This window comes from Sorghum bicolor, chromosome 3 (assembly GCF_000003195.3).
Source record: "Sorghum bicolor cultivar BTx623 chromosome 3, Sorghum_bicolor_NCBIv3, whole genome shotgun sequence".
In the NCBI taxonomy this organism is placed as follows: Eukaryota; Viridiplantae; Streptophyta; class Magnoliopsida; order Poales; family Poaceae; genus Sorghum; species Sorghum bicolor.
Genome location: NC_012872.2, coordinates 5,948,922 through 6,069,728, shown reverse-complemented (window position 1 = coordinate 6,069,728; position 120,807 = coordinate 5,948,922). Strand labels below are relative to the sequence as shown.

General features: G+C 44.3%; 14 protein-coding genes and 1 pseudogene across 26 annotated transcripts in view; 12 read left to right on the top strand and 3 right to left on the bottom strand.

Annotated features, from left to right (window-relative positions):
* LOC8060797 (very-long-chain (3R)-3-hydroxyacyl-CoA dehydratase PASTICCINO 2A) lies at positions 572-3,239 on the top strand. The gene is made up of 9 exons (XM_021455713.1): positions 572-645; positions 747-858; positions 1,329-1,347; positions 1,761-1,849; positions 2,210-2,263; positions 2,470-2,540; positions 2,664-2,745; positions 2,839-2,887; positions 2,972-3,239. Exons 1-9 carry the CDS (start codon positions 572-574, stop codon positions 3,040-3,042), a joined length of 621 nt encoding a protein of 206 aa, XP_021311388.1. The 3' UTR covers positions 3,043-3,239.
* LOC8060796 lies at positions 7,917-10,870 on the top strand. Its single transcript, XM_002457317.2, has 2 exons — positions 7,917-8,213; positions 8,553-10,870. The coding sequence occupies exon 2, from the start codon at positions 8,864-8,866 to the stop codon at positions 10,502-10,504; it is 1,641 nt and encodes a 546-aa protein (XP_002457362.1). The 5' UTR covers positions 7,917-8,213; positions 8,553-8,863; the 3' UTR covers positions 10,505-10,870.
* LOC110433977 (inner membrane protein ALBINO3, chloroplastic-like) lies at positions 14,381-19,345 on the top strand. Of its 6 annotated transcripts, none has more exons than XM_021457281.1 (12): positions 14,381-14,940; positions 15,375-15,485; positions 15,587-15,661; positions 15,787-15,847; positions 16,022-16,095; positions 16,171-16,275; positions 17,489-17,596; positions 17,684-17,787; positions 17,924-18,067; positions 18,144-18,273; positions 18,407-18,553; positions 18,844-18,877. In XM_021457281.1, exons 1-11 carry the CDS (start codon positions 14,593-14,595, stop codon positions 18,512-18,514), a joined length of 1,368 nt encoding a protein of 455 aa, XP_021312956.1. In that variant the 5' UTR covers positions 14,381-14,592; the 3' UTR covers positions 18,515-18,553; positions 18,844-18,877. The 6 variants fall into 6 exon arrangements, with proteins under 6 accessions (XP_021312956.1, XP_021312954.1, XP_021312955.1 ...); XM_021457279.1 differs by lacking the exon at positions 18,844-18,877 and adding an exon at positions 18,885-19,345 and having other exon boundaries at positions 14,382-14,940; XM_021457280.1 differs by having other exon boundaries at positions 14,382-14,940; positions 18,857-18,878.
* On the top strand, positions 22,945-27,820 carry LOC8060795 (gamma-glutamyltranspeptidase 3). The gene is made up of 6 exons (XM_002457316.2): positions 22,945-23,614; positions 25,677-26,195; positions 26,312-26,547; positions 26,661-26,925; positions 27,039-27,176; positions 27,271-27,820. Exons 1-6 carry the CDS (start codon positions 23,102-23,104, stop codon positions 27,520-27,522), a joined length of 1,923 nt encoding a protein of 640 aa, XP_002457361.1. The 5' UTR covers positions 22,945-23,101; the 3' UTR covers positions 27,523-27,820.
* Positions 28,286-33,145, top strand: LOC8060794. The gene is made up of 11 exons (XM_002457315.2): positions 28,286-28,648; positions 29,423-29,507; positions 30,255-30,451; positions 30,770-30,852; positions 30,999-31,044; positions 31,148-31,204; positions 31,310-31,364; positions 31,443-31,543; positions 31,631-31,694; positions 31,803-31,936; positions 32,367-33,145. The coding sequence occupies exons 1-11, from the start codon at positions 28,580-28,582 to the stop codon at positions 32,553-32,555; spliced, it is 1,080 nt and encodes a 359-aa protein (XP_002457360.1). The 5' UTR covers positions 28,286-28,579; the 3' UTR covers positions 32,556-33,145.
* On the top strand, positions 41,216-46,502 carry LOC8073299 (short-chain dehydrogenase TIC 32, chloroplastic). 2 transcript variants are annotated; one of them, XM_002457314.2, is made up of 9 exons: positions 41,216-41,525; positions 41,645-41,840; positions 44,378-44,609; positions 44,772-44,851; positions 44,934-45,087; positions 45,168-45,246; positions 45,662-45,746; positions 45,847-45,893; positions 46,041-46,491. In XM_002457314.2, exons 2-9 carry the CDS (start codon positions 41,723-41,725, stop codon positions 46,206-46,208), a joined length of 963 nt encoding a protein of 320 aa, XP_002457359.1. In that variant the 5' UTR covers positions 41,216-41,525; positions 41,645-41,722; the 3' UTR covers positions 46,209-46,491. The 2 variants fall into 2 exon arrangements, with proteins under 2 accessions (XP_002457359.1, XP_021311188.1); XM_021455513.1 differs by lacking the exons at positions 41,216-41,525; positions 41,645-41,840 and adding an exon at positions 42,362-42,410 and having other exon boundaries at positions 46,041-46,502.
* LOC8060793 lies at positions 46,503-47,149 on the bottom strand. The gene has a single exon (XM_002455149.2). It carries the CDS (start codon positions 47,123-47,125, stop codon positions 46,694-46,696), a length of 432 nt encoding a protein of 143 aa, XP_002455194.1. The 5' UTR covers positions 47,126-47,149; the 3' UTR covers positions 46,503-46,693.
* LOC8060792 lies at positions 49,265-53,305 on the top strand. Of its 2 annotated transcripts, XM_021457597.1 has the most exons (9): positions 49,265-50,638; positions 51,075-51,142; positions 51,229-51,263; positions 51,401-51,494; positions 51,585-51,634; positions 51,767-51,863; positions 51,936-52,013; positions 52,100-52,276; positions 52,899-53,305. In XM_021457597.1, the coding sequence occupies exons 1-9, from the start codon at positions 49,318-49,320 to the stop codon at positions 52,986-52,988; spliced, it is 2,010 nt and encodes a 669-aa protein (XP_021313272.1). In that variant the 5' UTR covers positions 49,265-49,317; the 3' UTR covers positions 52,989-53,305. The 2 variants fall into 2 exon arrangements, with proteins under 2 accessions (XP_021313272.1, XP_021313273.1); XM_021457598.1 differs by lacking the exons at positions 51,229-51,263; positions 51,401-51,494.
* LOC8073298 (putative pentatricopeptide repeat-containing protein At3g15200) lies at positions 55,341-57,730 on the top strand. Its single transcript, XM_002457312.2, has 2 exons — positions 55,341-55,710; positions 55,851-57,730. The coding sequence occupies exons 1-2, from the start codon at positions 55,644-55,646 to the stop codon at positions 57,413-57,415; spliced, it is 1,632 nt and encodes a 543-aa protein (XP_002457357.1). The 5' UTR covers positions 55,341-55,643; the 3' UTR covers positions 57,416-57,730.
* On the bottom strand, positions 57,525-58,955 carry LOC8060791. The gene has a single exon (XM_021455498.1). It carries the CDS (start codon positions 58,637-58,639, stop codon positions 58,226-58,228), a length of 414 nt encoding a protein of 137 aa, XP_021311173.1. The 5' UTR covers positions 58,640-58,955; the 3' UTR covers positions 57,525-58,225.
* LOC8060790 lies at positions 61,110-67,179 on the top strand. 4 transcript variants are annotated; one of them, XM_021456064.1, is made up of 4 exons: positions 61,110-61,519; positions 62,607-62,751; positions 63,243-64,868; positions 64,955-67,179. In XM_021456064.1, coding segments are annotated over exons 3-4 (2,073 nt in total). In that variant the 5' UTR covers positions 61,110-61,519; positions 62,607-62,751; positions 63,243-64,867; the 3' UTR covers positions 67,027-67,179. The 4 variants fall into 4 exon arrangements, with proteins under 4 accessions (XP_021311739.1, XP_021311737.1, XP_021311738.1 ...); XM_021456062.1 differs by having other exon boundaries at positions 63,239-64,868; XM_021456063.1 differs by having other exon boundaries at positions 62,607-63,937; positions 64,074-64,868.
* Positions 67,335-72,979, top strand: LOC8060789 (probable LRR receptor-like serine/threonine-protein kinase At3g47570). 3 transcript variants are annotated; one of them, XR_002451077.1, is made up of 3 exons: positions 67,335-71,462; positions 71,560-72,039; positions 72,296-72,979. XR_002451077.1 is itself a non-coding variant. In XM_021456061.1 (3 exons), exons 2-3 carry the CDS (start codon positions 68,711-68,713, stop codon positions 71,922-71,924), a joined length of 3,117 nt encoding a protein of 1,038 aa, XP_021311736.1. In that variant the 5' UTR covers positions 67,335-67,567; positions 67,670-68,710; the 3' UTR covers positions 71,925-72,138. The 3 variants fall into 3 exon arrangements, 2 of the variants coding, with proteins under 2 accessions (XP_021311736.1, XP_021311735.1); XM_021456061.1 differs by lacking the exon at positions 72,296-72,979 and having other exon boundaries at positions 67,335-67,567; positions 67,670-71,462; positions 71,560-72,138; XM_021456060.1 differs by lacking the exon at positions 72,296-72,979 and having other exon boundaries at positions 71,560-72,138.
* Positions 76,860-80,528, top strand: LOC8060788 (probable LRR receptor-like serine/threonine-protein kinase At3g47570). The gene is made up of 2 exons (XM_021455211.1): positions 76,860-79,778; positions 79,876-80,528. The coding sequence occupies exons 1-2, from the start codon at positions 76,997-76,999 to the stop codon at positions 80,238-80,240; spliced, it is 3,147 nt and encodes a 1,048-aa protein (XP_021310886.1). The 5' UTR covers positions 76,860-76,996; the 3' UTR covers positions 80,241-80,528.
* LOC8073296 lies at positions 80,653-86,666 on the bottom strand (annotated as a pseudogene).
* LOC8060785 (receptor kinase-like protein Xa21) overlaps positions 118,092-120,807 on the top strand; it is a 3,679-nt gene continuing 963 nt past the window's right edge. The window contains exon 1 of the mRNA XM_021455210.1: positions 118,092-120,807. This exon is cut by the window's right edge and continues 201 nt beyond it. Within this exon, the coding sequence (XP_021310885.1) occupies positions 118,224-120,807 (2,584 nt within the window). The 5' untranslated portion in view covers positions 118,092-118,223.

The window sequence follows — 120,807 nt, the reverse complement described above, 5'->3', positions numbered from 1 at the left end:
AATGCGCCTTAGCTTGGCTGGTGACTGATGTTAACACTGAGTTTTTCAGCTACATGTTTTTCAGCTGATCCTTTGTGGCATCTATGCACATTTTCATTTCTTATAACCAACCTGAGTTTTGAATCAAACTTTAGTCGTCTTGAATATCGATGTTACTTTCCTGATCAGTCATCAGCGCAAAAGAAAAGGGTGGTGTTGACCCTTTTCAAAGTTCACATATGACTTTTTTTTTTGACATTGAACAAGTTCACAAATGACTAATTGACTATACATATTGGTAATACAAAACAGATAAATAAAGAAAAGAAAATAACTTTTTTTGGAGAAACAAGTTGTATTGTACTATATGCTACCAGCTGTTCAGAGAAAATTTGCAGGTCATATGCTTGGATTTAGCGTGGGTGCATGGGTGGTGGCTGGTAAGCAGTAGCAGCAATGACAGTTATTGCCACTTTGCACTAGCCAACCAAGATCAGTTTTTTGTATGCGTCTGATTCATATGTTTTAGGTCATCAAAGCCAGCACCTTAAAGCGATGGCCATCTCAGTGTCTTCCACCCTGCAACTCTTCAATGGCGGGTGCCGACGGGTCGGCGGTTCGGCGGCTCTACCTCTCCGTGTACAACTGGGTTACCTTCTTCGGATGGTTAGTAGATAGATCCGCCTATTTTCAGTTCCTGAGGTCTCTTCTTGGATTGGACATGGGCCTGTTGGTTTGATTTGGGTTCTTGGATTTCAATTCTGCAGGTTGGAGGTGCTATACCACGGAACCTTGGCGCTGTTAGGCGGTGGCCATGAGGCCGTCTATGCTGCTGTCAAGCTGCCACTTTTGTTTTCACAGACTGCTGCCATAGCAGAGGTAAACTAATGTTAGCCTAGCCACATGTTTTATCGAACACCTTAATGTAATTATAGAGAAGATCACAGAGTCTATAATTGAACCTCTCTCATCTCGATAGTCATTTTTCAGCAGCTTTTGCCCCCACATGTCAAGGCCGCATTATCACATTAGTCAGCATGCCACGTGGATAGTTTAACACAAGTGAAGGTTTAAACTTGATATGGTACAATCAGCAAGTTTTACGGTGCTAAAAATTCGTTTTGTGTATCAGCACCTCAAGCATCTTATCCATTTCTTTATTAACAATAGGAAGAGCGAAAAAAATTAACAATAGGGAGAGAGTTTATATGCAGTCTTTCAATTTAGTTGTCACACACTTATAGCTCGTGGTCCTACAAGAAACTTTGTGGAATTCCTTTATCATCCTAACCGTGCTAATTTACTAAGTAATTTGAATTTCACTGGTGATGGCTTCGCTGGTAGCGCAGATTCCTCATTCTATTTTAGGTAAGAGGTTCTTCTTTCTCTCCCATTTATGTTTATATTTTTCACTGTCCTTGTTAGTCATGATATTCTAGCTATGGAATGCAGTCTTTATCAGAACCAATGTTTTCCTAAACGCTAAACGGTAAACAGTCGGTCACCAACCGTTTAGCCATTATTCGGGCTAAACAGTCCATTAAACGGGCTAAACGGTCAATTAAACGGACTAAACAGATGATTAAACAGAAACGGTGTACCATTGTGTAGCGTTTACACGGCGTTTAAACGGTGTAAACGGCCGTTTAGGCGAACAGTGATCAGAACTGACTTTTGAATAATCCCTCAAAGATTTCAACATGAAAGTAGTAGTTTTCAGAAATTAACTCTTGTATTACTTTTTTTGGAAAAATTGAAATGATATGTTGAACTGCTCAAAGGGCTTGTGAGATCTCCACTCAGTGCAACTCTTCCACAAGTCGGCGGAAGGATCTTAGTTACCTGGTACATCGTGTGGAGTTTCCCTGAGGTAGCATTAGCTCTTGATCTTTCATATTACACAAGTTCTGGTTTTTAAAGGGCATGATGAATAAAGAAAACGTAGTGATTTGTTCAACTCCTAAACTAGAGTTCTTTCGAAAAAAAAACTCCTAAACTTTTTAAAAAAAACTCCTAAACTAGAATGTTAGTTATGTTTTGCTTCTGACCATGGGAAAGCTACAGATAAGACAGCACGAGTGCATCTTAGACTGCTCTGTTTTCTTCAGTTTACTTTTGTTGTATATATCCCAACTAAGTAAACAGTTTTTAGAATTAACTTAGTAAACAGTTACTTGGCTGGGTTTTCAAGAATACTGTACGATCAATGTGCACGTTGTTTGTGTTGCAGACACAGTCTCATGTCCTCGTTGCTTCCTTGGTCCTAAGCTGGTCCATCACTGAGGTGCGTACATACTAACTGCAACAGATGTTGAGTATATATATATATATATATATATATATATATATATACCTGAGTTCCTAATAAAAGAAAAAAATAGGCAAAAAAAAGTTGCATGTTGTGATTTGTGAAGTTTCTCATGATGATATTAATGTCAAAACATAGTGCCTCCTCCATCTCAGGGTATACTTTACTGCTGTGGATTGCAGGTCATCAGATATTCTTTCTTTGGTTTGAAGGAGGCATTTGGGATCACACCTTTCTGGCTCCTATGGCTCAGGTTGGCACAAGTTAATTCTGAATACATCCATCCCACTGGCTTGAAAGAAACGGTGGGATGGATCCCTTTTGCAATTTCTCTTTAAACTGAATCGCTCCCTATTATTTCCCCAACCTTTTGAAGGTACTCCACGTTCACTTTACTCTACCCTATTGGGCTCATCAGTGAGGTGGGCTTAATCTTTGTTGCCATGCCTCACATGAAGGTAAGTGAACTTGAAGAGGCCAGTGACCATGTTGCTCAAGCTCAGCTGGGTAACCAGTTTGACCTATATCTTGGCGACAACTTCAATTTGCAGGGAAGATCCTTCTACATCTGCGCGGCATTGACCAGTCTCTACATCCCAGGTGCCCCTCCCTCTATATATCTTCATCCAAGCAAAGTAGGATCTGACATGACACACTGCTGCTTCTGCTTCTTTTGGCTCTCAGGATTCCCATACTTGTACCGTTACATGCTCGCCCAGAGGAAGAAGGTCCTGTCCAAGGCGAAAACCGCGTAATGCTCCATACGAGCCCTCACTGTCACAGAGTAATTAATCAGTGTGGTTGTAGACTCGTACTGTACCATGGCTCTTATCAGGTGGAGATAACAGTGTGGTTGTACTGTAGTAACAGGGAATACTGAATATATAGCTCTTCCATGGGTGAAATAAAATAAAATCATATATAAGTGGATACCTTTTTTGTTTTGTACAAATCTTTCGTTTTTCGGTGTTGATGCTCGGCTTTCAGATCAGGTCTAGTTCCCTCCAATTTTTTCCCAAAAAAAAACAGAGATAAAGTTTCTGTTAATGGAGTCACTTGACATGAATAGCAAGAAGCAGGAAGGATACAGTCACCATTTGCTTCAGGCAAATACGTATGCAGCGACTACTCTCTGTCAGCTGGGAAGAAAAGGAGGTGAGAAGAAAGGTAGGCAGAGACCAGGTCAGTGATGCAAAGGAGGCAGCCAATTGCATCCCTGCATACTGGATTGCCTTTTTGGAGAGCTGTTAGGTACGCTGTGGCTTTCTCACCCCCTTTCTACCTTCCATACATCGTCCATCCGTCCAATTGCTGCAAATTGTCAAATTGATGCATCTTCTTCTTCTGCCCCTCCTGGTGTACTTCCCCTCCAATTATGCACAATGCATGTGTGTGCTTTCCAGATTGTCCTGCTCATCTGGTGACAGTGACACCATCTCATCCCACGCTTTCCAAGCGGCAAGTAGTGTGAGAATCATATTATCTTAACTACCACTGCTGCCACTCTTCTTGATTTGTTCTGTTTACACCTCCAAGTTTGCCGTATCTTCGCTGCCATGATTGTCCTTATATTTAATTGTGTACCCTTGCATCTGAGGTACTACAGTGTGGAACAGAGGACTGCGTGCCTTGTTGATCTATCTATCTAGGCCATGTTTAGTTTTCTACCTAAAAATTTTTCATTCATCCTAGCGAATCTTTAGACACATGCATGTAACATTAAATGTAGACGAAAAAACTAATTGCACAGTTTGATTGTAAATCATGAGACGAATCTTTTAAACCTAATTAGTCCATGATTAGCCATAAATGCTACAGTAACCCACATGTGCTAATGACAGATTAATTAGGCTTAATAGATTTGTCTTGCAGTTTTCAGATGAGCTATGTAATTTGTTTTTTTATTAGTTTCCAAAAACCCCTCCCGACATCCTTCCAACACATCCGATGTGACATGAAAAAAATTCGTGAACTAAATAGAGCCTAAATCGATGTCCTAGAAAAGGGAAAAAAGGCATGCAATAAGCTGCAACTTAAGCCTTGTTTAGATGCAAAATTTTTTTGGATTTCGCTACTATAGCACTTTCGTTTGTTTGTGACAAATATTGTCCAATCATGGAGTAGCTATGCTTAAAAGATTCGTCTCGCGATTTACAGACAAACTTTTTTTCGAGAACATGCACTGGATGTATTCCATTAAGCGAAGGATAAGAGTTTTACAACAAAAGCCCAACCCAGTAAGATTACCGCAAGAAGTTACACCAACACAAAAAAACAAGCTAAACAGCAATAGACATTTGATAAACTGTTGAATTACTGGCCAAAGGCCAGCACTGCCCCAAGCGCCCTGAATCCAACAGCCACCCAGAGCGACGCTTCATCAAGGACAGCTTGCAGAAGATCAGCCGGCTGCCGAGAAGATCTGCCAAAGGTTCTCGCATGCGCTCCTTCCAGAGGTTCCTTCTGACAATGAAGAAGAGAGAGTCAAAGCCTCGACGGATTTGCTTCGGAAGCCTTTTTCTGAAATCGGTCCACCATATCATAATGTCCTGTTCTTGGACCGAAATTATGTGCCGCAGCTGGAACTTTCTTAGGCATGAGGACCAAACCTCACGGCTGAACACACAGCCCAAAACAATGTGATCCAAAGTCTCAGGCGACTGATCGCAAAAGATGCACAGGTTGTCCTCTTGAAGTCCATGGCGCCACCTTCTATCCGTTGTCCAACATCTCTTATGCAAAACCAGCCAGAAGAAAAGTAACTATACAATTAGTTTTTGTTTTCATCTATATTTAATGCTCCATGCATGTGTCGTAAGATTTGATGTGACGAAAAATCTTGAAAAGTTTTTAGTTTTTTTGTGGGAATTAAACAAGGCCAACATCCCGTCTCCACGAGGCCGGGCCCGCTTACATCTGGCTACTTTTCTAGGACATAGTCAGCCCCCACAGACCAACACTACCCCACAGACCAACACTAGTCTTTTCTGCACACTTTGTCCTCACTCGTGCGCATCCGGGAACTACTTTCCGGTTGGTCACCCATCCATAAATTGCTCTAGGCCAAACACGCTTAACTTTAGAGTTCTTTCGAGATAGGCTCCCGGAAAAGAAGTTGCAACTTGTTGGCATGAGTCTCTTATTAATCCTATTAAGCCCTGAGCCGGGTGTTACAGCCTTATCTCTCTGCTTGAAATACCTCTTGTATTTATTTGAAATCTGTTTCGAAGCACTTCCTTCATGGAAAGTGATTAAAATGGAGAATTTCATGGAGAGGGAAGGAGATCATTTATCAGTAGTGCAACTGATCGAAAAAGGGCAATGTAAAAAATAAACATTCTGAATCATCGTATATATCTTGGATCTGATGTCTGTTTATGCTAGGTCGTTACATTATCTAAAAAAATATGCTAGGTCGTTAGAATAATATCCCTTCCAGATGCTCAACCAACCAAGCCTTGCAGCTGACGGCACTCCACTTGTCGACTGCCTAATGCATGCCTACTCGTCAACGACGGCAACCTCTGCCTGACCGCGCCAGACGAACTGTTAGGCCTTGTTTACTTTCAAAAAAGTTTTGTAAAATAGGAATAGTAGCACTTTCATTTGTATTTAACAAATATTGTTAGACTTAAAAGATTCGTCTCGTCAATTCCGACTAAACTATGTAATTAATTTTTATTTTCATCTATATTTAATATTTCATGCATAAGTCTAAAGATTTGATGTGACGGAGAATCTGAAAAATTTTACAAAATTTTTGGGGAACTAAACAAGGCCTTAATTTAAGAAAGAAAGTTCAGGAACGACCTGCCAGCCGTGTGGTAAACCAACGGCTACAGCTAGGTTGCTAGCAAGAGGGGACTTGTGTACCTCTGCCTCGGATGCTTATATTACCAATTACCATCACACACGGTGTGTCAGTGTCACTTTGTAGTATTAGCGAGCTAGCAAAGTGTTCATTCTTTAGTTTGTTTTTTTTCCATTCTTGAAGTCTCTTCTTTCAGTACAATTGTTTGCTAGTAGATAAAGTTAGCCTTCAACGTTTGGCTGATACGGCGGTGGTGGTTTTTGTCGACGTGGATTTCTAGACTTTTTAACTTTTTTATAATTAATCTGTTTTGTCGATCTGGTTGATTGTCCCACTCTCTTGCATCGACTAAAACCAGGTGCCATGCTAATTTTAACCGCTAGGGTTTAATCTAAAAAGAAATTGTGTCCTACCATTTTAACCTCCGAGAGCAATGTTTAGATTAAAGGGTTATAAGAAACAAACCATTGTGATTTACTTCGTATCTTTTACAAATTAAATCATACTCTACGTGTATTCATTCTACTCGTTTTTCTCTCTTTTCTACCAAGAACTGCAGTGTATGTACTATCTTGGTTCTTGTTCACATTATCGTAGTAAAATAGATCAAAAAAATTTTTTGATAATTTTTTGCTATAATAAATATCTCAACAAATCTAAGGTTAAATATTATTTTACAAAATACGAATATAACTGATGCAACCATAGATAATGGAAGGTGTTAAGTTGGTAAGTGTCTCAAATCGTTGTCACCTTTGGTCAGTGAGATCACAGATTGAACATCCAAGCCAGTCCATTACTATTGATATTTTCTTTATCTTTATCTACACCTATTGATTTCTCTATCTTGTATTATCGTCATAACTCTATTATGCATCTTCTACCCTTCCATGTGCCATCGATGTCACAATACCCGAGCGTCCAACACTGGCAAGTCACACTATGCCCTAACTCTCTTTGCAATATGCGGCAACGAAATATATTTTGTCAAACCTCTATATTGTTGATGTAGTTTAATTGGAAGTCTAAACTATTTCGACGACTAAAATACAACTGTGTAAGTAAGAGCTTGTTTGGATGCTATGGACAATGTTTTAGTTACCCAAATTTTAGACCTAGGTATCCAAACACATAGATGAAAAATAAACCGTTTTTTAGTTCACGGTCCAATTAAACATTGTCCAATCATAGACTAACTAGGCTTAAAAGATTCATCTCGTGATTTACAGCTAAACTGTGCAATTAGTTATTTTTTATCTATATTTAATGTTTCATGCATGTGCATTAAGATTCAATGTGATGAAAATTTTTGTAAATTTTTGAGTTTTTAGTGCATCTAATAGGCCCTAAAGGCATCAGCCCAAGCTACCTGTGTTGATGTGCTATACATCCCCATGTTTTCCTGTATGCGTGGCATGTATACTTTGGGACTATTTGGTAGAGCTCTACTCTGCCTTCGGCTCTACCTTCTCTAGAGGAGTCCTGCCAACATTTTTTAGAAAAGTCGTTTTTGAATAAAAAATAGAGAAGCCCAGAAACCATGCCAAACACACCTATCAAGGAGCATACGGCTGTATTAGCTCGCATTGGGCAATGCCCTAATAAAAACAAAGGAAGATAAACCACTTTAAAAACAATAGGGCACGTCATCTTTTTAAGATAACGATGGTACGTCTACTACGTCAATGTGGCTAAAGAAAAGATCACGGTTTGAGTTCACGCCCAGCTGCATCTACGATAGTGATCGATTTAGCCAAGGTTCCCCGTTCATCTTTTTATTGTGATGACAAGAAAAAAATAGCGAAGATCCAGCCAAGAACACCTGCGCCTTTCCTTTCCTTGGAGGAGAAGCGAGGGAACGAAACGAGACGAACGCGGTTGCAGGTTGCGACCCGCAATGGACTAGCGGACCCGAATCCGTTGACGGGCAGACCCTTGTTTTCTCTGGGCCCTCCCCTCCCGTACCCTCCTTTCTCCTTCCCTTCCCTTCCCCCTCCCCTCTTCTCCCCCGTCGCCGGCGAGAGCTCGGGCGGAGGCGCTGTGGCGCCCGCAGGAGAGCTTTTCTCCCCGGGAAACAAGGGAACCTGCGGAGGGCTCTTCTTGACTTCCCCCAAGGTTAGATCAGAGGAAGGCCTTCTGTTCCTCTTCCTCTTCCCCCAACCCCCTCCTCGTGTTCTTGTTTTTCGCATCTATTACATCTTCTTTTTTAGCACTGCTGTGAAAATTTCTGGGTGAGGTAATGGAGTTCACGAGGTCTCATCTGCTTTGGTATGAGGAAATCTTCTTCCTTCGTTGCAATTTGATAAAAAGAGAAGATCGAATTGTTGTGGCCCGAGTTGATAAAAAAGAGTGATTTTTCATTTGGTCCCCGCGGTTTTCATTTTGGTTCATATGCGGTTACCAGCGTGAATTTGACCGAGCGTTTAAATAACTTTGAATTCCATCCGTTTTCAGGGCGGGCTGCCGTTGGATTGTGTTGAAAGATCTCAGTTTTATCCCCAAGGAAGGATTTCTTGTCGCCAATCCGGATCTATCTGTTGGTGGTGGAAAGTTCCCTCTTTTATGAGGCGAGGAGGCTGTGTGAGGAACCCGTGTGCCTCCCATGGATGCGCTGCTGAACCCTGATTGGCGCACCAGGCGAGAAGGGGCAGCAAGCATCGGGTGGTGACAGAGCAGGAAGACGAGGGAGAGGAGAGGCAGTTAGTATACAAGAGAAGCAGGCAAAAATAGGAAGGACGAAGGAGAAGGAGAGGAGGGAGCTCTCCATGGGGGAGCCCCTCCTCACCTCCCTCTCCATGGAGAACAGCAACAGCCACCCCTGCACGCTGCTCTCCATGGACCCTGCTGGCTCGCACCCGGCCTCCGCCGAGTCCTCAGGTGGTGGCGGTGTTGCCACCAATGGGGTTGGGGTTGGGGTTGGTAGCGGTGGTGACAGGGAACTCTTCATCATTCCGCGGCGTGAGTCGGCGCACCCAGGCCCGCCGGACATCAACCTCCCGCTCTCTGCAGATCCCTTACCGCCGCCTCCGTCATGGAGCCTCGATACATTTGACATACTTGATGTTACTCTTGGAACACACAACTATGAGTCTGAGGTTGCACTTGCACTTCCAAAGTCGACGGGTAACAGCAACGGCAATGGCAGTGCCACTATTGGTGTCGGCGCGAGGAAGTGTGCTAAGAGAGGAGACAGCATCTGGGGTGCATGGTTCTTCTTTAATCACTACTTCAAGCCTGCGCTTGTGGAGAAGCCTAAGGGGAAGATGACACGGGATGCTTCCGGGAGCATCTCGGGCTTCGACAAGTCTGATCTCCGCCTTGATGTCTTCCTGGTGCAGCATGACATGGAGAACATGTACATGTGGGTTTTCAAGGAGCGGCCCGACAATGCCCTTGGGAAGATGCAGCTCCGGAGCTTCATGAATGGGCATTCCAAGCATGGGGAGCCATCTTTCCCGTTCAGTGCCGATAAGGGCTTTGCCAGGTCACACCGTATGCAGCGGAAGCACTACCGTGGGCTATCGAACCCGCAGTGCCTTCATGGGATTGAGATCGTGGGCTCACCAAATTTGTCAGCAGTTCCTGAGGCAGACTTGAAGAGGTGGGCTGAACTGACAGGCAGGGAACTTAATTTCTCAATACCATCTGAAGCCAGTGACTTCGAGTCATGGAGGAATCTTCCCAGCACTGATTTTGAACTTGACAGGCCACATCCACCGGCAGCAAAGAGTGCCACACATGGATCTCATAGCCATAAGAAGGGATTGAACGGTTCAGGTCTCAACCTTTCAACTCCGCCATCATCAGATGATGGGATGGACCTTTCACCAAAATGTGCCAAACGCCGCAAGGATTTCTTTGGCCATAGTGTAGAGGAGGACTGTGTGATGGCAAACAATTCTTGTTCTGACAGAGAGCAAGAGGTAGAAGCTCACACTGGTGAGCCATCATGGATGCACGAGTTCACTGGTGTGGCCAAGCATGCAAGTGGGCCTGTCACTGCTGCCAAGACGATATACGAGGATGAGGAAGGGTACTTAATCGTGGTGAGCATGCTTTTCTCTGATCCACATAGCGTCAAGGTGTCCTGGAGGAACACGCTGACGCATGGCATCGTGAAGATAACATGCGTGAGCACTGCCCGGATGCCCTACATCAAGAGACATGACAGGATGTTCAAGCTGACGGACCCTTTCCCCGAGCACTGCCCTCCTGGTGAGTTTGTGAGAGAGATACCTCTGGCCACACGGATTCCAGAAGATGCAAAGATTGAGGCGTATTATGATGAGACAGGAACTGGGCTGGAAATCATGGTCCCAAAGCACCGGGTTGGACCAGAGGAGCATGAAGTTCAGGTGTGCATGAGGCCCCCACATCTTGGTGACAACGATCTTGTGCTATCCTAGAACAGGAAAACAGTTAGCTTTTAGATCTCCCAGTGTCATGCTCATGCCATTAGATGCTGGAATGTAACAGGTGGTGCCATGGATCAGTAAGAGCCATCATATTTGCTGCTAAACATGTAGCTTATAAGTTGAGAATTCCTTTTTCCCCATAAAAGTTGGTGATTTAGGCAAAAGTTACCTCCCCCTACCTCTGTCAATTCCCCTCTGTACCTCTGTTACACAAGTAAATCACTATTGGTGATCTTCCTTGACTATCTGAAAGCTGGCTAGTTGAGATTCTGTGTATATTCAGATGACCAGGTTCGTAATAATGTTGATGGCTACCTATGATTTTGAGGTTTGGAATCATGTTGTCGATTTCGAAAATTATTTGTAATGATTGCCTTAACTGTTTTAATGTTCCTATCTCGCTTTCATCAGAGATTGAATCAGAACATGATGTGGTTGCTGTATTCAGATTGATACACTCATATGCACGTCATTTCGACTGATTCCTGTTTGCATCCTGGTACTGAACTACTGATGAGAAACTGGTGTTTTTGCAAGCAGTAAACAATCTTATGTTTCCTTCAGCCTAGCCTGCAGTTTTGCTCAACTCGGATGCTGCGGATTGTGATGTCTAACTGACCTGTGCCCAACAAAGATCTCTCTCTACTTGGTTGTGAGAAGCAGGATATTTTCTGGCTTTTCAGTGGCCGGCACTGCACCATGCGGCCACGCAGTGTATGTGTAGTTTACCACGAGAGGTCTGTGTACCGAAAGCAACGTCGAATATGCTTTCAGCGATGCAGCTGATGGTTGTGTGTGGACGGGAGCAGGCGAATGGATCAGTGGATGCCCGGGTGGCGGGATGACAGCCGGAAATGGGTTTGGTTTGTGCTTTGCAGCCGGTGACGTCTCTGCAGCGTTGCCCATGCATCAGAACTCGGAAGAGATCATGGCACCAGGACCAGGTGATTTCTGAACATCGATGATGGTGTCTGAACCGAGTTGGCAATCCCATATACTGATTTTATGAAGAGTAAAGTCCACTACCGGTCCCTAAACTTGTGCTGTCGTGTCATCCCAGTCCCTAAACTCACAAATCGATTGTTTAGGTCCTCAAACTTGTTTATCTGTGTCATCTCGGTCTCTAAACTTGTTCAATTGTGTCACCCTGGTCTCGAAACTTAGAAATCATCCGTTTAGAGTTGTTCAGTTGTGTCATCTCGGTCCCTAAGCTTGGTTTTGAATCTCATTTGGGTCAAAACAAAGCGATCTAACAACTCTATATCAAAAAATAATTCATAACTTTTTCATATGAACTCAAATGAAGACAAGTTTTATACCAAAGTTATAGTCCTCAGCACAATCTACAACTTTGTAGTTGAAAAGTTTTTTATTTGAAGTCGTTTAGTGTTATAAAATTTAATTTTAAATTTTAAATTTTAAAATTTATAAACTTATAAAAAATATTTTGGGAACCTAAACGATTTTAATTTAAAAACTTTTCAACTGCAAAGTTGTAGATCATGTTGCTGCCTACAATTTTGATATAAAGTTTATCTTCATTTGAGTTCATATGAAAAAGTTATGAATTATTTTTCAATATAGTTTTTAGATTCGTCCTGTTTTGACTCAGATAAGACAAGTTTAGGGACCGGGATGACATAACTGAACAAGTTTGAGGACCTATATGAGATATTTTTAAGTTTAGGGACTAGGATGACACAATCGAACAAGTTTAGGTACCTAAACGGTCATTTTGCGAGTTTAAGGACCGGGATGACATATCCAAACAAGTTTAGGAACCGCGCTGATGGACTTTACTCTTTTCTGAATATCCATGTGACCAGAACTCCTGCTTGTTCTGGCAATAAGAACATGTGGGCAGAACGGAAGGGCGACTGACTTGCAATCTATCAGTTCAGTTCCAGATTGAGTGTGGCATGGACGTCAGAAAGGAGATTTGCAAAGCAGTGTTATGGCAAGAAAACTGGTGAGTGTTTATGCAAGTTCGTTGCACTGACGAAATGAAACGGGCGTCCGAGTTGAGGCTATGGATCGAAGAGCAGCCAAAAGAAAAATTACAGAGAGAGAACAAGATTTAGGTTCTGTTTGGATCATAAACCAAATAATTAGCTGCTACTAATTAACTCATTTAGATCTAAACGAGTCCAACTAATAGTCTAGCTAATTGCAAGCTAATTCCTCCAATCCAGTTTATAAGGCGTAGTTTGATGTTGCATCTCCTAAATTATTTAACTATTTATTTTATTTTATATTGTGGTACGAGTCATGACTATAGAGGAAGAAACCCGAAACTAAAAGAAAAAAAAATGAGATCCATTGGGTGAAATATTGACGAACTTTCAAATTCAAATTATACGATACTCTAATAGCTAGAGCCTATGGGTGGACATAATTAACCAAAATCGAAGAACCAAATACTGAAAGAACCGAAACTAAAAGAACAGTAACCAAATAAAGTTCGGTTCCTACTCTTGCCTAATTAACCAGAAGAATCGTAATAGATGGATTATGATTTATTTATTTATTTATTTATTTTTTGCATTTTGTAAGATTATGTTTGATTTATGTGGGATGTCTCATATTTGAACTTCTGATTATTGGTATCTAAAATAAAGATGGTGGTGTCTAAATTTACTTTAGAATACGCATTTTTTTATTGTCTTAACAAAAATTTAGTTAGTTCAGTTAGAATTGAAACTAAATAACTGAAAACCAAAAGGTTCAATTCCTGGACTTTTTTTAGAACCAATTAGTGCAAATTTTTGCAACCAAATTTCTTTAAAAACCAAACCGAAAATTGAATACCCAGCTACTAATGGCCTTATCACATTACTGTATTGGTGCTAATTTGATATGGCCTTGTTTAGTTGTGAAAAGTTTTTTTGATTTTGACACTGTAGCACTTTCGTTTGTATTTGACAAATACTGTTCAACTATAGACTAACTAGCCTCAAAAGATTCATCTCGTAAATTACAAACTGTGCAATTAGTTTTTGTTTTCGTCTATATTTAGTGCTCCATGCATGTGCCACAAGATTTGATATGTTTGGAGAATCTTGAAATTTTTTTGAATTTTGGGGTGAACTATGCTTACTTGTTGTAAATTATAAGACGTTCTGGCATTTATATATATATATATATATATAATAAAAGTTATGTTTCAAAATAGTGAAGCTATTTTTCTTCTTCTCTCTCAAAGACATGAGTTAGGATAAAGCTGAAAGAAGTAGCTTATTCTAGCTCTCTCCCCCTATTTCTTTCTTTCATCCATGCATGAAGCTAGTGGTGAAGCTGTTTTACCAAATAACTTTTTCAAAACAGCTCAGATTTACCTAGAAAGTTACTCATAAGGTTTTTTTCTAAAAAATAACTTCATTAGTGAAGTTGAGCCGTTGTTTAGTTCCAAAAATTTTGGCAAAACTGATACAAAATTTTAGCAAAACTGATACTGTAGCACTTTCATTTGTTTTGACAAATATTGTCCAATCTTGGACTAACTAGGCTCAAAAGATTCATCTCGCAAATTACAGGCAAATTATGTACTTAGTTATTTTTTATCTATATTTAATATTCTATACATGTGTCGCAAGATTTGATGTGACTGGAAATTTAAAAAAATTACAATTTTTTTGAACTAAATAAGGCCCTACAAAAACTAGAACAACTTAGAATTTGCAATAGAGGGATGAATTTGAATGCCAAGCAGGCATGAGAAAAACCAAAGCTCTAGTGAACAGGAGTTCAGACGGCAACGAACTGAGAACTGGAGCTCAGCTGCAGATAGGCCACTGACTGCACTAAAAATCAGTAGTAGTGGCGGTGCGCCGAGTCCACGGGCACCTATAAGCGGATAATAAAGCGTCCCCCACCTCCAAGCTCCAACGACAACCTCCACATCGTCTTCCTCTCCGCGCTCCCGTCCTCTCCACCTCTCGCTCCCACCTCCACCTCCACCGCCACCGCTACCACAGCCTCTCCCCTCGCCACGCCACGCGTTCCCGCCCCGTGCATGAAACCCTAGCCCTCCTAAACCCCACCTCACTCCCCGAGCCATCCCCTCACTCCCCGCGTCGGCGATGGCCAAGGCGCTGCTCTCCTCCTCCCTCCTCCCCGCGCTGCCCCGCGCCGCCGGGGGCAGCGCGAGCAGGCCGCTGCTGCTCCCGCCGCTCCGTCTGCGGCGCGGCGGCCGGCGCGCCGCCTCCGCGTGCGCGGTGAGGGCGGGCCTGCACGGGCTCGACTCCGTCGGCGGGCCCCACCTCCAGGCCACGCTGGAGCGCGCCGAGGCGGCGCTCTACACGCTCGCCGACGCCGCGGTCGCCGCGGCGGACGCGGGGGGCGACGCCGGCGAGGCGGCTGCGGCGGCGGTCCAGAAGAACGGCGGCTGGTTCGGCTTCATCTCCGAGGCCCTCGAGGTCGTGCTCAAGGTAATGATTGCCTAATCAACGGACGGGCCCGCGGCGGCTACCACTTACCAGATTCTTTCTGGGAGAATTGAATGCGCCCGAATTATGAGTTATGGAAGTGGAGGACTTTCTGGAGAGTCGAGGATGAGGACTGGAGGGTGTGTACAGTGTACACTGCTAGTCTTTGAGCTTCCATACACTTGTCTTTGTGAACTCGCTACAACATTAATCAGTAGTCAGCAATGTTTGGTCCTTTACCATAGAGATAGAAATGGATATTCAGGAAGCCTGTTCTACATGAGTGTTTAGTCATTTCGCCTCCAAGGCCTTTTAACTGTAGATGGTAGAATTTGAGAGTTATGTGATGTCATGCTCTTACTTCACTTGTTAGGACGCTAAGTTTCATAACGCTGAAAGCATTGAAATGCTGATGCTATCTGAGTCTCACCATACAGGTCCTCAAGGATGGTCTCTCTGCAGTTCATGTGCCATATGCCTACGGGTTTGCCATCATTCTGCTCACTATCATTGTTAAGGCGGTGACGTTGCCTCTAACCAAACAGCAGGTGAATGTTCCAACATATTTGAAGAAACCTGTCCCATCTATGGTTCCTGGTTATGGATTTTGTGGATGTGGATTAAATGCTGTGCTTCTCATCTATTTTAGGTGGAGTCGACTCTGGCAATGCAGAATTTACAGCCGCAGCTTAAGGCAATCCAGCAGAGATATGCGGGCAATCAGGTTTGTGCAGCTGTTTGTGATTCCAATCATTGATCATGCTCCTTACAAGCTTATTTTAGCCTTACTTTTTTCAAATTCACTTCTTTGTGTATTTTGATTTCCTGCTTCTGTATAATTCTTATTAGGAAAGGATACAGCTAGAGACTGCTCGGTTATACAAGCAAGCTGGTGTCAACCCTTTAGCAGGTTTCTTGAATTTTTTCCTCCAAAACCATACTGACTATTTTATTGTGTGCTTGGTTCCTGAACAGGAATCCTTTCGTGTCATATTTGTTTTTTTTCCTGATATAGTCCTCCCTGCCTTGCAAAACTGTGCTTTTATGACATAGTATCATCATGATCTTATACTTTATCTGACAGGATGTTTTCCAACATTGGCGACAATACCTGTATGGATTGGTCTTTACCAGGCACTTTCAAATGTAGCAAATGAGGTAGGTTTAGTCCAACTGCTTTAAGCTCGCTTGATTTAGTGCCTTTTTGGGCTGAGTGTCTTCTATGGCATGAAGGGGCTGTTCACAGAAGGATTTTTCTGGATTCCGTCACTGGGAGGTCCTACAACAATTGCAGCTCGGCAAAGTGGTTCTGGAATTTCGTGGCTCTTCCCATTTGTGGTACTGAAATTCATCTCATTAACATATAAATTTGTTGTTCAATTCCTGGTTCTGAAAAATAGTTTGATCTATTGCACTTGAGTGACCATATCACCATACTAGTATGTTGCAACATGATACTCAATTTAGATCATACTGATGTGTTGGAACAGTGGAATGTTTCTTTTCATAGTTAGATAGGATGCACATTCGATGGCATTCAAGCAAACAAAAGCTTTTCTATGTGAATAACAGTGTTAGGTGATGCTTAAGCGCCAAAGGACTGCACTTACGATGCCACAGCAGACGACTCGCCTTAGATCTGTGTGGTGCCCACCTTACAGTTATGGACAAGGCGCCCAAAAAATGTCAGCGTCCGAATCGTGCTAATCGCTTGTGGTGTGCGCCATATGAGTGATTTGGCCAGGAAAAAAGTGAGATCCATGGAGAATGGTGGCAAAAATCAGGAGAGAACGAGTGCACGGGAGAAAGAGAGAGGAGGGAGGGAAGGACCTGCGCCGATGCATTCTGCCCCACTGCCGGGAGATGTTTGCCGCCCACCTGCTGCCGAGTGAGCGGGAGAGGAACAGGAAGCTGCAGCTCATCCGCGCTGACACATTCTGCCCCGCCCCCAGGAGATGTTGCCGCCCACCTGCTTCCGAGCTGAGCGGCCGTGCCCTCTTCCCCCTCAAGAACGGCAGCAGTTGTCGATCTAAGAGCACTGAGCAAATCAGTACATCTGGAGAGGGGCGGAGGAAAGCAGAGCAGTGCATCCAGGCTTTGAGAGATGGAAAGCTTTCTAGATGAAGCCACGCCAGGAGGGGGAGGGGCACATGGGCTGCCTGATGGGCTGGGCCAGCCCATTTCTTACTCCTCTTTTCTTTTTCTTTTTTTTCCTTCTTTTTTCGTCATCATCTACTGCTGTAAGCTGCTATTTAAAGTTTTCCTTACTTTCTTAAGGTGTTGCCTTTGCCTCGCCTCACGCTTTAGTCGCTTAAGCGTAAGGCAGTAGTCAGTTGCCACGCCTCGCCTTACTGCCTTGATAACTACGGTGCATAATTTAAATTCCATTGCCTCTTTAGCACCATGGCTGAAATAGTTGGTCATGCAGCAATTCTATTATTATTGTATATCAGAGCCTGACTATACATTGGTTTATAAGCTTTCATGATTGTGGTATGCAGATATGTTAAACGCCTAAAATTAATGGTAACATCTCAACCAAATTATGCAGGATGGTCATCCTCCGCTAGGCTGGCATGACACCATATGCTACCTTGTATTGCCTGTGCTACTTGTTGCTTCTCAGTATGTCTCTATGGAGATCATGAAGCCACCTCAGGTGAATGCTTCCTGTATATTCTTTCATTGGTTATAGTGGCAATTATACACTGCAATGGCTTAACTTGTGATCTATTGTCTGCCACAGAGTGATGACCCATCACAGAAGAACACACTGCTCATTTTGAAATTTCTTCCATTTATGATTGGCTGGTTCTCTTTGTCAGTGCCGTCAGGATTGTCTATTTATTGGTATGTGCATCAGTCTCTTTTATTGCTTCATACAAAGATCATGAGTTCACAACCCCTTCCCTGTTCACTGAATTTTACAGTCAAATAATCAATCAAATCCATGACTATTTTGTATTGACTCCATGTTTTCCATTAGGCTTACAAACAATGTCCTCAGCACAGCCCAGCAAGTTTGGTTACGGAAAATGGGTGGAGCAAAGCCTGTAGTGAGTAAGGGAGGTAGTGGGATAATTACAGCAGGACGAGCAAAACGCTCTAATGCTGAACCAGCTGGAGAGAGGTGCCTTTGAACTTCATTTTGATGCTTAAACCTCTTCTGTCTTGGCTATAATTTTCACATACAATCTCACAAGCAGGTTTAGGCAGCTAAAAGAAGAAGAGAACAGGAGAAAACTCAGCAAAGCACTTGCTGCAGGAGATTCAGATGCATCATCATCAACATATGACATGGAGGATGAAGAATTAGATGATGAGACCACAGAAGAGGTACTCTTCACCCTTTTTTCCATTATTATAGCTGGGCATTCTGAGGCTAGTCATATTGAAAAACACTCCTTGTCCCTACAGCTCCTTAAAAATGTGAAATTCATCCTCTGTTACTCATGTAAAATCCTGACAGCAGGGAGGACCTGTGGAGGAAGCATCCAGTACTGGCAGTGACAAGAAACTTCCAAGTTACTCGGGGAAGAAGGGCAAACGATCCAAGAGGAAGCGCATGGTGCAGTAATCGTTACAGCCTAATTGGATGCATTTTTTGTCACAACTGGTAAGTGCTATTGACCCTCAGGTACTGTTCATGATGAATCATGTCACAAAGAACCAGGATTTAACTTTTCTGTTTTGCAAAATTGGTAGATGGTTCCTTACTGTTCCTTTTTTCAGTAAATTATTTTTTTTCTTGAAACTCCTACCCTAACAGAAAAGCAAAAACTTAACGGTCACTTCCAAATCATATAAAATTAACCAGCAATTGAACTTTTTGTTGTTTTTCTTTTCTGGAAGAAAGGGTGCTAGCTGGTTCCCACCTTCTCTTAAAAAGTGGGTACTTAATCATAGTTTGCTATTGCAGGTTAATTTAGTTGACCAGTTAATCATAGTTTGCTATTGCAGGTTAATTTAGTTGACCAGTTAGGTGCCACAGTTGATCTCGGAGACAGTTTTGGTGGTCTGTTGGAGGCCTATATTTGAGGTGCAGACAAATAGACGATTTCCGGGGTCACAGGTGAGCTCAGTATATGCTAGGCCTGAGGGTAATGGACAGGAGAACAGGAGTCGGGTATATGGGCAAGCAGAGATACAGGAATCTGTAGAAGTAGATAAGATACTCTGGTGTATTCTGTACAAGTTGGGTTCCAAAATTGGGCAGGATCTGGATACCATTCATATGCGTTGTTGTATTTGTTTTCCTCTTGTAACCTAATAAACCATTGTTTGGACTTTGGAGGGTATATTGCGCAAGCTGACAACCATCCAGTCATACAAATAAGTTTAATTCAACCTGTCAGAATTGTTAAGAAAATGGACTTGCTCAATAGAGGAAGCAGTATGCATTTGGCTCTTTACAGTTATGATAATTGATACCCTACTTTCCTGTAGTGGGAGTGTTGTGTTGTGTCTGTGAGAGGCTGGCTTGGCTTGAGGGACCCAGGGCAGTTGGTGCGCTCAACTGCAGCCGTCGCATCTGTTGCCCATAGGCCATAGGTGCTGGTGCAGAATATTCATCATTGTTTCTACAGGATTTGCAAAAGTAGTATGCTCACTTTAATCGGAGATGACGAAATTGTTGAGCAACCACGCCGTTCCTCCTGAATTTGGAGTTCCTCGTCTTTTGGCGATCATTTTTTTCCTGCAAATTGTTATGCCACTTTTCTTTAAAAAAAATAGTTTTCCTCTACAACTTGGTCCTTAGGTATTGTGTCAAATGAGGATGGCTCTGTTCACTTGAGTTTATCTACTGGTGAACAGTATTTTCAGTCATGGTTTTTTAGATAAACGAATAGAGCTGATATCTAAATTCAACTTTGACGGAGGTGAACAGTATTTTCAGTGATTTTCGATAAACGAACAGAGCTGATATCTAAATTCAACTTTGACGCACGTTTGTGCTTCTTTCATTCAAAGTTTGTTGCTAATACGTAAACAACTTGGAGGGAATCTCGAACTTGATTTCGTACTACAGGGCCGGGGTCAACTAATAATACCCTACAATTCGCCTCCAGAGCGTTGAATGGTGTGTATCTATGTACGTGTCATAGACTCGTAACATGACCATGTACTACTAGTCATGATGCATCTAGACTTTTTTTTTTTTTTCCTTTTTCGACTTCATCTCGCATCTAGACTGGTTCTGTGGCTCCATACAAAAGCTCCGACCAATGTACCTCACCCTGTCCCCTCCTCCCCCGCCGCCTCGCCTCGGTTACACAGACAGTGACGCATGGTTGAACGAAAGCGGTTAACCCATCCTTTGATTTTACTTTGACATTTTGCATCAAAAAATAAATAAATAACAGAAGATCGGAAACGAAACCGAAGAGATCAGGGATGTTTAAATTTTCACCCATTGAGGAGGTGATCATGAAGTTATCTTAATTTCTGCAGTACTTTTTTCATTCTAAATTATAAGTCGCTTTTACTTTTTTTGATACATCATTTTTGCTATGTATTAGATATAATATATGTCTAGATACATAACAAAGTCTATGTAAAAAAAATCAAAGCAACTCATAATTTCCTAAGAGCACTCCCAATGCAGAAACTACCATGATTTATATAGACATTAATTATAGTGTCACCTAAGTATTTTGCTGATGTGGCAAGATAGTTATTGAAGAGAGAGAGCAAAAATTATAGAAACTGGGTCTAAGTTAGAAACCATGTCTACACGAAATCCAAGACATGTAGTGATATTATTGGCTGAGAATGGAGAAAGAATGAATGTGATTGGATAAAAAAATATTCTATAGAAACTATCTATTGGAACCATATATAGTTTCTATAGATAGTGTCTATAAAAAATAATAGGTATAGAAACTATGTGTAGTTAGCATTGGGAGTGCCCTAAAAGTGTGTTGTTCAATTGCGGGTGAAATGGAATTACGATGGACTGATGGTTACTGCTTTGACAGCATTGGGCCACCGTTCAACTCGTCATTAGCCTTTTTCTATCCTGACAATGAGCAAGCAGCTGACAACTGAAGCTATTGTGCACGGCACGATGCATGGCTTCTCAATGCTAAGCTGCAGTGGCGGAGCCAAGAATTTCATAGAGCCTGGGCGAGATAAAACACTATGCTAGTAGTAAGGTCACTAACGTACAAAACACATGGTTCTATATATTTTCATCGATTAGGATATCAATTAATTAAAAAAACTGCAATTAAAAAATAATAAAATTATTTTTAAATAAAAATAATGTGTACATGTGAACTAAAACATGAAGAGATGTGATAAATAGACGAGTAAGAGAAAGATATATTATTGGAAAAAAAAGTATTGTGCAGAAAGGAATACTCCTTCCGTCACGAAAAGAAAGACGCTAGGAGATGCATGTTGGCCAAACTTTCTTAAATTTAGCTAGCTTTATACAAAATATTAGCAATATTTAGATTACCAAATAAATATTATGAAAATATATTCCAAGATTTATCTACGGTCTTTAATATTGCATTGATAGTGCCTAACAAAGCTATATAAAATAGGACATATAATAATTCTATAATATACAAGTAAAATTAGACAACCAAGTTTTAAATTTTAAACTAAAATAATCACTGAGTCTTTAGCACGTCTGCTCCCTACTTCATCTCTGTACTGTATGTAGCTTCTTTTTTTAGTTTTATTTATTAGAAGCAGCTTTTGTTTTTTAGCAGGATCTCAGCTTCTTTTTTTGTTTTTTGTTTTAAGCTATGACTAACTATTATGTATTTGCAGTAGCCAACGGAGGAGCCCGGCCACTGGCCCAGGGTGGCCGGGCCTTGGCTCCGCCCATGCTGAGCTGAGACTGAGACCTAGAGAGAGGGAGACGGCGGGCGAGGCGCGTGCAAGAAAAGATTAACAACGGTGCCGTGTCTCGTCCCGACATTGACCGCAGCAAAATTCGTCGCCTCCTCCTTCCCGTCATAACGCGCGGCAATGACGTCGTGCCATTGAGTTCAGCCACGCCTGAACGAACAATAGCTACTCTTGGTCAGGTTGGGCACTTGTTTAAGCCTCAAGTCTCTGCCAAGGAAGTGAACTTGCGCACGACCTATACTCTTTTCTACCTACTATTCTCGCTAATAATGAATCAAACGGGTAAGATCATTCATACCACATCAGTGGGTCATCGCATCACGATATAATCAATCTTGTGGAACGATATAAATAAAGACATAATATTATATATAGGTATATCCGACAACTTGTGGCCGGGTTAGCGAAATAAACAACGCCTGCACCTGTTCTTCAACAATACTAGTATATACTACATACACTAGAACTGGTACAAGCACAAGCAACTGTTGCTTCTATATCTCATTAAGTAAAGGTGGTGTTTGCTTGAGGGTGATAAAATTTAATGGGCGCGGTAGCATTTTCGTTTTATTTGATAACTAGTGTTTAATTATAAACTAATTAGACTCAAAAGATTCATCTCGTAAATTATTTTTTAATTGTTATTTTTAGTTTTACAAATAGTATATATATTTAGTACTTCTTGTCTGATCGATAATAAAAAAAATCACCTGGCAAGTCCTCTTCTTCAGCTGCATTTGCTCACTAGTAAGCTATAAACAAAGCGCCAGCTTTAGCCATTTAGCTAGAGCCGGACAAGAGAAAAAAAAATCGGCGCTACCGGTAAGGGCAAATCTTTCTGAAATTTCACTTTCTAGATTATTATTTGGTGAGTTATTTACATAAAAATTATTTTGTATATCTTTTCACCCTCTAATAATTTTTATATATCTCATGCATATTCTAGAGAATCAGTCTCGTCTTCTATTTTTGGCTAGTGAAAAAATTTGAAATAGAAGATGATTATATTCGAATGATCATTTAGAAAAATTGTTGGAAGGTAATTTTTACACTAAAATCTCATTTGGTAGCCTCTCTTGGAGATGCTCTCACAGTTAGACGTGCTATTGGCCAGATGCAGCAGATGGCACTGTCCATATAATTGCAGCTTCCCCCGCCAAGCACAAGGGACCGAGCGAGCTCTCGCTCTCGCCAGTCGCCATCCAAGAATCCAGAATCCCTGGCCCTCCCCCCTCTCGCGTCGTGCCCAAGGGAACGGGCGACAATCTCCGAGCCGGCGGGGGCGCGCGACGGAGCAGCCATGGCCGCGAACGGAGAAGAGGCTCTCCGGGGCCCGCTCCTCGGGGTTCGAGTCGACGACGGAACGGTCTGGCGGGACTGGGACGTCCCTCCGCGAGGTCGCCGGAGCAGCAGCCGCCCGTGGACGGCGCTGGCCATCGCCGCGGCGCTCCTCGCGCTGGCGGGCGTCGTGCTGCTCCTGAGCTCCGGCGGCCGTCCCGGTCCCGGTCCCGGCGTCGTCTCCCGCGGTCCCGGTCCCGCGGGCGCCGCAGCGCGGCAGAGCCCGCACGAGGTGGAGTCCGGCGTGGGCGCGGCGGCGGCGGACGACGCGAGGTGCTCGGAGGTGGGCGCCGCGGCGCTGCGCGCGGGCGGGCACGCGGTGGACGCCGCCGTGGCCGCCGCGCTCTGCCTCGGCGTGGTGCACCCCATGTCCAGCGGCCTCGGCGGGGGCGCCTTCGTCGTCGTCAGGGACGCCGCATCCGGCGACGCCGTCGCCTTCGACGCCCGGGAGACCGCGCCGGCCGCCGCCACGACGGTACGTACGCGCGTGCGCAGTGCGCTCCGCAGTCCGCACATCGCACCTACTCTGCTCCGTTGCTCGCCATGGATTGTTGAGTTAGTTGGAACCCAAGGGCGGGAGGGAGGCTCGTCATCGCGACTCGCGAGCAAGGAGAGGGACGCTGCCCTTCGTCCCGTACAGGTCCATGACATGTGGGGCCGCATGACACCTGGCCAGCAGCAGTTGGGCGCCTGGGTTGCCCGCGTGTCGCTGTCTGGTGGGCCAGGTACGCTTACGCTAGTGATAGGCGCGCACACGGCACACAGCCACGCCAAATTGCGCAGGCCACTGAAACGACCAGCCCCTGCATTTTGTTTTCGATGAGGGGACAGATTCCGCTGCAATTGCCACTGCAAAGACACGCAACTTTAACATTTGCTATATTATCTATAATAAAAAAATGCTCAAATAATTTCTTTTAAATGTGTGTGAAAGACTAAGACTGCACGGTGAATCTTATAAAAGAATAATATTGCAAATGTTGAAGTTTTTGCGGCTAATGTTTATGCTGATTTGAGAAAAAAATACTATTATGTGGGGAGTAAACTTTTAGCTAAGTATGAGTTGTTAGTCAACTAGCTAGCTAATCCCCTTCCCTGTTAATATATTTGTCTGGCATAATCCTGCTAGCAATTTTTGAAAAAAAAAACTAGCTACTAACCATGACTAATTTTAGTTCCAACTAGTAACTAGACATACGTATCAAAGGGGCCTTGAGACTACATGACAGATGTTAAAAGAATAAATTTGTTATGTAACAATGTAACATCATTCAATGTTAATACATGTTGATGGACACTACTCACTAATATGGCCTTGTTTAGTTCTAAACTTTTTTGCAAAATAAATATTGTAGCACTTTCGTTTATATTTGATAAATATTGTCCAATCATGAACTAACTAAACAAAAAAGATTCGTCTCGCAAATTAGAAGTGAACTGTGTAATTAGTTTTTATTTTTATCTATATTTAATGCTCAATGCATGCGTCTAAAGATTCGATGTGATTGGAAATATGAAAAATTTTACAAATTTTTTTGAACTAAACAAGGCCTATGTTTACTATAGGGTACCTTTTAATCGTGCCAATTCATCATAAAGTTGGCAAAATCATTATGTGCGCTCGACTACGACGTCAGATACAGTTGCAAGAAATAATGAGATAATGCATGGCGCACTATTGAAAAGAAAGCAGATTTGGCTGAATATCCGCACTATTAAATAGGGATGTTTCGTACACCTATCCTCAAATAAACGACTCCAACAACCCAAAGGATCTTCAGTGGCGTAGTCTGCTTTACCGTTCAGAATTCAGATTGTACTTCCTCAAATTTGAAAAGAAGCAGATTTGGTTGAGTATCCCATCGAGTGCAATATGCTTTTTTTGTTACACTTTTTTGTAGCCACGTGGTTCAGGCACGCCCACGAGGCCACGATCTGATCTGAACAGTGTAGCGTCAGACATTCCATCGAAAATTCGAAATGGTATGTAGCAGTGGCACAAGGGATCGGAGGATGCGTAACAACTTTTTTTTATTAGTGGAATGCTTTGTGCTCTGTGATCTAGATTATGAGATTAGCTGCAACTTTCAGATTAGCGTCAGCAACTTTTTTCTACCCAATTATTTGCTGTGCTCTGTGATCTGCATCAAGAATTTCAGAGATGAGAGTCAGCAGGCAACCCATCTTGATCTTGGTCAGTTGCTTGTGTGCCATCGTATTGTCGGACGGCTTTCAGATTAGCTGCAACTAGCCAACTACCAACCAAGCGCATGCATTTCTAAACATTCTCGAGTGTCTTTTTTTTTTCTTTTTCTTTTTTGCACTGAAGAACAACCTCTGCGTTTTAAATTTGGTTCCAGATGAAATTTTGTTCTTAGTACATGTTAATACAGTATAAGTTAACGTTCAAGCAAAACAATAATTACCGCCTCTGGTAATTTCCAGCAGTCTCAAAATGTGCACAGAATATTTGAACTTGAGCATGTTCTTACTGCATCTCTGTTTTTTTTTTTTTTTTGTGCTCGTGCAAACACCAGGACATGTACGCCGCGGACCCGACGACGAAGTACAGGGGCGCGCTGGCCATGGGCGTCCCGGGCGAGCTCGCGGGCCTCCACGCGGCGTGGACGCGGTACGGGCGGCTGCCGTGGCGGGACCTGGTGGCGCCGGCGATCCGCCTGGCCCGGGACGGCTACGAGATCGTCGCGTACGTGGCGCACGCGCTCAAGGAGAGCGAGGACGCCGTGCTCGCGGACCCCGGCCTGCGCGCCGTGTTCGCGCCGGCGGGGACGGTGCTGGCGGCCGGGGAGACGTGCCGCAACCCGGCGCTGGCGGCCACGCTGGAGCGCGTCGCGGAGGAGGGCGCCGCGGCGCTCTACGGCGGCGCCGTCGGGGAGGGCCTTGTCCGCGACGTCAGGGCGGCGGGCGGCATCCTGACGGTGGACGACCTCAGAGGGTACGCGGTGGAGGTGAGCGAAGCCATGCGCGCCCACGCCATGGGGTACACCTTCCTCGGCATGCCGCCGCCGTCCAGCGGCACCGTCGGGATGACGCTGGTCAGTGCTTGCTCTTGCTCCTGCCCTGCTGCAAGGATTCGATCGATTCAAATGCGAGAAGCGACGTGCATTTAATTGTCTTTTTCCTTGGTTCGCTCGTATGATGATCACTGCAGATTCTGAACATCTTGCGAGGGTACAAATCGCTCGAGTTCTTGAAGGGGTTCCTTGGCATCCACCGGATCATCGAATCCATCAAGCACATGCTGGCCATCCGGATGGACCTCGGCGACCCCGACTTCGTGAACGTGACCGGCGACGTCGCCGCGATGCTGTCGCCGCCATTCGCCGACAAAGTCCGGCAAAGGATCGTGGACAACACCACGTTCCCTCCCGGCTACTACTTCCCCAAGTACGTATGCCTAATTGCATTGCGGCTTTTATCAGTAATCAGTTGCAGCGGTCATCACTCGTCAGAAAGATTAATTGATTATGTTTTGGTTGGCGGCAATGGCATGGCATCAGGTGGAAGCAGCTGGATGACCACGGCACCAGCCACCTGTGCGTGGTGGACGGCGACCGGAACGCGGTGGCGATGACGACGACCGTGAACTACTACTTCGGCGCCAAGGTGCTGTCGCCGTCGACGGGCATCGTGCTCAACAACGAGATGGACGACTTCTCCGTCCCCGCGAAGCTCACGCCGGACCACCTCCCGCCCGCGCCGGCCAACTTCATAGCCCCCGGGAAACGGCCCCTGTCCTCCATGACGCCGCTGATCATACTCAAGGTACAGTTCGCGTGCCGCCGTCTGGCTTGCATCGCTTGAGTCCGTCGTCTCGTCGTTCTGACGGCACGATTACGTCTCGATCGCTTCGTACTGAAAAATGGAAGCCGTCGCAGAACGGCCAGCTCGCCGGCGTCCTCGGAGGCAGCGGGGGCACGAACATCATCGCCACGGTGACCCAGGTGTTCCTGAACCACTTCGTCGTCGGCATGGACCCTCTGGCCGCCGTGCAGCAGCCCAGGGTGTACCACAAGGTATCAATCAAACACAGCCAGCTAGGCCGCCGCCATGGCAACGCCCTGCTTCGTTCGACGACTGAGCAACGTGTGTTGTTCCTTTCCCCCGCAGCTGATCCCGAACGTGGTGACGTACGAGAACATGACGGTGGCCGACGGCGAGGTGATCGCGCTGAGCGGCGCGGCGAGGGCGTTCCTGGAGGAGAGGGGCCACTGGCTGAGGAGCACGGTGTCGGGCGCCGTGTGCCAGTTCATCGTGCACGAGCTGGCGGAGCCGCCGGCCACGCCGGACCACGGCGTCTTCCGCGGGAGGCTCACCGCCGTGAGCGACCCCAGGAAGGGCGGCAGCCCTGCGGGGCTGTGATGGAGGCTGGTACGCGTAGCGTAGGCTTAGCCGTACCTTTCCATTGTTTGCATGCTTGGATCTCATCTCCTCCATCTCCATGTACATACATAGATACAGTTACAGTCATGGACACCAAGCATTGTTCTTGTCCATTCACACGGAGAGTAGAGGAAGAAGGCAGGATTTGTCTCTTGGTTTATATATAGCCCAGATGGGAATCCATGGCTTTAATTGGTGGTTGCATAGGTTGCACAGTATACGTTCCCTCCATCAAACTGCCTTTTTGTGAATAAAACTTCTTAAATGAAAAGAAAAACTCTTTTGTTCTTCTGGTTTTGAATGTGTTATTTAAAGAAGGAAAAAAACAAAGAAGGAATTGGGATAGTTGTTTTTTTAATGGGCCAAACAATGAAGCCCGCCACAGGAACCAGCCTGTCCCGTCTGATGCACAGGCCGGGAAACATACGTCTGGGTCTGGGCCTTACGGATTCATGAGCAGTCCAAAATGCAGAGGCGCGGCGGCGATCCGCGTCTTTCTCACCAATGCGCGGTGGGACTGTACAGTAGGAGGCTAGCTCGGCTCCTGCTCAAAAAAAAAAAAAAGTAGGAGGCTAGAAGTAAATCCAATCGAAATTTCATCTGTTTATTGCGAGATTTTCTGTATGCATGGTTCAATTTGTGAAAGAATTGCTAAGTTCTAATTTTCAGTTAGAGACTTGAATGAATTCTTGTACAAACGCAAATTTGAAAAAAAAAAAACTCAGACGGTCAGACGGAGCTTGGCGCTGTGGGGGTCTGGACTCTGGACGGTGGATGCTTGGGCTCGTCGGCAACCGGACAGGAGGAGGACAGCAAGGCGAAAGCAACCGGGGCGTCGCAGGTCCGACGGGCGGCACGTGTCGGCGAGCGTGACAGCGGCGGCAGATCCGGGCCTCCACGTCCGTATCCATATCCATCCAGCAAACACGGAAGAGAGAGAGAGAGGCGTTGTTATTTTGGACCAGTTCCACCGCTTAATTTGCAGGACCGCCACCACCGCCCGCGGCGCCGACGATCACCTCCGGCGTGCGCGGATATGGGGCGCCGCGGCTCCTCCGACCGCCTCGAGGCGCTCTCCCTCGAGATCGAGCGCAAGCTCCAGAAGGTAACCACCCACCGCTTCGCCCCCCGCGTGCGCTCGCTCGGCTCGGCTCGGCGAGCCTCGGCGCGCCGAGCTCGCTGCTCTGATTTCGCCGCGCCGGTGCTCGTGTCGTATAGGCTTGCTGAATATTCCGTTAATTTGTGTTCGTCGCGCTTAATCCGAGGCTCAATCTCTCTCGCGCGCATGCGCTCACGCCGCTTCGCGAGAAATTCGAGGGCGGCGGGGGGATTGTAGCGGCCGTAGACTGTAGGGGTAGGCGAGGTGGCTCCCGCGCAAGCAGACAGGGTCGCGTCTGGGTTCACCGTGGTGAGGCCGCTGTGGGTGGCGGCGGCGGCGGGCCGGCGGCGACGGCACACAGGAGGATAATGGACATTCTCACCGGCTCGGCTGCTCCTGTTACTGTCGCAGATTCCCCCCAAACCACCTTTGTTGCAGCCCCTTTTTTTTATAGCATTGACTGTCCTTTCAAATATCCCTTTTTACTGCATATATGGTGGTTTTGATGTAAAAAAAGGCCAATGTTAAACGATTTAGGCAACAATAGTAGTTTCACTGATAGGTGTCACATCTGTAAGATATATATACTGTCTATTTTCCGTTGTTGAGCGGTTGACATCATAATGTCACCTTCTGAAACTTAGTGCATTATCCACAGGTTGGAAGTTATTTCGAATAATTGTATCACCTTGATGTAATAATATTGTTTTCGATAAAGCTTCCTTGATTAACAGAAAATCATAATGTCATATGTCATCTGGTTGACTATCTTCCATGCAGGCTCTGGTCTCCAACTCCCAGCGTCTTCAGATACTTCAGCAATTGTTTGCTGACATTGCATTGAAGGTCGATGATCGTGCTCGAGGTGCCATATGTCGCATAGTTTTGGCTGCTAATTTCCTCGGTTTTTTGCTTTCCATATATATTAGATGCTTCATGCTTGCTATTTGCAGCAAAGTTAATAAAAGTTTTGCTACAGCAGAAGTTGTATGGGCTTGCAACTATGATAAAAAAGGAAATAATAGAACAGATGTTGTGAACATGTCATTTCCAAATTGTTATATTGAGGTAGATACACTAGACTATTGATTCATTTCATGACAAAATGTATCTTTTGACGGAATAGGAAGTTCTTTGCGTCTGTCTGCTGTTCTCATATTGGCTGCTTTGAACTGGTATAACATGCACTATTCCTCCTTCAGAAAGTGACAACCTGTATCATATTATGTTTATGTGATACTAATTAGTAGGATTGAGCTAAGATTGTGTGCGCCATGGTTTCTATGGATATGTTTATTAGGCAATACATTTGCTTGGCATATTCACATTATCACATGGGATGTGCAGAACAATTGAAAGAACTTTAACCAATTTCTCACTTGGAACAATAGTAACACATTTGTCACATTTTGGATATCCTTGAGTCAACAGCATACTATATATTTTGTTACTGTATAATCTCTTTATGTTAAAGTCACAACTTCCTCTTATGATAAATAAATTCTTTCAAGATTATTTGTTCTACATTCACTGCTGATTTTTTTGACCCTGAAGCACAACTTATGTGCAGTTTCTTGAATCCTAGAATAATGACCTGCAAATACTTGAACAGATGCGATTATGAGTGAGAATGATGATGGCATTGCTCCAGTAGATGAACGGGAAGATGGTTGGCTATGCTTCTATGAGATTCTTTCCAGTCATTTTGTTAGAGTGCCTGAAAGTGGCAGGCGTATACTCGAGTTGATAGTGCAACTCTGGAGCCAGTCCTTCGCGTCCAACATATTTGCACTTCTTTTTCACAAATGGGTATGCTGTGTTACTCAAAGTTAACAAATGGCCGGAAGATGTATATATAGACCCAAGTACATTATCAAGATACCATGGTTTCTATTTCGAGTTCATCTTCATCTCCTTCAAAGTAATCATTTAAGTTATCAGAAAAGAAATCATGCAGTTTAGGTTGATATGTAACATCCATCATCAGGCAAAAAAAGTTAATTTCAGGATGGAATAAAATCTAGTTTGATTTTCCATCAATTATTCCTTGACAAGACATGATTCTCCCAGTTTTAGGTACGATCATATTTAAACTTATTTTATGAATTACATTTTTTTGTTATGCAGTTGTTTGAAGCCCCTCTTGATGAAAAGGAAATATCGCTACGATATAGCTCTGCTCTTGTTCAAGGTGCTACAAATGTATTTTGGTATGATTGCAAATATAAAAAGGCATCATTATTTATTATTAATGGTTTTTTAACGTCAATTGTTCTCTGCTAAGAGTTGAGAACATATCATGGTTCTCTTTTTGTTTTTTGGAAACTGCCACTGTCTGAATAATATTTTTTGATAGGATTGACATACAGACAAATACAAGACATTTTCTCTCTTTGTATCATGTAAGCTTTGGCTTGATTCCTCATGATTTATCTCATTTCGAAATTACCGACACTCTCCATGCATCATTTACACAAGTCACATTTTTCTTTTATTATTGAACAGTACCTCCTTGAGGATGTTGCTCTAGTCCCTGACCGACTTACTAAAATATCATTACAGGTTATTCTCTTTCATCATTGAGTTCTACTGTACTTCTTTTCTCCTAACAATGTCTAAGGCTACGTTATCTGTTTTCTCCTAACAATTTTCATCATTACTCCGTAGGCTGGTAGAGACCTTTTCCTTCTACTCTCTAGATTCATGTTCTTCTATGATCAAGGTAGGTGCCCTCTTTGTATCTTCTTAAGGCCAAATGCTTATTATGTACTACTAAAGTGTTGCAATGTTGGATATGCAGATCACTTGCTTTCTAGTTTCCTAGAGCATTTCCCCACTTTTCCAAATTCCTTCTTGGTTGGTGGACCAGCAGATTACTTTGTAATTGAACTCACTGATCAGGTTGGTCTTTGTGTGAAAACAGATGTGCTGTTCATCTGATGACGAGATGTATCAATCTAAAACTAACTGCTTTGGTCTTCACTGCAGCTTCAAAAGCTAAAAATTGAGCCAGTACTACTGCACTACCTCTCCCGCATGAGCATACTTCAAGGTACTACCCTGGAAATGTTTCTAAAGCAGTCAGGCATGCACTAATGTTATGATTCGGTTCATCTGCTGCAAGGTCAATTTTATTTAAGCAATGACTTAATTCATGCAGGGTTGGAACTGAGATTGAGTACAAGCACCAGATTAAAGGCCTGCCTGTACAGCTTCACTTCTCCTGGTGGCCCTACTTACCCAACACGAGCGGTGCGGCATGCAGCCTGGAATACATTGGATTTGCTGTTCCCTGTGAGTACCCATTTTCTCCAATCTTAGTACAGTTATGAATTCACTGTACTATTGTTACCTATGGCAATTTGCCTTGAAAGCAAATATGGTTTTATTTGATACATCTATGTTGGTGATACCTATTTTTTTTCCAGTAGACGCATATGTAACAACAAAATGCTGAAGTAGATATCTAGATGATATACTGTGTTTTTGTGGTACCAAACAGACCTGGTGATTAAGGCTAGGAATGTCATGGATTAATAGGCAGAGTCCTCTTGCAATCAACCAATCATGGCTTGCTTTCTCTATGTCGTTGCCTCTCCGTTGTTGCCAATAAACTGTCTTAGATTGATCCACATACTTCATTTATTCAATTCACCACTATAATTTGGTAAAAGGATAATATGATGCCTCTCCTGGTTGGTCATGGACTGTTGGTTGGCTACAGATCGGTCGGTACCCAAGGCATGTGATCAGCCTGTTCTTCCGGCTGCTGTATCCGTGGTACTGGCCTTCCTCTTGCTGGAACTTCGTGATGACCTGTGCCATGACTGTCTACTACTACATCCTAAACCTGCTGGTGTCAAGTTGGGAGAAACTGAGGCGGCCCAGTCACCAGAGAAGGCATGGTGAATGAAGACGTGGCAGCCCAACAAGTAGCACCTTGTGTTGTTGTTGTTGTTGTTGTTGTTGTTCATTTTCTTTCGTTTGCGCAAGCAGTGTTGTAGTAAGTTGGCCAGCTTATGCGTTTGTCCAAACAGCATCTCCTGTATAAACTGCTGTGTTTGTTCAGTTGTTGATATAGGAAGAGGAACGGATGGTAAATGAAGAGAGAGCATGTGCGTTTCTGGAGTCGTTTCTTATCAGGATCTGCAGTGTCCTGCACCCATTCATCTCCAAAATCTTTGGACGGACTATGGACAGACTCCAGAAGGATTGCCTAGTGGTACTACTTGCTTTGCGTAGATGGAAGTTGAGTTGCCTCCTGCTGCTTTTTGTTTACTGGGTTGCTGGATACCAGTCACACTAATGGCTAATTGGTCCAGGCCTTTGATTTATATTTGTTTTGGACTGCGTTGAGCATAACCTGAATGACTGTAAAGATCTGGAGGTACAAATCTTCTGTCATCCGTTTGGAGGACATGGTCTCTGTTGGGATTAAGTTGCTTGCTGCCAGTTTTTGTACCTGCTACCAAGGGAAAGGGTAGTGATTTATTATATTATATCTCTCTCTGATGTATATTGCTTGGTATTTTGTACTGTTACATTCCCTGGTTAATGGGCCACAAGCCCACAACTGTGAGGTGGCATCTTCAGTTCTTCATCCTCATTCTCGCGTTCTGAGGTTCTTCATTCACTTCTTCATGCAGCGTGGAATGCTTCATGCGAATACTTCATTTACAGCGACCCTTGTTTACATGTTCAGTACACTCAAGTACTGTAGTCAAGTCCCTTGTGTGCTGTTGGACCACATGCTTGGTTATTCTTTGATATACGGTGGTCATATTTTACTCCACAGATCTGGCTGCAAAAGAATGAAGCCAGATCTGTGGAGTAAAATATGACCACCGTATCTGTGGAACCAGATCTGACTTTACTCAAGTACTGTAGTCAAGTACCTTCTCTGCTGTTGTCCCACATGCTCCTCCTAATCTGCATGCTAGGGCTCGAACTGACCTAATATTGCTGACGCACTAAATGCACGCCCCGGTTTTAGTGCTTTACGAAGGCTCGACAGGTTGTCACCTTAGCTTTTGCGTTCTACCTTTTTTTTTTTGGCGTTGATCTTCACCCAGAGTTTCTTGCAAGTAGATGAACTGTCTGTCACTGTCAGTGGCTATCAAACTAGCTAGTCATATAGTACTTTCATTGTATAACAAATACTCTTCCATTGTTATTAATTCTTTACCCAAAATTTCATCCATTTATTTATTGCCACTGGGCAAAGTCAGCACCATTGTTCCCCTTTCTTAGTATAGTATCCAGTCCTTTTTGGTAGGCCTGCTGCTCATAGTTGGCAACAAGGGTACCACCACATGTGTGTAGGAGTACGTGTGATCAGTGTAGCTGTCAACAGTATGCCCATCTGAAGGTTCTATAAAGCCAGCGTTATTCTTGGAAGTACCTTAGCTATATATCATCCTATCCAGGTGGTGTATATTCCTGATTGGTGAGCAAGTTATGTTTAGGCCTTGTTTAGTTCAAAAAATTTGGCAAAATAGACATTGTAGCATTTTCGTTTGTATTTGACAAATAAGGCTAAAAAGATTTGTCTCGTAAATTACAATTAAACTGTGTAATTAGTTATTTCTTCTATCTTCTATATTTAATGCTTCATGTATATGCTGCAAGATTCGATGCGATGGAGAATCTGAAAAAATTTACATTTTTTTTTAGAACTAAACAAGGCCTTAAGCTCAGTTTCGCTTCATATTCCTCACCCAACTTGGCAGGCAGCCATTTAATTTAGTGCTTGCTTCAGATCTAGCTGGGGTACGGTTAATATGGTTGCTCATAAGAGTCCCACAGTGATAGTGATAGGATAGGATCCACCTACCCATGGCTAGCCTGATGAGATTATCTGTAGCTTACGTACACTCCTCGATCTAAAGGTGGTGATGGAGTAGCACCATTGAAAGCAGCAGGTTCCTGTTTTGGAGTAGTGAGCATCGTCGATCAAGGAACTCCCTAGCTACGGAACCATATTCGAGACGACGACAGAAGCTGCCTTGGCCATTAACTAACTGACTACAAGGAAAAAGAAACCAAAAAGCTGAAACATCGCCAATTGAAATTTAGCTTACACTAATATTTATGCTAAAATATTGTAAGAGAAAAATACTGTTCGTCCGCCAAACCGTTGTGCTGCGAAACGGGAAAGTCTACGGTGGTACACGTACAAAATAGAAAAAGAATGGCCATGTCATTATCTGCAATGCAATGCACCCAGGACTGACAGCAGCAGCGCCTCGCTCAAGCGCTCCACGTCAATGTAGATGCAGATGCAGGTGCCATGCTATACGCCTGCTGTCTGCTGAACTAATGTCCATGCTAGTCTCAAAAGTCATAACTAAAATTACTATTGACTGACTACTGGCTGACATAAAAAGTACGACTGACAAGCGAACGCTGATAAGATCCGGCTTCCGTGCTGCTAGGACGAGGGGGATTTTGATGTCAGTACAGAGTTACAGACTCCAGAAGGATTGCCTAGTGGTGTACTCCGTACTACTACAAATGCTTTGTGTTATGGAAGTTGAGCTGCCTGCTGCTTTATATATGTTGATACCAGTCAGTCACAATAATTGTTCCGGCCAGGCCTTATATAGATTTTTTTTTAAAAAAGAGTGGCTTTATATTTGTTTTGGACTGCGTTGAGGTCCTGATGATTGGGTGTAAAGGTCTAGATATAGATTTACAGATATCTAAAGATCTTGAGATAGTAATCTTCCGTCATCCGTTTTGAGGTCCATGGTATGGTCACGGTCTGATTTAATTAAGTTGATTGCTGCCAGTTTGTTCCTGCTACAAAGGGAAGCAATAGTATATTGCTTGGTACTAATACTTTGTACTGTAACATTCCCTGGATAATGGGCCAAAACTGTGAGGTGGCAACTTGAATTCTTCATTTGGACTTTGCACTACTCATTATATTCTCGCGTTCTGAGGTTGTTCATGCAGCGTGGAATGCATTATTCTGAATGTTCTAAGCTAGCATTATTCTTGGAAGTACCTGCTTAGCTATCCTATATCCAGGTGCGTGGTGTATGTTCCTGATTTGGTGAGCCAGTCATTAAGCTCAGTTTTGTTTCATTCCTCACCCAACTTTGCAGCCATTTATTTACTGGCTCTTCAGATCTAGCTGAGGTTAACATGGTTGCTGATCATAAGAGTCCCACGGTGATAGGATAGGAGAGGGATCCACCTTATTGCTTTTAGCAGCACCATGCATGGCTAGCTAGCTCGATTATACGACACTGTAGGCGCGTCTGTGAAGACCTTTTTTTTTACATAGTGATCTGAACTTAAACTACTCTACAAGTCATCTGATGAACCATCGAAATAAGACCACATAGTACTTAAATTGACAAACAAGATAGAATCAGCACAATCATAAATACGCCCTAGATGAGATGACCATTTTACAGTAATTGCCGAGGAGATGAGCTTCTGTCTGTCTCATGCCTGAACTGAACTAGTGGATCATCCCCCCCTTCCCCCCCAGGCAACGAGAAACTGAAGAGGTTGTTGTTTCTTGTTCGGAAGCTAACCGTGTGTTTGGTTGGGGGTTGGGTGGGTTGGGTTGGATCCAACCCAGTTTTTAGGGACGGAGTCAACCCGTCCAGTGTTTGGTTGCACTTCTGCTTTTGGGGACGGAGCCAACCCATTTTAGTGTTTGGTTGAAGAATTGGGGACAGAGCGGCTCCGTTCAGTGTTTGGTTGAAGGAATTCAGTGTTTGGTGGGAGCCAACCCGGCTGGAGCGGCTCCGTCCGCCAGATTTTGACGGACGAGTCCAACCCGCATCTGAGAGGAATATTCCACTCTGGAGCCAACCCAACCCTTCCATCCTCCAACCAAACCGTCACAAGAACGGATTCGCTCCGACCTGGCTCGCCCCGCTCTCCAACCAAACACACGGTAAGGTTATGACGACGTACAGGAGCGCCTCTCGATCCGTAGCATTAGCTTAGAACAAGATCAATAATAGAGCCAAGTGTTTGGCTATAAGTCAAATAATTAGAGCTAAGTTATACAATAAGTTGTCTCATACTTATCTCTAAAATACATTCTCTTTTCTCTTCTTTCTCACAACATTTGCTATTTGAGCCCACTACTACATATGCATCCGTGCCCAGCTTGATGCTTGCAGGCACCAAGCTATCATCTCTCACATCTCTTCTCTTTTCTACATCAGTATTAGCTTAGCTAGCTATAAACTCATTATTATACCTGCTCTTAAAACAAAAACCGCATTGTTCGTTGGTCACACAAAACCTGCCTGAATATCCGGAGCCGTGAGGTTCAGCATTAATAGTAGCTTATAAATAAGCCACTTCATCTACAAGAGACTAGAACACCAATATAATGCAGACACACATGACATGACCACCAGACGGTTGGCACTGGGTGCTGTCCCTCCAGCTCCAGCACGGTCTCGTCCGGTCTCGAATCCGTGCGAGGCAGCTCGCCTCACCTACCATCTGCATCTGCTCCATCGATCGATCTGTTGCATGCATGCATTGGCCGGTGTGGGGTAATATAATGGTGGGGAGTGACCCAGACAGTGAGCCGTGGCGGACACATGCATGGTGCCCACTGCCCAGCTCAGCTTGATCTCTACGTGAGATGATCGAGCAGCGTTAGGTTTGCCGTGCAGCAGCTGCACATGGCAATGGAGCCTTCCTCTGTGTGTGTGTGTGTCCACTGCATTTGGCTGGCCTACGTGTACCCCGTGGGGATCAGAGTGGGATGGAGCCATTCTGCATCTAGAAAGCACTGTCGATCGCCGATGGATGCAACGAAAATTCTACGTGCTCCTGTTGTTCATTCATGTATTGGATACTCATCACTTTTTTTTTTTTAGAATTCGAGGGCAAAGAGCCCCAGCCTATACTCATCACTTTTTTTTAAGGTGCTCATAAAAATAGGAAAAGTATGCATGTATCAGGATGCAAGAATTTACCACTCTCAGGCGAACGTTTTTCCTTTAGGGCCTGTTTGGATTGAAGGAATGTAAAACAAAGGAATGGAAAAAAAAACACAGAAATAGAGTAGAGTAAAAAGTGAAAAACTACAGGATTTCAAAATACAGGAATAAATACTTTGAGCCGTTTGGATTACAGGAATATATTTGGATCATCATGTTGTCCCTAAACACTATTTCTATCCATTGATGTATACTAACGTGATGCTTTTCACTAGTCATTTAGGACATTACAGAGTACTTTTTAAATTCATCTTTGGCTGCTGGCCGTTCGGAGGGTGACCGTTCTCTCTCATGAGTCCTGACCATCATTTATCATCTTAGTTGTTTGTCGTTCTTGAGCCTTTGGCCTTGTTTAGTTCGCAAAATTTTTCAAGATTCCCCGTCACATCAAATCTTGCGGCACATGCATGGAGCATTAAATATAGATGAAAACAAAAACTATTTGCACAGTTCATCTGTAAACCGCGAGATGAATCTTTTGAGTCTAGTTACTCTATAATTGGACAATGTTTGTCAAATAAAAACGAAAGTGCTACAGTGCCGTTTTTCACCATTTTTTACGAACTGGACAAGGCCTGTGTTCCTCGGACCATCAAACAACAGCGTGCATGGCGGGGCGTGCGAGCGGTGTGACTGGTGCGAGCTCTAGGGTGGCGGCGGGGCGTGTGAGTGGAGGGGTCGGTGTGAGCGCAAGTGGCCGTGGCAGCATCATGGGCGATTGAGCGCGCGAGCAGCCACCGACGTTGGCGGCGAGGCTCGACTGCCCGGGCGTGACGAGCGAGCGATAAGATTTCCCTTGGTTTCGATTGGATTCTTTTTTTCCTAGGTTTTGTACAAGATAGAAATCCTTTCCTGTGGAATGGTATGCATGATTCCTCCATTCAAAACGCTGAAACTGCTTTCCTTTCCTCTGTTTTAAATTCCTATATACTTTTCCTTTGAATTTCCTTCAATCCAAACAGGCCCTTAACATTAGGGCCTTGTTTAGTTCCGAAAACTGAAAAGTTTTCGGAACTGTAGCACTTTTTTTATTTAACAAACATTATCCAATCATAGAGTAATTAGGCTTAAAAGATTCATCTCGTAATTTACAGATAAACTGTGCAATTAGTTTTTATTTTTGTCTATATTTAATACTCCATATATGTGGCGTAAGATTCGATGTGACGGAAAATCTTGAAAAGATTTTGGTTTTCAGGATGAACTGAGCGAGGCGTAGGAGGCAGGATCAGAGATTCTTCTCTTCAGGACGCAGCCTCGCCTCACTGAAGCGCTCACCCCGTCAATGCAGACGCAGAGGCTGTCGCCGGACATATGGATGCCACTCCAGTGCCTTGTTTCGATCATCCTAAAATTTTAAAACTTTTCAAAATTTTCTGTCACATCAAATTTTACGGTACATATATAAAACACTAAATATAGATGAAAACAAAAACTAATTGCACAATTTATCTGTAATTTACGAGACGAAGTTATTGAGCCTACTTATTTTATAGTTGCATAATAATTGTCAAATACAAACAAAAGTGCTACAGTATCAAAATTCAAAAACTTTTCGGAACCTAGCCTCCATGTTCAGGTCCAGCCCATGCTTGTCGCCATGGCGGCCATGCGCTCCGAGTCCGAGTCGTCTCAGATTTGTTTGAGTTGATCTCATCTCCCTCTCACGCTGCCGGCCCCTGCTCGGCCGGCTCCTGAAAGCGATGAGACGACGCCTCCCAACATACTCCATGACAAGGAAGGACACTAGTTTGGTGCCTGCTGGATGACTGAGACTGCCGGCCGCCGAGTAGCTAGCGTGGGGCCGGGCCGGGGTGGTGTGTGTGTGAGAGCTCTCAGCTGTGGCCGTGTCACCGTGATCTCGCATTCGCATGGCCGGCCCCCTGGATAAGCTGCTGACTGAGCCACTACTACTAGGCTTTGCCTGCAGCCGCACATGGAACGGGTTCAATGACTTGCCCTAGGCCTTGTTTACTTTCCCTCCAATATCCAAAATTTTTCAAATATAGATAAAAATAAAAATTAATTGTACAGTTTAGTTGGAATTTACAAGACAGATCTTTTGAGTCTAGTTAACCTATAATTTGACAATAATTATCACAAACAAACGAAAGTGCTACAGTGTCGAGAAATTTTTTCATTTGCGAACTACACACAGCCTTGCTGTTGTAAAAAAATGTATTAGGTATTCCAATGAAGGAGAATAAAACAGATATAAGGCACTCTCAAGGTTCGATTCCCACCCCAATCACGGTTAATTAACAAGGGTTTAGTTTAATGTCTTCATCAACCTAAAATGAGATTTTGCACACCCAATTAAATTCTAACCATAAATTTAAAAAAGTAAACGTTTGTATACATCCAAATATGTTCACTATGAAAATATATTCGGTTATTAATCTAATGGTACCTAACTTATTGCACATCGTCATGAATATTCCGATGAAGGAAAATAAAACGGATATAAGGCTCTCTCAAGGTTCGATTCCCACCCAAAACACGGTTAATTAACAAGGGTTCAGTTTAATGTCTCCGTCAACCTAAAAAGAGATTTTGCACACCCAATTAAATTCTTTATTATAAGAAGATCTGCCAAGTTCTCTCCAGTGCACACAAATCCAGTTTTTTTTTCTCAACATAGGCAAAGGAGAACTAATACAAAACCTTAGGGTGTGTCTAAGAGGAATGATTCAATATCTAAGAAACATTTTCGGGGAGAAGTAAAATCTGCTTCTCAAGTGAAAAATATTATGTTTTTTCTGTTTCTGTTTTTCTCGAATATGTAAAAGATCTGCGTATCATTATATTAAAATTGAGAAAAACGCTTTGTTACATCGACGTGTCTCTCAAGTGCGCTAGGCAACTACTCACGTAATAGACAACATAACTTAGTTGCGCCAGCATCGATCCACTGGTCGGCGACAAACTTGATATGGATAAGGAATTTTGTACAGGAATTACAGGATGAGCTTGATGTGGCTAAGGAATTTTGTACAGGAATTACGGTTCGGAGAATCCTTATTACCAACCAAATACGCCATTAATGCATTGTTCAGTTTATTATACATGGTTTGTCTACAACATGTATCCACTATGTTGTTCCAACATAAACCGAGCGAGAAAGGGATTATAAATCCTTATTAATGTGTGACTTTCAATCCGTCTTTTTTAAAAAAAACATGCTTGATCTCTAATAATCTGTTTCTTATACTAAGTCTGCATCATCGTAGAACTTCGTTTGAGCCTGTTCGTTTACGTTTATCTATTGAATCTGCCAACCATTTAGCAGTGTTTTTTTTTTCTCACAATAAATCTGTGAACAGTACTTTCCACTTTTGTGACGAGATGACTGTGAAAAGACCATCTCTTCTCATCTCAACTCTCGAACCCTTGTGTTTTTTTCTTACAAAGGGGAAAAAATGTGTTTGATTTGATCCCTAACCTGTCTCCCATACCAAGTTTACATCGCGTCATTAAACTCTAAAGGAACAACTCATAGTAATAGAAAAAACACAGAGCGAGAGAGGAGTCACGTGATTCATGAACAGCTCCGGCCGGCTGTAAAAACGAAACGAATTCTCATGTGATTCTCGGCCTGAGAACTCTGAAACTCTTTTCGATCTTCTCTGTCCCTTGGTGTCCAATTCCAAGAAAGAAAAGAATCCCCCAGCAGAGAGGATCGGAGTCCAATCCAATCCCTTTCCGGCCGCCGCCGCCTCCGTGCTCTCCGTCTCCCTCCCCGCCCCGCGTTGGCGTTGCTTGCGCTCCTATTCCTACTCCCCCACCAAACTGTTACCCGCGTCCCCCCAACCATAAATAACCTCACCCCTCTCCCTCCGCCCTCTTCCCGTGCACGCCCGCTTCCGTTTCCACTTCCCGCCGCAATAAACAAGTCCCAGGTGCGGCGGCGGTGGCGGCATTGCCGTGATTTCCGTGATTCTTGCGCTTCTTGGTTGTCTACTACGGCCTCGTTGGCTCACCTCTTGTTTCCGTTCTCTTCTTGGCTCGGCTGCTGCAGTTGGGAGTTTGCTTCGGTTGGGCCGGGGGTTCAGATCGTTCTTTGCTGGAGTAGAGAAAGAGAATTCAGTCGGCGGCGATGGGTATCCTCTCGCTCATCACCGGCAAGGCGGGCGCCAGCGGGTTCGGGTCCGCGTCCACGGCGGAGCAGGTCACCGACGGCGTCGACGCCAGCCGCCTCACCGTCGTCATCACAGGTAAATAATCCGCTAAATAAACCGCCGGCAGATTCCTAGAAAAGAAGATTCCTCTTCTACAATGATGATGACGCAAGAACATACTGTTTCTTGCGTCAGTGAATGAGCGGTGCTTACTGCTGCTGTTATGTTGCTTGCTTGATGAAATTGAAATTCACCGGTTTTCCTCTGTAATTGTGTGGCTGCTTTGCCTTGTCGACAACTTCCCTTTTTCGGCGCTTGATAAGGAGGTGTGGGTAGATCTTCACCTGACACTACTAATTTGTGTGGGATTTAATTGCTCGCTACATGTTGTTGTCACTGGCTTTTTCTGGTCGTTGTTTTATGAGCCGTACGTGCATACGCAGCCGAGTCTATGGAGCATGGAATCTTGCCTCTTCAATGATTGTGTTGTTGAAAAGCGTGACACCATCATGCCCTGCATAGTGCTCTTTCTCAGAACTCTACTGAATCTACTGATTAGATTTCAACTGAGTCTACTGATACTTAGATTTCAACTGAATCTACTGATACTTAGATTTCAACTGAATCTACTGATGCTTTATAGTCACCAACATTTTGCACAGTCCGGTACTTGTCTCTTGGTTACTTTGTTTGTGAATCTCACGTCTTTTTTTTAGCTTTTTCTTTAGGAAACATCCCTTTTTGTGCGTGTGTTGAACTATTGGATGGTTTAGACCTAGATTTATGAGTTTGCAGTGATATCTTTGTGTACGAAATTTATTGTTAACAACATGTTGTTGCCACTAGCTTTCTCTTTCTTACAACTGCACTAGTGAATGTTGAGATGTACGCCATGTTTTCTTGTGAACTGTAACTGCCAACTAACATATCCTTACAGTGACCTGTATCTTACTGAAAATTACACTTAGATCCTGTGAGCAAGTAGTAAAGGACTTGTATGCATCAGAAGTAAAAGCTATTATTCTCCTGCGTAGTTCGAGGAAAAACAAAGTAAAAGCTATTATATTAGATGATGGTTTCCTACTTAACACTGTGGTTACATTACATTAGGATAATGGATTTTCCTTTTTACTTTTTTCTGATAGATTGATATTTTTTCCTTTTTATGTGGAAAAGCAGAGTTTGAGCTTGGGCCCACGTGGTCCTTTGGCACAATCATTTTGTGTGGCCTTGAATCAATTGTCCATAGTGTAATGTTATCTGTTCTTTTTCGAAGAACCTACTGGCAACTGTACCTGCTTTCGTTGCAATGCATCTTTTGTTTTCATGGTAGTTTGATATACTTTTATCAGAATTACCTGTGTCTCACCAGTGGTACTATAACATCAACATTATATTGAACCAGTTTGTTTTGACTTCCTATAAGTCTTAAGTACCTTGTTTTCAGTATATAATTGCTTCATGTGCAAAAAAAAAGTTGTTGGGAACTGAGATGATGTGGCAGCAACAACCTGCACCAATATCTCTATCATTACTCTGATGAGACCACAATTTATGAACTGTAACATATTTCCATCTCCCCTTTTCTGGCACATAATTTCTCACCTCAATGTTGTTTATATAGTGGCAAGTGTAACAAGGTCAACAATGCAGGATCCTTTCAGTTAGATGGCTATCATCTTCTATCTTTTTTCATTTCACTATAATATTTTGAGGGCTTAGTTGTCCGCTTAACTTCACATAAAAGTTGGAACGCCTATTCCTTTTCCATAGGGCTTAGTTGTGCGTTGACTATTTGCATTTATTAAAAATCAATCCCAGTAATGTTCGTTCTTGCATGGAAGCTTTCCAAAAAGACTTTAGATTAGTGTGTTGATTTTCAAATAAAATGTAAATACACACATATATTTAATTGACAAGAATTCATTTACTGATTTCAAAATTGAAAATGAAATTGTTGGTTGAGAAGGAGGGACATGAAGCTTTGCTGGGATATTTTTTTAGTGGAGTAAATTTGATGCCATTACCACTTATTTTTGTTGGGAAAACTTGGAATGTATGAAAGTAGAGTAGTTCTGGAATTTTTGGTGAATGGTGTATGAATGCTCAGGAAGTCCAACGTTAGATTAAAAGGGAGGTTGCCTTGGGATTTTACCATTACAGCAGTTTCTGCACTATTTTCTTTTCGTTTGTGGTACTTTAGCAGCTTTAGCCCTTATTATTTCCTTGTTGGTTTTGTTTTATGATTTTGGCTACAGTTGCTGCTTGGTGTTAGGCTTCAGTTCATGAGCCCCTTCATTTATCTTAAATTGAAACGAAAATAGTTTTTGTGCATTGTTAAACTGACTCCTTATAAGTGCTCTTATTGGATTAGGAGTTAGAGGAAATCTGTATTAGCAGTGATTAATATTTCTTATTCATGAACTGTGGGTTTATGTTTCTTAGTCATGTGGCTTAGGATATTTCATTTCTTTTCCTCAAGTTTGTAAGCATTCCTTTTACAGTTTTTGCTGTCATCATTTATAGTTAAGTAAAATTAAAGTTAATCAGATCAAGCACTCATTTCAAAGATGTCGAAAATCTATTGATTTCCAAATTTTATTGAAACTTGTACTTTTTTTTACATAAATCAGGAGGAGCTAGTGGCATTGGTCTGGAGACCTCAAGAGTCTTCGCCCTGAGAGGAGCCCATGTGGTCATTGCTGCTAGAAACACAGAGGCTGCATCAGAAGCAAGGAAGACCATCATGGAGAAGAACCCAACAGCACGTATTGATGTTCTGAAGCTTGACCTCAGCTCCCTCAAGTCTGTCAGGGCTTTCGCGGACCAGTTCAACTCGATGAAACTTCCTCTGAACATCCTGATGTAACCCTCTTCACCTCTTGTTATGCTTGATTTTCTTTGATATATATGAAGTTTGTTTTGCTTTGGTTAAAGTTATCTCCAGCTTATATGTATATTCACCAATTTTAGTGCTTTCCTCTTTGCACTGAACTAAGCCTTGATGAATCCTTTTCTGTTCCACAGAAATAATGCAGGTGTGATGTTCTGCCCTTTTCAACTGTCTAAAGATGGGGTTGAAATGCAATTCGCGACCAATCATCTCGGTATTCTCTCACTGACAACATGTATTACTTAAAACAGATAAAACGAGTCTCATTGTCCGGTACTGACTTTTGTTTTAATCAGGACACTTTCTGCTCACCAATCTCCTCCTTGATACTATGAAAGCCACTGCCAAGTCTACTGGTATTGAGGGTCGCATTGTGAACTTGTCATCAGTTGCCCACCACCATACATATCCAAAGGGAATTGACTTTGATAAACTCAACGATGAGAAAATGTATGTGTATTCAATTATTTATGGTTGTTTGTAGGAATTGACTGTTGATTGAACTGCAAGTAATGATCTTTTATTGGCAGATACAATGACAAAATGGCTTATGGACAGTCTAAGCTGGCAAACTTACTGCATGCGAATGAGCTCTCTAGAAGGCTGAAGGTATTTTTTTGGGGTATCCTAATATTATCCATGTTTATTACTCTTTCGGGAAGGATAGAATCCTGAAGAGAAACAATTTGTCCATCATGGCCCTGATGCTTTGGCCTGCTTCACTACCATGAGGCGCTAACTGTAAGGGGCAACTTGTAAGCAATAGCCATTGCAAACTTTGGGATTTAGACAACTTCAGATCCTTAGGGATCTTTTACATTAAAAAAAAGATCCTTAGGGATCTTGATACTTGACTTCCATAAATTATATGATTTTGTTCCCTTTTACCCATGCATCAAAATTCATGATAGTGATGTAGGCTTACACTGGTTAAAACTTTGAAACCTACTCCTGGTTCTCAAATTATGTGCCATCCTTCAGGATTCCTGTTCTGACACATCATTATTTCTGTGTTTGTAAACAGGCAGAAGGAGCAAACATCACAGTTAACAGTGTCCATCCTGGATTGATCATGACCAATTTGATGAGGCACTCCTTTGTTCTCATGAGTATGCTCTCTTTTTCTTGTTTTCTCATAGAGAATATATGTTCTCAGGTCCTAGCACTTATCTTCTGATAATGTTCTGAAGCACTTTTTTTCTCTTGCAGAGGTGCTTCAGGTTGCCACTTATATACTGTGGAAGAATGTACCCCAGGTTCGGAACCAGATCTTTGCCTTTCATGTTTGTAGCCAGTTCTTGTTCATAGTGATAACATTAAAAAACATCGTCACATGGTGAAAGTAATGAATCTAATATTACTTCGCAACTTGTGTTCTGAAATTTTGCATATGCATTTTTCAGGGAGCCGCAACTACTTGTTATGCAGGACTGAACCCTCAACTCAAGGGAGTGACTGGAAAATACTTTGCTGACTGCAACGTGGAGAAGACGAGCAAGCTGGCGAGGAGCGAGGAGTTGGCGAAGCAACTCTGGGACTTCAGCGAGGAGCTGATCAAGTCTGCGAAATGAGAGCCGAAAGAGCTGGATCAGAGAAATGTTCTGTTCCTGCTTGGCATCTGGTGGTACAAGTGATGACTGGTTAATATGTAGCGGTGGTTATTAGGAACCTGAGCGATGACTGGACCTTCGGTGGTGTTCAGAAATAAAGTCTGCTTGCTTATTTCCTAGATTAATTAGTCTGGTGTGGCAAAGATCAACTTGTAGCGCTGTTAATATCTGTTCAATATACATGCAGCTCAGTTCTGGCTTGAAATTCAGAGTCGTGTTTGCCTGAAACATGTAGTTTCAATCAGTGTTTGATTCTTTTTTTTTTTTTTGTTATTTGGTTTAGCATCTGAATTGTGAATACAGCTCTTGCGTTGTTACATTCTGAACACCCCTGCTGTCTTGCCACTGAAACTAGAAGCCAAGATCCAAGATTCATATCTCATATACACCACAAAAATTACTGCTTCATGTACGTAAACAGATCGAGAAATCACAGACACAGCAGCCTATACTTGTTCTAGAAAAGCCGCGGGCGAAGATGGCTCGTCGTCGTGTTCATCCTCCCACACCCCAACGGCCGTGGTGAACCAGACGGCGCCGGTTACCACGACGACGGCGAACACGAGGGGCACGATGACGTCGGGCTTTGCCCGTCCGAGCATGCCGGCGGGCACGCAGACGGCGTCCCACGGCGGCCCGTCGAGCGGCAGACCGACGGTGAACGCGACGCTGTCGTCGCCGCCTGTGGTGGTGCCCGCCGGGCACGCCCGGGAGAGCGGCGCCCAGGGCCCGACGGCCCAGACGAAGGCGAGCTCCGGCGCGAACGCCGCCACGGCCACGGCCGTGGTGGCCACCGCCGTCCACGCGGCCGCGTAGAGCAGCAGCGCGCGGCGCGCGAGGAGGCCCGCGAGGGACAGGGAGAGGGAGGGGAACGCCATGGGGGTTGCCCCGTCCGACCGGCTGCGAGAGGATCGCTGGAGAGCTCGCGCGCGGCGTGAGGTTTAATTAGCGCTGCTACTGCTAGCGGAGCGGGAGCGGCAGTTCCGTGCCGTGGTTCGGGTGGGTGAAGAGGATTTGGCGGGAGAGCAGGTGACCGGTGGCACTGGCACTTGCCTGCTCCGGCTCCGCAGTCAGGGCAGGCTACGTGGGCCCCAACCTTCAGGGGACCTCTGGTGGGCTATGTACGTCACAGTTCAGCATGCCACGGGCCGGCCCATTTATCTACACAGAAATCTTGGACCCGGGGCCCGAGCCGGATAGCCGAGCAAAGCGAGAGCCTTCTCCCGTCATGCCGATTTGCACTTACTTTTGTAAGAAGTACAATGTGATTTTACTCCTATTTTGTCATGAAATATAGGGAAGCTTGTGACATATTTTAAAATATTTTTGGCAACAAAATTTGTATATATATTTGAAATCTGTACAAATGTTTACAAGTTTTTAAGATGGCATTGCCAACGTGGAGGATTTTGCCGACTTTAGCATTAACAAAACAAATCGTCGACACCAGTCCCTGGCAATCGTGCCTGAGCTTTAGCACTAACACTGGCTGAGGGTGTTGTTGCTATGGTGGACGACATTTGAATGGTCTGTGTTATTATTCATGTTACTAACCTTGGGGATCAGAGAACAGATACCCTCTTGCAAAGCGTGCTGCAGTGGTGCTCTGTTTTGCTACGTGTGCTGCAATACTCCTTTGTGGGGGCGCGCTCGCCCGTCTGCCGCGCCGACGTCAGATCAGGGGTGAGGTGGAGGCGTTGGCGCTGCCCGTGCCCCTCTTGCAACGTCGCCATATTAGGAGGTATGAAGGGAGCGAGAGAGGGAAGGAGGCCGGAGGGGGAGGAAGAGGAGAAGGAGGAGCGCCGCCGCTCTGCTCGGGTTCGACCGCCTGTAGCATCGCGATGACGAGGGAGAGAGAGTAGAGAAAGAAGGGGAAGAATCTGGAAGGAGAAGCGAAAACCGTAGTATTTATTTATTATTTCCGGATTCTACACAGAAGCTAGAGAAACCGAGAGAAGCTAACCAGAGCTGACTAGAATCCAGAGAAGTGGCTGGAAGCAAGAATCGGCTCCAAGTTATCTGGACCTTCGAACGCAAGATCGGACTACCGCAGGAATTTCGGCTGACGTGGCCTAGCTACCCGCGCAGGTGCGTGTTCCACTTTGTAGGGGTTAATCTGCAAGCTGGTTTGTGATGATGCTTCTCTCCTCTTCCAAAGTGAAACGTCTGATCCTGCTCCCTCGTTGCCATGTGACAGCGGGCGGCCGTGATCTCTTGTTGTGTGATGATGGCCTTCTTAGGCCATGTACAATGCAGAGGCTCCTGTAAAAACGCTTGAAAGGAGAGAGAATAAAAAATGTCAGCAAGCGTCTATCAAAGGGCTGAACCTACAGTGCAAAAGCGTCTGAACTGTCGGTTGTTGAGATAGTTTCGAGACTTATCTCAAGCGCTCGGCTCCTGGGGATCACGCAAGCGTCAGTCCTCGCGCCGCCACCTCGCAAAGCGCCGTATCTGTCCGTGAGCGCCTCAAATCGGACACACTGGACTCCACCGTGGAAGAAAAACAGAATACCGGCCCAAAACAGCCCGTAGGCGCCCGGCGTTGTACGTGGCCTTAGGCCTTGTTTAGTTCCAAATTTTGTTAGGGAAACGACACTGTAACACTTTCGTTTTTATTTGATAAATATTATTCAATAATAGAGTAACTAGGCTTAAAAGATTCGTCTCGCGATTTACAGGTAAACTGTATAATTAGTTTTTATTTTTATTTATATTTAATGTTTCATGCATGTGTCGCAAGATTCGATATGATAGTGAATTTTAAAAAGTTTTTTATTTTGGGGTGAACTAAAACCAGTTGAAAAATGAGAGCGGCTGGCGATTGGAGCCGAGAGCCGCCGCCGAGGCTAGGAGGCGAAGCGAGCCAACAGAATATGCGCTAGGAGTCCGGGCGAGCCTGTTGAGTAGTCAGCCACGTGTCGCCATCTCATTAGAAGTCCGCACAGGACTAGGAACGGAACGGATCCATGAATCCATCCGCACCCAATTTTTTTTGCGGCTGAAGTCCTAAACGGCGAGTCGGCCATCTTCGCGGGGTGTCCTTCGCGGGGCGGCGCCGCTTCCGTCGGGGATGGCGTCCGGATCGAGCGACGGCGGGAACGTGTGCCCTTGGCCGGCGTCGATTCTGCTCGCGGAGGAGGCGTACGTCGGCGGCAGTAGGAACGACACGACGGCCAGAGCCAGATCCACGTTCAATCGTACCGTGGAGATCACCTTCTGGATCGCTGATCCACCGGCGGTGTCCTTCTACACCTTCCGCTGCATGAAGGCCCCCAACTCCGATTCCAAGGACGTGGACCTGAGAGTTCGTTCAGCCGTTGCGGGCGCACATGGCAGATTCGTTCTTGTTCGCACCCTCTTGGCCAGTATCGCCCCCATGTATGAGTACTTCATCTACAAGGGCCACCCCAAGTCCCCGTCCCTCGAAAGCATCCCACCTATTCCGTTTCTTGATATGATGAACGGAGCGGAGTTCGGAATCGTGCCCCGCGGTGACGATGGCCATTATCTCCTGATTGCACTCCGTGACACGGCGAATGATTACCGGCTTCACATCTACTCGTCTGAGGATGCAACATGGGGGACTAAGGAACTGCCCAATCCATGTCCTGAGGTCGGTACAATTATGCCGGACAAGGTGTTCACACTGGGAGATGGCTTCGTGTTATGGGTCGATTTGCTGCAAGGTATGCTGCTATGTGACGTGCTTCGAGAACCCCTTCTTGCGCAATACATCCCGTTGCCTGAGCCCTTGCCTGGAAACAGAGAAAAAGTGAAGAAATGCCTCCCAGGAGTTAAGTTTTTTCGGGATCTCACCTGTGTTGATGGTCTGATCAAGTTTGTTGAGATAGAACGGCGTGAGATTGTAAGAGAGATTACAGATGTTCCTCCTGAAAAGCCTTTTGACCCGAGGACCGAGGATGTGTTGTATGATTTAGAATTGATCAGGCTGAGCAAGCGCAAACCAGTGGAAAACAAGCCTAAGTTGGAGCGCTCAGTGGATGGTTGGAGTGCCATTGTATGGACTAGGGAGATTGGGTCCAACTTTTGGCGCAAAGGAAGCGTTGTTGACGTGAATGACATTTTGGTCGATGACTCGGTGTTTTCAGCGTTGCTGTCCAGCAACAAGAGTGAATCTTCTGGGACTGGGAGCCTGACATTCAAGAACATGATCTCGGTTTTGCCCACCCTGATGAGCACGGATGGTAATGATATCCTTTACCTCAAGTCGTACATCCAGCAATTGGGTTTTTCGGTGCTGGCTGCTGTGGACCTTGTGGAGAAGACACTGAAAGTGGAAGCACCTGGAGCGCATCCTGTTGGAAAATATAACACTTCGCTGCAAACATTGCGTCCCTGTGCATTGGCGAACCAACTGAAAATGACTCCAGGTAATTGTTGACCTTCTCTTGCTATCAACATGCCTGTGACTAGTGAGCACCTATGTTCTGTGACGCTGTTAGCGAATTATCTTGTTGCTGGTTAGACCCTTTTAATGGTTATTATATGTACAACACCGTTGGTGAATTATATTGTTTGATTGATGGTTACACCCCTTTTAAGCTCCGCACCATATATATGTTTGTTTTACTCGTGGTTTCTGCTGTGAGAAATAGGGATATCTGGTTTTTGGACCTTGCCTTTATGGCCATGTTTAAACTTTTTGTTTACAATAGATACAGGGCATGGATGGTTATATTCTGTGTTGATTTTTATTTATACTGCGCTGCATAGAATCCAGTCTTAATCTGTGCTGGGCAGCCAGATTTTTTAATACCTGTTTCTGTAGGACTATGGTATTGCTTATGAGTTAACCTGTTTCTGTAGGCATTAAAGTCTCAGCAAGTCAGATTGCACTGATGGGCAGCTCTGCCAATGAGCCAAACAGTACAGCTGTAAGTATTTTCTATCAAGTGCTGGCCTTCTTATTTCAAATAATTCCCCTTCCCACCTGCTAATGTTTCCTCCCTTGTGTCTTTAGATTCGTGTGGCTGAGCCCTTTTACCAAATTCCAAGGCAGGTTTCTTACTCTGTTCTTTGAATATCTTTGCAATGTTCTAAATTATCAAACCATTGAATATTCTGAAAGCTATCGCTCATTAGTTTTAGCTGATATTGGAGCTCTTTTGTATATTCGGATTTGCTGTCCTCAGGCAATTGGCTGAGAAAGTCAACCATGCACAAAATGGAGCTCAGAGTAAGATTGCACCGATGGGCAGCTCTGCCAATAAGCCAAACAGTACAGCTGTAAGTATTTTCTATCATGCGCTGGTCTTCTTGTTTCAAAGAATTCCCAGTTCCCACCTGACCTGCTAATGTTTCCTCCCTTCTCTGTAGATCCGTGTGGGTGAGCCCATTTCCTATGAATCTGAGAACAAACGTCCAAGGCAGGTTTCTTACTCTGTTCTTTGAATATCTGTGCAATGATGATCTGTTTTAAATTATCAAACCATTGAATATTCTGATCAGTTTTAGCTGATATTGGAGCTCTTTTGTATAATCGGATTTGCTGTCCTCAGGCTCTTGGCTGAAAAAGTCAACCATGTACAAAATGGAGCTCAGAGTACTGTACAGAATGTTCTTATCTCACAGGCCCATCCTAATCAAAACAATATGGTATGCTGAATCTAGTATATCATGTTTCCTGTGTGTCATACAACAAAGTTAATTCTAATGTGCTATTTCCAGCCTCCGCGGCTATGCTTTAACAGGTACCAGCAACCTGGATACAGTGGGTACTCATCATGGCCCCATCAGAACAATCCGGTATGCCGTATTTCATATGCGCTGTTTCCTGTGTGCACATTTTTTTGTCATCATACAGCAACATTAATTAGATTGTGCTTCTCCAGCCGCCGGCTCCGGCGCCGTCGTGCTTCAACAACTGGGCTGGACCCTACAACCCGATCTATGCACCGTCGGCCCCTGCACCTAACATACAAAGCTATGTCAATTATCAATCACTGCCGCAGCAGCCACTACTGCCGGAGCAGCAGATTACACCTAGCATGGCATTTGGACCTCACATGGTAAAAAAATTATGCAGCTTTTATGATACGAACCCATGTTCTCATTTGACCTGCTGTTTTAGAAAAGACAATCTCTTATTATAAAATTTTAGGCCTTGCCTGGATGCAAAGTATTTTTAAAGTATCATAGAAACACTGTTTTTTCAAAATATTTATCAATTTTCGAAAGCTACCGAGTGTTTGGATACAACAAATCTTGTTTTCTCTAAAACCATGGTTTTATTAGTCTTTTTCGACTTTTAGAAACTCCACTCATGATCTTTTTGTTCTAAACCACAATTTTATGTGTCTTTGGCATATAAATCCACAGTTTTATGATACTACTGTTTTCCGAAAACTGTGTCATCCAAACAGGGCCTAAGTTTCATATATATACTCTTACCATAAATAAATTATTTAATGTGCTATAATCTCCTTGTGTTGTGTGATTAGAAAGCTCTAGAAATCATGGACACCATGTTTAATAAACGTGAAAATAATTCCAAAAGGGACTAAAACATTAAAATAAGCTTGATTTAATTCATTCTTATATAATAGTTTACAAATATTCAATTATTTTTATGTCTTCTATCTGTACTGCTTTTATCATACGGTGAACTTAATTAGATGTTGCTGTTTCCAGGCACACCGCCCCATCTATACTTCAACGACTGGTATGGAGCCTTATGCATATGGTGCCCACTCAGGCAGTGGCATCTACCATCAGCGCTGATAGCATCTCCTCCCTATTCAGTTTCTTGCCTATGCAGCTTAGCAGCAAACGTGAAGTGGTGTTTTAACCTCGTGCAGACTAAGATGTGCTGCCATATCCCTTTTAAGACAGTACATATGGCGCCAGCAATATTCTCCTTTTAAAAATTTCTTTTAGGTACCAGCTATTATCTGCAGTAAATCAGGACGTGGTGTGCATCTGAAACAAGTTTCATATACCTAACTATGAGATCATGGCAGTCTGAATTTGAACCGAACACTACTGGAAACTTAAATTTCTATTTTCTGTCGGTATTTATATTACACATAATTTTTCTATTTTCCTGTCTGTAACTTGTTTTTCTTATCAGTATATTTCAACACAGAAATATTATAGGAAAAAACTGTGCGCCTAATTCTCCCGCTCGGTCTGAGCGTCCAGCGCCAGAAATAAAATTTCAAACCTAACGGACTAGTATTTCTCTGTTGATGTCCTACTGATAGGAGAACTTTAAAATCGGTAGGAAAATTATAAACCCGACAGAAAATGTCTATTTTACTATCGAACTAGTCGTGTCGGAATTTTCATAAAATTGTTTAACTGTTTTGCTAGGTTTTAGCCTTTCTCTGTTGGGGTTTTTTACCGACAAAAAATTTTTAGTTTCCAGTAGTGAAACTCACTAACCCTAACCTTTGTCATCTCCATGGTATAAAAGAACACTATATATAGGACCAACCGTCACAATGCATAAGGCATGGAACCGGCATCACAAACTCCCTAGCCATACAAGGCTTTGAAGGCCCCAAAATCCACTTGTCACTGGCAACGAGATCTAGAATCCCTGAAAGAACATCAACAAAAGAAAGAGGTCAAAATCGCCATGAAGAGAGCCAACTGGCTGCTTCCCTCGATAAACATACCAACTGACACCAAGATCTGAAGAGAATTAACACATCTGACTGACCAAACTCTCGCCTCTCTTGATTGGAGATGGGACTGTCTGCAAGCAGGAGTAAATCTACGTTGAGCTTCCTGGTGCCCATACATCAGGGTGAAAACAAAATTACCACTAATTAGATAAATTTTCACCACGTATTGCTATCAAATTATGTATTTTTTCTTAGCACTGCACCACCGTAAAATTATAGTTGGTTTCGCCCCTATCTGCAAGTGTACCGCTACTGTTCTACTATTGGCCGGGCCCACGCCGCGGTAGAGTTACGAGCTGTTAGAGCAAGTTTAATAATACAACTCATTTGCTGGCTATAAGGTTTCTTGCAGCCTTCTCCTAGCCCACCCATACAATAGTTAGCTATTCACTATTAATACATGGCCCACTTGTCTCACAAAGTTTTTTGGTTCGTGTGCCTAGGCTGGCTGTAAGCTTACAGCCCGCTTCTCCTCTCTCTCCTCCCTTCTTTCCTCCACCTCAGCATTTAGCCAGCTTAGAGCATCTCCAAGAGTTTTGCAAACAAACTTTGCATTGCCCTATTTGTAAAAAAGAGTAGAAAATACCCCTCCAATGGTTTTGCAAATAAGGTTTGCAATTTGGTTAACTTTGCAAATAGAGGTTGAGGATTTGCATATATGCAAACCTTCCCATCACTTTGCATCTACAATTTCGGCCTTCCACATCGGACTCCATCCCCCCGGCCACGTCTGGACGACGTACGCGGCCACGGCGCGGGAACGGAGGTGGACCTTCACTCACGGGGACCTTCCCTCGGAGGTGGACGGAGCCGAACTGACGCGAACGACGACGACGGCGACGAACGACGAACGCGGCCTGGGCTGGGTGGCGACGGGTGCGAAGACCTGGGCTGGGCGGCAACTGGCGGCGACTTGGCCTGGGCGGCGACTGGCACGCACGACGTACGTCAAAATGGCACGAAGGGAAAAAACGCGCGGGCGCGATCGGTGAAAAAAAAATTCAGAGGTGGCGTCCACACTTTGGGTTTGCCAAGTCTAAATGCAAAGTCCCTTGGAGTTAGACTATTTTTAGACTTTGCAAATGAGTTTGAGACTTTACAAACAACATCAAATGTAAAATTCATTTGCAAAATCCCTTGGAGATGCTCTTACAGCCCACTATAATAGTTTGCTCTTACTGCTGTAGCGCGATGCCGCCGCCGCGGCTCGAGTCCGCTATCCTCGCCGCCCCGGTGGTTGAAGAGGATTTGGCGGGAGAGCAGGTGACCGGTGGCACTGGCACTTGCCTGCTCCAAGTCAGGCTACGTGGGCCTCCCCCACCTTGGTGGGCTGTGTACGTCACAGTTCAGTTCAGCATGCGAGCTCGCCTGCCGCGGGCCGGCCCATCAATACTGGAACCGAGGCCCGAGGCCCATCCTTCTTCTCCTCTGCGATGCGGTGACTGCCGACTGCGCGCCGTCCCCCGCCCCCCACCCCTCGCCCTCGCCGTCGCCCAGTGGCCAGCGCCGTCCGCCCGCTCGACAACTGAGACCGCACGCGCCGACGGCACGCTGCCCGCGCGGCGGTGTGGCCTGCTCTAGTCTGCGGAAAAGTGCCACGCCAAGCCGGGAACTCTATTCCTCGAGGCCGCCACCTCCGCCGGCACCCGTGCCTCCCGCCTCCATCGATTTGACTGTCTGGAAGTGTGTTCCTCTACTGTTCAATTGGCCCTCGCCGCGGCGGTACCGTTGCTACTCCTGTAGCGCGATGCCGCCGCCGCGGCTCGAGTCCGCGATCCTCGCCGCCGCCTGCAGGTTCAGCAAGCCTCTCTCCGGTACGCATCGTGTCCACCTCCTTTCCTCTTCTCAATTGCCCGAAGAAACTATACTCTCCAACGACTTCATCGTTCACGCGATGGGATCCTCTATCCAAGACGTTGATTAGCACTTGCCGATGCTGGTGTTTCATGCGCAGCTCTCAGGAGGCTTGGCGTTCTTGCCTGGCACTGTCCACCAACCGTTCGACGCAATGCTGCAGAGGGGTCCGTGCCTTCGCTGGGCTTGCCTTCACCGTTTCACCAGGTTGTCGTTCGGAGTGGAAACCTTGTTGGGTCACCAAGGTTCTGCCACGCCACTGCTGGCATGTCAGATCATCTCACAGACGTCTACGCCAGTGAAGTACTGAAGGTTCTCAAGTCCACCAGTGCCGACAACGCTGATCTCAGCGATGCTCTTCGTCGGTTCGCGGTCCACATGGATGAGGATATTATCCTCACGGTCCTCCAGAAGCAGCGGTCCAACTGGCAGGTCGCCCTGGCGTTCTTCAACTGGGCGGCGACCCTGCCGGGGTATGCCCACGGGTCGAGGGCCTACACCGAGATGCTGGACATTCTTGGGCGGATGAAGAAGGTCAGGCACATGAGGCAGCTGTTTGACGAGATCCCCGAGGAGCGGCGTGTGGTGGTCGTGACGAATAAGATGTTCGCCGTGCTGCTGAACCGGTACGCGGGTGCGCACAAGGTGCAGGAGGCGATAGAGGTGTTCTACCTGAGGAAGGATTACGGGTTTGAGCTCGACTTGGTCGGGTTCCAGATACTCCTGATGTCGCTGTGCCGGTATAAGCATGTCGAGGAGGCGGAGGCCCTGTTCCGTGAGAAGAAAGATGAGTTCCCGCATGTCACAAAGAGCTGGAACATTATACTAAACGGTTGGTGTGTCAAGGGAAGCCTGAGAGATGCTCAAAGGATTTGGAATGATATCATTGCATCCAAGGTTGAACGAGACCTGTTCACATATGGTACATTCATAAACGCACTGGCCAAAAATGGCAGGATTAGTGCTGCAGTGAAGCTGTTCAAAAAGATGTGGGAGACAGGGATTAATCCTGATGTCGCGATTTGCAATTGTATCATTGACCAGCTGTGCTTCAAGAATAGGATTCCAGAAGCACTTGAGATTTTTGGTGAGATGAATGACCGGCTTTGTCAAGCCGATGTGGCTACCTACAACACTTTGATAAAATACTTATGTAAGAAAAAAAGGATGGAGAAAGTTTATGAACTTTTGGATGACATGGAAGCAAAGGGCTGCTCTCCAAACAATAGGACATACTCCTACGTTCTGAAGACGACTGAGAAACCTAAAGATGTCATCGCTTTGATGCAGAGGATGGAGCAAACCGGCTGTGAATTGGATTCTGATACATATAACTTAATATTGAACCTTTATACCAACTGGAAATATGAGAAGGGGGTGCAACAGGTATGGGATGAGATGGAGAGGAATGGGTCAGGCCCAGATCAACGGTCATTTACTATTATGGTTCATGGCCTTCATTCCCAAGGCAAGCTCGATGAAGCTCTGCAGTACTACACAACAATGAAGTCTAGAGGTATGATTCCAGAACCTAGGACCAAGATACTGGTGAAAGCTATGCATATGAAGAAAGATGGGGCTGCCACTGAAGATGACTCAACAAGTATGGCAGGGAAGCATCTAAAATTGGATCGTCGATCAAGACTATTCAATGTTCATAGATAGTTTTGCTGTCAGGTCTTAGTTCTATAACCTGAGCAGAGGATGCTGGGGACATAAGTTTTATGGACTGAAAGAAAGAAAAAATTCTTGTCTATGGGTGTCCATATCACAATGGCCGCACCTTGGGCTAAAAAGAATCATCAGTAAAGAGTCATTGACATTATAATTTCTCAGAAAGTCCTGCTCGGACTTACAGTACCAGGGTATGTTTTTTTTATTTTAGATATCTGATATGAACCAATTGCAAGTACTGTTTTTTACATGCTGTATTATATGAAGTACATATACGGATAATATGTGCAAATGTTTGTTTGTTCATCTGTTATGTGTGGTTGTGTCTAATTGTTGCTTACAATAAGTTTTGTTTTGTTTGTTTGTTTGTTTTTTTTCTTTTTTTTTTGTGATAACTCGGTTGAGAAGCCCAAATATTTCCGACATGCCTTGCTAATTCAGAAGAGACGTGAACTAGGCAGCTAGGATATGAGTTAGAGAGTTTTTCAAAAAAAAAGAAGAGATGACTTATAGTGGCCATCCTTTGTATCGCCACCGCCCACTGGCACCCTTCGTGAATTTGCAGAACAAACTTCTGCTGTATGCATTCCTCGGTCTGTTCGAACATGACAATCACTCATCAAATTGACACTGATACCCTTGCATAAACGTGAGATAATCAAGGCATGCATATACATTTGACACATCATACACTTTCTGTAGTGCTTAACATTCAAGCGCCATGGCGCCACGAGCATATACACGGGTGGCATTCGCCGTTGGCGGAGGAGCGGCTACCATCGCGCCCCGCTCCGGCGACGTTCAGGGGAGGACGGGGACACGTGCCGGACGGATGACGTGCCCTGATGCGTCCGGCTCGACGGCGCCGTGCGTCTCGTGGAAGGGGTGGTCGGGCTCGGGCAACGCCGCCGGCCGGACAGCAGCGTCCGCGTCCTGCTTCGTGTCCGACGGGTGGCGGTGGTCGGCCAACGATGCCGCTGGCCCCACGACGGCGGCGAGGGGACGCGGACGAGGGAGCGTGGCGGCAGCAGCAGCAGCATCAGGCGAGCAGACCTTGTCGCAGGCGTAGCTGCAGTAGTCTCGCTGGTTCAACCTGGACATGCAGTCGTTGAAGCAGTCGTTGTAGCAGTCCGCGTAAACGCCGCCGGCGAGCAGCAGCAGCGCCGCCGCCGACGCCGCCATGGCCGCCGCCGCAACAGCTCGTCCAGCGGCCATCTATCCCCTTGTTCCGCCGCACCTCTTGCTTGGACGCGCAATCTAATACTGCTCGCAGTCGCAGTCTCGCACTGGCTGCAGATGACGACGGTCTGGCTCCGTTGCGTCTGAGGAACTAGGACGGCGGCGCGCGTCCTCTTTATACGACGGTGGCCGACAAGACAAGCGAGGCAGCACGGTCTGTCACGCCGGACGCATGAGACGAGGGAGATAGGCAAGCGTGCAGGTTTTTCGGACTTGTGTGATTGTGCATGCTCTCGAGTCTAGGATGTCTGAAACAAGATTGTTATGAAAGGCAGCTTAGTTTAGGCCTTGTTTGTTCCTCCCGAAAGCCAAAATCATTTTAAGATTTTCTATCACATTAAATCTTACGCTACATGCATAAAACATTAACTTAGATAAAAAATAATTAATTACACAGCTTGCCTTTAATTTACGAGACAAATCTTTTGAGCTTAGTTAGTTCATGGTTGGACAATAATTGACACATACAAACGAAAGTGCTACATAAACAAGGCCATAGAGGATTACGTGCAAGTGCAACGTATTAAACATTTAAACAAAGAAATTTTGTGCAAATATTCCTCTCAAATACTATCAAAACAATATAATTTACATTTGGCCTTCACTTGTAGTAATTTTTTTATATTTATTACTGAAAGAATGATGTGGAAGCAATGTGGGAGTAATAAGTTCCACCACTTTCTATACTTGCATTCATGGATGGTTATTTGAGATTTATTTAGAACTAGGTGAATTCTCCGCGCGTTGCTGCGAGATTTTCTTAAAATAAATCATTATATACATAACATTACTGTATGGTATTTAGTCTATTATGTATGTACATATATGAATTTGACATGCATGTATTTTATGTATTAGATCTAGGCCCTGTTTGGATCCCCTTGCTAAATTTTAGCTAGCTAAACTTTAGTCACTTTAGTAGCTAAAGTTCCAAACACATTGACTAAAAGAAGCTAAAATAGTTTAGTTCCATTAGTCACTCAAGAGTAGCTAAAATAATTTTAGCTAGCTAAAATTTAGCAAGGGGAACCAAACGGGGCCCTAGTAAAAAATTGCTAAGCTAATAAAACAAAAACTAATATTTAGTTACATTATAGAGGAATTAATTGGTGATGAAACAAATAGTGTATGTACATGACTTGTATGTGGATATATTAAACATTTAAAGTATTTCACATGATATAGATGATATGGTTATTTTTTATAATTAATATGGAATGATATGGACTTAGTGGGAAATGATGTGGACATCTTGCATGAAGAGATAAAAGATTTAGTGGGTCACTTAGTGGGGAATGATGTGGATACCTTGCATGAAGAGAGAATTCATCTAGTGAGGTTTAGCTTTATAAGAGTTATAGATAATTGAAAAACCTCGTATCAGCCAAGCCCATTGTTCCAAGTTCCAACAGATGACTTATCGTCGTCCTCCTTGCTGGCTCGGGCGGTGAGGCCGTGCTCTGGATGAAATTAAGCCAAAAGTATGGATGAATTCAAAAAGCATCTTAAAAAGTTTTTTTAAACTTACTCTTTAAATCTTCAATTAAAGAGCCATTTAAACGGGAATTATTCAATATATCTATTTTTATCTTCCAACAACTTCTTTATTTACATGTTGCAAGGACTCCTTTGTTCTTCATCTTTAGCTATCGAGATAACAATATTTACAGTTAACTAAAGAAATTAGTATAAGATATTTTCAACAAAAATCTTTATCTATAACTCTTATAAAGCTAAATCCCACTAGATGAATTCTCTCTTCATGCAAGGTGTCCACGTCATTCTCCACTAAGTGATCCACTAAATATTTTATCTCTTCATGCAAAGTGTCCACATCATTCCCCACTAAGTCCATATCATCCTATATTAATTATAAAAAATGATCATGTCATCTATGTCAAGTGAAAATACTTTAAATCTTTAATCTATTAACATACTCCCTGCGTCTATGAAAGAATCAATTCCTAAAATCTGTGCCAATCAATCTTTTTTAAGTTTGACTAACTTTATAGAAAATAGTAACAACATCTATGACATAAAATGCGCATCGTATGAAAATATATTCTATGATGAATCTAATAATACTAATTTGATATTATAAATCTTAGCATTTTTTTTCTAGAAATTTAGTCAATGTTTGAAAAAATTGACTTAGGACAACTCTAGAAATTAACTTTTTCGTGAACGGAGGGAGTAACCAAATATTAGTTTTTGTTTAGCAGTTTTTTACCAGATCTAATACAATAAAATACATGCAAGTTAAATTTATATGCATACATACATAATAGACTGAATATCATATAGTAATTCTATGTATATAATGATTTAATTTTAAGAAATTTCCACAGCAACGCGCGGGGAATAAACCTAGTTTCTATAAATTAAAACACCAAAAGGCTCTTTGTTTAAAAAAAATAAAAAAAAACCCACCAAAAGGCTCTTGGAGCCCTCCGGGCATCCCCAGACTGCCGCATCACTCTCCATTCTCCAAGCACCGAGGCACCGGCAATGGTCTTCCCCGTCCCCGGCCTTCCCAGGCTCCAAGCCAGGAATCAGGCATGCGGCGAACCTAACTGCTGGTATCGAGTTTCTACGCCTCCCAGGTTAGGAGCTCGACCGCCGCCGCCGCCGCCGTCTCCACCCTCTGCCCCTCGCCGCTAGGAGGGCGCCGAATCGGTGAGCGATGCCGCCCTCGCTAGTTCCCCGCCACCGGCGATTGCTCCTGGGCGGCGACCGTACCTCTGCCTCCGGCCTGCACTCATCTCAGCCTCCGTCGTCCTCGGCTCCGACCCCGCACCTCCGCTCACTCTTGGCTACTCTGTGGTCTGTGCGGACCAAGGCGTCCGGACCGTCAAGGTGAGTATCCTCTCAATCCTCTTTCCTATATGCTTATGTAAAATGTTATCATAGGAGCCATCAAATACTACTAATACTATTTTCTAGTATGCTTATGTGTTGCATAAGTTTTCCATTGTATATTGGTCCCTTTTGACAAGGACCTCCTTCCCTTTGTTGTCTAACCCCTGTTAAATCATAGGTTCTCTAATTTACATCGCAAAGTAGTTCCTACATTGTTTGATCCCGTATCTGGCAATGGCTGCAACAAATTTCATCTCAGGCTTACGGTTTGAACAATTATAAAATCCTCCAGGCATAGTATGCATCTACCTCTACCTGTGGTAAACTATTATTCTTTTGAATTAGTAACAAATAACTTGTGTTATAATCATTATTGCTTTGCTGGTCCACCTCTCTTTATTTGGTGGTAAGCTGGGCCCTCATGTCTTCCTGCTACACAATAAGACCAAGCACCGTCCCATTATGATCGATGATGCTAATGGCATATGCAGCTAACTACACAAAGGCAAACAATGGTTGAAGTTTGTTAGTCTCACGCAAGTATTATGAGAAAGCACAATAGTCCACATGCACATGGGACTGGGATACAGGTAAGAGTAAATGTACAAAAGAATGTTGCCAATGGATTCAAAAGTGAGGAGCTCCATTTTGGCACTCAAAGAACCTCGGACTCTATCAATTAATATCTAAGGAATAATTTCCTCTAGTACAACCAAGACAGACTTGCAGCATAGAGTTACATGCATTTTCTGATGCACATATCAATGGAAGCTTAAGACCTCATCACCTTTATTCCTTGCAAAATGATAATGATAATCAGCTTAGTAACCTCATTCTGTAAGCTCTAGAGACTTTGTCAACATTCAAGACAGCGACACAAATACCCAAATGCCCAGTAACATTATGATCTACTCAACTAAATTTGTACTGAGGCTATAGTGTGTTAGAACCGGTCACAATTGCTAAAGTGATTTTTTTTAATACATAACATGTAAAATTAATTTTTTAATACATACTCTTGCACATATCAATGAATTTGATGGCTATACCCAGATACCCAAATTAATTTGATGGCTGTACCCAGATACTCAAATGCGTAGCGATCCCGGCTGAGGCACTGGACTGGAACTGGATGAAGCCATTGAAAAGGAGGTGAAGGGACATAGTCATGATGGTGGCTCCACTCGTTTAGCAGTGTACCTGCAACCCAAATAAGAATATCTAGCTCTGTAAGTCAAAACATCTGAAATGTTTGGTAGGATTTATATATTGATTTTAGAACTGCCTTAGTGCATGAGTTATTGTAGCATGTAAATATAAATTTGCATTGGGCATCTTTTGATTATTAACTTCTTTTTTCGCTTGTTTCATATTTTCTCTGGCTGTGGCATATTTAATTAGTACTTGCTGCAGTCTGTGGATTTGCTTCTAGTCATTGGCAACTTGGACTTGTTACTTGCCTGTTCCAGTTATCTTTCAGACATGTTTGTAGAATTTCTGTCTGCGTCTCTTAATTGTTCCTGTAATAGTTCATGCCTACAGGTTTCTTTCAGGAATTCATTATTATTGACAAAGATGACAATTTATAGAATTATATCAGTTACAATCATACGACAACTATTCAGTCTGATTAACTACTGAATCTTCAGACGTACCACTGAACAGTGACAACACTAGCTTATTCCTTGACATCATCATGTTCTCCATCTTTGTCAGACAGGTGAACGAAATGACTCGAGCGCAGATAGTTAGCGGCAACTGATGATGACGATATTGGAAGTGTTCTTAATTGGGTAACTGCTGGATTATATGGCTTCACATGAATAAGTTCCCTTCGTGACGATATATGATTTGCTGATTCCTTGGTTATAACAGTAGTAAATATATTACTGATGTAAGATGCAAGATATGGTTAATTTCTGTGGTGTATCTCTGTTGAGACTGGACTTTTTATGATGTCATTGCTGTGTCGTGTATGCATTTTGTTTTTTTTTCCTGATAGTAGTCTGGTAGAACCAGCCTTTCTTCTACATGTTGTTCAGTATGTATGGAACTATTTTCATTATCTGCTAGGACAGTTTGGCCTCTTTTTAGTTGTCTTCCATTGAAGAACAAGCTAATGTTCACGGATGTTTCACTATATTTGCTTCTTGCCATATTTGAATTGCTGCAGCTCTAAAGCTGCACTAGGGCACTGTGCTGTCTGCAGCTTCTGTAGCCGTTGCTGGCTGGTTGCTGGAGCTGCAACCAGCACAACCGAGCACAGCCAAGGTTTCTGGCTTGAAAGCAAAAAATCTTGTCTACCAGTGTCAAGATCACTACAGCCACATCCTGGGCTGAAAACAAACATCAACATGGACTAAAGAAGCATTGGTATCATTCGCTGAAAGTTTTGCTCATACTTGCAATACCAGGGTATACATATTTTATAACATCTGATATGCTCGAATTGCAAGTACTGTTTTACATGCTCGTAATATGAAATTCTGAAGTATATATGAAATATGTGCAAACGCTTGATTGTTTCTCTGTTATGTGTCATTGTGTCTAGCTGTTGCCAACATATGGAGCCGCAGGTAGCTTCAGAAGCCCAAATGGAAGGTGTGGCCCAGGTGCAATTTGTCTAAAACTGATCCAGAGAGTTACCGGCATAACTTAGGCCTTGTTTAGTTCGCAAAATTTTTGGTTTTTGGCTACTGTAGCACTTTCGTTTGTCTAATCACGAAGTAACTAGGCTCAAAAGATTCATCTCACAAATTACAGATAAACTGTGTAATTAGTTTTTATTTTCGTCTATATTTAATACTCCATGCATGCGACTAAAGATTCGATGTGACGGGGAATCTTGAAAATTTTTGCGAACTAAACAAGGCCTTACCAGCCTGCAGTTGTGTACTTGTAGCACCAACCACCCCCAGTCTCCATCCTGAATGGCATCCACTGATTGATTGAAGCTTTAGAATTGCTCAGGTATCTGTGCTTTATGTCTCTACAGTATGGTTCATCTGCAGAATGCATATTCATGCATTATTATATTTGTATGCTGACAGCCACTTCCAGATCCCAATAGTGAAAAAGACAACATGCCTAATAAGATGATAACGTATAACATCACCAAGTGGCCTGCTTGCTAGCTCTGTATGATTATATTTGTATGCTAACATGGCATTGTGGAATCCCAACAGTAAAAAATTTTATCTTGTACCTAATATGACGATAACATATAACCTGCCCTAGTGGCCTGCTTGCTACTCTACAGGTACCAATCACTGCTGCCTGACATCTCCTCTTGGCTGGGTACTTGACGAATTTTGGTCACCAGTTACTAGGAGCTACTGCACCCGAAGTAAGTATATGCATGCCACAAGTTTGCTATTGATGGAATGTAATTTATCACTCATATTTTCTGCACATTGTTGTTTCATGAGACAGTGCAGGAGGCAGGATTAACATTGGTATGGCTGCTGGACCTTTGGAATAGATGGGCGACCCAGTTCCTTGTGGTCTTTAGCCTCATGCAGCAGCTTGTCCTGCTCTTCTTTGCTGGCGTCCGGCGGCATAAAGACGGTGGTGTAAAGATGGGCTTTCTCTGGCTGGCATACCAGCTGGTTGACTACACCACAACATACGCTCTGGGAAACCTTGCCATCAGCAGTGCTCCGCATGAGCACCAACTGGTGGCGTTCTGGGCGCCTTTCCTCCTCCTGCACCTCGGTGGCCCAGACAACATCACTGCCTACTCCCTGGAGGACAACAAGCTCTGGGAGCGCCACTTCCTAACTCTTGTTGCACAGGTGCTGGGAGCTGGATATGTCCTCTACAAGCACGTCTCCGACCACGGGACCCTGTTCGTGACGGGCGCTGTCTTTATGATGGGTGTCGGAGCTGTCAAGTTCTGGGAGAGGACATGGTCTCTCAGGCAAGCCAGCTTCAGCATAATCCGGGAATCAGTGAAGACAGAGGCACCAGCCAGGTGCATTTTTTTCCTCGAGTATGAGACCCCTCCATGTGGATTCAAGGGGGATACTGCCCAAGAAGAAGAACTCTTCAAGCGGCATGCTCATGCCCTGTTCCATGTCTGCAAGTCTGCCATGGTTGATTCTTCAATTGATGATGATGGTTCAAATACTAGAAGTAACCATGGTGATCTTGGTCAAGTCCTTGAAGGCTTCAAAAAGCAAGACACAAAGTACAAGTGGATGCTGATGGAGATAGAGCTGTCTCTTATGTATGACATTCTCTACACCAAGGCAGCCATGGTCCACACCTGGTTTGGCTATTGCATCCGTATCGTCTCCGTGCTCACAGTATCAACCTCGCTCCTGCTGTTCTGGTTCAGTGTCAAAGCTGGGTACAGCAGGGTCGACGTTGTTATCACTTATGCCTTGTTCGGTGGTGCCTTGCTTCTGGAGATCATATCGCTGCTGGGAGCCCTATTATCCACCTGGACATTTGCCTTTCTGTGCTCCACGCAATGGAGTGGCCTTCGGCATGCAGCCTTGTGTTCGGGAAGGTGGAACCGGCTTCGTCGTGTGGTCATTTCCCTTCACCGGCTAGCCTACATCACAAGAGTTGCTGACTACTTCAGATTATCAAGGAGGTGGCATGGTACCATGGGGCAGTGCAACATGTTGGACATGTGCACCCGTCGGGGCACAACCCGACCTCTTCGCGGCATATGGGCTAGGATGCTAGGCTCCAGCGTTTGGACCGTTAATATTCCAGACACAGTCAAGGAACATGTGGTGGGTTATATAAATTCCATCAATGAAGATGGTTCAATAAACACACTGGGGGTGATTAGGAAGAACTGGGGTCAGGTCGCACTGGAGCGCCATGATTTTAAGGTTGAGGAGGCACACCTTGGTGCTGAGGTCCAAGAGGCCATCGTCATCTGGCACATTGCCACTGATATCCTCCTCGTAAAATTGGAGAAGTTGAGGACCAAGGACACCGAGAGTGTTGTAGGGGCAATCAAGGCAATCTCCCACTACTTGATGTTCCTCCTTGTTGAACGCCCTGCTATGCTACCTGGCCTTGCTCAGATCAAGTTATACCAACGGACGGAAAAAACTCTGTCTGATGAATGGAAAGGTGTTGTTGACGAGTTAGCCCCCACTCTCAGTTCAAGCTGGATTTACACCATCTATACAGTGGTCATGGAATTGCATGGTGGTGGCGCCAGCTCTAATTCTCGGATCCACCGAAGAGAGCAACTTGCCAAGAGACTACTCAATCACCAGCCTAAGTTGGACAAATTTGGCATAAAATCTCGTGTAAGATTTGGGATCAGTCTAGCGGAAAAACTGCTCACGAGGGAGGGCAAAAAGAAGGATTCATTGCGAATAGTCTTAGATGTGTGGACAGATATTCTAGTCTACGTGGCCAACCGATGCAGCAGAGAGTCGCATGCTAAACAGCTTAGCATAGGTGGCGAGTTTACAACTCTCATATGGCTTATGACAGAGCACTGTCATCAAGCCAGTTACAGGCCAACCTCTTAGTTAGGGATGGCAATGGCCCCGTCCACTGTTTCATGGCTGATCTTATTAATCCTCATACTTGGGATGTGGTTAAATATGACATTGGATCTGTGCATATTTTATATCATATAAAAACATTATATGAAATGTCGAGCCACATTTGATTCTATTTAACATGTCATGCTCAATTGATGTCTATCTTTAGTATTTTGAAGTCTTATTGTGTTGATATAAATCGTGATGTTGCTATTGCCACTTGTAAAGGGTGATGGATAACCTAGTGGGTATCCATCCAATGCACATGGGTGGGGGTGGGGAAAAATGACCTTCCAGGACAAGATATTTTCTTCCCCATGGGTATGAGATTGAGAGGAGTTCTTCAGGTCCAAAGATCAATGACCATTGGCTATTAGGGTTCATGGACTTCATTCCCAAGGAAAGCTCAATGAGCCTACTATATTAGACACTGATGATGTCGTGAAGGATGATTTCAGAACCAAGATACTGGTGAAAGCTATATATATGAAGGAATATAGGGCTGTCGCTGAAGATAAGTCTCTAAGTATGATAAGGAAGAATCTAAAACTGGTTCCACGGTCAATACTATCCCATGTTCATAAATAGTTCACTCTTCATTGACATCTTGCTTCTATGCTATGAACAGAGGATCTCATCTAGTGCTGACACAGTTGTGTTTGGCCACATCCACACTGCCAATCCTAATCTATTCTCAGGTAAAGCTATTATTGTCTTTTGCTAATTTGCTGCCTCTGGACTACCGACTACCGGCCTCCGGCCACTTCTCTTTGCTTTTTGTTGACTGTATTTTCTTTGCATTGTTTTGATTTTTATAGATATATATCCTTATGTGAGAAATTACTTTCTTATAAAGATGATAGTTCTGTTTGCAGTTTTTTGAACAGTTGTGTTCATGAGAAGGAATAATGGTGTTTCTTTGTTTTCCTAGTCGAATTGCACTGATAAACTCTGAAGTAGGAATATTCTAGGACGATAGTGGTTTATGAGAGATAATTATACATCCAACAAATACTTTTAAGTTCGTACAAAGAATTGCACTGTTAACTACACATCTACACACACCGCTCAGCTACCAAGAAAAGGTACAAATCGACCAGAACATATAATAAAATCACCACTGTTTAGACTTTAGACTGCTGGCATCTGTATGTTCAGAATCCCAACAGAAATCAGTTAGTTTGCTGAGAAAACAGAAAAAGAAAACTGAACTTAGCTTTGCCATGTCAGCCTCCAATTGCTAGAGCAGAATTGGGTAATTCTGTGAATATAACTGAATCGAAGGTGTCTCAGATTAGGAACAAAACTTGTTCGCTAATGATCCACAGGTTGGAACATGTTTCTTATCTACTAGTTGAAAAAAAAACCCCCAGAAACTGGCAAAGCCGAAAACAAACTTGGAAACGCCATGTGAAAGTCAGAGATTGAAGGAAGCAGCGTGGCGCGTGCAACAACGTCTCACCAGACAACGAATCAGATGCGATGTATTTGCATGCTGCATGCATTATTAGCACGCGTCCGTCAGGATTAAAAAACACAGCAAGTTGCTCGCTCCCCTGCTCTGACTCTGACCAAGAAAGGCTAGGCCCCTTTCTATTTTTGGATAAACATATAAGGCAAGGCTTTTGTGAACAGCCAGCTCTTGGCTACGCTCCAGCCCAGCACCACCATGGCAACGCGTGCCATGAGATTGCTGCCCGCCACCACCTTCGTCATGATTGCAATGGCCTCCTGGGGAACGCACGGCAGTGCCAGCGACGAGGCCAGTTCTCTGCTTGCTTTCAAGGCTGAGCTCGCTGGCAGCAGCTCCGGTATGCTGGCCTCCTGGAACGGCACCGCCGGCGTCTGCAGATGGGAAGGCGTGGCGTGCAGCGGCGGCGGCCAGGTGGTGTCGCTGAGCCTGCCCTCCTACGGGCTCGCCGGCGCGCTCTCCCCGGCCATCGGGAACCTCACGTTCCTGCGGACGCTGAACCTGAGCTCCAACTGGTTCCAGGGGGAGATCCCGGAGAGCATTGGCCGCCTAGCGCGTCTGCAGGTGCTGGACCTGAGCTACAATGCGTTCTCCGGCACGCTGCCCGCCAACCTCAGCTCCTGTGTCAGCTTACTGCTGTTGAGCCTCAGCAGCAACCAAATTCATGGGCGCATCCCTGTCGTGCTCGGCAACAAGCTCACGCATCTTCGGGGGCTCTTATTGGCCAACAACAGCCTGACGGGCACCATCTCAGGATCACTAGGTAACCTTTCATCCCTGGACTACCTTGATCTGACTGACAACCAGCTTGAGGGTCCGGTACCACATGAGCTTGGTAGCATGGGAGGTCTGCAGGTCCTCCTCCTCTTTGGGAACACCCTCTCGGGTGTGCTTCCACAGTCCCTGTACAATCTGTCATCTCTGAAGAACTTCGGGGTAGAATACAACATGCTGTCTGGAACTATCCCTGCTGATATCGGAGACAGATTTCCCAGCATAGAAACTCTAAGCTTCTCTTACAACCGGTTCAGTGGAGCTGTCCCACCTTCGGTGTCCAACCTCTCTGCTCTCATAAAACTTGGCCTCGCAGGAAATGGATTTATTGGACATGTGCCTCCGGCTCTGGGGAAGTTGCAAGGTCTCACTGTCCTGGACTTGGGTGACAACAGGCTAGAAGCCAACGACAGTCAAGGGTGGGAGTTCATCACTTCCCTGACGAACTGCAGCCAGCTTCAGATACTGATTCTTGGCAACAACTCTTTCAGTGGTAAACTTCCCGGTTCAATCGCCAACCTATCAACGACTCTCAAAACTCTTTATCTGGGAGACAATAGGATTTCTGGAGCTATTCCGTTGGACATCGGCAATTTGGTTGGTCTGAAATTACTTGAGATGGCAAATAACTCCATATCTGGAGTGATCCCGGAGAGCATTGGTAGGCTAGAAAACTTGGTTGAGTTGGGCCTTTACAACACTAGCTTGTCAGGCCTCATACCTCCATCGCTAGGAAATCTTACTCAGTTAAATAGGCTTTATGCATACTATGGCAATCTAGAGGGCCCCATTCCAAGGAGCCTGGGAAACTTGAAGAATCTATTTGTCTTCGATTTGTCAACAAATCGGCTAAATGGTTCAATTCCCAAAGAGGTGCTAAAACTTCCTCAGCTTTCTTGGTACTTAGACTTATCATACAATGCATTATCTGGGCCACTCCCAGTGGAAGTTGGTAGCTTGGCAAACGTTAACCAACTGATTCTATCAGGAAACCAGTTGTCTAGCAGCATACCTGATAGTATTGGGAATTGCATTTCACTAGAACGGCTGTTGTTGGATCACAACTCATTTGAGGGAACCATACCTCAATCTCTGAAGAACTTAAAAGGTCTAGCCTTACTGAACCTGACCATGAATAAGCTGTCTGGTAGTATCCCTGATGCCCTTGCTAGTATTGGCAACCTGCAACAATTGTATCTAGCACATAACAACCTTTCAGGTTTGATCCCCACAGCTCTACAGAACCTGACACTATTGTCGAAACTGGATTTGTCCTTCAATGATCTCCAAGGTGAAGTGCCAAAAGGGGGTGTTTTTGCAAATGCAACGTCCTTGTCAATTCACGGAAATGATGAGCTTTGTGGCGGAGCGCCTCAACTACATTTAGCTCCATGCTCCATGGCTGCTGTGGACAACAAAAGACAAGTGTCAAGATCCCTTATGGCCACCCTAATATCAGTCGGCGCACTTGTATTCTTAGGTATACTAGTTGCTCTTATTCATTTGATCCACAAGAGGTTCAGACAAAGAAAGCCAAGCCAACTCATTTCTACAGTAATTGATGAACAGTTCGAAAGGGTTTCTTATCAAGCATTGTCAAATGGAACTGGTGGTTTCTCAGAGGCTAATTTGCTCGGACAAGGGAGCTACGGTGCTGTTTATAAATGCACTTTGCATGATCAGGGTATTACCACAGCTGTAAAGGTGTTTAACATACGACAATCCGGGTCTACTAGAAGTTTCGTAGCTGAATGTGAGGCACTACGAAGGGTACGTCACCGTTGTCTCATAAAGATCATCACTTGTTGCTCAAGCATCAATCATCAAGGTGAAGAATTCAAGGCGCTGGTTTTTGAGTTCATGCCAAACGGTAGTCTGAATGATTGGCTGCATCCAGCATCTAAAGTACACACTCTGAGTAATACGCTCAGCCTAGCTCAGAGACTAGACATTGCTGTAGACATCATGGATGCTCTGGAATATCTTCACAATCAGTGTCAGCCACCAGTAGTCCACTGTGACCTCAAGCCAAGTAACATCCTCCTTGCAGAGGATATGAGTGCCCGGGTTGGAGATTTTGGCATATCGAAAATCCTTTCTGATGACACTAGCAAAACTCTGCTAAATTCAGTCAGCTTCACTGGACTGAGGGGCTCCATTGGTTATGTCGCTCCAGGTAACAGAAGCTCGTACTCATGTTGTTACCTTCTTTGCATGTGTACTGAATCCACTGACGAAATAAAATTATGTCTGAAATCTGAATGACACTGCAGAGTATGGTGAGGGTCGATCTGTCTCGACTCTTGGGGATGTCTACAGCCTTGGGATACTGTTGCTCGAGATGTTCTCCGGAAGGAGCCCTACTGACGACATGTTCAATGACTCATTGGACCTTCATAGTTTCGCCAAAGCTGCTCTTCTCAACGGAGCCTCGGAGATAGCCGACCCAGCAATCTGGCTGCATGATGAATCGGCTGTTGCTACCACAGTAAGATTCCAGAGCAAGGAGTGCTTGGTTTCAGTGATCCGGCTCGGCGTCTCCTGCTCAAAGCAGCAGCCAAGTGAGCGAATGGCGATGCGAGATGCTGCTGTGGAGATGCGTGCGATCAGAGACGCGTACCTCATGGTTGCCAGCTAGCTGGATGGGGATCTGGGAGAGAAGCAAGCAAGCCGCGAACCCTCTTATATTCTGATTAATTTCTCAAGATCATAGAAGCAGCGAAGCAGGAGGTCCAGTGTTGAAATAAATCATTGTACGGTTTAGAACCTTCTTTCATAGCTATGACAAAGATGAAAATCAACACAACTTTCGCTCAAAAAAAAAATCAACACAACTGTTATTTGTTATACTAGCTTTTACTACCATTGTGGAAACACGTGCTAAGCGCGTTCTCAAAAAAAGAAAAAGCTTCTTGTACCATTGCACGCTGGTGAAGTTGTGCATTAGCAGGTTTTCTTATTTGGATTTGGCAAACTAATTGCTTGATTGGCTGCTATAATTTTTTCAAGCTGAAGGTGTAGAGCGATGATGGATCGGTGGAGAGCTGAAGGTGTATCTGCTGACCCTATACAGTTCATCATTGGATTAGGAAGAACATAGAGATAAGGAAGCCCAGCAGGAATAAGCAAAGGCTGATGATCTACTCTGGCCAAGAAACAAACACGTCAATTCAGGCCAAGGAAATGGCCTGTACTTTTTTTCAGAGGACAAGGAAATTGCATGATTATTGGGTTTTATCAAGAGAAACAAATCTGAAACAGTTGGATGTACATCAGTCGTCGAAAACAGTATGATCGATCTGATGTTGATTGGACATAGACACTTCACCCACTGCCCAATAATGCGGTAGCCACTCACTCAAGTCTCAAGGTGCGCGCTAGTAGATGCCAGTAGGGTGCATGAGCACGAAGAGGTTTATCATGAAAATCATGTAATGTACCCGTGTGCCAGCCTGAACTTGCTGGTGCCGCCCACCACGGCGTGATCGATGGTGCCGGTAGAATGACAAAGGTAGAATGACATGTAGATCAGTACTACTAGCTTATTAGTGGCGTCAGTAACAGTTCCACTGTTTATTTGGGAGGCTTGAGGCATCCGTGAATGTTGGCATAATGATAGAGCCGGCCATTGACTGCTTGAGGCAGCAATGGCTACAACATACATGAACAACATTGTGGTGAATATAAAGATATTTTAATGACAAAAGGTTGTACAGACATATAAGAGGAGGAACGTAAGAGAAAGGTGCGAGCAGATAATCCAATGCATAAATTTATAAGAGGGCCAATAAACTAGATAATTTGTGAGAAATTTGAACAATGGTTTATCAAGGAATATTGGAGGTCACTGAAAGGGAATAAGTGGTTGCACAACCACGAGATATAAGTGGAGAGAAAATGAGAGGAGGATGACGACATCTTTTAATTCAAAGAATTAGGTCAAAAAAATATGGATGTAATACTAGAGCCTGTAGAGAGGATAATTATATAATCAAACAAACAACAAGACTATTTGAGAGATATCTTTAAGTAAAAAAATTACAATGACGAAAAGATGTAGTTAGCTACTCATGCTATTTGTGCGAGCAACCCATGTTCGAATCCCCGCGGTGCCATTCTCACTGGCCAGGCATGTCAAGAGTACCTGTTCCCAACGTGTTCTTATAACGCGAACACGAGAGGCTAATCTAGCCTCTGGCCCCTCAATTTGTGCGGACTATCTTGCTAGTTAATGAAACTAGAGTGTTGGGTAGGACCAGACTTCTTCAATTATTTTGAAAGTTTGGTCACCTAAAAATAAAAGTTGATCGATTAGTTTATAAACTCAGGACCACAAGGAAATTCTTCCTCAGTTAGTTTGGTTTGATCTTGGTCATGACCGAAATAACTTACAACCATAAAATAGCATAATTTCTAGCAGCATTTTTTATTTAGAGGCAAAAATGACAAGACAACATATAGATAAAACAAAGTGACAAAAGTGATAATCGATATAAACCCAATAGATGAATATTACATCACTAGTAACAATAGTTCAAAGTACATATTATGTTAACGAAGTCCAAATATTTGGTTAGTTCGGTTACCCAAGGCATATAACCAAACTAGACATAAACAATTTGGGTAGTATGGTAGATACCAAACTAATGTCTGAAAACTTGGGTCTCGGTCTTAGTTACAGTCCCGGTTAGAAAAGCCCTTTAGTCCAGGTTGAAAATTCGGGATGGGTCCCTCGAGGCTAAAAAATAATGTCTCCCACCCCTATGACTTAGACACAAGGCCTCATGCATTGCTTCACGTGTAGCTTTCCACTTCACCTATACAAAACATGTGACTGTGGATGGGATGCTCTCCTTTTGAACTAACTCCTTGTTGAAAGACCTTTAGTCCTGATTGGTAGGTCAAGGCTCTTTAGTCTGAACTAGTGTGTTACCAACCATGACTAAAGGTCCTTGATGCCTATTAATCTTAGAACTATTTTGCTAAACGGAAGGTCTGTTCTCTACTAGTGACATACACATACCCTAATTGGTTGCTTGTATTAGACTTAGCTTGCATTAAACCTTATGCAACACAACCTAAGACCATTTTTTAATAAAGGAAGATTTTATTAAATTTTCAAATGTATTACATCGAGTTGATATAAAGTTTTGAAGAGAACTCTTCTGGCCTCTGCTTGACAAGAAGCACACAGCCAAATAAAAGAGGAGGCCACACACACTCTAGCGACTATTGATCCACATACTAGAGCGCCACGCCGCCACCCACATGCCTAGGAGAAGATAAACCTTGGCCACCTGTGCCAAGTACCGCGAAGCCAACCAAATCCTGTGTAAATAGCCCATGTATGCAATGTCTTTATGTTTATAGTTATCCTGCATAGGCAAGCCACATCCAATAAAATCATGTTTGTTTATTTATATTTTATTATATATAATCATCGTATATATTCTATTAGATGTCTCTTGTTTCTAGCAAAAGTAGAGAATATGAAAGTATTTAGTTTTGTTGTGTCCATCGGTTTATGCAAATCTATATTATCTAATATGCTGCATTAATCTGTTTTGCACGGTACAAGCGTACATAAAAAGCCTCTGCAAGCAATCAAGCAAAGGCAAACCACACTACACGAGCCTAGATATAAGCTAATGCAAGTAACCAATAGCAATCAGAGTTCTAAAAAGAATATCTACTAGGGTTTTGTGCATATCAATGTTTACTAAATTTGACTAGCTTTATAGAAAATATTAACAACATTTATATGTGTAAATAAGTTTTATAATAAAAAATGTTCAATAAATAATCTAATATTACTTATTATTTATATAAATACTAATAATCTCTGGTATATATCTGATCAAAGTTACATATGTTTGACTTTGTAAAAAATACAAATTATGGTTTATCTTCAAATATCGAGTTTTTTAAGCCAGAATGACACCTTAATTTCCGGGGTGGATGGAGTATAGACAATCGCAACTTGGAAAGGCCACTGGGCACTGGCCGCCAAGTCGAAACAAAAGACTCAAGGAGACCTTGCTGTCAAGAAAAAGAGAGAAAAGACTCGAGGAGACCTTGTAAATAAAGGGTGAAAAAGAAAGACTAAGGAAACAGCGACGTATCAGGATTACGGAATACAATAATACAACAAGTTGCTCCCCTGCTCTGACCCAGAAAGGGAAAGGCTTTTTTTTAATTACCACAGAAAGGGACAGGCTTTCTTTTTTTTTTTTACCACAGAAAGGGAAAGGCTTTGTCTTGAAGAAAGATCTTTGCTAAGCTCCAGAACGTACGTCTCCACTCTCCACCATGGCAATGCGTATCGGGAGCTTGTTGCTGCCAACCATCGCCATCATGATTTCAGCAGCGTCCGGCTCCTGGCAAGCGCACGTACGGCAGTGCCGGCGACGAGGCGAGCTCTCTACTCTCATTAATTTTTTATTGTTGAAAGGATTATTTTTATCAAAATTTTTATTTCTATTAATACTTTTTATCAAAATCTCTATTTCTATTGATATGGAAGGAGAAAACATTTCTACGGTAAAATTTTCCGTGCATATCCTATTTGGCACCGTTTCTACTAAAGGATCAGAACTGATTTAGTGTCTCAAATGTACCTGTAGTTGAAGAAGCCGTTGAATGGATCATTTCTTTAATCAAAGTCTATTCCTATCTATATGGAAGGATATAAAGAAGGTCTTAGAGTTACTCTTGTATAATCAATTTATGTCCGTGGGAAAAGAAAACTATTATGTATTGCGTATGCGTATCAAGATTTGAACTTTAAAATTTCTGACCAATAACTTAACTAACAATTTTTTAAGTATATTATAAACAAACTTGAAACGATTAGAATTGTAATCAAATGTACTGTCCAATCATAAGTTTATAAATATAAACAACATAACATAAAATAAGTAAATGACCAAAGTATTTCAAGCTATGGTTTATATAAAAGGAAATAGAGACATTTTTTTTACAAGAATTGATGGGAGAGCTACCTGGTGTATTAAAATGAAGAAGCCTAAAGGGGCACTATATAATTCCATGACTATATCATTAAAATACCTATAAAACAGCTCGTTAAATGGAGATAGAACTCATACTGAGACCGATCTAACGACAGCTCCACAAAGCTACTCCACCCTAGATGCATGAAGAAATTTCGCACTCTTAAATAATTGAAGACGACCTGTTTTCCGCGTCTATAGGTGGTGAAGGGGACCTTAAATAATTGAAGGTCTTGTTTAGATTCGAAAACTTTTTGGATTTCGCTACTATAGCATTTTCGTTTGTATTCGGTAATTAGTGTCCAGTCATAGACTAAACTAGGCTCAAAAAAATTATTTTACGGTTTACAAGCAAATTATGTAATTAATTATTTTTTACCTATTTTGATGTTCTATGCATGTGCAAGATTCGATGTGTGATGAGAAATCTTAAAAAGTTTTTTGATTAAACGCATTGTGTTTTCTGCGTATACGGTCTACTAGACGGTATAAAGGCGACAGTTGCCAAATGTTGACCCAACCTCGCGCGACGAGTCTATCGAAGTCCAGATTGTTTTTTTGAAAACCAGCCGAAAAAATTGCATTTTGACACCCGTGACGCATAAAAGGGGTAGCACTTAAGAACCCTCAACCAATCACTCACTACGTACCCGGTGGATCGACCAAAAGGAAGCAGCATAGCAAAGCAACCGCCGGCGGCATGGCAATAATGCGCTCGGTGAGCTTATTACTGCTGTTCCCGCTGCTGCTCTCCGCCTCCGTGCCCACCTCGGTACTCGTGGCCGCACAAGCCGGCGACGACGAGGCCGCACTGCTGGCGTTCAAGGCCGCGGCGATCGGCAGCGGCCGCGACAACAGCCTGCTTGCCTCGTGGAACAGTAGCAGCTTCTGCGGCTGGGAGGGTGTCAGGTGCGGGAGCCGTGCTAGGAATAATCGGCGAGTGGTGGCGCTGACCCTGCCCTCCTATGGCCTCACTGGCACCCTGTCTCCGGCCATCGGGAACCTCACGTTCCTGCGTACTCTGAAACTGTCGCACAATGACTGGTTTCAGGGTAACATCCCTGAAAGCATCGGCCGCCTACAACACCTACAGTTGCTTGACCTGAGCTACAACACGTTCAGCGGAGCACTGCCAGCCAACCTAAGCTTCTGTGCCAGCTTGCAGGTCTTGGAACTCAGCAGCAACCGGCTCCATGGGCGTATCCCTGTCGAGCTTGGCTACAGGCTCAAAAGCCTTCAGTGGCTCTCGTTGGAAAACAACAGCTTTACGGGTGCTATCCCAGTATCAGTCGCTAACATATCATCTCTGTGCTGTCTTGATCTTGGTAGCAACAAGCTCGAGGGCCAGATACCACCAGAGTTCGGCAGCATGGAAGGCCTAAAGCTCCTTTCTCTCTTCGATAACAACATCTCAGGTGTGCTGCCACATTCCCTGTACAATTTGTCCATGTTGAAACACATGGACCTATCTAAAAACATGCTGTCTGGAAGTATTCCTGCTGATGTCGGCAATAGATTCCTCAACATCGAAGGTATTGCCATTGCTGAGAACCAATTCTGGGGAGCTATTCCGCATTCGATCTCCAATCTCTCTACTCTGAATAACATTCAACTCTCAGAAAATAGTTTTATTGGACATGTGCCTCCTACTTTGGGAAGGTTGCAAGGTCTCGTCTTGTTGTACTTGCTGGGCAACAAGCTAGAAGCGAACGACAGGGAAGGTTGGGAATTCCTCACCTCGCTAACAAACTGCAGCCAACTTCAGAATCTGGTTCTTTCCGAGAATCATTTCAGCGGGGAACTGCCTGTTTCAATCGCAAACCTATCAACAACTCTTGAAACTCTTTATTTGGGAGACAATAGGATTTCTGGGACTATTCCATCCAACATTGGCAACTTGGTTGGTCTGCAAATACTATACATGGCAGTAACTTCTCTATCTGGACCAATTCCAGAGAGCATTGGGAGACTAAAAAACTTGGTTGAGTTAGGCCTTTACAACACCAGCTTGTCAGGCCTCATACCTCCATCACTAGGAAATCTTACTCAGTTAAATAGGCTTTATGCATACTATGGCAATCTAGAAGGGCCCATTCCAGCAAGCCTGGGAAACTTGAAGAATGTATTTGTCTTCGATTTGTCAACAAATCGGCTCAATGGTTCAATTCCCAAGGAGGTGCTAAAACTTCCTCAGCTTTCTTGGTACTTAGACTTATCATACAATGCATTATCTGGGCCACTCCCAGTGGAAGTTGGTAGCTTGACAAATGTTAACCAACTGATTCTATCAGGAAACCAGTTGTCAAGCAGCATACCTGATAGTATTGGGAATTGCATTTCACTGGAACAGCTGCTGCTGGATCACAACTCATTTGAGGGAACCATACCTCAATCTCTGAAGAACTTAAAAGGTCTCGCCTTACTGAACCTGACCATGAATAAGCTGTCTGGTAGTATCCCTGAGGCCATTGCTAGCGTTGGCAACCTGCAACGATTGTGTCTAGCACATAACAATCTTTCAGGTTTGATCCCCACAGCTCTACAGAACCTGACACTATTGTGGAAACTGGATTTGTCCTTCAATGATCTCCAAGGTGAAGTGCCAAAAGGCGGTGTTTTTGCAAATGCAACGGCCTTGTCGATTCATGGAAATGATGAGCTTTGTGGTGGAGCCCCCCAACTACATTTAGCTCCATGCTCCAGAGCTGCTGTGAAGAAGAGCAAAAGGCAAGTGTCAAGATCCCTTATGGTCACCCTAACATCACTCGGCGCACTTGTATTCTTAGGTGTAATAGTTACTTTTATTTATTTCATCCACAAGAGGTTCAGACAAACAAATGCAAGCGAACTCGTTTCCACAGTAATTGACGAGCAGTACGAAAGGGTTTCGTATCAAGCATTGTCAAATGGAACTGGTGGTTTCTCAGAGGCTAATTTGCTCGGACAAGGGAGTTATGGTGCTGTCTATAAGTGTACTTTGCATGATCAGGGTATTACCACAGCTGTGAAGGTGTTTAACATACGACAATCCGGGTCTACTAGAAGTTTCGTAGCTGAATGTGAGGCACTACGAAGGGTACGTCACCGTTGTCTCATAAAGATCATCACTTGTTGCTCAAGCATCAATCATCAAGGTGAAGAATTCAAGGCGCTGGTTTTTGAGTTCATGCCAAACGGTAGTCTGAATGATTGGCTGCATCCAGCATCTAAAGTACACACTCTGAGTAATACGCTCAGCCTAGCTCAGAGACTAGACATTGCTGTAGACATCATGGATGCTCTGGAATATCTTCACAATCAGTGTCAGCCACCAGTAATCCACTGTGACCTCAAGCCAAGTAACATCCTCCTTGCAGAGGATATGAGTGCCCGGGTTGGAGATTTCGGCATATCGAAAATCCTTTCTGATGAAAGTAGTAAAACTCTGCTAAATTCAGTCAGCTTCACTGGACTGAGGGGCTCCATTGGTTATGTCGCTCCAGGTAACAGAAGCTCGTACTCATGTTGTTACCTTCTCTGCATGTGTACTGAATCCACTGACGAAATAAAATGATGTCTGAAATCTGAATGACACTGCAGAGTATGGTGAGGGTCGATCTGTCTCGACTCTTGGGGATGTCTACAGCCTTGGGATACTGTTGCTCGAGATGTTCACCGGAAGGAGCCCTACTGACGACATGTTCAATGACTCATTGGACCTTCATAGTTTCGCCAAAGCTGCTCTTCTCAACGGAGCCTCGGAGATAGCCGACCCAGCAATCTGGCTGCATGATGAAGCGGCTGTTGCTACCACAGTAAGAAGCCAGAGCAAGGAGTGCTTGGTTTCAGTGATCCGGCTCGGCGTATCCTGCTCAAAGCAGCAGCCAAGTGAGCGAATGGCGATGCGAGATGCTGCTGTGGAGATGCGTGCGATCAGAGACGCGTACCTCATGGTTGCCAGCTAGCTGGATGGGGATCTGGAAGAGAAGCAAGCAAGCCGCGAACCCTCTTATATTCTGATTAATTTCTGATGTTCAAGATCATAGAAGCTGCGAAGCAGGAGGCCCAGTGTTGAAATAAATCATTGTACGGTTTAGAACCTTCTTTCATAGCTATGACAAAGATGAAAATCAACACAACTTTCGCTCAAAAAAAAAATCAACACAACTGTTATTTGTTATACTAGCTTTTAGTACCATTGTGGAAACACGTGCTAAGCGCGTTCTCAAAAAAAGAAAAAGCTTCTTGTACCATTGCACGCTGGTGAAGTTGTGCATTAGCAGGTTTTCTTATTTGGATTTGGCAAACTAATTGCTTGATTGGCTGCTATAATTTTTTCAAGCTGAAGGTGTAGAGCGATGATGGATCGGTGGAGAGCTGAAGGTGTATCTGCTGACCCTATACAGTTCATCATTGGATTAGGAAGAACATAGAGATAAGGAAGCCCAGCAGGAATAAGCAAAGGCTGATGATCTACTCTGGCCAAGAAACAAACACGTCAATTCAGGCCAAGGAAATGGCCTGTACTTTTTTTTTTCAGAGGACAAGGAAATTGCATGATTATTGGGTTTTATCAAGAGAAACAAATCTGAAACAGTTGAATGTACATCAGTCGTCGAAAACAGTATGATCGATCTGATGTTGATTGGACATAGACACTTCACCCACTGCCCAATAATGCGGTAGCCACTCACTCAAGTCTCAAGGTGCGCGCTAGTAGATGCCAGTAGGGTGCATGAGCACGAAGAGGTTTATCATGAAAATCATGTAATGTACCCGTGTGCCAGCCTGAACTTGCTGGTGCCGCCCACCACGGCGTGATCGATGGTGCCGGTAGAATGACAAAGGTAGCAGGTGGTAGAATGACATGTAGATTAGTACTACTAGCTTATTAGTGGCGTCAGTAACAGTTCCACTGTTTACTCCCTTCGTCCCAAAACAAGTGTCGTTTGCGCTTCACAAGAAATAACTTTAACTAAATATGTAGTAAAAAATATTAATATTTATAGTACATAATTTGTATCATTGGAAAGATCTTAAAGTCTAGTTTTTTAACAAATTTATTTGAAGATAAAAATATTGCACATATTTTCTACAAATCGAGTCAAACTTGTGGCACGAAAACCTAAAACGACACTCTTTTTGGGACGGAGGGAGTATTTGGGAGGCTTGAGGCATCGGTGAATGTTGGCATAATGATAGAGCCGGCCATTGACTGCTTGAGGCAGCAATGGCTACAACATACATGAACAACATTGTGGTGAATATGAAGATATTTTAAGGGCAAAAGGTTGTACAGACAAATAAGAGGAGGAACGTAAGAGAAAGGTGCGAGCAGATAATCCAATGCATAAATTTATAAGAGGGCCAAGAAACTAGATAATAATTTGTGAGAAATTTGAACAATGGTTTATCAAGGAATATTGGAGGTCACTGAAAGGGAATAAGTGGTTGCACAACCACGAGATATAAGTGGAGAGAAAATGAGAGGAGGATGACGACATCTTTTAATTCAAAGAATTAGGTCAAAAAATTATGGATGTAATACTAGAGCCTGTAGAGAGGATAATTATATAATCAAACAAACAACAAGACTATTTGAGAGATATCTAAGTAAAAAAATTACAATGACGAAAAGATGTAGTTAGCTACTCATGCTATTTGTGCGAGCAACCCATGTTCGAATCCCCGCGGTGCCATTCTCACTGGCCAGGCATGTCAAGAGTACCTGTACCCAACGTGTTCTTATAACGCGAACACGAGAGGCTAATCTAGCCTCTTGCCCCTCTATTTGTGCGGACTATCTTGCTAGTTAATGAAACTAGAGTGTTGGGTAGGACCAGACTTCTTCAATTATTTTGAAAGTTTGGTCACCTAAAAATAAAAGCTGATCGATTAGTTTATAAACTCAGGACCACAAGCAAATTCTTCCTCAGTTAGTTTGGTTTGATCTTGGTCATGACCGAAATAACTTACAACCATAAAATAGCATAATTTCTAGCAGCATTTTTATTTAGAGGCAAAAATGACAAGACAACATATAGATAAAACAAAGTGACAAAAGTGATGATCGATATAAACCCAATAGATGAATATTACATCACTAGTAATAATAGTTCAAAGTACATATTATGTTAACAAAGTCCAAATTATTTGGTTAGTTCGGTTACCCAAGGCATATAACCAAACTAGACATAAACAATTTGGGTAGTATGGTAGATACCAAACTAATATCTGGAAACTTGGGTCTCGGTCTTAGTTACAGTCCCGTTAGAAAACCCCTTTAGTCCATAGTCCAGGTTGGAAATTCGGGATGGGTCCCTCGAGGCTAAAAAATAATGTCTCCCACCCTTATGACTTAAACACGATGGCCTCATGCATTGCTTCACGTGTAGCTTTCCACTTCACCTATACAAAACATGTGACTGTAGATGGGATGCTCTCCTTTTGAACTAACTCCTTGTTGAAAGACCTTTAGTCCTGATTGGTAGGTCAAGGCTCTTGAGTCTGGACTAATGTGTTACCAACCAGGACTAAAGGTCCTTGACGCCTATTAATCTTAGGACTAATATGCTAAACGGAAGGTCTGTTCTCTACTAGTGACATACACATACCCTAATTGGTTGCTTGTATTAGGCTTAGCTTGCATTAAACCTTATGCAACACAACAACCTAAGACCATTTTTTAATAAAGGAAGATTTTATAAAATTTTCAAATGTATTACATCGAGTTGATATAAAAATTTTGAAGAGAATTCTTCTGGCCTCTGCTTGACAAGAAGCACATAGCCAAATAAAAGAGGTGGCCACACACACTCTAGCGACTATCGATCCACATACTAGAGCGCCACCCACATGCCTAGGAGAAGATAAACCTTGGCCACCTGTGCCAAGTACCGCGAAGCCAACCAAATCCTGTGTAAATAGCCCATGTATGCAATGTCTTTATGTTTATAGTTATCCTGCATAGGCAAGCCACATCCAATAAAATCATGTTTGTTTATTTATATTTTATTATGTATAATCATCGTATATATTCTATTAGATGTCTCTTGTTTCTAGCAAAAGTAGAGAATATGAAAGTATTTAGTTTTGTTGTGTCCATCGGTTTATGCAAATCTATATTATCTAATATGCCGCATTAATCTGTTTTGCACGGTACAAGCCTACATAAAAGCCTCTGCAAGCAATCAAACAAAGGCAAACCACACTACACAAGCCTAGATATAAGCTAATGCAAGTAACCAATAGCAATCAGAGTTCTAAAAAGATTATCTACTAGGGTTTTGTGCATATCAATGTTTATTAAATTTGACTTGCTTTATAGAAAATATTAACAACATTTATATGTGTAAATAAGTTTTATAATAAAAAATGTTCAATAAATAATCTAACAGTATCAGTCGCTAACATATCATCTCTGTACTGTCTTGATCTTGGTAGCAACAAGCTCGAGGGCCAGATACCACCAGAGTTCGGCAGCATGGAAGGCCTAAAGCTCCTTTATCTCTTCGATAACAACATCTCAGGTGTGCTGCCACATTCCCTGTACAATTTGTCCATGTTGAAACACATGGACCTATCTACAAACATGCTGTCTGGAAGTATTCCTGCTGATGTCGGCAATAGATTCCTCAACATCGAAGGTATTGCCATTGCTGAGAACCAATTTTGGGGAGCTATTCCGCATTCGCTCTCCAACCTCTCTACTCTGAAAAACCTCGAGCTCTCAGAAAATAGTTTTATTGGACATGTGCCTCCTACTTTGGGAAGGTTGCAAGGTCTCGTCTTGTTGTACTTGCATGTCAACAAGCTAGAAGCGAACGACAGGGAAGGTTGGGAATTCCTCACCTCGCTAACAAACTGCAGCCAACTTCAGAATCTAGCTCTTTCCGAGAATCATTTCAGCGGGGAACTGCCTGTTTCAATCGCAAACCTATCAACAACTCTTGAAACTCTTTATTTGGGAGACAATAGGATTTCTGGGGCTATTCCATCAAACATCGGCAATTTGGTTGGTCTGAAATTACTTGAGATGGCAAATAGCTCCATATCTGGACCAATTCCAGAGAGCATTGGGAGACTAAAAAACTTGGTTGAGTTGGGGCTTTACAACACTAGCTTGTCAGGCCTCATACCTCCATCACTAGGAAATCTTACTCAGTTAAATGTCCTTTATGCATACTATGGCAATCTAGAAGGGCCCATTCCAACAAGCCTGGGAAACTTGAAGAATCTTTTTGTCCTTGATCTGTCAACAAATCGACTCAACGGATCAATTCCCAAAGAGGTGCTAAAACTTCCTCAACTTTCTTTCTACTTAGACTTATCATACAATTCATTGTCTGGGCCACTTCCAGTTGAAGTTGGTAGCTTGACGAACCTTAACCAACTGATTCTATCAGGAAACCAGTTATCAAGCAGCATACCTGATAGTATTGGGAATTGCATTTCACTAGAACGGCTGTTGTTGGATCACAACTCATTTGAGGGAACCATACCTCAATCTCTGATGAACTTGACATTGTTGTCAAGACTGGATTTGTCCTTCAATAATCTCCATGGTGACTTGCCATAAGGGGGTTGATGTCTTGAGGACGAGACTCAGTGCCCGCCCACACCGACCTGCTTGCCATGGCGGCGACTCTTGTCCACGGAGGATAAACAACTCGATGGCTCGACACTTTTGTATTGTAACACTTTTGTTTGTATTTGGCAATTATCGTCCAACCATGAACTAACTAGGATCGAAAGATTCGTCTTGTAAATTACATGTAAACTGTGCAATTAGTTTTTTTATCTATATTTAATACTCCATGCATGTGTTGTAAGATTTGATGTGATGGAGAATCTTGAAAAGTTTTTAGATTTTGGGTGAAATTAAACAAGGCCTGATTTGAGGGAACCATACCTCAATCTCTGAAGAATTTAAAAGGTCTCGCCTTACTGAACCTGACCATGAATAAGCTGTCTGGTAGTATTCCTGATGCTCTGGCTAGTATTGGCAACCTGCAACAATTGTATCTAGTACACAACAACCTTTCAGGTTTGATCCCAGCAGTCCTAGAGAACCTGACATTGTTGTCAAAATTGGATTGATCCTTCAATGATCTCCAAGTTGAAGTGCCATCATGGGGGTTGGCGAGGGTCTAACATGTAGGGTATGTTAAGTCCCCGGATCGAGGACGTGACTCAATTCCATCATATGACCGAGAGAGAGCAACCAAATAATCCATGCTTGGCCAGGGATAATTTCCAAGATGTGCAAATCGATCAAATGCTCCATCAAATTACCGTCCAAAGGGTGACTTGTTCGACATAAAGAGCTTCATGCTTGCTCAAATAAACAACATAAATTTCATCATACATGCTGCACAACAGGAATAAGCTAAGGGTGATGAACACGTCAATTTGGGCCAAGGATATGGCCTGTACTTTTTTTTTCTCCGAGGGCAAGGAAATTGCATGTTTATTGGGTTTCATCAAGAGAAACAAATCTGAAACCAAAAATCTGAAACAGTTGGATGTACATCACGTCGTCGAAAACAGTATGCTCTCATCTGATGTTGATTGGATTTTAGATAATAGACGACACTTCACTCATCCTTGTTCGTTTGGCTGATAAGCCATGACAGAAAGTACTACTGGCTGATTTATTTTTGAAAGAAAAATACTGTTGAATAGCTGACAGATTCGGCTGATAAGGCTAAGGTGCATGAGCACAGGTTGACGTCCGTCTCCGGCGTGGGCTTGCTTATCATCTTGAAGAGCATGTACCCGCAGGCCAGCCTGAACTTGCCGGTGCCGCCGACCACGGCGCGCTCGATGGTGCTGGTGAACCCGAGAAAGGGGCCCTGCACGGACAGCGTGTGCTCCCGCCGTACTCGCCGGCGGTGAATACCAGCGAGATGGACGGGTAGCCCTTGCCCAGCTCCCCGCTCGTGCCGTAGAAGACGCCCTGGTACCGGCCGACGCGCTGCGACGACCGGTCCGGGCCGACGCGTCTCGTCGTCCACCACGCCATGCTCCCGAACGACGAGTTGGCGCCCAGCGGGGACTGCAGCACGGCGGCGGCCGTTGCGTTCGCCCCCGTGCACGTCTCATGCACGTACAGGTGGATGTGCGTCAGGCCGTGGTGGACGCCTTTGCCGCCGCCGGCGGCGGCGGCAGCGAGCACGGCACGGCACGGCGCGGGACAGGCACGATTTGGCACACGTGCCTGCCGTGCTGTGCCTGACGTGCTACCGTGCCAGCCTCCCAGTACGAGCCTAAGCACGTTCCAATTCTCAGTTCACTGAATAAACACACAATTCTCCTGCCATCCCGCAGAGGCACAACTCCTCATTCTCGATCATGGTGTGACCAATCTCCTCCGCATCGTCGGACGACATGTCGCCGTCGCAGGCCTCCGGTCCCTCGACGGCTTCAAATCAAGAACAGAGGAGGGTAAGATACAGATCGAGTGTGAATAGGACCAGATCTATGGATCTAGGGTTACGAGGAGTAAGAGATGAAGCTCACCTTTACGGCCGAAGCACCAGAGATGCCAGCGATAGCGGCGACGTCGTCGATGTACAGATCCGGATCTGGGATGCTTCAACGCGTGCGCATGGCGACGGCCACGGAGCTCCCCGGACGGATCTCGGCGACAAGGATGGAGACGAGGAGGAGCAGGGAGGACAAGGCTACATCGAGGGTCAAGAAGGAGGAAGAAGCGTGAAGACGAACACCACTCCGTCAAACTCCGTGTGGCTATGACGACAGTCGGCCACTGAGAAGACGAGGGCTAGGGTTTCGCCCTTCACGGCTCAGCGGCGGAGAGAGGAGAGACGAGAGAGCGAGCGGCGGGGAGAGGAAAGGAAATGAGCACAGTGTAGCTAGGGTTTCGCCCCCCGCCTTATATAGTCAGCCTCGTAACGGTAAGAAATCGACGGAGGAGATCGCTTGGGGGAGGGGATCTAACGGCTCCCATGTTTGGAGCGGGCCGAGGCCGTGCCGCCCGTTGGAGCGGGCCGTGCCCGTGCCATGCTGTCGTGTGCGGCTTCCAGCACGGACACGGGCACGGGGGCGTGCCGTGCCAGCACGGGCACGAGGCAGGCCGGGCCAGGCCGTTTTCGGACCGTGCTTTCTCGTACCATGCTCGTGTCGTCCCGTTTGAATTGGCCCGTTTGGCCATCTATAGTGACCTGCCAACAGCTTCATGTGTATGCGCATGGTGGCTGTCTACTTGTGTAGCAGTCGTGCGCGCCAGCTGCTTATCTCCCCTCTTAGGTCTTCAATGTAGTGATGCTTAAAAGAAAATATTAGGCTGGCTGTCTACTTGTGTAGCAGTCGTGCGCGCTAGCTGCTTATCTCCCCTCTTAGGCCTTTAATGTAGTGATGCTTAAAAGAAAATATAATGCCCCACGTACAGAGACAGGCATGAAAGCTCAAAGTGCTGCAATGTTCTAAATATCAGGCATCGACACCATCTGACTTCTTCAGGACCCACCCAAAATAATTTACTCGTCATCGATAAGCACTGCAGTGATGGGCAGTCATCCTAGTGAGGAGCCAGAGCAATAAAATGATTTTTTAAAGAACTTAGCACCACATCAAGTAGTTAGGTCGCTCTCTGTTTTTCTGGAGTTGGCTGCACTCGCTGCAAGGTGGTCTGTTCTTTTCGGAACCACTCTAACTCCACCTAACTTATTTTTTTTAACAAAAGTTGGGGTTGACAAAAAGGACAATTATTTGTACTTGTACGACTTTTCAAATTTAAAATGTTATATACAAAGTCGTTTTTAAGAATAAAATTACTATCTAATGATATTACCATACATGCTATGCTGCGGATGTAATATGTTACCTGAAATGAATAAAGCCATACACATGCTCAGATCTGTACTTCTTTCCATTAGATTAGATTAGAGTGAAAACTAAAAGGCAACACTGATGCACAGTTAACAGTTTGCACATTTACGCATGCAATATTTGAAGCTCCACAGCAGTGGCATACTGCACATCAACCAGGAATTTCATAGTTGAAAATAAGCAAATACATGTACGATCGAGTTAGAGTCAACCATTGCACAACCTGAGCATATTCCATCTCTTCACAACAATCATTAGTCCAACAGAAATAGCATACTGTCCCAGATTGATGGTCCAAAAGTCAATTAGGGACATAACTACAGTTTACACACAAATCATCATCCATCAGTTTCCGTTTCCGTTCACTACTGCCAGTCTTTGTTGGATAGCTTGTTAGCAATAGGCAAGGGTAGGAGAATTTGGGAAGGAAAATTAGACGAACAGCAAGCAAAGACAGAGATAGATTGGCTAAGGAAGATGAGTTCTTAGGCAGTTTAGAATTTGGGTTTACAACTTTCTAAATGAATCCCCCCTCTCTGCCAAAGCCAAGTCTTATACGTTACATGGGCAATGCCCCGCTCGTGTACGCAGACACGCTACACCCATTCCGGACCGGCTAAACAGATGTTGGGCTTTCTCACGCGAATCCGAGTACTTGGCCCATGGGCTACTTCTCTTGTGGCATCGTCCGGTGGAGAATTGCTGACACTCCCTAGGTCTTGAGGACCTGCTTGACCCCAAGCAGGAGCACGGGGAAAAGTCTGACGCAGATGTGCCAAATTCTCCCAGGTAGCCATTTCCTTGGGCCAACCCAACCAACGAACCAACCCTTGTTCCACCGAGCCATGAGCAGAAGGAACAGTGCGAGTCTGCAGAATATCCATGGGTATACAAGGTAACTCTGTGTCAGAAGGTAAAACAGGAGATACCTGAGATACCTTAAGCTGGGACACGTGGAACATCAGATGAATAGACGTTGTAGGTGGCAACCACACTACCAATACGTTCCAGAATGGTGAAGGGCCCAAAATAATTGAAGGACAGCTTCTGGTTGGCGCGAGGGGCTAGAGTAGACTGAACGTAAGGTTGAAGCTTCACAAAGACCTCATCACCCACATTAAAATGACGCTCAGAACGATGCTTGTCAGCCTGCTTCTTCATACGGTGTTTAGCTCTAGCCAAGTGTTGGTGAATCAGATCAGTGATCACCTGCCGGTCCCGAAGCCAAGTGGGAAGGTCTGGAACGACAACACTGAAATACCAAAGTGGCGAGGAGCATGACCGTAGAGAGCTTCAAATGGAGAAAATCCAGTAGCTGAATGTAGGGATGTGTTATACCAGAACTCTGCCAAACCCAACCAGGAAGACCATTTGTGAGGGCAAGCGTTCACAAAGCAACAAAGAAAAGTCTCCATGGTTTGATTAAGACGCTCAGTTTGCCCATCAGACTGGGGATGGTAACTGGAGCTGATTTGTAGGGAAACATCTGTTGCACGAAAAAGTTCTTTCCAGAAGGTGCTTGTAAAAATACGATCCCGGTCCGAGGTAATCACCAACGGCAACCCATGTAATTTGTAGATGTGGTTTAGGAATACCTTGGCAACATGCTGGGCAGTAAATGGATGCAAGAGGGGAATAAAATGACCATACTTAGTGAAGGAGTCCACCACCACTAAGATGAAATTGGCGTTCCCAGAACGAGGCAACCCCTCGACAAAATCTAGAGAAATGATCTGCCAGGCTGATGCGGGCACTGGTAAAGGCTGAAGTAAGCTAGGTAGGCGGGAACGATCTGGTTTTGCGCGTTGACAAGTTAGGCAAGACTCAACGAAGGAACGGACTGAAGACTTCATGCCATGCCAATAGAACATCTGTTTCATATGGGCATAAGTAACTGGAAACCTAGAGTGACCGCCCAAGGCAGAAGAGTGAGTGGCTTGAATTAGCCGTTGTTGGAGAGGAGGGTTATCACCAATCCATATCTGTGTCCCGCGACGAAGAACACCACCCCTCAATGAAAAACCAGATACAACCTAAGTGTCAATCGACAACTTAGCAATCAAGTCCAGAGTGGCTGGGTCCTTATCATAACCCGAAGTTACTTCTAGAATCCAGGAGGGCGTGACAACTGATACATCAGCACAGACAGAGTCATGAGATTTCTTCCTGGATAAAGCATCAACTGCATGATTGGAGGAGCTGGGCTTATAAACAATACGAAACTGAAGACCAGCCAACTTAGAGAATAATTTTTGTTGCCAAGGAGTATGTAACCGTTGGTCCATGAGTTGAACCAGGCTCTGTTGATCGGTATAAATGATGAACTCAGCCAGTTGAAGATAGGAGCGCCAATGTTGAACTGCCAAGAGTACTGCCATGTATTCTTTTTCATAAGTACTAAGCCCACGGCTGCGAGGACCCAGCGCCTTGCGTAAGAATGCCAGAGGATGGCCACCCTGAGATAACACAGCGCCAATCCCTGTAGCACTAGCATCCGTTTCAATACTGAAAGGTTTAGAGAAATCTGGCAACGATAAAACAGGAGAAGAGCTCAATGCAGTCTTCACTGCTTGGGAGGAATCCTCGTGGGCAGGGGTCCAATTAAACAGAGCATTCTTCTTCAACAATTCTGTCAAAGGCTTGGCAATGATGCCAAAATGGCGCATAAATTTATGGTAATATCCAGCCAATTCAAGAAAACCGCGCAATTCCTTGAGGTTGGTTGGAGAAGGCCATCCAGTGACTGCAGAAATTTTCTGAGGATCTGTAGCAATACCCGCCCCAGAAATCACATGCCCCAGATAAGCAATACTGCGTTGGGCAAAATCACATTTATACAACTTAATCTTCCAATCATGAACTTGTAACTGTTGGAAAACACACTGAAGGTGTTGCAAATGTTCTTCATAAGACTTGCTGAAGATGAGGATGTCATCAAAAAAGACAAGGACAAATTTGCGGAGGAAAGGAGCCAGTGTAGAGTTCATAGCCTCTTGAAATGTGCCTGGGGCTCCAGTGAGACCAAATGGCATAACCCTAAACTCAAAATGGCCGAACTGTGTTTGAAATGCAGTCTTGAATTCCTCCCCAGGTTTCAGCAAAATTTGATGGAATCCTGAGCGTAAATCTAGCTTAGAAAAGCAGGTAGCTCCCCCTAATTCATCCAGCAATTCATCGATAATGGGTACTGGATATTTGCCTTTCATAGTGATAGCATTAAGGTGACGATAATCAACACAAAAATGCCAGGAATGGTCTTTTTTCTTGACTAACAGCACTGGCGAAGAGAAGGGACTGGAGCTTTTTTGAATAATCCTAGAGTCCAACATTTCCTTGACGTGACGTTCCACTTCATCCTTGATAGTTGGTGAAAACCGATACGGCCGAGTATACACTGGTGTAGCACCAAAAACAAGAGGGATAGAATGACCACAACTGTGAGACGATGGAAGCTGGTGAGGTTTCTCAAACAATGTAGAGTAATGCTGAATGAGGGCCTGGATTTTCGGAGGCCAAGAAGACTGATCTGGCTTGGTTGGAGGCTCCATCCCAACATGCAGAACAGCACCAGCAGGCAACTCTGGTAAAATACCCACCAACTGAACTGAATGACCTTCATGAATAAATTGTATCCACTTCTGGGCCCAATGGATCTCCATGGGACTATGGGTTTCCAGCCAATCCAGGCCTAATATCATGTCATAGGAAGACAATGGCAAGACCTTAATGTCAAAAGTAAACTGACAGTGTTGAATAGACCACTGAGCATCTGGAATATGAAGTGAGCACTGCAACAACTAACCATTAGCCACCTGAACCTTTAATGGAGTATCCAGAGGTTGGAGATTGGCAAGCTGAGAGGCCACAGCTGAACTGATGAATGTATGTGAACTGCTAGAGTCTAGAAGAATACACACCGGCTGATTACCTAGACAACCCCAAAAACACATGGTGCGAGGTGCTATGGATCCAGAAACAGTTGCCACAGATAATGTCATGAACAACTGGTCATCTGTCTGGTCAATAGGAGTTGCATTAACCTCTAGGGCTTTATCCAGTTGCAAAACATCCAGGAGCTCCTGAACCACATGAAGGTGCACTGCCTGAGGACATTGATGATCCCGGACTATTTGCCACCACAGCACATACATAAACCTTGGGCACGCCGGGCCGCACGAAGTGCCGACCAACGCTCTTCGGTTGAAGGAGCTCGTCCACCTTCAGGCATAGCTTTGGCTTCATATAACACTCCAAAATTTTTAATTTTGGATTGTTATTAGAAAATACTAAATTAAATGAAGGATTTAAATTTTTTCTAAAATATTACAAGATTTTTATTAATTATTGTTATTATGAAAGGAGAAAAATGTAGAATTTTTAAAATTTTTATAAAAATAAGTGAAACTTTTATAAAGATAAGTGATCAGTGTTTTATTTGTTGTGTGCTGTGTGCCCTAGTTTTGTTTGGCTTGTGAGAGAAAAAAAATAAATTTCAAATTTTCTAGCGAGCCTCGTTTAGGTCCTGTTGGTTTTCGGAAAAATAAAACTCCAAAAGTCCTATTTGAAAACTAATTCAGATTCGAGTGTGTTTAAACTAAAATATATTTAAATTTCGAAATAGTCTAACAACAAATTCCAAAATAATCCCTAAAGTATTGCCTCAAATTTATTTTGAAATATAGTTTGAAAATAGTTTGGAAATTGTTTGACAAAAGAAGTTAGATTTTCTGTTTTACAAAAACAAAGAGAAAGCCCTCTCTCCTTTCTGGGCCGGCTCCCACTCCCTCGGCCCAGTTTTCCCCTTCCCTCTCTCCCCTACGCCAGCGGCCCACCCAGCCAGGTCGCGGCCCAACGCCCCGCTTCGGCCCAAGCCAGCAGCACCGGCCCAGCTCGGCCAGCAGCCCGCACGCGCTGCCTCCCTCACACGCACTCGCCTGCTGACTGGTGGGCCCCGCAAGTGGGACCCACCTGTCATCCCCAACCCCGGCCGATTCGGAGTCCGCCGCAACCACCGGCTTCGACGTCCGCGCCGCACGCGTCGCGAGGTTCGCCGAGCTGCCCTAGCCTATAAAACGGACGCTGCAGCCGTTCCGCGCCCCTTCCTCGGACCCTAGCCGCCACCAAGCCGCGCTCGCGAACGCCAAAACCCTAAGCCCGGAGCTTGCCAAGATCCCGCCGCCGCCATCCGCCTCGACGCCGATGTTCTTCGCGAGGGTGAGCGTTTCTCGAGGCTCGCAAGCGCACGACGAATGCGTCGGTGCCTTTTGTGCGCGCTCTCTCCCTCTCTACTGTGCCTATGACCACGCCGGTGTTCTCGCCATCGTCGAGCCGCCGCCTCCGCGCGGCCCGTCCTCCCCGCCTTCTCTCTCACGCAGCCAACACACGCACCGAGATCGCCTCGACGTGCGCATCACGCCGGTGCCCTCTGCGCGATTCCCCGAGCCCCGTAGCGCCGCCACGGCGAGCCGGAGCTCCGCGGCCATGGCGCCGCCGCCGCGGACCACGCCGCCGCTGCGTGCGATCCCGCCCGGCTCCCGGTCCACGGTGGACCGATGGACCCAGCGCCCCCGCCCCGGTCCACAGGCGCGGGCCGTGGACCGGCCAGTCCCGAAGCGCCGCGTGGCCGGTCAACAGGTCAGACGCGGTCAGCCCTGGCCATTTTGCGAAAAAGCCCCTGCACTTTTCGGTAATTAACCCGCACTCCATTCAGTTCAAAAGTATTTAATTTAAAGCCCTTGCCTTTTCTGTTTTAGCCCCTGCGCTTTAGGGAAATAGTGCCTGTAGTCCAAATACTTTTAAAAATCAGTTTTAATTATTTAAAATACAAAAAGTTTCTGTTAATTCACAGTTTTGCCACTGACTTAGTTTTGGCCATAGAATCCACGTTTTAATTCCGATTGAGCCCGTTCTTGTCACGTTAGTTTCGTATCGTCGTAACCTACGCTTTAGCAGGAATAGTTACCTCGTTTGACCATTTAGATTTTCACCATAAATACAAAATGATTAATGTTTAACTAAATGCCCTTTTAATCTACAAAGAACAATTTAGGTTTACACTTTGGTATTTTCTTTTATAATCTAATATCAACTTTGTTAATGTTAACCTAAGTATTTATTAACTATGATTCTTTTAGTTAAACATAAATTATATAATTAATTTGTTTAATATTTATTTAATGACTTTTTGATTAAAAGTAACTTAGGTTTATAATTTTGATCTTTTGTAAATAAATAAATGTCCATGTTATTAATATCAAATTCTTTATTAATTATAACTTGATTAGTTTAAACATGATATAAAATCACTTGATTAGTTGCTTTCATATATTCTATATTTTAAAAACTATAAATGCTTAATTGGCTTCAGTGGTATATAATTATTTATAAATAAAATACGACCAGCGTATAGTCGTCTTCTCCGTTACACTTCGAGCCTCGAAAGTTGTGTCTGATTAACGATCAGCTCCGTTCTCAATCGCTCTTGCGTTGTCACGATCGTAGCAATAAGTCGTGTCGTTTAGTGCGCTCTTTCTAAGCTTTTCTTTTGATTGTTGTTTGTTCTTAGTCATGATTGTTTGTTTGTCTGTTCGTGTTGCTTGGTTGCTACGAGTAGAAGCGTGGTTCATCAACAGCGAAGATCAGGAGCTGAGGACCGACAGTCGAAGCAGAAGTTAAAGATCACAAGAAAGAAGTCAAAGAATTCTGAGCAGATATACACTGAGAATTAAGGCAAGTGCAGACACCGTTTGATCATTTTGAACCTACTCATTAATGTCATTTACTTTGCATGCATGTGTCCAATGAATGCAAACCCTAAGGACATGACTAGCTTTACTTACTATTCCTTGTTCACCTGGGGTTATGTATATGGGTAGTCTAGGCTATACTAGGTGTGCTTAGCTGCTCTACTCATCATATACACATGCTTAAATAAGAATTACTCTCTACTTAACTTGATGCTTAAACTGTGCTGAACCTTTGGTCACTGCGGTGATGGCGATGTTGGATGCTTACGAGCATCGTGATGATGGTGGTGACAGGGGGAGCGGGTACTGTTGGTGGTCCGGTTTGCCGGACGTACCCGTCTCTGCTCTCCGTAAGGACTTAGTCAGGGAGCGGCCCCCTGGGACTTACAGTGCAGCTCCAAGCTATATGGCTCTAGCTTGACTAATTAGCAGGACCTCCACTAGTAGGGTGTTACTTTCCGGGTAGGCGTGAGGAAGTAACTTGGGTAATGAATATTAAGTTAGCGGCTGCTCGGTACGCCATGGCTATGGGTATCAACTGTCGAGCGCCCCGGCGAAAACTTGCGAGTGGCATCCTATTAGTTGGACCCTGTGAAAGGTCTCGTAGTGAGACCCTGCCTGCTCACCTTGGCAGTGTTTTGGGGAGTCATGACCCCGGGCAAATGGGAATCACGACTTGGAGTGAACGTGCACACCTCTGCAGAGTGTAAAACTGATATATCAGCCGTGCTCACGGTCACGAGCGGCCCAGACCCTCACTTGATGAGCAAATTGGATTCACTGGATACTTGGAGATGGAACTTGGCGAGGTTGTTACCTCGTGTTTTGGCGGAATGGCTATTCCGTGTTGGCAGGATTGCTATCCTGTGTTAATAATTGGGGTTAATCCCTAGACTACTATAATTATTAGGATAGTCATTTAAAAGATGCTAATTACTACTTACACTAATTAAGGGTTGGGTTTATGCTACTCATAATTAGTAGTAGGTTGTTCTAATAATAGTCATAATTAAAAGTGACCAACTAAAATGCTACCGCAGTCAAACCAAGTCAGCTTTACCTTGTTTTAAGCCTTGCATGTCATTACTTTTCGTCTGTGCTTGCTGAGTTCGACATGAACTCACCCTTGTTTTTCCCCCCACACCCCCAGTGTGTAGTAAAGTGGTGCTCAGAAGAAGGATAAAGATGTCATGGAGTTTTCTAGAAGCTTATGAGAAGTGCTTGGCGTACGGAGCCCCCACTCAACCGTACCTGAGAAGAATGGAGCCTAAGAAGTTTAGCTTGTTTCTGCGTACTCTGATGTTTGTAAGTGTTAATATAAATATGTTTTCCGCTATATATAACATTGATTCTGATAATTCTATTCTTTTGTTATATGTGTGGACTTCCTGGGCACACATATGACGACTCTGGTCTTATTTTAAAAAGCCAGGGTGTGACAGGAATGGTATCAAAGCAATGTTGACTGTAGGACGTATGCCTAGATAGCCCTGGTCGATTTCTAAAGCTTATTTTAATATAAAACTATTTTCTTATACATTGGCTCTTTGGCTCTGACTATTTTCTCATCCTTGTCATTTTGTATCCTCTCCTTGAATAGCTTCCTTTGAGCTATTTCTATTTATCTCCTTGGTTTTTGTTTAGTTGTTTTACTTAAGTTTTCAACACTTATTTTATTCCAAAATTCGATGGCCCTTCATCATCTCAGACTTACTTTTTAGGATGACCACCACTGTTGAAGAAGCACGTGTAGTATCGCTGATGTGATGTGTGCTTGTTGCTTTGTGTGTCGTCTCTGTTCTAGTGTTTTGAAGGAGGCCTAGAAGAAGTTGTTTGAGGGTTAGCTCGATCTCTGTTAAGTGGGGTAGTGATCTCTCTTATCCTATCCATCTATTGTCAATCTTGATCCTCTCCTATTTTTTTTCTCTCACTTCATATCATGCTCTTTGTCCATATTACTCTAGCTCATTCTACTATTACCTAATGTCAGACGATTGATCCAAGAGGTGACATCAGTGGAAAGAACACCAGTGATCAAAGTCAGCAAATGACTTCCACAACACAACTAAGTAGTGAACAGGTGATAGCCTGATAAGCTCAGATCCTAGAGATGGCAACTGATCAGATGGCTAGACTCCAAAATCTTTTGATCGTACAAGCTCTACTTCTCCAAGGTGACATTGAAGAAGCTTACACCAAATGTCAGGAAGACCCAGCTATGCTACCCTTGTCCCTAGTAAACAAGGAGAAGCCCTTGTTTACACAGGATCAAGTACTAAGTGGAGTTGAACCACAGAAAGATTCTCAGCTACCTTCAGAGAAGACCATGACCAAAACTCAGGAAGGAGCAATGAAGAGATAAGTAGTAGAAGCCTGGAAGAACATGAAAGCTAAGAAAGATGGAATTAATGAGGCACTTGGGATTCAAGAGCCGTGTAACTGCTGCAGATATTATGGTTTACCATGTCTATAGAACAAGTCAAGCGAAGGAAAGATAGAGGTACCCCAGGATCGACAGACTGAAGGTAACAAGAAAAGGAAGGCAATCTCTCTAAAGCCACTGTTAAGTGTTGAGCCAAATCTGAGTTCTACATTGCAGTTAGATTTAGCTCCAAACTCGCATCAGACACATTCATATCTTGAAGAGTTAGATGCCCCTTCAGCTACACTTGCTATGCCAGAGATATGCCTAGATGGATGGACCATCACCTATACAGAGTTTTAGCCTCGAAAGAGTAATCAAGCTAAGAAGCGAATAAGTGAAGAGACTCCATTGAAGGTGAACCCTCAGAACCAACAAATTAGTAGCACTTTGGTTACTCCTGGCACATCAATTCAAGGAGCTCAACATCAGGATAGCACCTACGGTAAAACTGTTAGCAATGCTTGTTACTAGTGTCACGAAGAGGGACATCACAAGAACCTTGTCCAAAGAAGTACCCAATTCGTGACTATGTTAATGGTAGACTGAACCATGTCGATTTGTGTACTGCTCGTGAAGCACAAAATGTGGTGTTTGGATCAATTCTAGTCAATTCAACTCCTATCATTGTTTTGTTTGACTCAGGTTCTTCACATTCTTTCATCTCAAATAAATGTGTTGCCGATCATAAGATGCCTATGTTAGGAATGAAGAAACCCATACTGGTAAAATCACTAAGAGGAAAGATAAGACCAACCCGCATGTGTCCAAAAGTTAGTCTTGATATAAAAGGTGTAAATTTTGAGGTAAATCTTATAGCCCTAGAATCATTGGAGATTGATGTCGTTCTTGGAAGAGGATGGTTAACTGCTTGTCATGGAAAGATTGATTCTACCCAACACTCAGTATCCCTAACCACCCCATCAGGAGACAGGTTTGTGTATGAAGGCACTCAACCTCACGCGAAAGATTAAGGGACTAATGGAAGGATTGTATCGACAACGAGGCAGTTTGAAAGAAATGTGGACCTTATAGAGAGGCAATATTTTCTCAACATCAGATGTGGAGTAGATTGTATTAGGAGATCTAGATCAATTTGAACCAGTCAAGGAAGTATGTAACACTTATGGCAAAATATGAAGTCAGCGATGCCTTCTAGCTTATAAAGATTTAGCATTCAAGTCACATGTAATCTTCTTTGTAAAAGGAGATGTCTTGTTCATTGACCTTATCATTCTTAAGCTTCCAATATGAGTAATGAGTTGTTTGACCAGATGTTCAGTCTATTTATGGTAACCGATGGAACCTTGGACGAAGCACATCGTGCTATCCCAACATCAAGTGGTAGTGCTTACCTGTGAAGTGATCTTCAATACTTCATACAGAATGAGTCGACATCCTTTCCCGACACTTCAAGTAGTAGAAGAAATCTGCTTAGAATTCATCTATGGAGACCACAAAGAAGCACCAAGTATCATAGAAAGTGTGACGTTCGTTGACCTGTCAAAGCAAGGCATAGGAAACCAAACTCCCATGATAAGATGTATTATTCACTTTGGAATTTTTGATGGAGTATCACGTGACAAAATGCAGAACCTGAAGGTCAGATGTAAAACCATACCATTAATGGTCAATTTCACCACACGCCTGGGATTGCTTTTTCGGGTGGTGCCTGAGAGCTTTATCCTGAATACACTCTTCATCTTTTGGCGTAGTCGCACACCATCACCAAGGAAATTAGGATAATGTTAATCTATCCTTTCCAATCATTGTGTTGATTCTCTCCCTGTTCCTCGGAATCTCCAGCTGTGCAGCGTGTTGTCGAACTAGTAACCTCCAAAGGAAAACTTTGAAGATTATCTACCGACAAGATGAGTGTTCTTATACAGGATTTTGGAAGATAAGCTAACACTTGGTTTAAGTGGGGTAGCGTCCGCTACGATCATCACTCTCGAAAATCTCGAATCAGAAAGATATGGGGAACTATATGTTGACACCGTTTTTGGACACGTGTCTAAGATGGCAGGATAAGGTGGCAGTACGATGCGGGTTGCCGATAAGGATGGTTGCCGATGAGGGAAAGGATGAATGTGACTAAATACTCGGGCAGTAATATGGTGCCGATAACCAAGTAAAAGGGTCTGCCGATGACCATGGCAAGGACATTGCCGATGATGCGAAGGAGGAGTCCGGAAGCTGCCAGTTGTCATGTGGAGGAGTTTCGGTTTGTCACGAAGGGTGGTTTTATTGTTATTTCCTTAGTTATTCGCATCGTTTTGTATACGGGTTCCGTGTAATTTGGAATTCGAATTCTAATCGTGTCTGGTCGTAGCTCTTTGAGCAGGATATAAATATAAGCCCTAGGACCTTGTAATTAGAACATCCATCAATCAATCAAATACACGTTTTTACTTATATTCCAGCATCTACTTTTTCGACGACTTCGTCATACTTTTTCCTTTTTACTACGAGTTCTTAGGAATTCGTCGACTTAAGCTCGGCGTGTTCTCAAGTTCCGCGTGAATACCTCTTAGCCGTGACATCCGGGCGCATCGCTGTTGTCAGGACTAAAGTATTCGAGTTATCACCTTTGCCGATAGTAAGGTTAAATCGGCTGGCACGTCTTAACGTTTCAATCGGGTATTAGCCCTTTGTGTTTGCAGATCAGTTTTGCATCAACACATCTTTTGGCACGCCCAGTGGGACAGATTCAAGATCAAGACCAGCATGTCGATCTCCGACCTCGATCAAGACAACGTCATCCCCGTGACGGAAGCCAACCTCAAGGATGAGCAGAAGCAAGCTATTGCCCAAGCCATGGAAGAGTTCAGGCAGCAATGCCTGAAATCTTTCAGCATAAACAGGAGCGGCGAAGTGGTCCAGAAAGATGCACTGCCGGCACCACGGCAGGTCACTTTTGACGCCAATCCTGGCAAGCTTCAAGACATGGTTGACAATGCTATCAATCGAGCGTTGATCAACCAAGCTGGTGTGCTGTCTAATACGGTTTTCAACGCCGTGGCAAGAACCTTCAAGGAAGGACAAATCCCGCCGGATTATGTGGGCCCTTCCCATCATCAACCCACGGCGCCAGAGGTTACGGCTCCATCGGCTGCCTTGACGAGTGCAAGTGCACAGTCTGCCGTCCCTCCAAGTACATTGGGGACTACTGGTGCACTATCTATGCCGATGGTAACCAACCCACAAATTTCAGTTGGGCAGCATAAACTGACAACAGATATGTTGGCATCGGCAATGTCGGGGTCAACTCTTCCTCCCAACTGGTGGGGTTATGGTATGCCTCCAGAGTTGACGCCAGGAACATCACAGATAACTGACTTGAGGGGCAAAACTCCTATGACATCGGCACCTTCCAATGTACCGGTGAACCAGAGTCCTCGGTATACCACAACTACTACTGCGAGGCCTCATACTGGAAATCCTCAAGATTCAATGTTCCAGATGCCCAACGCATCGGCAGAGTCAATGCTGATGCAGCAGAGGCCTATGGCCCAGTCAGGGTATGTCAATTCAACGACGATACCCAATTACCAATCATCGGCAGCACCTATGCCGATGAACGCTAATCATGGATGGCTTGGACAGCAAGCCTTTCCACAGTCGCCCCAGCAGGGTTATCAGACTACGGGGTTCCAGCAAGGACAGGTTTATCCCGGGTTCCAAGGTCAGGGAATTCCCAACCAGCCAATAAATTTTGGACAGCAACTCGGAGGACAGCCAATCGGTGGACAGCAGTTTGGTGGTTCGCAGGTTGGAGGGCAGGTGACCAATACGATGTTCCATACAGGTCACGTCCCAAACAGACACGTGGAGGTTCGCCACCAGGCGCCGGATCCGCAGCAGCCTCATCGGCAAGATGCCGATGCTTATTGGGCCGACAAGATTGCTGAAGTAATGAAGGAACAATTTGGGATAAAACCCAAAGTCAACACTTACTCTTATCGGACGCCGTATCCTCCCGCGTATGATTTGATCCCGCTTCCACATCGGTACAAGGTACCGGATTTTACAAAGTTTTCCGGACAGGACGACACGTCAACCATGGAGCATGTCAACAGGTTCATTATTCAATGTGGAGAGGCTGGTAACAGGGACGAATTGAGGGTTCGTCTATTTTCATCATCATTGTCCGGATCGGCCTTTACTTGGTTCATATCATTACCTCCTAATTCAGTAATTACTTGGGCCGATCTAGAGAAGCAGTTCCACAAATACTTCTTCTCGGGGGTTCATGAGAAGAAGATCACCGACTTGGTCAAGGTGAGGCAACGTAATGATGAGTCGGTTGAGGGATTCGTGCAGAGGATACGAGAGGTCAAGAATAAATGCTATAGCCTGGTTCTGGATGATCGGCAGCTAGCCGACTTGGCTTTCCAGGGTTTGTTACCACATATCAGGGATAAGTATGCCTCTCAGGAGTTCGAAAGTTTAAGTCATTTGGTGCAGAGGATTTCCGACCAAGATATCAAGCCTTTCGAGCCTAAAAGAGCATGGAATAAGAAAGTTTCATTTGTCGATGAAGCAACAAGCTCAGATTCTGATGAAGAACCAGTAATCGGTTTGGCAGAGTGGGTAAAAAATAAGAAGCCGATGTCTTGTCCTTTTGGGCAGAAGGAGCCAGAGAAGTTTGCCTTTGACACCGCCAAGGCCGATAGGATATTTGACTTTCTACTTCAGGAAGGTCAAATCAAACTGTCACCTAATCATGTGATCCCATCGGCAGAAGAGTTGAAGAAGATGAGATATTGCAAGTGGCATAATGCAACTTCACATGACACCAACGAGTGCAAAGTATTCAGACAGCAGCTGCAATCGGCTATAGAGTCAGGGAGAATCAAGTTTGACAGTTCCAAAGCCCAGAAGCCGATGAAGATAGATCAACATCCTTTCCCGACAAACATGTTGGATGCTAAGGGAAAGGCTCGTGTCTTAACATCAGAGACGGCTGAAAAGAGTGCATCGGTAGATCCTCAGCATCAAGTTACTACTGCCGATGCAAGAAGTAAAGGCTTGGTCCAGGAAGGGACCGGCTTAGGAAGACTTCCTCGATCTGGTATCGTCATAACTCATAGAAGGCCTCGAGAACATTGGCAACAACGGGAAAATCGATATCGGCGCCAGCAGGAAGATTATCGACGGGAAAAAGAAAGACGCCGACAGGAGTGGGATCGGCATAGGGATCATTGGAACTGTCCATTCTTCATCTATTGTTGGGAGGAAAATATCAAGCTTCCTACTATCAGAGACTGCCCTGAGTGCAACGGTTATGATCGGTACGGTAGAACCGATCGGCGTTATCATGATGATGAACGGCGATTTAATGGGCCAATCAGAGGAAGGACGTCAGTTCATGATCGGCTGGGGGGCAGGCTTAGCGCTCACGATCGATTTAGTGACCGTGGCCAGTATTTTCCCAGGAACCAAGAAGAGCTCGAGGAAATGGCTGATGCGCAGGTTCCCGATGAATTCATATTTTGCAGGGATGCTAACACGCATCGTGTGGAGTCAAGGGAGAATCGACGCCCAGCAGTAAGGCAAAGGCCACTTCCTCCATGGTGTCCTCGGGGATTAACCAAGACACAGAAAAGGAGATTGCAACGAGAAAGGCAAGAGGAGCTAAACAAGGGAGAGAGCTCTGGAAGTCAGCAGCCGTTGGACACTAAGAGGGAAGGTCCATCGGCAGGCGTCAACATGGTTTTCATGTTGCCAATGGAATTTCTTGCACCAGCCAGTGACGATGAGTTAGAATTTTCTGATCGGATAGCTCAGTTGGCACTAGATCCGATGACGGCTATCTTCGAGAAACCTGCCGATGACGAGAGGCAGCATCTTAAAGCTTTATTCCTCAAAGGAAGGGTTGATGGGCAGCCAATGACCAGGATCCTAGTTGATGGTGGGGCTGCTATTAATATTATGCCATATGCAGTATATCGGAAGCTTGGAAAAGGGGATCAAGATTTGACCAAGACCGATATGATGCTCAAGGACTTTGAGGGAAACGTGTCTCCGGTCAAGGGGGCGATATGTGCAGAGTTGACCATCGGCAGCAAAACCTTGCCGACAACCTTTTTTGTGATCAGCGGGAAGGGTGCCTACAATTTATTATTAGGGAGAGATTGGATTCATGCCAATTGTTGTGTCCCATCTACAATGCATCAGTGCTTGGTTCAGTGGGTAGGTGACAAGATTGAGATCGTCCCAGGGGATTCTTCTTATGTTATCGCATCGGCAGAAGCGGATACTTATGAAAAGACTAGATGCATTTCAGGAGAAGTTTGGGAGAAGGATTTTCTCAAAGTTGCCGATTATGAGATTCCACCGATCCAAGCAGTCGGTTCTGATGACGGTTTTTAATGGATAGATTCGCCGATGATGGAAAATTAGGCCAGGGATTCACATCGGCCGATAATTTGGTAGAAGTAGATATAGGTAGTGGCGATAAGCCTAGGCCTACTTTTATTAGTGCTAAATTGGATTTAAATGTTCAGGGGCAGACTTAATGTTTCAAAAGATACCGATAACAGTCTTATCGGCTAGACTAAAAGCTAAAAGCAGAAAAACGAAGGTGTGTCGCCGATGAAAGCTTCAGATGTTCAGCAGCGCTTGGATTGCTGATATGGCGCGCAGCCGAATCTGATTGGCTGTTTCTATCTCTTTGATATCGTCATCGGCAGAACCTTCGATCGGTTTCAGCTTCCTCTTCAGTTGCAGCGCTTTGCGACCATGGACGTTTCGTTCCTGTTCAAGATGCTTGATGGTCTCCGGCAGTTGACTTTCTTCGTGCTGAGCTTGGGACAGAGCGTCTTCTACTTGCTTGAGTTCAGCCAGCAGAGCTTCTCTTTTTGCCGATAGATCAGACACTTTCTGCTTCAGTACATCACCTGAGGACTTTAAGGTGCCGATGTTCTTATGTTTCTCATCGGCTAAGAGTTTTTCTTTCATCATCTCCTCAGAGAGCTGGATTTGAGCAGCTCTATCGGCAAGGCGTCGAGTAGCTCTCTGGTACTGCAGCTGGCGGCTTTCTAGATGTGCAGCGTGGAAGAGTGTTTCTTCAACATCGGCAGGAATTTGACCTCTAAGAGTCTTGAACAGGGCCTTGGCTGGGTCGGAATCGTTGACCAGTTGAGTTGTGTCTTGATGAAGTATAGCCGATAGCTCTTCCAGCCTAGCTCTGGTTTCTGCCGATACAGTCCCAACTGCCCGAGAGGAGCTTGCTTCCTCGCCTTCTTCTTCGAAGATATCAATGGCGAAGGAGAATAAGCTGTTGGGAGAATCTTGTTCCTGAAAATGAAGATGAAATAAGTCAGTTGTATGGTCAAAACTTCGGCAGACGATACTGGTGGGAAGACGGATGACTTACTTGTTTCAAGGCGATCTCTTGCCTTGGACTGGGAGGTGCTGACGGAGCTGCGGGCTGATCGGCCAGAGATGCCGATGGAACTGCAGGTTGATCGGCTAAGGTTGCCGATGAGATGATATCGACTGAAAGAAGTCAAGAAAGGTTATGAGACTAAATGAGAATAAGTTCATCGGTAACAGTAGTGTCAAAATATGTTACCTGAAGAAGGAACAACAGTTGTCTAAATCAGGGGAACCGCCGATGATGTAATTGGACCCACCGGGCCAGTTGTTTGTTCACCTACGTCAGCCGATGTACCTTCTGGTTGAGGTTCTTCCTGCTGGGGTTCTTCCATCTGTGGTGCTTCCTGCATTGGTTGGGGAGATGATGCTTGCTGTATCTGGGCTTCTGGAGAAGAAGGAGAAGATTCCACCGGAATTACCGGAGGAGGAGGGGGAGTTGCTGCTTTCTGGCGCTTTGTTCCAGTCTTAGCGCCCGTGGTGCCCTTTCTCTTTGGTTGGCTAGACTGGGGGGCATCGGTACTCTCATGCCTGGATTTCGCCGATACGCCGGTTTGCTGCAATAATGAACAAGAGTTTATGAGCATGAATGTAACCGATATAAAGATAGTCAGCGTAAAGGAAAAAGATTTGACAAATTGCCTTGAAAGCCCGCGCCAGAGTGGGAGCAGCTACCGTTGGTGATGTCTGGGTTCTTCTGGTAGTGACTTTCCTGAGGCGTACGCCCCGATGCACGATGGAAGCTAGAGTGGGAGCATTGTGGCCGATTGAGGAAATCGGGCCTGATGGAAACAAGTCAATCGGCCTGCCACTCCTGCTAACCAGTGGAGGAATACTGTCGACCTGCAAAAGGAGTACAAGGGTAAGCTGCCGATAGAAGTAACATTGAGAAAATGAAACATCGGTTTGAGTTACTTACAGTGTCATTGGGAACTTCGTATTCGGAGTCAATCGTGCTGCGGTATGAAAGTGCCGATCTGCAGAATAGATGCTCTCTCCATTCTGCCCACCACGACTTGTATGCCTGAGTGATAAAAGCAGCCGGTACCCATTCTGACAGATTTACATCTGTATCGGCATTTGGTGGTAGCTGGGCTACTCGAGTCCACTCGAGAAGGTTGGTGATGGATTCTCTGGGCTTTATCACATCGGCATAAGGAAGTGCAATCGGCAACTGGCCGAAAGCTAGCTGGCGAGCTAATGCCGATGGATTGTAAAATTCATAGGTTTGGGGAGAGGTTTTCGTGCTACCGAAGAAATTCACCGGTATGGCTCTGGGAGTCACAATTGCCATCATCGCTTCATTGTCCCTGTCAAGAGCTTCATCAAATGGATTGAAGGTCAGAGGGAGCATGCTGTCTGGATCGTCATAAGCTAGCCATGGTCGTTCATCTCTGGCCAAACCCTCATACAGAGTCTCGAAGAATCGGCCGATCTGATCCGGATTGTTCCCTGAACCGGGTAAGACTATAACGGCTTCGCCAAAGTTCAAGGGGGCCCGCGTTGCCGATTCCTCTTCACCCAACACATGGTTTTCGGCTATATCCCTTGGGAAGTGCTGTGTGAACAAGTTGAAATCAAGGCGCTTATGCAGGTGCAGATTGAGCCACATGTTAATAAACCACCAGGGGCCTCCCAAGTTGCCGATGGATTGGCCAAGCAGGAGTTTCTGGGCTACCTGATGGAGAAGATGGTAGACAGCGCCAAGCAAGTATCGGCCGAGAGGAAATTGACCACCACTAGCCAGTTTTTCTGCTGCCGATAGATAGACAGAAGTCGGTCCTGCCGATCGACCGCAGAATACAAACTTGTCTAGCCACATGTTCAGAAAGGTGGTTTGCTCCTTTATGGTGACAGGCCCTTTCCTGCGGTACTTCTGAATGTACCCTGACCAACCGCCGATAGCGCGAGTCTCCACTTTGGCACTGGGGGCAGTATCAAAGAAGTGGGTGCTATCGGCAGAAGATATATCTAGCCCAGTGAGCATGGCTACATCGGCAAGGGTAGGAGAAGCAGGGCCGTGGCCAAAAACAAAAGCATTGAGGGTGTCCGACCAAAAGTAGGATGCAGCTATCAGCAGTGATTCGTGCCTGTGCATATCGGCAATGGATAGCCTAATGCATTGAGCTAGCTTCCTCTCACCCCACTGGACTTCATAAGAGTTGCTGACCCTCAAGAACCAATCTTTCCACCCTACAGTAGGGCTGGGCCAAGAGCGAAAGGTGTCTTTCCATAGATCTAAAGAAAAGTTTTCGGCTCTAAAGGGAATCCTGTTGGTTTCTGCATTGATAAGGTCGGTTGGATCTGGATCCCCTAAAGGACCGAGGCACTGAAGGTGTGGTTGATCGGTGGGGATGACAATTTTGTTGGACAACTCCTAGCGTTTTGGAATAAAAATACAAAGAAAAAGGAAAAGGAAAATATTCAGTAAGGTAAATCGCAGATGAACGTGAATGCGAGAAAAGGTGCAAGTGATGAGATGGGAGTCTGACCTCAGGGACGACGAAGCCAATAGCCATCTTGTTGTGAAAAGGACGTTGGAGGACACCGGAGTTGATAGAGAAGGGTGCTTGTCGAAGATCTTGAGGGTTGAAAATAGCGCCGCCGCCGGAAAAGCAAAGGTGGATAGTAGAATGGTGTAATGGGGGAGGAGTACCCAAGAAGGAACTATTTATAAGACAAGGTGGGCAAGGGCAAATCTGACTTATCTCTTTGCCGCATCCGAGAAACCCGAGGGTACTCAGGTGGATATGGTAACTGTTCGCACGGTAATCCAGGGATTGTGCAGGTGATTTGACGGGAAGCGGTCACTATTTGAAGATATTTTACTGTGCGAGATCTCCCGGTCGGTCCATCGGCGATATTTTATAACAGTCATTTTGCCGATGGGCGGATAGAGGGGAGGTAATTGTTTTTGCGAATACCCTGGTCAGAGCATCGGCAGATCTTTGCAACGGTATTGTTGCCGATGTACGATCAAGAAGGATGCCAGTTTAGGAAGTTGGGGATTTCGAGGAATCTGCGGAGGATTAGGATCAAAGTTGTTCAGATTGAGGTTGTCGGTTCCCAGATTAGGAGCATTAATCGCGGAGAAGGCATCATTACTGCAGGGAATTTCGGAGCATTAATAGTTTTATACTCCGAAACTGGGGGGCATGTGTTGACACCGTTTTTGGACACGTGTCTAAGATGGCAGGATAAGGTGGCAGTACGATGCGGGTTGCCGATAAGGATGGTTGCCGATGAGGGAAAGGATGAATGTGACTAAATACTCGGGCAGTAATATGGTGCCGATAACCAAGTAAAAGGGTCTGCCGATGACCATGGCAAGGAGATTGCCGATGATGCGAAGGAGGAGTCCGGAAGCTGCCAGTTGTCATGTGGAGGAGTTTCGGTTTGTCACGAAGGGTGGTTTTATTGTTATTTCCTTAGTTATTCGCATCGTTTTGTATACGGGTTCCGTGTAATTTGGAATTCGAATTCTAATCGTGTCTGGTCGTAGCTCTTTGAGCAGGGTATAAATATAAGCCCTAGGACCTTGTAATTAGAACATCCATCAATCAATCAAATACACGTTTTTACTTATATTCCAGCATCTACTTTTTCGACGACTTCGTCATACTTTTTCCTTTTTACTACGAGTTCTTAGGAATTCGTCGACTTAAGCTCGGCGTGTTCTCAAGTTCCGCGTGAATACCTCTTAGCCGTGACATCCGGGCGCATCGCTGTTGTCAGGACTAAAGTATTCGAGTTATCACCTTTGCCGATAGTAAGGTTAAATCGGCTGGCACGCCTTAACGTTTCAATCGGGTATTAGCCCTTTGTGTTTGCAGATCAGTTTTGCATCAACACTATATAAGAATCTTTATCATTCTTGCGATGAACCCTTATCATTCTTTGTCAACCTGTGACCTTGGATCTTACCTCTCATACGAATACAAATGATTAAGCGTGAAGACTTAAAAAAAATCTAAGTCTTTATCAACTTTTGCTAATACTTTATCCTTTCATCTACTATAATATACATATTTGGAATCAAGGAAATTGTGAGCACTATAATATCTATCTTTATCTCCTACGTATCATCTCTTGTTAATATTGGCTTCTTGCCCTAGCACCTTATCATAATTCAGGATCCAAAGATCAATTCCTATCTCACATGTTTATTTTTCCTTATCATCAATCTTTACCATACTCTTTACCCTTTATGTCTAAAAATAATCCTTTGATCACGTCTTGAAAGTCTCGAAGCAACTTTGATGATCTACTTTATCTTTCTCTCTAGTTTCTTCAAATCTCGGGGCGAGATTTATGTTAAGTGGGGTAGATCTATAACACTCCAAAATTTTTAATTTTGGATTGTTATTAGAAAATACTAAATTAAATGAAGGATTTATATTTTTTCTAAAATATTACGAGATTTTTATTAATTATTGTTATTATGAAAGGAGAAAAATGTAGAATTTTTAAAACTTTTATAAAGATAAGTGAAACTTTTATAAAGATAATGAGTGTTTTATTTGTTGTGTGCTGTGTGCCCTAGTTTTGTTTGGCTTGTGAGAGAAAAAAATAAATTTCAAATTTTCTAGCGAGCCGCAATTAGGTCCTGTTGGTTTTCGGAAAAATAAAACTCCAAAAGTCCTATTTGAAAACTAGTTCAGATTCGAGTTGGAGAAGTGTGTTCAAAACTAAAATATATTTAAATTTTGAAATAGTCTAACAACAAATTCCAAAATAATCCCTAAAGTATTGCCTCAAATTTATTTTGAAATATAGTTTGAAAATAGTTTGGAAATAGTTTGACAAAAGAAGTTAGATTTTCTGTTTTACAAAAAAAAGAGAAAGCCCTCTATCCTTTCTGGGCCGGCTCCCTCTCCCTCGGCCGAGTTTTCCCCTTCCCTCTCTCCCCGACGCCAGCGGCCCACCCAGCCAGGCCGCGGCCCAACGCCCCGCTTCGGCCCAAGCCAGCAGCACCGGCCCAGCTCGGCCAGCAGCCCGCACGCGCTGCCTCCATCACCCGCATTCGCCCGCTGACTGGTGGGCCCCGCAAGTGGGACCCACCTGTCATCCCCAACCCCGGCCGATTCGGAGTCGGCCGCAACCACCGGCTTCGACGTCCGCGCCGCACGCGTCGCGAGGTTCGCCGAGCCGCCCTAGCCTATAAAACGGACGATGCAGCCGCTCCGCGCCCCTTCCTCGAACCCTAGCCGCCACCAAGCCGCGCTCGCGAACGCCAAAACCCTAAGCCCGGAGCTCGCCAAGATCCCGCTGCCGCCATCCGCCTCGACGCCGATGTTCTTCACGAAGGTGAGCGTTTCTCGAGGCTCGCAAGCGCGCGACGAATGCGTCGGTGCCTTTTGCGCGCGCTCTCTCCCTCTCTACTGTGCCTGTGACCACGCCGGAGTTCTCGCCGTCGTCGAGCCGCCGCCTCCGCGCGGCCCGTCCTCCCCGCCTTCTCTCTCACGCAGCCAACACACGCACCGAGATCGCCTCGACGTGCGCATCACGCCGGTGCCCTCTGCGCGATTCCCCGAGCCCCGTAGCGCCGCCACGGCGAGCCGGAGCACCGCGGCCATGGCGCCGCCGCCGCGGACCACGCCGCCGCTGCGTGCGATCCCGCCCGGCCCCCGGTCCACGGTGGACCGGTGGACCCAGCGCCCCCGCCCCGGTCCACAGGCGCGGGCCGTGGACCGGCCAGTCCCGAAGCGCCGCGTGGCCGGTCAACAGGTCAGACGCGGTCAGCCCTGGCCATTTTGCGAAAAAGCCCCTGCACTTTTCGGTAATTAACCCGCACTCCATTCAGTTCAAAAGTATTTAATTTAAAGCCCTTGCCTTTTCTGTTTTAGCCCCTGCGCTTTAGGGAAATAGTGCCCGTAGTCCAAATACTTTTAAAAATCAGTTTTAATTATTTAAAATACAAAAAGTTTCTGTTAATTCACAGTTTTGCCACTGACTTAGTTTTGGCCATAGAATCCACGTTTTAATTCCGATTGAGCCCGTTCTTGTCACGTTAGTTTCGTATCGTCGTAACCTACGCTTTAGCAGGAATAGTTACCTTGTTTGACCATTTAGATTTTCACCATAAATACAAAATGATTAATGTTTAACTAAATGCCCTTTTAATCTACAAAGAACAATTTAGGCTTACACTTTGGTATTTTCTTTTATAATCTAATATCAACTTTGTTAATGTTAACCTAAGTATTTATTAACTATGATTCTTTTAGTTAAACATAAATTATATAATTAATTTGTTTAATATTTATTTAATGACTTTTTGATTAAAAGTAACTTAGGTTTATAATTTTGATCTTTTGTAAATAAATAAATGTCCATGTTATTAATATCAAATTCTTTATTAATTATAACTTGATTAGTTTAAACATGATATAAAATCACTTGATTAGTTGCTTTCATATATTCTATATTTTAAAAACTATAAATGCTTAATTGGCTTCAGTGGTATATAATTATTTATAAATAAAATACGACCAGCGTATAGTCGTCTTCTCCGTTACACTTCGAGCCTCGAAAGTTGTGTCTGATTAACGATCAGCTCCGTTCTCAATCGCTCTTGCGTTGTCACGATCGTAGCAATAAGTCGTGTCGTTTAGTGCGCTCTTTCTAAGCTTTTCTTTTGATTGTTGTTTGTTCTTAGTCATGATTGTTTGTTTGTCTGTTCGTGTTGCTTGGTTGCTACGAGTAGAAGCGTGGTTCATCAACAGCGAAGATCAGGAGCTGAGGACCGACAGTCGAAGTAGAAGTTAAAGATCACAAGAAAGAAGTCAAAGAATTCTGAGCAGATATACACTCGGAATTAAGGCAAGTGCAGACACCGTTTGATTATTTTGAACCTACTCATTAATGTCATTTACTTTGCATGCATGTGTCCAATGAATGCAAACCCTAAGGACATGACTAGCTTTACTTACTATTCCTTGTTCACCTGGGGTTATGTATATGGGTAGTCTAGGCTATACTAGGTGTGCTTAGCTGCTCTACTCATCATATACACATGCTTAAACAAGAATTACTCTCTACTTAACTTGATGCTTAAACTGTGCTGAACCTTTGGTCACTGCGGTGATGGCGATGTTGGATGCTTACGAGCATCGTGATGATGGTGGTGACAGGGGGAGCGGGTACTGTTGGTGGTCCGGTTTGCCGGGCGTACCCGTCTCTGCTCTCCGTAAGGACTTAGTCAGGTAGCGGCCCCCTGAGACTTACAGTGCAGCTCCAAGCTATATGGCTCTGGCTTGACTAATTAGCAGGACCTCCACTAGTAGGGTGTTACTTTCCGGGTAGGCGTGAGGAAGTAACTTGGGTAATGAATATTAAGTTAGCGGTTGCTCGGTGCGCCATGGCTATGGGTATCAACTGTCGAGCGCCCCGGCGAAAACTTGCGAGTGGCATCCTATTAGTTGGACCCTGTGAAAGGTCTCGTAGTGAGACCCTGCCTGCTCACCTTGGCAGTGTTTTGGGGAGTCATGACCCCGGGCAAATGGGAATCACGACTTGGAGTGAACGTGCACACCTCTGCAGAGTGTAAAACTGATATATCAGCCGTGCTCACGGTCACGAGCGGCCCAGACCCTCACTTGATGAGCAAATTGGATTCACTGGATACTTGGAGATGGAACTTGGCGAGGTTGCTACCTCGTGTTTTGGCGGAATGGCTATTACGTGTTGGTAGGATTGCTATCCTGTGTTAATAATTGGGGTTAATCTCTGGACTACTATAATTATTTATTAGGATAGTCATTTAAAAGATGCTAATTACTACTTACACTAATTAAGGGTTGGGTTTATGCTACTCATAATTAGTAGTAGGTTGTTCTAATAATAGTCATAATGAAAAGTGACCAACTAAAATGCTACCGCAGTCAATCCAAGTCAGCTTTACCTTGTTTTAAGCCTTGCATGTCATTATTTTCCGTCTGTGCTTGCTGAGTTCGACATGAACTCACCCTTGCTTTTTTCCCCCCACACCCCCAGTGTGTAGTAAAGTGCTGCTCAGAAGAAGGATAAAGATGTCATGGAGTTTTCTAGAAGCTTATGAGAAGTGCTTGGCGTACGGAGCCCCCAGTCAACCGTCTCTGAGAAGAATGGAGCCTAAGAAGTTTAGCTATTGTTTCCGCGTACTCTGATGTTTGTAAGTGTTAATATAAATATGTTTTCCGCTATATATAACATTGATTCTGATAATTCTATTCTTTTGTTATATGTGTGGACTTCCTGGGCACACATATGACGACTCTGGTCTTATTTTAAAAAGCTAGGGTGTGACACTTCAGGAGCCGGTAATGCCAACCAGTTAGGTGGGGCTGGCAGCGGCAATGCCGTCTAAGGTTAGGACGCATCCCCACTGCGTTATCCCATCGCTTCAAATCGTGGCTCCTGGCAGGGTCCGCGACATCCTCCTGCAAGCGAGCCAGAACACACGCAGTATCGAATGTTTGGGGACGATGTAAAGCAACAACAGCTTTAATGTAATCCTTTAAGCCATCCACAAAGCGCATAGTATAAAACAAGGGATCAGAAGAGCCACCATAAGCAGTAAGCTGGTCAATGAGAGGGGTGAAGTGAGTAATGTACTTATTGACAGAAGCAGTTTGGCAGATTTGGAAAAGCTGTCTAAGCAAAAGTTCTTTCTCATCCTGGCCAACACGCTCGAGAATCAAACTAGTGAAAGTGGGCCAAGAACAATTTTGTAAGGTGGATTCAACGGAGGAGTACCAACGCTTAGCGTCATCCATGAAGTTCATTTTAGCAACTCGAACCCACATATGTTGGTTAGTCCCATAGAGTTCGAAATAGTCCTTGCACTGACTGAGCCAGTACTTGGGTTGGGAACCATCGAACTTAGGGAAATCGAATTTGGGTAACTTAGGACTCTGGAAGCCATTATGACCCACACCAGTAGACCCGCTATGAAAACCATGATCAATAGGTGGTGGCATAGCAAGCGAAAGGGGAGGTGGCATAGAAGAAACGGAAGAAAATCCAGATGGAGGTGGATTCATACCCGTGACCGGGGAATGAACTAGGGTGGAAACCACCCCAAATCCACTCTCCCGGTTACTGTTGTCGACGCGGTGCCCGTTGGGCGAAGTTGCTGGAGCGCCCGCAGAGGGACGTTCAATGTTGGCGGGGGCAGCAGCGAAAACGCTCGGCGAGGTTGCCGGTTGGTCGAGGATCGCACGCTCCCAGTTGCGAGAAATCTTCGAGATCTCGAGCTTGGTCTTCGAGACCTCCAGCTTGATGTCGTCGACGGTGCCTTGAATGGACGGCCGCCACTCGTCCAAGGTGGACGTGACGCGCTCCAGCTGTTCCATGCGGGCCACCTGCGCCGTCTCCAGATCCCCGATCTAGCGCGAGAGACAAGCCTCCTGATCCGCGAATCGCGAATCCCACTTCACGTCGTGCTCAATGAAGCGCTTGGCGAGTTCATCTAGGATGAGGCGTGTCTTCGGATTCATCATGCCCAGTCGATGTTGACGACGAGTAAAGTGATCGTGGGCGAGGGGTGGGGAAGGATCCAGATCGAAGGCACCCACAAACCGATTCAAAGCGGGGATTGGAATTACAGTGTTCCAATCGCTATCAGCAGCTCACTGCTAGCGATCGAATCAAGCCGACCAGATCCGTTGCCAAATCGATCGATGGATTGTGTGCACTCAGATTCTGAAGCAATCCCAAAATCGGTGTCTCTGATACCAGTTGTTAGCAATAGGCAAGGGTCGGAGAATTTGGGAAGGGAAATTAGACGAACAGCAAGCAAAGACAGAGATAGATTGGCGAAGGAAGATGAGTTCTTAGGCAGTTTAGAATTTGGGTTTACAACTTTCTGAATGAATCCCCCCTCTCTGCGAAAGCCAAGTCTTATACGTTACATGGGCAATGCCCCGCTTGTGTACGCAGACACGCTACACCCATTCCGGGCCGGCTAAACGGATGTTGGGCTTTCTCACGCGAATCCGAGTACTTGGCCCATGGGCTACTTCTCTTGTGGCATCGTCCTGACACAGCTCAACTCTGAAGGTTTCCTGTCCTGGCGGATTGTCCATGTCTTTGCTGTTTGTTGGACTGTCCGTCTGTAAACGACTCTCAGGTTGGCGCTGCAGTTGCCGGACTGTCCGGTGGCCATATCGATCTGGACTACCAGCAATTGCACAATAGTGCCAGACTTAATTACTATTGAAAAATAATTTTTGCAAAAATATAATTTACACAATGAAATGATCATGATGAGGATGATTCTCAAGAATGCATGTTGAGTTGTCAATTGTCATACAAACAATTGGTAAAATTATTGATCCAATCTATTTGACACATTTTCTAAATGTCCTTTATACCTGCATGTATCAAAAAAAGACAGGGAATAGTTATAGAGCAGAAACTTCAAGTACAGCTTCAGTTATTTCAGGTAAGTGATCACCTACAGGATCTAATAGCATGCATCTCAATAGCTGCATTCTGTGTCAGGATCCGATCTCTAGGTTGTTTCTTTGAGCAGGATATTTCAAGAGCAACAACAGAAACCAAGTATTTCTGAATTCCACTTCTTATAGTTCTATTGTTAGCATGGATGTGCATCCAGATTGTCGGATCAACTATCTCCCATATTCTCTCTGGAAGAGCATTCTCTGAAAACTTGTGCAAATCTAATGAGTCACTGAATGTCTTATCTGTTGGGCTCCTTCCAGTAAACATCTCAAGCAGCAATAAACCCAGAACATCACCATTTGTTGCAACAAAAAAAGGTCAATGTGTCATGTTCATACAAGAACTAGGAATAATGTTTGCTCCAGTATCATTACTCTGTTACCAAAAATCAAAGAAGCTAATAAGATTCAGCAATTTCGTCCTATTTGTTTGTTAAACTGCTTGTACAAGTTGATCACTAAAACTTTGACTTTAAGACTTGAGCTGGTAGCTGATAGACTAATACATAGCAATCAGACGGCCTTCATGAAAATAAGAAATATTGTTTCAGGGATCATGTGTTTACATGAAATCATTCATGAAACAAAAAGAAGAAATGAGATTGGTGTTGTATTGAAATTAGATTTTGAGCTTGCTTATGACAAGGTTAATTGGAAACTTTTACTTGAATGCTTTGAGAAAAGAGGTTTTGATAACAAATGGTGTTCCTGGATAAGTCAGGTGGTAACTGGTGGGACTATGAGTGTGAAAGTGAATAATAAAATTGGTTCCTATATAAAGAGTTTCAAGGGGGTCAGGCAAGGAGATCCGTTATCACCGATTCTTTTTAATTTTGTTGCTGATTGTTTAACCAGGATGGTGCATCAAGCTCAAGAAAATGGTTTAGTGTGTGGTCTCATTAATCATATCATTCCAAATGGGGTGGCAATATTGCAATATGCTGATGATACTATTATGTTATTAAAACATGACTTGAATGGAGCTATGAATATGAAATTGTTGTTGTACCTGTTTGAAATGCTGGCTGGTTTGAAAATCAATTTTAACAAAAGTGAAGTTTATATGATCAATGATGAAGCAAATTTGGGAGTAAGATATGCTGAGATTTTTAACTGTCAGATGGGTCTGTTTCCTATTAAATACTTGGGGGTGCCGGTTAGCCCAAGTAGATTGAAAGTTATTGATTGGTTACCTTTAATTGAAAAAGGGTGTAAAAGGTTGGATGTTTGGAAAGGAGGGTCACTTTCGATTGCTGGCAGATCAACGCTTATTACAACAAGTCTGAATAATTCTCCCATGTATCATATGTCGGTTTACCTTCTACCTAAAACTACTGTGAAGAATCTAGATAAAATAAGAAGAAATTTCTTTTGGCAAGGAGGTGGGACAAAAAAGAAGTATCATCTTGTTAAATGGGAAATCATTTGTAGGAGTAAAAAGAATGGAGGGCTGGGAATTAAAGATTTGAGACACATGAATATAAGTTTATTATGCAAATGGTGGTGGAAGTTAGAAAAAGAAGATGGGTTATGGCAGCAGATTGTTAAAATAAAATACATGAAACAACAAACAATTCATGATGTGAATCATAGGTTGTACGACTCTCCTATGTGGAACGATTTGCTTAAAGTTAAGAACATTTATTTACAGGGGAGGGGTATATCAGTAGAGAATGGATGCTTAACTAGATTTTGGCTTGATCCCTGGTTATATAACGAACCCATTGCTGTGATTGCTCCTGTCTTGTTTGAGCTGTGTGAAAACAAGAATATAAGTGTAGCACAAGCTGTGGGGGTGGCCAAATTTCTTTCAGAAGATGGTTATTTGGGGAGTTGAGAGTGGCTTGGGAGAATATCTGGAGAGATGCTGCTAATTTCAGGTTAAATTCTATTGATGATTCTGTTATTTGGACTTTAGGGAAAAGAGGGACTTTCAATGTTAAATCCATATACAATGCTCTGTCTAATTCTTCTAATGGGATATACTATAAAAAGATTTGGAAGGAAAAAATACCTGAGAAAATTAAGATTTTTCTATGGCTAATTGCTAATGATTCTATTCTGCCTAAAGACAATCTAATGAAGAGAAAATGGCAGGGTGATCCCAGTTGTATTTTTTGTAATAATGTTGAGACCATTTCGCACCTGTTTTTTCAATGCCCTGTTGCTAAAATAATTTGGTCAGTTATAGCTAAGTGTTTGAACGTAGTGCTGGTTGTGGTGTGATAAATGGTTCTTTTTTGGTGAGAAGTATCATGCCTGGGGAATAGCTGCCATTTGTTGGGCAATTTGGAAGTGTAGGAATAGAGCTGTTTTTGACAAGAAATTGATCAAAAGTCCTCTTGAGATCATATGTCATGCTTGTGCTTTGATGAAATTTTGGGCAGGATTATTTGCAGAACTGGAACAGGAACAGCTGGTGGAAGGAGCCAATACTTTACTCAGGGTTGCCAAGGAAATCTTAGCTGCACAAACCGCAAGACAGGTGAATCAATTGCTGTTACAAGATGATGGAAGATCTGACCATGGTGAAGATGCAAAAACGGAAGACTGAGGAGTGTTCATGTGTTTTCCAGTTTGTAGGTTTTGAGTTAGGGGGGGGGGGGGGGGGTCCTTTTGGACTTGTTCTAGTCTTGCTGCAAGGTGATCTGGTCGAGATCGTTTAAAACCGGAATATTTTTTTTTGGGGGGGGGGGGGGGGGGGGGGGTGGCGATGCGTTTTGTTTGGGTGACTTTCGTTAGCGGTCCAGTTCTGGTCCTTTTCTTCGGTTTCTGGTTATCTGCCTTATCTGTAAAACTATGGTACTTACTTTGTATTTCCGTTCTTCGTAATGGAAATGGGTAGTTCCCGTGTTGAAAAAAAAAAGGAAATTAAATATATTTGAACCAAAAAAAAGTCATGTGTGCCCTGCTTTGGCAGTTGGCACCACCGGTTATATATTGCTCCAGGTCAACTGCAGTGCCAACCAGCAACCAGTCTGTGAGAACCGGTCCTGGTTCTGTTCCCCAATTCTACCCTCTCCACTTGCTCTGTTCGTTCCCAATTTCCCACTACTCTGCTAACACAAGCACACCTGAGCAAGTTAAGCATCCGGCATAGCAATGCGCTCCCTGATCTTCCAGCCCCTAGCGCATCCGCAGCTGCTATATGCCTCCGTGTCCATGTCGATTCTCGTGGCCATGGCCGCACAAGCCGGCGATGGGGCCGCACTTCTGGCGTTCAAAGCCGCGGCGATCGGCGGCGGCCACCACAAGCCGCTGCTTCCTTCGTGGAAGTGGAACAGCAGCAGCAGCGCTGGCGGCTTCTGCAGCTGGGAGGGGGTCAGGTGCGGTGCTAGGCATCGCCGGGTGGTGGAGCTCACCCTACCCTCCTCTGGCCTCACGGGCACCCTGTCCCCGGCTATTGGGAACCTCACCTTCCTAAGAACTCTGAACCTGACCTCCAATGCTTTTCAGAGGAACATCCCTGCAAGCATCGGCCGCCTGGTACGTCTCAAGACGCTTGACCTGAGCTACAACAACTTCACCGGAGAACTGCCTGCAAACCTAAGCTTCTGTGCTAGTAGCTTACTGCTCTTGAACCTCCAAAACAACCAGCTCCATGGCCGTATTCCTGTTCAGCTCGGTCAGAAGCTCAGAAACCTTCGTAAGCTCTCACTGAGAACGAACAGCTTCACGGGCGATATCCCAGTATCACTAGCCAACATGTCGTTTCTAAGCTATCTTGATCTCCTAGAGGGACCCATACCAGTTCAACTTGGCAGCATGGGAGACCTACGCTTCCTTTATCTCTTCGAGAACAACCTCTCAGGTCTGCTTCCACCCTCTCTCTACAATCTGTCCATGCTGCAAGCTCTCGTCGTAGCTAACAACTCCTTGTCTGGAACCGTTCCTACTAATATTGGCGATAGATTCCATAACATTGAAAATCTGAACTTTGCTGTCAACCAGTTTCATGGAACCATCCCGCCTTCACTCTCCAACCTCTCTGCTCTTACGAACCTTGTGCTTTCGGCAAACAGTTTTGTTGGGCACGTTCCTTCTGCCTTTGGGAGACTGAAAGATCTCGTTATTCTGTACTTGACATCGAACAAGCTGGAAGCAAATGACAGGGAGGGGTGGGAATTCATCACTCAGCTAGCGAACTGCAGCCAGCTTCAGCAACTGATTCTTCGCGATAACTCCTTCACTGGAAAACTTCCTAGCTCAATCGCAAACCTGTCGACAACCCTCCAGTACCTTGATTTAGGCGACAACAGGATTTCTGGGTTTATTCCATCCAGTATCGGTTATTTGGTTGGTCTGCAAGTCCTTGCGATGGCCAATACTTCCATATCCGGAGTGATTCCAGAGAGTATTGGTCACCTACAAAACTTGGCCGTGTTAGCACTTTACATCACTAACTTGTCAGGCCTAGTACCTTTGTCACTAGGAAATCTTACGCAGTTAAACGTACTTCTTCTATATAATGGCGACTTGGAGGGGCCAATTCCAGCAACCTTAGGGAACTTAAAGAATGTCTATAGCCTTGATCTGTCAAACAATAGACTCAATGGTTCAATCCCCAGAGAGGCCTTAAAGCTTCCTGCACTTTCTGAGTACCTTGATTTATCATACAATATGTTGTCTGGGCCACTTCCTACTGAAGTTGGTAGCTTGGCAAACCTTAATAACTTGTATCTGTCAGGAAACCAGTTACTATCTGGCAGCATACCAGATAGTATCGGGAAATGCCTATCGTTGGAACAGCTTAAACTGGACCAGAACTCGTTTGTGGGAAGCATACCTCAATCTCTAGAAAATTTGAAGGGTCTCGCTCTACTGAACCTAACAATGAATAAGCTATCTGGAATAATTCCTCATGCCCTTAGTAGTATTCGTGGCCTGAAAGAGTTGTATCTAGCTCACAACAACCTGTCTGGTTTGATACCCTCAGGTTTACAGAATTTAACATTCTTGTATGAATTGGATCTGTCTTTCAATGATCTGCAAGGTGAAGTGCCAAAAGGGGGTGTTTTTTCAAATGAAACGTACTTTTCAATTTACGGCAATGGAGAGCTTTGTGGCGGAATACCTCAATTGCATTTAGCTTCATGCTCCATGTCTACTAGACAAATGAAAAACAGGCATTTGTCCAAATCCCTTATCATCTCCCTAGCATCAATCAGTGCACTTGTATGCTCCGTTTTAGTGGTGATTCTTATTCAGTTGATGCACAAGAAGCTCAGAAAAAGGCATGAAAGTCAATTCATATCCACAATTGAGGAACCGTATGAAAGAGTTTCTTACCATGCATTATCGAATGGGACCAGTGGTTTTTCAGAGGCCAATTTGCTTGGACAAGGAAGCTATGGCATAGTTTATAAATGTACTTTACATGATGATCAGGGAACTATAGTAGCTGTAAAGGTGTTTAACACACAGCAACGTTCGGCTACTAGAAGTTTTATGGCTGAATGTGAGGCGTTGAGAAGGGCCCGTCATCGTTGTCTTATAAAGATCATCACTTGTTGCTCAAGCATCAACCCCCAAGGTCAAGATTTTAAGGCACTCGTTTTTGAGTTCATGCCAAATGGTAGCCTAAATGGTTGGCTCCACCCAGAGTATGACACACAAACACTTGCTCAGACAAACACTCTTAGCCTGGAACAAAGGCTAAATATTGCTGTCGATATCATGGATGCTT

What these genes read in the sequence shown, in the direction of transcription:
- LOC8060797 (XM_021455713.1), top strand. Translation starts at nt 572, where the DNA reads ATGGCGGGTGCCGACGGGTCGGCGGTTCGGCGGCTCTACCTCTCCGTG. An exon ending in TTCTGGCTCCTATGGCTCAG is followed by an intron (nt 2,541 to 2,663) that starts GTTGGCACAAGT and finishes AACCTTTTGAAG; the next exon opens with GTACTCCACGTTCACTTTAC. An exon ending in TTGCCATGCCTCACATGAAG is followed by an intron (nt 2,746 to 2,838) that starts GTAAGTGAACTT and finishes TTCAATTTGCAG; the next exon opens with GGAAGATCCTTCTACATCTG.
- LOC8060796 (XM_002457317.2), top strand. Translation starts at nt 8,864, where the DNA reads ATGGGGGAGCCCCTCCTCACCTCCCTCTCCATGGAGAACAGCAACAGC.
- LOC110433977 (XM_021457279.1), top strand. Translation starts at nt 14,593, where the DNA reads ATGGCCAAGGCGCTGCTCTCCTCCTCCCTCCTCCCCGCGCTGCCCCGC. An exon ending in TGCCTCTAACCAAACAGCAG is followed by an intron (nt 15,486 to 15,586) that starts GTGAATGTTCCA and finishes CATCTATTTTAG; the next exon opens with GTGGAGTCGACTCTGGCAAT. An exon ending in TTTCAAATGTAGCAAATGAG is followed by an intron (nt 16,096 to 16,170) that starts GTAGGTTTAGTC and finishes TATGGCATGAAG; the next exon opens with GGGCTGTTCACAGAAGGATT.
- LOC8060795 (XM_002457316.2), top strand. Translation starts at nt 23,102, where the DNA reads ATGGCCGCGAACGGAGAAGAGGCTCTCCGGGGCCCGCTCCTCGGGGTT. An exon ending in GCACCGTCGGGATGACGCTG is followed by an intron (nt 26,196 to 26,311) that starts GTCAGTGCTTGC and finishes TGATCACTGCAG; the next exon opens with ATTCTGAACATCTTGCGAGG. An exon ending in CGCCGCTGATCATACTCAAG is followed by an intron (nt 26,926 to 27,038) that starts GTACAGTTCGCG and finishes AAGCCGTCGCAG; the next exon opens with AACGGCCAGCTCGCCGGCGT.
- LOC8060794 (XM_002457315.2), top strand. Translation starts at nt 28,580, where the DNA reads ATGGGGCGCCGCGGCTCCTCCGACCGCCTCGAGGCGCTCTCCCTCGAG. An exon ending in TCGAGCGCAAGCTCCAGAAG is followed by an intron (nt 28,649 to 29,422) that starts GTAACCACCCAC and finishes TCTTCCATGCAG; the next exon opens with GCTCTGGTCTCCAACTCCCA. An exon ending in ATTTTCTCTCTTTGTATCAT is followed by an intron (nt 31,045 to 31,147) that starts GTAAGCTTTGGC and finishes ATTATTGAACAG; the next exon opens with TACCTCCTTGAGGATGTTGC.
- LOC8073299 (XM_002457314.2), top strand. Translation starts at nt 41,723, where the DNA reads ATGGGTATCCTCTCGCTCATCACCGGCAAGGCGGGCGCCAGCGGGTTC. An exon ending in CTTCCTCTGAACATCCTGAT is followed by an intron (nt 44,610 to 44,771) that starts GTAACCCTCTTC and finishes TCTGTTCCACAG; the next exon opens with AAATAATGCAGGTGTGATGT. An exon ending in ATTCGCGACCAATCATCTCG is followed by an intron (nt 44,852 to 44,933) that starts GTATTCTCTCAC and finishes TGTTTTAATCAG; the next exon opens with GACACTTTCTGCTCACCAAT.
- LOC8060793 (XM_002455149.2), bottom strand. Translation starts at nt 47,125, where the DNA reads ATGGCGTTCCCCTCCCTCTCCCTGTCCCTCGCGGGCCTCCTCGCGCGC.
- LOC8060792 (XM_021457597.1), top strand. Translation starts at nt 49,318, where the DNA reads ATGGCGTCCGGATCGAGCGACGGCGGGAACGTGTGCCCTTGGCCGGCG. An exon ending in CCAACTGAAAATGACTCCAG is followed by an intron (nt 50,639 to 51,074) that starts GTAATTGTTGAC and finishes CTGTTTCTGTAG; the next exon opens with GCATTAAAGTCTCAGCAAGT. An exon ending in TGGCATTTGGACCTCACATG is followed by an intron (nt 52,277 to 52,898) that starts GTAAAAAAATTA and finishes TGCTGTTTCCAG; the next exon opens with GCACACCGCCCCATCTATAC.
- LOC8073298 (XM_002457312.2), top strand. Translation starts at nt 55,644, where the DNA reads ATGCCGCCGCCGCGGCTCGAGTCCGCGATCCTCGCCGCCGCCTGCAGG. An exon ending in GTTCAGCAAGCCTCTCTCCG is followed by an intron (nt 55,711 to 55,850) that starts GTACGCATCGTG and finishes TTTCATGCGCAG; the next exon opens with CTCTCAGGAGGCTTGGCGTT.
- LOC8060791 (XM_021455498.1), bottom strand. Translation starts at nt 58,639, where the DNA reads ATGGCCGCTGGACGAGCTGTTGCGGCGGCGGCCATGGCGGCGTCGGCG.
- LOC8060789 (XM_021456061.1), top strand. Translation starts at nt 68,711, where the DNA reads ATGGCAACGCGTGCCATGAGATTGCTGCCCGCCACCACCTTCGTCATG. An exon ending in CATTGGTTATGTCGCTCCAG is followed by an intron (nt 71,463 to 71,559) that starts GTAACAGAAGCT and finishes ATGACACTGCAG; the next exon opens with AGTATGGTGAGGGTCGATCT.
- LOC8060788 (XM_021455211.1), top strand. Translation starts at nt 76,997, where the DNA reads ATGGCAATAATGCGCTCGGTGAGCTTATTACTGCTGTTCCCGCTGCTG. An exon ending in CATTGGTTATGTCGCTCCAG is followed by an intron (nt 79,779 to 79,875) that starts GTAACAGAAGCT and finishes ATGACACTGCAG; the next exon opens with AGTATGGTGAGGGTCGATCT.